General features: G+C 41.5%; 11 protein-coding genes across 14 annotated transcripts in view; 4 read left to right on the top strand and 7 right to left on the bottom strand.

Annotated features, from left to right (window-relative positions):
* The window catches only part of rps6kc1 (ribosomal protein S6 kinase polypeptide 1), a 14339-nt gene extending 9524 nt beyond the window's left edge, over positions 1–4815 (bottom strand). The window contains exons 1-11 of the mRNA XM_079571647.1: positions 4636–4815; positions 3908–3943; positions 3156–3276; positions 2942–3057; positions 2785–2878; positions 2660–2713; positions 2166–2585; positions 1887–2011; positions 1703–1801; positions 587–634; positions 1–91 (exon numbers count right to left, since the gene is read on the bottom strand). The exon at positions 1–91 is cut by the window's left edge and continues 42 nt beyond it. Coding sequence (XP_079427773.1) covers positions 1–91; positions 587–634; positions 1703–1801; positions 1887–2011; positions 2166–2585; positions 2660–2713; positions 2785–2878; positions 2942–3057; positions 3156–3276; positions 3908–3943; positions 4636–4776 — 1345 coding nt within the window. The 5' untranslated portion in view covers positions 4777–4815. The remainder of the gene's footprint in view (positions 92–586; positions 635–1702; positions 1802–1886; positions 2012–2165; positions 2586–2659; positions 2714–2784; positions 2879–2941; positions 3058–3155; positions 3277–3907; positions 3944–4635) is intronic.
* Positions 4816–5534: 719 nt separating this feature from the next.
* On the top strand, positions 5535–14632 carry snx9b (sorting nexin 9b). The gene is made up of 18 exons (XM_079572603.1): positions 5535–5840; positions 6516–6602; positions 6932–7006; positions 7818–7958; positions 9083–9248; positions 9674–9806; positions 9890–9971; positions 10063–10188; positions 10262–10379; positions 10446–10576; positions 10721–10824; positions 10910–11013; positions 11126–11203; positions 11985–12061; positions 12687–12776; positions 12849–12963; positions 13048–13139; positions 13506–14632. Exons 1-18 carry the CDS (start codon positions 5829–5831, stop codon positions 13551–13553), a joined length of 1779 nt encoding a protein of 592 aa, XP_079428729.1. The 5' UTR covers positions 5535–5828; the 3' UTR covers positions 13554–14632.
* A 727-nt stretch (positions 14633–15359) lies between these two features.
* On the bottom strand, positions 15360–19786 carry LOC306974758 (ryncolin-2; the record flags this gene model as incomplete). Its single annotated transcript, XM_079572145.1, has 9 exons — positions 19682–19786; positions 19003–19218; positions 18566–18781; positions 17485–17604; positions 17209–17326; positions 17009–17146; positions 16513–16729; positions 15590–15785; positions 15360–15506 (listed from the first exon to the last, which is right to left on the bottom strand). Exons 2-9 carry the CDS (start codon positions 19132–19134, stop codon positions 15360–15362), a joined length of 1284 nt encoding a protein of 427 aa, XP_079428271.1. The 5' UTR covers positions 19135–19218; positions 19682–19786.
* A 21565-nt stretch (positions 19787–41351) lies between these two features.
* On the top strand, positions 41352–65097 carry kcnk2b (potassium channel, subfamily K, member 2b). Its single transcript, XM_079572058.1, has 7 exons — positions 41352–41730; positions 43218–43540; positions 48031–48148; positions 55771–55931; positions 60107–60302; positions 62163–62329; positions 64726–65097. Coding segments are annotated over exons 1-7 (1326 nt in total). The 5' UTR covers positions 41352–41729; the 3' UTR covers positions 65086–65097.
* A 9922-nt stretch (positions 65098–75019) lies between these two features.
* prkg3 (protein kinase cGMP-dependent 3) lies at positions 75020–84628 on the bottom strand. The gene is made up of 22 exons (XM_079572166.1): positions 84500–84628; positions 82096–82185; positions 81858–81920; positions 80742–80865; positions 80396–80562; positions 80210–80323; positions 79880–79985; positions 79743–79806; positions 79474–79551; positions 79284–79372; positions 78496–78561; positions 78345–78392; positions 78220–78261; positions 77990–78107; positions 77596–77732; positions 77420–77509; positions 76704–76845; positions 76461–76624; positions 76131–76247; positions 75451–75513; positions 75288–75363; positions 75020–75124 (listed from the first exon to the last, which is right to left on the bottom strand). Exons 2-22 carry the CDS (start codon positions 82181–82183, stop codon positions 75038–75040), a joined length of 2043 nt encoding a protein of 680 aa, XP_079428292.1. The 5' UTR covers positions 82184–82185; positions 84500–84628; the 3' UTR covers positions 75020–75037.
* A 1051-nt stretch (positions 84629–85679) lies between these two features.
* Positions 85680–89868, bottom strand: LOC306974757 (phospholipase ABHD3-like). The gene is made up of 9 exons (XM_079572144.1): positions 89442–89868; positions 88643–88803; positions 88380–88562; positions 88256–88301; positions 88063–88175; positions 87789–87962; positions 87663–87711; positions 86502–86667; positions 85680–86344 (listed from the first exon to the last, which is right to left on the bottom strand). The coding sequence occupies exons 1-9, from the start codon at positions 89559–89561 to the stop codon at positions 86151–86153; spliced, it is 1206 nt and encodes a 401-aa protein (XP_079428270.1). The 5' UTR covers positions 89562–89868; the 3' UTR covers positions 85680–86150.
* Positions 89869–90548: 680 nt separating this feature from the next.
* ctsbb (cathepsin Bb) lies at positions 90549–92300 on the bottom strand (the record flags this gene model as incomplete). Its single annotated transcript, XM_079572101.1, has 9 exons — positions 90549–90679; positions 90745–90873; positions 90953–91069; positions 91142–91285; positions 91366–91451; positions 91524–91639; positions 91799–91913; positions 92010–92095; positions 92181–92300. The coding sequence occupies 9 exons, from the start codon at positions 92298–92300 to the stop codon at positions 90606–90608; spliced, it is 987 nt and encodes a 328-aa protein (XP_079428227.1). The 3' UTR covers positions 90549–90605.
* Positions 92301–93369: 1069 nt separating this feature from the next.
* Positions 93370–98011, bottom strand: fdft1 (farnesyl-diphosphate farnesyltransferase 1). Of its 2 annotated transcripts, XM_079572041.1 has the most exons (8): positions 97800–98011; positions 96433–96530; positions 95786–95969; positions 95578–95706; positions 95050–95241; positions 94739–94915; positions 94362–94514; positions 93370–94288 (listed from the first exon to the last, which is right to left on the bottom strand). In XM_079572041.1, exons 1-8 carry the CDS (start codon positions 97896–97898, stop codon positions 94070–94072), a joined length of 1251 nt encoding a protein of 416 aa, XP_079428167.1. In that variant the 5' UTR covers positions 97899–98011; the 3' UTR covers positions 93370–94069. The 2 variants fall into 2 exon arrangements, with proteins under 2 accessions (XP_079428167.1, XP_079428166.1); XM_079572040.1 differs by lacking the exon at positions 97800–98011 and having other exon boundaries at positions 96433–96989.
* Positions 98012–105989: 7978 nt separating this feature from the next.
* Positions 105990–110286, bottom strand: gata4 (GATA binding protein 4; the record flags this gene model as incomplete). Its single annotated transcript, XM_079572554.1, has 6 exons — positions 105990–106115; positions 106196–106329; positions 106725–106800; positions 106879–107004; positions 107077–107243; positions 109776–110286. 6 exons carry the CDS (start codon positions 110284–110286, stop codon positions 105990–105992), a joined length of 1140 nt encoding a protein of 379 aa, XP_079428680.1.
* Positions 110287–122256: 11970 nt separating this feature from the next.
* Positions 122257–132240, top strand: ncoa7b (nuclear receptor coactivator 7b). 3 transcript variants are annotated; one of them, XM_079571724.1, is made up of 17 exons: positions 122257–122359; positions 123138–123311; positions 125028–125161; positions 125788–125855; positions 125945–126052; positions 126137–126196; positions 126941–127066; positions 127142–127326; positions 127571–127725; positions 128725–129300; positions 129396–129567; positions 129641–129785; positions 129857–129982; positions 130087–130239; positions 130315–130410; positions 130529–130602; positions 130678–132240. In XM_079571724.1, the coding sequence occupies exons 2-17, from the start codon at positions 123274–123276 to the stop codon at positions 130811–130813; spliced, it is 2352 nt and encodes a 783-aa protein (XP_079427850.1). In that variant the 5' UTR covers positions 122257–122359; positions 123138–123273; the 3' UTR covers positions 130814–132240. The 3 variants fall into 3 exon arrangements, with proteins under 3 accessions (XP_079427850.1, XP_079427852.1, XP_079427851.1); XM_079571726.1 differs by having other exon boundaries at positions 127604–127725; positions 130678–132238; XM_079571725.1 differs by lacking the exon at positions 122257–122359 and adding an exon at positions 122565–122768.
* Positions 132241–132438: 198 nt separating this feature from the next.
* On the top strand, positions 132439–139033 carry LOC306975133 (adenosine 5'-monophosphoramidase HINT3-like). The gene is made up of 9 exons (XM_079572553.1): positions 132439–132575; positions 132724–132841; positions 133069–133138; positions 133215–133338; positions 137428–137508; positions 137582–137705; positions 138309–138378; positions 138539–138665; positions 138916–139033. Exons 1-9 carry the CDS (start codon positions 132504–132506, stop codon positions 138961–138963), a joined length of 834 nt encoding a protein of 277 aa, XP_079428679.1. The 5' UTR covers positions 132439–132503; the 3' UTR covers positions 138964–139033.
* The last annotated feature ends 2821 nt before the right edge of the window (positions 139034–141854 follow it).

Raw genomic sequence — 141854 nt, 5'->3', positions numbered from 1 at the left:
CAATGAACTTTTTGAGCTGCACCATGTGTGGCAGAGAGTGAGGCATTATGTTCCGTTTAGGCCTCCCACAGTCACTGCTTCTTCTTAGTCCCTGTTGGAGCGGAGACAGACAGACGGCACAATTAACCAAAAGTAAGGACGCAGAAGGACAAAGTGGTAAAGTAAAGATACCCTAAATATAACGGGCATACAGTGTGCAGAGGGGAGTGCTGCAGGTTGTGTTAAGAATAAGTGTGAAAGGGGCAAAGGAGAAAGCTAACATTAACCAAGTGCCAGCTTTGCCCCATGGCATCCCAAAGTCACTGGATTCATCAGGCCACATACAGCGCGTGACTTTAAATGCGCCACACAAATCTATCAGCGCTACACGTAAAGTTCACATTGAAGAGTGTGTCCTGAGCATGTATGTGTGCATATGGCGGTGTAGTCATCTGTGCCGCGCTGCGCGTTGGCATCTGGCACACGTCTCACACCTGAGAGCAGGGGAGCTGACAGGGAGAGGCCCATTAGAATCAATTACAGCGCTCACACAGAGGGGCGCCTGGCACGCGAGCATCTACAGTGGACGCACACGCACCAAACTTACCTTCAAAATGAACGTCTCCTGTGTTCGCTTGTCCATGACCAGAAGAACCTGTAATAGAGGAGTGCCATTAATTGCCATGTATGGACTTACTGAGATGATGTAGTGGGGGTGTCCCTCAAAGCACTGTTTTTCAACCATCAGGTCAAGACCCATAAAAGGGTCACTGCAAGATAAATGTGGGGGTCTAAATTATACTAGAAAAAAGAGCAGTGGTAAGAAAAATACTACTGGGCAGGGAACCAGGCAGCCAGAAATAAAGAATTGCCCAAATTGTAATATTAAAAAGGTAAAGGTTCATTTACAACACTGCAATTATAAGAAAAAGCAAAGTGTTTTTTTCTTTAATCCCTCCCCGTACAGGCCAGCATTTCTCTGACATCTCTATCCCTCCCTCCTCACTCACTGGAACTGTGCGAGCATATGCAGACGAGCTGCTGTGTGTTGGTGTGAGGTGCACAGTCTCAGTGTGACCCCGACTGGGACCAAACAGGTGCAGGCTAAATGGATATGAATGGAGCTGTGAGTAAACAGAGTGGCGGTGCTAGCCAGGCGCTAATATAATTAAGACACAAACATCAGGGAAGGGAGGACAGGGGAGCAGTAGGGTGAGGACTTCTCTCCATCTGTCCCCTCGTCCCTATTAAAAGTGCAAAGACAGAATGATTGGGGAAAAAAGAGGGGGGGAAAAATACATTTGAGTTGTTTGGTTTTTGTTGTGTAAATGATCTGACATGATGACAACCACTGCCCGTGAACACATGCCAGGGTTGTATCAACATTTTCCTTGGGGTGCGTGAGTGTATAGGATGAGCATCATTGACTCAATGTTGTGTGGCTCTTTCTGAGCTGATGCCAAGTCATTTCATGGCTGAGTGGTGAAGTTGCTTTGTTGGCAGCTGGTTGAGGAGACCGGCAACCTAAACTGACCTTGTGATCATCATGACTTACTCTAAACACACTCATCATTTATAATGGGATCCACAAAATCTACTTTTATAGCTTGAATTAAAGGCATGGCCAGAGAATGACAGGACACAGAGGAAGTAATACTTCAGATGGATAAGCGCCTTCTGCTGTGATCTGACCTTTAGAGTATGTGGTACACTGCATACTGACCTTATCTATAATGCCCAACACTCTGTAGACTCTCAGTTCTTCTGATGAAGGATGCAGCATTTCTCTGCTTGACGATGGGCAACACTGTGCTGCCATAGCCTAAAACAAGTTGTCAAAAAAATATAGATTTTTTTTGTTCAGTGCACATCAGGCTGACAAAGAGGAAGTAAAGTGCACCACTTACCACAGTTTGCGTTGATCCTTGACCCATGTTGCTTTTCAGATGCTGACAGGAGATTTGTTCAGCACGCATAAGATACTCTGCAGTCTTCTTCTTCACTGCCTCACGCCGCGTAGCACTTGGTTCACCTGCAGGAGTAAAACAGCCCATCATTAAGTAATGAAGCAAATAAGATTATTAGAACTGAGAAATACAGTTTTATAGCCTTTCTGATATAATATTATTAGATCCGATCAATATGCTGCGGTTATAGTAGTGGGTGACCTCGGATTAACAGCTCACCTTGGACCCCTTGCAGAAGCAGGTCCACTCCACTCCGATAGTAAGAAAACGCAGCCTGGTAATCCTGCTCTTTCTCCTTCTTCACAGCCAAAGAGATGAGCCCACTGGCTTTGTCCAGATAATCAGACTTGACTTCTTTCGAGTTACCACTGTTTGTCAGTTTCAAACTTCCTGAAAAGAGCGGAGCCTTAGGAGCCCAGGCCTCTAGGTTAGGGGCAGAAGATGCGGGTACAGGGGCAGGAGAAGGGGTTCGGCGGTCATGCAAGGAGGGCAATCGAGGACTACAACTGCTGCTAATGTTAATGGCTCCCCCTTGTGGTAGATTTGGGGAAGTACGACCTGAGGCCATGCCATCATCAATCTCTGCTAAAGAGTCTGTATCCACAGCAAGGGAAGTCAGATCACTGTCACTAGATGGACCTAAGAACCGGAAATAGAGTCAGTAAACTACAAACGTGACGTATTTTTGCTTTCAATTTTGCTTTAAACTATACCTCCATAATCAGATGTGAGAGTCAAATCCTCTGCGCCACTAAGGTCCCTTTGAACTGTAAATCAGCAGAGAAATTAAACACTCAGACAACATTTAAAGAATAAAGGGTATAGAGCACAGACCTACCATCAGAGCTGCAGTCTGACAAAGTGTCTGCGAGAAAGTCAGACAATGGTTCTGCAGGTCCAATTAGCTCTGAGCCATCATGGACGTCACCTCCCTGAGGAGAGAAAGTGTTAGCCATGCAGGTCCTTGAAACAATGTGTTATTCCGGTTTACAGACCTTGAAGAATTCCTGAATGTGCAGACTGTTGTAGAGAACAGGGATATTAGCAGAAAATTGCAACAAATCCTCTGAGCATTGTCTTCGCTCCTCAATCACTGTATCATCAAAACGACCTGCGAAAACACAAAGGTGTACCAATATAGTGATCTGGATGTACAATAACAACATAACTGCATACATAAAGAGTCTGAGTAGAGGATTTAAACATTACCAAACACTTTTGCTTTGGCAAATGGAGGAAACAGCTCAGACTGGCTGCAAACATTCTTGTGCAGCTGCCACAGGTTTTGGTGAAGCTTACGGAAATCACTATATCGTTTCCAAACTGTTATCTGGAAGAAAACACAATTCTGATTATTTAACAATACTGATGCACAATAAATGCATTCAATACTTTGCATGAATGCCACTCGCGGTGCAACTGCTTTCACTGGACTGTAGTTACATTCACTGTAGCCACTCCTGACTTACTTACTGTAACTGTACTGAAAACATCAGGTCTTCAGTCTATGTACAATGCCAAAATGCACTTATTACAATAATATACACATTCATGATAAACCTTGACAGTTCACAAGAGAAAGAAGTAGGACACAGCTTTGTATAACCACTCCCACACCGCTGAGCTATGAAGGTATGTACCATCCCAACAGTAATTGGTATCATGCTTCAAAAATTAGCCCTGGTTTCACGTTAGACTGCATTCCCTACAGTTAAAACAAACTCTAAATACTTGTGTTTGACATCCATTCTTAAATCTTCATTAAAGAATGCACAAATTATCCACCCTATTTTAGGTTTTTCTTCTAAATATTTGAGCAAATCACAACCCAGAAGTAAGTGCAGCTTTACAGCCTCATCATACTGTATCTACTGGATCCATTCAGCAGCCTGGAGAAAACTCCTTTACGCAAAACACTGTTACATTGTATGAATGTGTGGTCAGCAGTAAGCATGTCTTACCTCTTGGACATCTTCTGGATTCTTTCTTGAGATTATCTGGATTGAAAAAAACAAATATTATTGGTTCCAAAGTTAAGTCTTCCAGGTTACGCCTCTGTCTCGAAGGCTGAGTATGTCCAAGTACAACCTCTCACTATGACAAAGCATGCATTATAAGGAAGCCATGGGTGTGTAGGAGACATCACCAACATACAAGCAGCTGAGCCCATTTCCTGTCCGGACAGTCACAGTGGTCAGTGGTCAAATGATTAGATGCACTTGTGGCAAGTGGCTGGAAAATTGTATTCTCGGTTTCAGTCATGAGATCTCGACGTTGAATTATAATATATTTTTAACCAGTCCACTGGATCAAATCATTGACGTGACAGCAGATGTGATAGACATTTAGTAAAAGGAAATGACAGAGTGGCATCACGACCGCGTAGCCCGTAGTGTAGCGACAGTGTTCACATCCTGACATCAGATTATTTAACAACAAAATGTAAGCGAAGCGAATCGGTGTTTAGACACACAATGACAATCGCCCATCTTTACGAGTTACCAACCAATATGACTTATTCTACTGTAATAACCTCGTCTTTATCTACTCAAACCAACGTCACTAAAACAACAGAATCGTGAATCTTACAGAAATGAATAATCTTTGCATCATCATTAGCAACACATCCAGCTAATGCTAACAACAAAACCCCAGGGCAGTAGCATTAGACATATTTACACACACGTACCCTTGCGGTCACTTTGTACACCGTGTAGCCTTTCTTGTGCTTTTTGGGGTCCGTGACAGTATAAAAACGAGCCAATTCTCCTTTGTCCCTCTGAGATATCATTCTGATAGTGGCAACATTTCCAAAGCTAGCTGTGCACATTCATTCACAGCCACAACTGGAGGAGATTTACGTCCGAGCGCCCCCTGGAGGAAAGGCCATGTAACTAATAAACGTCACGGAAGAAAGCAAATGCACTTTACATATTTTTTTTATATATTTATCTGTGTATTTATTTATTTATGAATTAATGTTTTTAATTATTTATGTATTTTTTTTTATTTTTTTTTCTTAACGTTTTTTTTTTTTTGCGTGGGTTTTTCGTTTTCTTTTATTTCCCCACGTTTTCTTTATTTGATGGATGTCACAAGATTTGACTAATGTGTGTGCAAATCAAATATTGTGACAATGATAAGTTACATTCAGAAGGCTTCTTGGTTATGACGCCGCAAAAATGAAAAAGTTCAGAACTGCAATGTTTAGTTCGACCGACAGAGGTCACTGTTGTCTTACATAAGTGGGCTCCACCCGTAATTTGGTGCCAATGAAATGTAAACAGTAAACATCATACTCCCAGGGCCTTCTAACAGTTACACATGCCTTATAAAAATGTCGTGCTTTAGCCATAACATTGTAATTGAATTGAATAATAAAAAAAAAATAAAAAAAAAGAGATCATAAAATGTACAAGTATGGCTAAATGAAATGCCTCAAAAGGGATCATCTTAGTCCCACGTTACATGGGTGAACATAATCCTAACTCAGCAATATTAAAAAGATAATAATAAAACGCATTTTGCCCTGGCTGTATGATTCAAACGAGCGACTTGAGTCACTCTTGATACCTTTCCGGTTTCCTCACAGTCACTCCCTCCGCGCCTCTGCTGGCTGTCACTGACTCTGTACGCGTTCAAACTTGTCGGCACATCCAGTTCTGTCTCGAGTTTACGTAGTTGTTTAGCTTAGGCATATTTGACAGGTTTCGTAATGTGTTAAAGTTTCTGTCGCTAGTGTTGTGTAGTGGGGGGGAAAAGTACAGTGGTTTCTTCCCTTTTAGTCTCCAAAAAAATCAGCGGGGGAAAATGTCCAGCTGAGGAGCGGAAATCCCGAAAGCTCTGGGCCTCTTTTGGTAATGATTGGTCAATATTTCGACAATGGCTGCAAAGGTAGGTCCTGCGTGTCACCGGTACAGCTATATTATCGAGCTAAGTGTTGTGTAGCTTTCGATCTTTGTTGACAGCTGTTTTTATGAAATGTGGGCGCCTTCATGGCAATGGACTCGCACCACAGAGTCCCCTGCAGCTTTGCACACTTGTTTAGCTAACTGCCAGGTTTGAGTTTGTTGTGCTTTTAAAAAGTTGCTTCTAGAGATATTTTAGTGTAAAAACGTGTCAATGATGCGCACGGGAAACTTTCTGGGAGTTCTTCTCAGGTACTCGGAAAATGCGTGCTACTAAAACAGTGTCTTGTGACATTTTACTACCTTTCCAGTGTGGGTCATTTGTGCTCGCGGTGTATGCTGGGAATTGTAGTCCATTGCAAACAGTCTTTGCTGGCACAACATTTTAAAGCATATTTCTTTTCTTGTTCTGGTGTACTCTCATTATGCATTGCCAGCCTAATATTTAACAACATTGAACTTTATACATTAGTTTTACATGTAAGAATAATCAGCATGCTTGTACACAACAGCAGAGTAATTTGGGTTGTAGTTTTTTCTTGTTTATTGTTGATACTTAGTAAAAAAGAGTCAGCAAAACTAGAACAAAACCCGTCCTACCTGTTTTGTTTGACCCCAAACTCAAAGCCACATCTCATTAACTACATTTCTATTTTTCCAGGCAAAAGTTTTGTATGATTTCAGTGCGGAGCCTGGCAACAATGAGTTGACAGTTAAAGAAAATGAGACCGTCACCATCACCAATCAGGTAGGCCCGTGTGTTGTACTGTGATGTGAGTTGACATTGGCTGCATGGTCATACTTTGCCTTGCAAATGCTGAACGGGAATGGGTTATATACAGGAAATACATGATGTCATTTTTTATCGCTCAGCAAGAGTTCAAAGGTCACCCACTGTGCTGACCTACATCATTTTCTTAATCAAAGCTGGTCCAAACTGTAGCTACTGTTTCAGGAAGAGTTCATTGTTTTTTTTCCTCTGCTAAACAAGCTAAATGAAGTCACTGTGTAAATAGCTTATTGATTTGCTGAAGTTTCTCACAGATTAGTTGTAACACTGCACTCTACTCTTTCTAGAGCATTGGAGGTGGCTGGGTGGAAGCGCAAAACTCCCGAGGGGAAGTTGGACTGGTTCCAGAAGATTACATTGAGGTAAGAAGACATGTTTGTGGCTGTGGTGCTGGTAGCGGTGGCAGGATGAAGGCTTTTTGTTGTGGCCTCTGATCTTCTACAAACTCATCAACATTTTATATTGCTGCTACAATGCTACAAAAGGGATTTATATTATTCCAAAAATTTCCCTAACACAGCAAACACATGTTTTGCAGATGTGTGCATATGTGAGCAATGGTCTACTAACGGTATTCATCATGTGGATGTGATTCACTGTGAAGCAAGCGTAACTGTTGAAACAGTTTTAGCACACAAACTCTGTGAATTATCAGACTAAGTGACAAATAATTAAGTTCACAGAAGCAGCTGATTTAAAAGAATGCCTGGAGCTGAAGGTGTGGTTGTGTTGTTTGATAGTAAATATTTAAACTGAAGAATTTTAACAAGTACTGTAGACTTCAACAGGTGAAAGAGAACACGCTCATGTTATTAGCAAAGGTAAAACATGTATTTGGATGCTTTGTATTTAAGTATCCAGCTAGATAGTAACATAACATACTCATTAAATGGTAATTCTATAATTTACTTGCGTAGTAAATACATGATACCACTTCAGCAATGCTCTTGCCACTAGTACTATTGCAGTGCTGCCACTATTGACTTCTTTTGTATCAGTCTACCCTACCACTTTAGTTAAAATACTGTCTGCTACTACTAACTTTACCCTGAAGGCACAATATATTGTTACAGCCAATATTGAGAAAACAAACTGACTTTTTGGCTTCAGTGTTTTGATCTGACTTGTTCTCCTAACATTAGTCAACAGAGGTCTGTTCTTGTCTTCCTCCAGGTCCTTTCACAGTTACCATCCTTTCCCACAGCAGCTCCAGCAGCTCCACCAGCACCACCTCCCAGCCAAGGAAACGTGACAGCTCCCGACTTGTCCTTCTTCGACGCCTTTGCCCCTGCGTCCGCCCCAGCTCCAAACCAGGTACGGCTTTTGCAGTTTCCTGAAGTTTCAGAATTCATGTAAAAGTTCTCTGCAATAACTAAAAAGCAGAAGCTAGTTTTGAGCAATGGATCTTATTTTACATTTCTGTGCGTGAACATTTTACCGACAGAAACCTAGATGTCAGATTGCTTTGAGGGACATGATTACCTACAATTGAAAAGTTGCAACTTGAGTAAACACTATCAACAAATCACAAAGTCTGTAGTTTAGTTATATGTCTTAAAGGTAATATCTTCTGCATACAACACAATGTCCTTCTTCACAAGGTCATATCAAATGTAAAACCTGTGAACCAAGGACTTTTTAGTTCTCACGAAATGTTCAATGTTAAATAAATCTCAAATCTAATCGCAATTGCAATAAGTGGGACACACCCTGCGGATAATGGTGGATAGTTGCTTTTTTCTGAGGTCAGCATTAAATTGTTTGGAAAAGAGGAAATGCGTCAGCTGTATTGAGTCACGCGGCCGTTCGCATTCACAAATAGCGTTCTACATCTAACCTAAGCTCACTGTGTCTGCTGTTAACATCACGGTGGTGAGTGCATAAAAATCACCTTCTCTCCCTCTCAAGGTGGATGCTGGGAGTTTGAGTCCCCAGCCCGATACCCCAGACACCCCACTCTCTCCCTTCTTTTCTTTTCCAAGCCAGGTAACAACCTGTAAAGGCTGGTGAGCAGAGACAATGAACCCAGATTCCCTCTGCCCCGCCTCCTGATCAGTTTGAGTTGGAAATTGACCCGTTTGAAAGCATGAAATTATTATTATGTTGTCACGTACGACTGATTAACCTGCACAGCCTGTTTTCAAATCAGCACCAGTAAAATGTCACTAGATCCTACTCACTCAGTGTTTTTTGTTTCATAATTTTAACTGGTATGACTCAAAATTGTGTAAATTCTGGCACTTAGTAGAAACTAGGCCCTGATATTTTTCATATTTAACTCGTGGTGTATGTTATAAGTCTAGTTCTGAGAGTGTTTTTTATCATTAAGAAGTACGTGTTTTGTATGTCCGTAACATTGCCTGCCTTGCATACAAAACATGTCTTTGTCGTTGGTAATCTACCGGTTTTCCAAATGTTTCTTCTTCTCTTTCTTTCAGACGAGTAACGGTAATGATCCGTGGTCTACGTGGAATGCAGATCCTTCTGGAGGCTCCTCCAACAACTGGGCGTCCAACCCAGAGGGCACTCAGACTGGGAAAAGTGCGGCTCCTGACCCCTGGGGCTCCGCGTCCCACGGCCACCCACAGGCTTATCAAGGACCAGGTCGGTACCGCTTTCGACTGTTGAATTACTTTGGTTACGTTCCGTATTCTGAAGAACCATTGACGCAGCTGAAGCCACAAAAAGGAAATGTAAAAGAGAATAAGCTATATTTAAAACCTTCTCTTTTCTCTCTGAAGGCCCATATCCCTATTTGATTGATTACACAGGTATCTCGAGCCTTGTCTTCTTGAAGCTTTGTCAATTCTTACAGGTTGATAAGTTTGCACATTTAACAGCATGTGTGTGTCAAATTTGCCCATGCTTAGACTTCTCATACCCGTATGCAAGTGAAGTGAAGCTAATATAGTGTTTCCCTAATGCGATGCAAACAACAAGGATGTCTTGCCTACTGCAGTGTATGTGCATTGAACATTGTACCTCTTTTTATTATATTGTATGTGTGTTTTTGCATGTAACGATTGCAGGAGCTGAGGATGATGAATGGGATGACGAGTGGGATGACAGGTCCACTGGAGGTTATCCAGAGTCAGAGGCCGGAGAGGGTGGGGCCATGCAGAGAGGTGCTGGAGCCCATTCAATGAAAATATCCCTCAACAAGTGAGAGCCAACAAACACCACAGTGGTCAAATGTACTTTTAATGATATAAAAAGTACCTAATTCATTGTCTCTGTCTGAGCAGGTTTCCCTTCTCCAAGTCTGGTCCAGAGCTGTACCTTCTTTGTAAACAGCTTACAAAAGGCAAAGAGCGGATACCGATTTATGTGAGTCACAGCTGGACTGAATGTGTGCACACATTCTGGTACAGACTCTCCTAGCTGTGTGTCATAACATCTCCTGTCTCTGCTTATTCAGGTCGGAGAAGTTGGCCCCGTTTGGTCCTACCCAGAAACACAGGTTGACTGCGTTGTTGCTGACCCGAAGAAAGGCTCAAAGCTGTACGGCCTCAAAAGTTACATCGAGTATCAAATCACACCCAATGTAAGTTTTCAAAAGAAGACAACACCAATTAAAAATCGAAGGCCTGAATAACGTCTTATTATGTTTCATTTAGTCCACAAATAGGCCCGTCAATCACAGATACAAACACTTTGATTGGCTTTATGAGAGGCTCCTGGACAAGTTCGGGTCGGCCATCCCCATCCCGTCTTTACCTGATAAGCAAGTGACAGGTACTGCGCCTTTTATCAATGATTAATGGGGAAATGTTTGAAGTCTAATTTTCCGTGTGTCCGTAGGACGTTTTGAGGAAGAGTTTATTAAAATGCGCATGGAGCGGTTGCAGGGCTGGATGACGAGAATGTGTCGGCACCCGATCGTTTCGAGTAGCGATGTGTTCCAACTGTTTCTCACCTACAAAGACGAGAAGGTATGCGCTTTTGCTCACGCACTTCAAAGAGTGCCGCATAACTCTTGGTGATTTGCATTCTCAAAATGCATGCTATACAAATGAATGATCTGGATTCAACACTATGAATGTTGAATGGTTGTTTTCATTTTGACTTTGGGCTAGGATTGGAAAATGGGCAAAAGAAAAGCGGAGAAAGATGAGCTGGTTGGAGTGATGGTGTTCTCCACAATAGAGCCTGACGCCCCAGATCTGGACCCACTGGAAGTGTGAGTCTGACCTCATTTCGATAAACTCTGTCATGAAAACGCTAATAGTTGAGAAAATGAACGTCGCCTCTCTATTTCCCCTCAGGGAGCAGAAGTGCGAGCAGTTCAGCAGGTTTAGCAAAGCCATGGACGACGGCGTGAAGGAGATTCTCACCGTGGGCCACGAGCACTGGAAGAGATGCACAGGCCGTATGTGCTTGACTAATGCGTGTTGTCTGTTCCCACTCTCCGATGACTTAAGTGCTATTTATATTATTTTGTAAACTCACTTGTGTTTGTGTGTGTGTGTGTTCGTTCATAGCTTTACCTAAAGAGTACCAGAGGATCGGCAAGGCTTTTCAAAATCTCTCGTCTGTTTTCGCCAGCAGCGGATACCAGGGTAAATACCGATATGAGCCAAGCTGCTATTTGTTTTGTGGTAAACGCTCTTTCCGTTTAGCCTCAAAGCTCTTCTGCCTGATGGTGGTAAACAGTGAACTTTCAAGTCTAGTGATGTATAGAGAATACACACAATCGGAATATTTTTTTATTGTCATGGTCACTGAAAGGACAAAATAAAACATACATGAATCATGAGAAATATATTTAAAAAAGGAACAAGTACTACATCAGGAACAACGTGGCAAATTGACACGACGTTACTCTCAAACCCTTGGTGTGAACAGAATCTAAAATCTAAAAACATGTACACAATACAAGTGCAGTGTCCTTGAGGGGCTGGAGTGGACCACAGTTTGTGAATGCATTATGGAAGCAGAGGAAGGGAGGGCAGGAAAGGGAGAGAGTTCAGCTTCCTGACAGCCTGTGGGATGAAGCTGTCCTTCAGTCGGCGAGATATCTATATGTATAGGAAGATTTAAAAAAAAAAGTAAATTGAAATCCCTGTGACCAGAAAATGATTAAGTGGGTGTGCAGTGCAGTATTTTCTTTGGAAATTGGATTTAGTTGACTACTTAGCAAGTAACCGTCAGAACTCTCATGATGGGAGTTACTCAAAGTGTAAATTAAATGCTGGAGATACTAAAATGAATTATCTTCATAACAAACGATTACTCATTCGCACAGTACGGCCTGCTGCCACCATAATGCTAATTGTCTGTCACTATGTTGAAATGGACTCAGCGTTTAAGAAATATTTAGATTTCAAACCTTGTGTGTAGGTGAAGCCACCCTCACAGACGCCATGACGGAAGCAGGAAAGACCTATGAGGAGATTGCCCAGCTGGTTGCAGAACAGGTATGTGATGTTTAGTATTACAGTAGCAAACCGCATATTGCAAAACAATGGTGGAGCAAGGATGTGACGCCTGAGGGACTCATTTCTGTGTTTACTATCACAAACAGTAGTAATTTGTACATACTTGTGCCTCCCTTCACGATAACTATTTTTTTACTTGTTCTTGTCGGCCCGTGTTGACGTTGTGCAGGACATTGTGTCGGGTCATGACCCCTTAGACACAATGTCCTGCCTCTCATATCTGTCAAGGAAGAGGCTGAAGTTATTAGTAGTAGTTCTTTAGATTAATATATTCTTGAGATATTAGCATGTCTGTCCCACTCGCCAACAGCTTACAGAAGACTTATCTGATAAGCTTGTGCTACTTCTGAACAAAGTAACCACATATGTAGATAAATTCAAAAACTGTTTGTAACAACAGAGAAAGTAAACTTAATTTAGTACCAGAATCTTTATCTCTAGAGCCATAGTGAAAAAGTTGGTGTAGTAGTTGCAATCTAAAGAGCAGACAGTTGCCTCAATGATGGAACATTTACATAGCTTTTTATCACTTGGATAACCTATTAGGCCTTCTATTTTTACCCTTATCTCATCTTTAGATAGTAACTGCTCGAATGTTTTCCAGCCTAAAAAAGACCTTCACTTCGTCATGGAGACCAACAATGAATACAAGGGTCTGCTGGGCTGCTTTCCTGACACCATTGGCGTCCATAAGGTTCACTATATTTTGACAATGCTGTTTCATTATGCTGTTGACGTCAGTAGCTAACGCGTTTCTCTCCCATAGGCTGCAATAGATAAAGTAAAAGAAGGCGACAAACTGGTCGCAGCTGGTAAAATCACCCCTCAGGATAAAGTGGGCATGGCCAAACGTGTCAGCACTATGTCTTATACATTACAAGGTACTGCGGTCAAAACCATAGTTACTACAGGTATAGGGAATGATTAAATGATGAATTCATATCTGACTCCTCTGTGTCTTTTAGCTGAAATGAACCACTTCCATAGCAACCGTATCTATGACTACAACCGGGTCATGCAGCTGTACCTTGAGGAGCAAATCAAGTTTTACGAGACGGTAGGAGCTTGTTCATTAACTTTCTCGCTAAATGTCAGAGACTTGGACCTATACCGGCCATATTGTTGGCAGTATTGTACATCTGGCTTCAGCTGCTGACGACACACATGGTGGATTTTCAATTGATTTCCGAGTATTTGATCCCAAATTCATTATAAATCAAAATTTGAAGGTCAAACGTTATGGACAAAATCCACCATGTTTGCTGCAGGTAAGCAGGTAGCGCTGCAACAGCTTACAGAAGACTTATCTGATAAGCTTGAGCTGCAGAATGTAACACAAATGAACCACGGAAATTGCAATGTTGTCACCTCGATGAAAAGTTGTGAAAAACCTTTGTTCTGTTTCTTCTTTCTGCGTCTCCAGATTGCAGAAAAACTGAGACACGCACACGGTCAATTCACCACAATGTGAGAACCATGACAGTCACACTACAAGAAACCACCCAATATTCCTGTTTGTACGACTATTATTTTGGCCCATTTTAATTTCATTTCTACTTGAGTTCACCTGTGCCTTGGACAATGTAACACTGTGTACATATCATCAGCAGTGCACCTACAGCAGAAGACTATTTCTAAATGTTCTCCAATTGTAATCTATGTCAACAGTACTGTGCCAAAGTCTGAGGGAGGCTTTAATGAACATTTATAAACATGTAATTCTGTCACGCTACTGGCCCTAACTCGCAATTGTGAAGCAAAATCTGGGGTATAGACCAGAATATTTCAGTAGAATTTTTGTCCTTGGCCTGGTAGCCTTCAGATGTTTCCTAAAATAAAAAGAAACACACACACAATTGATTTAAACACTGATAAAACTTGTCACACTTTTGCACAGTACTGGAAATTATAGTCAAGCTAACTATTAAGTGTCATTGTCATTACATTGTTTTGGATTTGCTTGGGCCTTCTGCATGAGCGCACTGCTTCCACCATCTAGGTTTATTTTTTTCCCTCAGCATGCACTTCCTTTGGCTCCAACAGGAAGGCGCATTTCCTTCCTCCTGTGCCTTCCTCACGTCACGTGCCTTTACATTATATTATTGCACAAAACAAAAGTGCTTTGATTGTATTCCCCAACCTGCATACTGTGATACTGCAGTTTACATTTTTAGACACTTTTAATTTCTCACTGTTAAAATAAAGAAAACAAAGTCCCAATGAAGACGGACTAAAGCCTTTAGATTTTTCATGAAGAATATTTATCCCTAGATTTAGATGTTTTATATGAAGGTGTTTGAAGCACTGCTAAATAACAATCTGTACTATAAGAGCTCTAGTTACATCCGGAGAATATGCGATGTATGCAATTTTACTTCTGCTTTTCACCAGCTTACAATCACTCTAATCGCGTCCACTTTGTACATTCTTATGACTTAACCGAATGCAAGACATATTGTAAAAGTAATAATATTAAAAAGAAAAACTTTATGCGTTTGGGCCCATCAGGTGCTCTGTCGTCAAGATATTTTATGTATAGAACTGTTTGCCATATGTAACTCAATTCTGTTTGATTTATTAAACAATGATTTGTACTCACTCTTTGTGTCGGTGTTTAGTTTAAATGTAAGTGTGGTATTTTCCATGGATTTCCAGTTATTGAGCCTGGTTTTACACACTGTGCTTCCTATTCCCCAAACAGACTCCTCCTTTTAGGAGATGGGCTTATGCAGAGACACAGAGGGGCCTGACTGTGCAGGGTCAAAGACTGTGTTTGTTCACTCACTGTCAAAGGGCTCATGTGTAGAGGGCTTTAGGTGCAGCTGGTTGTGGCCCGCCAAAACCACACAAGGACACTTTAATGTACTTCCATTTGACCCAAGTAACAGGGTGGGGCCTTCAACTTCACAACATACTGCTAATTAAGTTCAATTTATTTGATAAATCCATTTTGATATTTGTTGTGAAAATTGTAGCTGTTCACTGATACAGTTGACATGACATTATTACAAATATATAAAAAATACTTTCAAGATTAAAGTAGACACCAAAATCATATAATGCTGCGTAGACTGTATATAAATATAAATAATAAATGTAGTTTCACAGTGGCTTATATAAAAGTACAAAACATGTGCAAAATACTCAACATGTTGCTTACACAGTTGCACTATATTCCTCTTTGTCTGGGTGCTTTCCTCAAGAATACCCATATTAAAGTCTGTTTTTATCTTTGATCATCATGATGTACAATATCCCAGTCTCCCTGCCTGATGTTTCAGGGCGACACGCGTCTTCTGAAGGAGCGCGGTCGGATCATCATACTGACTTTACGCAGAGAGTAATAGTCTGAGTCTTTCCATGAGTGCCACACGATCCCATCTGGACCCAGAGGACCACGGCCTCGAGGCGTGTAATGACCTCCCTGCAGTTACAAAAGTGATTAAAACCTCACATTGCGTTTATCGATATCTGACTGATTGTAGACCTATATAACTTTGGTCTTACTCTGTAGTAGACTCCATTCAAGTGTGCATAAAAGCACTGGTTGTACCACCATCCGCCATGGGAGATCTCTGCACAGATGTTGCCGCTGTCTGGCGTGCTGAAGCTCTGTTTGTCGTGGTACCAGCTGAGAGAGTCCTGGGCCGAGCCGCTGAACCCAGAGACGTGCAGGCGGTACTGGTGCTCTTCATCCTCCACACTACAGAAAAGCAACATAAGCTTTATTTACGCACATGTTAAGACATTCTATCAACTTTTTATTGTAAAATGTTATAATGTTTGTGCCTTGTGAAAAACACACCTAGAGTTGTGCTTCCTTTCATTCACACATGTTTAAAGGCCCTGTACCTTATTTCTTTTAATTTGCAATCAATGAAAGAGGGAGCAAGTATATTTAATTGTTTGTAGTGTCTAAACTCATCCCCAGCTTTCCCTTGCATCTCAATATTTTACAGGGATGAGTTTATAACCATGTTTTACAACCTTTCAGGGTTACTTTTCTGAACCACTGTAACAGAAAAACTGGCCTGCAAGTTCATGTAATTGATACAGACGGTTTACAGTTAGATGCTCAATATTTTGTCCAAGAATGGCTGAGTTTACAATGTACTGAAGGAGAAAACAAAGTGTTCCACCACTTGCATAATGTCAGGTATAGGGCCTTTATGTAATCCTGCATTTATATGGCGGTATATAGTATATTAGAAACACAAGCCCGCCTCCCTCACAGGTGCACCAACCACTTAAAGAAATATTTATACCGCTTTACTCCCCTTGTACCAGCAGAATATGAGGTCATGTCTTGTGTATGTTTGTTAATTGAGGTTTATTGACTTGTTTTGAGCCTATACATAAAAAATCCTGCACAATAAAGGACCTTAAAGACTTCAGGGTACTAAGACACTATGCTGCAACTTGCGAATCACCTGAAGCTCTGGTAGAGGGCGTGTTTGTGCTTATTGCTCCAGTCCTCCAGGTCTATCCGCAGCGTGTATTCGCCCTGAGTGCTGAGGTCGTGGATGTGGTCGTTTCCCAGCCAGAACTCCGAGCGCAAGTCTCCAAAGCCGTCCCTGTAATCCCCCCAGGTCCGGTCAAATGTCACTGCTCCATCCACCCTTCGTTGGATCACTGTCCAGCCCCCACCTGGAGCACAGAGACAAGGCATATGTCAGGTCTAGTGGGAGCATGTGGGGCACAGCAGGACGGCCCCAACCAGACAAACAGGCTGTAATTTAATTGGTTGGGTAAAGAGAAGAAACCATTGTCTAATATTCACATTGGGCAGGTTAGAAATCTATGGTAGAATTTGCCTTTCTTTCAAAAACACAGACTCTCCCCTAGATGAATACAGGCCCCTGACATAAAGAACTTTCTGAACACAGCCAATTAAGTTTTAATGAGTTTGAGGGAAGCGTCACTCACCATCTGTGTCCATATCACAGTAGACCTGCACGGGAACCCCAGCCATCAGCGGTATGACTGTGTAGAGACCTGATCTCCTCTCGCCATTGTAGTAAATAGAGGCACAGTCAATGGGGCAGTTCCTCATGTGTGGCGATTCTGCAGAGACAATACTTTTAGTGTCTCGCGCCCTCTTCTGGTGGAAAAGTGCATGGACAGACCTGGGGGGTGGTGAGGCTCTTGTGAACTCATCATTGAGTTGGGGTGGAGGACGTTGAGCAAACAGCCAGGACTTCTTTTGACTCTGTCCACCACCTCGGTCAAATTATGGACTTGATTCTGAATGGGAGTTCACAGTCAGATGTTATTGATCATATGTGCACCATGTGTTAACCACTATGTCACTTAAAACAGGTCAGGTCAAAGCAAAATGGTAATTCTTACTCTTGAAACTCTTAAAAAAAAGAATTAAGAATTAATCTGAGAGGTGCTGTTACCTGCAGGTCCAGTATGAGGGTGCCCTGTATGTGCAGCAGGCTGGTGGCTTCTGTGTAGTGCATCTCCAGATCATGAAGTCGTTGTTCAACAGACATGTTCAGGTGAGTCCTCTCCTCAGCCTATCAGCAAACAATCAAATGTTTTCAATAACCATCCATCTATCCATCCATCCATCCATCCATCCATCCATCCATCCATCCATCCATCCATCCATCCATCCATCCATCCATTTTCTTCCGCTTTATCTGGGGCCGGGTCGCGGGGGCAGCAGTCTCAGCAGAGATGCCCAGACTTCCCGATCCACACACACCTCCTCCAGCTGTTCTGGGGGACCCCGAGGCGACACCAGGCCAGCTTGGAGACATAGTCCCACCAGCGTGTCCTGGGCCTTCCACGAGGCCTTGTCCCACTAGGACATGCCTGCCTATAACCAATATACTTTTTGTTAACTTAATAAAATGCAGATGCATCAAATTCAATCTTTTGTGAAACTCTATTATATCAATGTAAGCTTAAACTGGCCTTGCAGGTTCACTTGTGCACTTGGACTAGAGCAGCTTGTGTCAAGATTATCCCACTGTCCCTTTGCTAGATAAATAAATGCTCAAGCTGTCTGAGAGTCATTACCACTGTCAGTATGGAGCTGACTTTAATGTACAGGAGCAATGGCCACCTGCGGCAGAGTATCTGAGTTATTGTTTGTTTAGCACTAAGACACATGTAACAACATGTGTAGGGGTAGCATGGCTAATCCTGTTAGCGGCTAAGGCCAAGGACAAGCTGGGAGTGTGTTAACTTGAACTGTGGTGTTAAATCATTCTACTCCATGAGCAATGACAAGGCACTTTTGGATAAGTCATGTCTTTTTTCTAATTTAAGTGTGGGTCCCTTCTATTCTATAGTATTGGGAGAATAGTCTTGATTTTACCATTAAATTACAGAATATGGGCTATAAACTATATTTGTCATGTATTTAATGCAGCCCACCTAAATATTCTGGTTCTATTCTTCATTTTTGCAATGAAACTTGCCTTGCCTATAACGTACAAACCTGTACATTAGGCCTTAAAATAAAATGACCTGTAGTTCCAGGACCTTCACACGGTGCCGGTGGTTCCTGAGCTCCTCCTGTAGCCCAGACACCGTCTCCCTCAGCGCAGACAGCTGCCTCTTCAGCTCCTCATTCTCATGGAGCCAGAAGGACACTTCATCGGTGCAGCGGAACATATCAGGGCACCTCTGCCCCTCCACCTGAGGCAACGTGGCCACAATCCGGCACATCCCATCGTCCATCAACTGTGGGCATCATAACAAGAATAAATATACCACAAAGCCAATTAAATATGAACAATACTGGCTAAATAGTGTCCATTCTAAAACTAACATTGAATACAATGAGCCTTAGGAAGGGTCTACTCTGGATAAGCATCTCCTACTGCTTTCTGAATCCACTTTACTGAGGGGCTCTACCTCTAAGCTCGTCCTGAATTATTATATCTTGCATTTAAAGGTCTCACCTGGTTGGAATATTCTCCACACTGGGTTCCTCCTCCATTGAATCGAGTTGCGTTGAAGGAGCGCACCTCAGAGACCATCACCAGCCCCGTCAACAAGCACAGCCCAGAGACGCTCCAGGCGGGAGAAGACATGGCCGACACCGCTCCACTGTTAAACTACCTCTTTCTGTCCGGGAGAGGAGAAGCTGTCCATTCCTACGTCCACCTCACCTGCCCCTATTGAACACATAGAATATCACAAGGTCTGACGGGGCATGAACTTTTGGAAGGACAGGGTGATCCCATTTAGTTTATTACATTACTGTCTTCAGGCTCAAACAGCTTAACACTGTCAGGGAATTTAAACTGACCAAACATAAAGCATTAATATGACTCAGAGTCCAGACACTTTTACACTCACTGTAGGTCTAGAACATTTTTAAAAACATATATAGAGAGGATATATTATAGATAGTTGTGTATGTGGGATTTATTAATGGTTGTTGGTGTTGCTGTTTGTTCAAATCAATAATCTTTTGTGTGAAATTGTTGATTTGAGACAACTACTGTTACGATATAAGCCTCTACAACAAAATCAAATGAACTGAAGCTACTGCTATAACAGATTAGTGCTTGAGATATCATTATATAGCCTCAATAATACTAAATAGCCAACACTGTCATGGTATAGCCTACTCACCACTGCCATAGGTCATCTTCTGCCAATAAGTCCAGGTACAATCTTCTGTTTATTTTCTGTGATCCTACAGCTGTGTTTCAGTTCGAATGCGTCACGTTTCTGTCACCCTCTCTCTCACTCTCACTGGAGACATCTTACAGCCATAATCCACCTGTAAGAGGATTGGCCGATGGGAGATGGAGGCAGACGCAAAAGGGAACGCAATTTTTGACAGAGTAGCATATCATCAGGGGTAATGCAAATGATGTCTGCTCATGCAAGATTGTAGTGTAAAAGTAGGCCTAAAAGTATTTTAGACCCAACTTTGTGCGCACACCCTGAACTACCGTCTCAAACAACAAAACCGATCCTTCTATTTGGAATAGGCTGCCCTCGAGCCTTCCCATCTGCCACCATGACTAAAGGACTGCTGCTCATCTGACTAGTTTACTCACAGTATTTGCTCACAGGTCGCGCGTGGCAGTCAGCTGAACTTGGCTGTTTTTTTCCTGCACCAGTCAAGAAGTCCACTAGGGGGCAACAACGCACCATAACTTTGCTAGGCGACTTTTTCTGTGATGATGTTTCATTTTTTTTGTCTTTGGCTTTGAGACCATAGTTTCCAAGTCTCGATGATTAGTATGTTTTTTCCATATAGCCTAAGCCTAGTGACATTTTGTATTATCATTGTAGGTACAATTTTTACATAGGCTACAAAATAAATCCTATAGGCCTAAATAGTCTCACAGTTCTTCCGCCAAGTGAATGCTCCTCCCTGGGGTCCCCTGCCCTGAAGTATGCCCTGAAGCCCCTGAGTTACTCTACAAGGCTGGTCTCAAACTTCTTACACTGAGAACCATTTAAAAAAAAGTATCCTTGAGGATTATGTTGCCTTCGTATGGTCTCGTAATTATGGGGAATACCACTGGCCGAAAATTTCACACATCTCACTTGATCTGGTATTTTCCACTGGGAAACTGGGCGATAATTTTGATGTCCGAGTTCCCGAGATGAGATGACCTTTGACCTTTCAACATGGGGCGGATCTAGAAAAAAAATCACGAGGTGGCAAGCAGGGTCAGGGATCATTTCTGGGGTGGCAACACATTTTACAATGTTGAATGGTTATAGTGGGGGTACACAAGTTTTGCTTGATCGCAAGGCAATTTTTCCGTTTAGATGCAGCTGAGCCTCCGTCAATTACATACAAATACTAGCATTGTCCATAACATAAGTAGAGGGCAATTCGTTGTCCTGTCAAAAAAGTACTGAGAGTGAGCCTCCGTAAGCACCCAAGTAACTTCTGGAGCAGATGTGAGACATTACATGATATCAATGGGGCGGCAGCTGGGGTGGCAAGACCTTTAGGGGTGGCAGCCGCCCTGTGCCACCCCTCTAGATCCGCCCCTGCCTTTAAACACCAAAGAGAGCAGCGATAATACATTTTTATGTCTTTTAGGTGATTGCTATGAAGCCGACACTTAACCTTTTAGCTTCTCAATTTTAATTTAGTCTTTTTTTTTTGTCTTTTCCTCTTTCCACAAAAGCAGATGCAAAAAAGTGGTTCAGCAGTTTGTAGATGAATTCATGATGATTTATTTGTTTATAGTGTAATGGTGCGTGTTTTTAATGTTTCACTTTGCTATGAGACAAAAGCACTCGCACACAATACACTCAGAACTACCACTTCACAACTGGAAACAAGCAGCATTAGACTTTGTGAAAACTTGAGATGAGTCATTGCCTATGGCAGACCAGGTCTTAAACAGAGCTTACCCATGACTAAAGAGGCCAAAAACTTAACAAAGACAATAACTAAAGAGGATTCGGAGTCCTCTAAGACAGTGTTTCTCAACAGGGGTATGGGGACCCTGGGGGTACTTGAGCAATAACAAAAAGAACGTGAAACTGATTACAATTTCAGAGAGTAATTTAGCTTCATTTTGAACACAACACGCTATAAAATACTGAATAATCTTAGTTTATTTGATCACTTTGTAATGATATTGGCAAGATCCTCAAGGTAGGGGGTACTCGGAGAATAGATGCACGACTCAAGGGGTACATGAGTCGTGCAGCAATGTTCTGTGCAGCCCTGTGAGGCAACTTCTGTTGTGATATTGGGCTATGCAAAACCATTAAACTTAAACTTAAACTTACTCGGAGGCGCATCGAGTTGCCTTGTGTACGAAATGCGCGGTATAAATAAAGTTGCCTTGCCTTGCCTTAAATGCACGACTCAAGGGGTACATGAGACAAAAAAAAGTATGGGAACTACTGCTTTAAGACCACAGTTAAAGAGGGGGTATGATGCTTTTTTCAATCACATAGCACCGGTCTATATCACAATGATGACGAAACCTTCTGTTGGTCTGTAAATGCAGTAAATTAGAATAACTGCCTTGTATAAAATTGCTCTCTCAAAATGGCTGTAGTGAATGTCTTGAAATAGGCCTCTGTCTCTTTAAGAACCTCTGACTCTTTCCGACACGCCCCCTCCACACGCTGTCTGTGGCATCAGTGGGGAGGGGGTTCTGCTGAGGAGCAGTGGTTGGTTACTCGGCTGGTGACGAAAGCTCGGAGGCGTCTCCAGGAGGTGGGGGCGTTCCTAGGTGGACTCAGGCAAACCTATCCCTAAAATGGCCGCCATCAGAGTTTTTACAGATTACTCAAAAATATATGAATGTGCCAAGGCGACACTTCAGGCATGTTTTTAATGAGGGAATGACATAATAACATGATGGAAAGCTTGAAAAAGTCGATTTTGCACAATACCCCCTCTTTAAGAAACACTGCACTTCACCACTTTCACCACCTATAGGCTACTAAATTATACCTATCATAACATGATTTTATTAATAAACTCAGGAACATTGAGAGTAAAAAGGATATTTTTAGACATGCCACCTTCATTTCTCATGATGAGATACAATGCCCGTTGGCTTCTCCTGGCAGTGAGCCACATGTTAATGGCTTTGGTTACAAAATTCAATTAACTTCATAATTGTAGCATGACGATAACTGCATGACACACCTCTTGTTCATTTCATTAGTTGTCCTTGTGTTGTTTATAACCAGAACGGCGCTGAAAGTGGGTCATTAGTCAAACGTGCTAAAGTTGAAATCACAGACAAACAGGAACATTTGTCACAATACAACGAAGTGACCTACATTATAAAGACCAGTCAGTCTGTCCTTCGTATCTGTAATGAAACACTGAATCTGCATTTAAAACAACCCACTGAATTATGCATGACACAGAAAGGCAGGTGTGTGCATTTGTCAGCATGTGAAGTGGCTTTCCCGAGAGCAGCGACACGGGGCAAAAAGCAGATGTTGAAGGATGTGACAGTTGAGAGCTCAGGCTGTAAACAGGGAGAAGAAGTGGGAGGGGCCTTTGGTGTCAACATGAGAGATTCCCGTTTATAGGCAGGTTTCATAAATTGAAACCTATGGCAGCCTGTCACGCAATTCTGTCACACACAAAGACAATGCAAGGACATGTAGTAGGCGTAACATTCAGTTCAGTTCAAGCAGGTAAACAACGTTCTTTGATACAGAACTACTCAAAGTAAGGAACAGTACTTCTGATTTTAGAGGGTCAGGACCCCCAAATTCTCTCAGGGTTTCTGAAAAAGTGATAGCAGGATGGCATTATAATGAAGGAATGACTGCATTTGCTTTTTATTATTTATTTTACTTAATAAAATAAAAGGCTGCATACCTATTTCTCTCAATCTTGTATCCAGGGGCATAACTGGTCCATTTTGTTGCTAAGGGCACAGCAGTTCTGATGTAAGATCCGCAGTTAATGTGATGGTTTTAATGCAACAGTTCCATTTCCCAGAAAATGTGAACCTCCAATTATTACAGCAGTGTCAGAGAGCTGGCTGTCTACAAAGATTGTAGCTCAACATTTACCAGTCTATCACTTTTTAGTTTGCTATTTGACTCTTTGTCGATGACATACACATAGAAAAACAGTTTTCCCAACTCTGTCAAGATTTATTGTGTGCTAAATATTACTGCCTCCTTATTTTTAATGACAGACGTGAAAAAACCTAATAGGAGTAGCTCAGCCAGTGCATGTTGTGGGTGGATTATGATGGAGAGAGCGCCGTCGTGACCCACACAGTGAACATGTGGCTCGTCACTTTGATTTGACATGCGGTGTCTCGTGTTGCACAATGTCAGGACCTGCAACAGTGGATCAATCAGTATCGATTAGTATGCAGTGTCTGCAAATGTCTACAATGGAGTGTCACAGTGCTTACAGTGTGTGCACTGGAATTTTTCCTTCAAAACCAACTGCTACAAGACATCCGGAATATACTTTCCTGATGTCAATATACAATATAAATACGGGTATCTGTATGTGTGACAAATTACAATGTACATTTCACCAAAAAAAAACATTTTGTTCTTCCACAGGCCAAATGTTTTGCATGATAAATGTTACAAAACATTTTCATATAGTATTTGGGCATTTTGTGATTACATGACGCTGTAGTCATGGTCAGCTTTATGGTCAATTTCATCACATGTAAAATCTCTACATACAAGAGTGAGAGCTAGAGTATCTTTGAAGGGCTGGTGTTTAGCACAGTTTGTAAACGCAGGTGTAAGCAGAGGGAGGATGACAGGGAAGGGAACGAGTTCAGCTTCCTGGCTACCCTGTGGATGAAGCCGTCCTTCAGCCGACTGGACCTGGCTTGTAGATTCTGTTGTCTCCGGGTCACCCATCACTGAAGAGACTGTGATGGGTGTGTGGGGACACCTGTGATTCCAAAGGCTTTGTAGGTGAGTCATGGAGTAAATATCCTGAATGGAGGGGAGAGGGGCACCGATGATCCGGAGGGTCCTCTGGCAGGATAGAAACACAGTGATGCAGCTGGTCAGGATGCTCTCTATGGCCCCTATGTAGAAGGGCCATATGATGTGGGATGTACTTTCTTGGGCAGTGATAGTGTTTGAGGATAGGGCCGTCGAGAGACTTGATGAGGCCTGGGGCAAAAAGGTTCCCCTAAACCCATTTTCTATTATTTTTTGACAGAACATGAGCTCCTTCATGGACCCTCCTGCTCCTGCCCGTGATGTGTGCCCCCACCGTCCACAGCAATAACAAACCTACTAAGAACTAGTTGTACTTAATACATTGACTGAAACAATGTACTAATTAATGTGAGGTTAGGACTGTGAGCAATACCAAAGAAAGAACTGAGAAATCTTCTTTTTAAAAAGTTTTGAAGAAAAACCCTAATTATGTCTTCATGCCAAAATCAGAACGTGTTTTGAGAGAGTAAAAACAGATGATCATTACTGTTTCTCTTTCCTTTTGCAAAATTCCAGTTCTGTTGAGCAAAATAAGCACTAAATTGGACCCATGTGCTTGTCAAAAAGCAGAGGAAATTGCATTTGTGTGTCAATGCCATTTCAATGTGCACATGACGGCAATTCATAAAATAACACTCGAGCTATTTCATGAAATTAGTGTCATTGTGAATCGGTTATTTGTCCTATTCTCGGCTTTTAGCAGGATGTTGTTACTTTGTAGCTAAAAGCATCATCTGTTTTCATACATGCAGGTGGCTGGATCACGCTGCAGATCTCGGGGTTGACTGGTTGAACCCAGAGGTTTGGAAAAACATGCGTTCTGTCATGTAGAAAGCTCCGGAGACTTGCATCAGGGATGGCATGTCCTTCACAGAACAGCAGCAGGCATTTCACACATGGTAAATCTGACAGAAAGAGTGAGGAGAGTGGTGCTCAGCTGGGAGTTGAAGGGTGAGAAGGACATTGGAAAAACCTGACGCCAAAGGCACGACGGATGATCAATAATTTAAAGCTAAAACACACAGAAAATAATATATGTTTCAGCTTTTTTTTTATTATATTACGTAGTATGTGTAAGCAGATCACAAGACACTGATCAGTGGGTCTTCAAAGAGGTAATAGCAGTTGTAGAATCAGTCACATGACCTTAAACACGCCACGAACTGTGGAATAATTTGCATACGTTATTCAGCATTCATGCTCACGAACACACATAATACAATGCACACCGACAACAGAGGCATGAGATGTGTTTTGTCCAAAGATTATGCAACACAAAAGTTACGATAATTTTTGTAGACATTTCAAATGAGACGTTACACTGGCCAATAGTCTGTACGCTCTCTTTTAAAGGGATGTTTCAGGATTTTTGACATAGGGCCTCAAGAGTTTAGCAGTGCCAGGCTAGTGCTAGGCTAGCGCATGTCTATGGTAACTAGTAGCCTGCATTAATTCCTCTTCAAAATCATGAGGTCGTCCTCCAAAAGTTGCCATATCTGATTTGTAGAAAGCTCTTTTGTGAATTCCACGTGTAGTAATGCCGGCCACAGGTAAATAAACTACTGTAGATCCGGTAACCTAGCAGATCACTCCGCTGCTGCGTAGCTACAACCAAGAAGCTGATGCTGATCAAATATAAGTTCTTTTAAATGCAATATGGTTATATTTAAAAAAAAAAAAAAAAATTCAGTCAACACAGACATTTATATCAGTAGTCTGGTGTTATAAGTGATTTGCCTCAGGCGCACTGTGCTTGGGTCAGACTGTTTTTTAATGCAAGCTACTAGTTACCATAGACATGCGCTAGCCTAGCACTAGCTTAGCACCACTAAACTCTTTAAATATAAGGACTGCATGAATAAAAAACAAATTTAAAAAATCTCCAGAAATCAACAACAATTTGGATAACTAGGCCCTATGTCAAAAATCCTGAAATATCCCTTTAAGATTCAGATAAAGCCGAACGGGCAAAAATGCGCTTGGTTAAGGCGTTACATTACATGTGGTTTACATGCACTTCTTCATTATCTTCAAGCATAAAACAGGGCAAAAACTGGATGCATTCACTGCCATCGTTGGGCTTGGCCATCTCTTGACTTCTGCATAAAAAATAGGCGCAGCATTCTAGGTTTAAACCGACCAACAACATTTAACGTGTTTCAGCAAACAACAAGAAACATTAGTGTCAATGCAGCTATTGTGTTAAAAACATGGATCTATATACACGTGCATACTGTAACCCGCAAAAGTCACTGAAACACATCCATAGTGAATAATGAAATTTAATTTTTTCATTTGTGTGTGTCATTAATCTCATACAAACTATCCAAAACGTATACCACAGTCCACAGTTACTGATAGCCACAAAGTAACTTAACATGAAGATTTTGAATTACAATATAACTTAAGTAAGTGTCATCTTTTCATCTGTCTGTCACGGTTCAGCATCTGGGCTCCTGTCTCCAGCTGCAGCTCTCACACACTGTAGTGTCATAATGTATTGAGCCTCCGATGCTGCCGGCTGACAGGCAGTGTTTGCCACCTGTTTCTGTGCAGCTGTTTATCATCACTTTTACAAATGGTGCACGCGCCAAGACAGGGCCAAATTAAACCTCCAAAAGAAACGCTTTGTTGTGCAGTGCCAAATATGTCTACAACAGCTCAATAAATTAGGAAACAGAAGGGTGTTGTGGAGGAAAACAACAACACCAGCCAGTGTGTGCACTGACCTCTTGGGGGGGGGGGGGGGAGTTTATTTTTACCACAATCTATTTTAAAAAACAAAATCTAATTAAAGAATGTAATTGAATGACCTAAGCTTTTGCGCCTCGGGCCACCTGAACAGATAGGAGCAACCACAAGGATAAGTAGCCTCCAAGACGGAGAAACTCTATTTGTTACTTACCTTACCTTGCTGTACTTTAAACGTATAAAAGCTGCTGATACCACAATATGAGCCTGAGTAAATGTTTCATGTCTTGGCTCAGCAGTGACGCAGGAGAGACCGAGCTCTCCTTCAGAACAGAATTACTGAAACTGACTGCTTCTCGTCGCCTACTCCCTGATTCTGTGCTGCTGTAAAACGGCTGCCTTCATCACACATAAAGGGCACAGGGAGGACGAGGAGGGAAAGGAGTACACATGAACACTATGGGCTCAGTGCCAGCGTGATAGGACTGGGAGTGTGGATTGGAGTTGTGTTCGGGCTGACTGAGCAGATGAGGCGCTTTGATAAGGAGTGGTACACAACAAATGGACTGTGAATGAGAGTGTCCGGCGGCTGACTGGGGCAATAACATGGTCCAGAGCAGAAAAGAGGATACAACTGTGGCAATTCCTTCATGTTTGAAGAGGGGTTCTCATGGTCTGTATGCAACTGTAACTTTGTTGTTGATTTGTCTTGTATTGTAAGCGCAAGGCCTTATATTGCTGCCACTTCTTATAGTGATGGGATTCATGACTTTTTAATGGAAACCAAATCTTTGGGATCGATTTGTATCTTTTTTACCCAAATATAATGAGAAATACTTCAAGTTCAAGTTGATACATTCCAATTTTTCAAAGCTCAGAGTTCAGTAGTTTGATGGCATCAGGAATGATAGTGGAGCTGCAGTATCAATCTGTTGCCGAACAAGCTTTTGCAGCTGACCAGGTGTGGGCGAGAATTTCCAGAATGGTCCTGGTTTTTGTCGACATCCTTCTCTCTCTCTTTGTATCGATTTTTTAAAGAACCCGGTCAGAAAAGTCACATAATCTGAAAAAAAAAACTAGTTGCACACCTTTTGATTAAAACTACCCTAGCTTAGTGGGCTGCTTTTCATCCTTTGAAATAACATACTTGTACGTAACCAGCTTTATCTCAAGGTCAAACTACTATTACTTGACCAAAGAGTTAGCCAGAGTAACAAAGGCAGGTTGATGATTCTTCAATGTCAAGGAACACCACTGATATCAACAAATTGCCTTTTCCCCCCAGACATAATTATAACACCAAATAAGCACCAAACCCTCTTCCACTCCTGTAAATTTGTCACCCCAGAGTGAACTTACAAGAAGGTATGCTGTGTTCCTTGCTAGTCATAAATTATGTGCAAATGTTTGAATTAATCATTGAGGCAGCTTTCTCCACCTCTTTTCCTTTTTTTTTTTTTTTTTAAATGAAGGATGACATGCATGTTCTACACAGGCGTACACATATAAAGTTGGGTTTATTGCTAATGAGCACATGACTGTTGTCTTACAGCCTATATTATGCTTTATAGTGTGATGACATGTTGACATAAACCACTACATAGCAGTTTATTTGAGTTAGAGTGTGTCAACTAATGGGATGCGTTGTGTTAAAACACTTGAATAAGCCGAGCCCCGGCACATGTCCCCCGGTGCGACCTGATCACCATGACAACAGCATCCGTGGGTAGGGAAAAATCCAAGTTTTCTGGCACCGGATGAAGTGAATACCGGGATGAAAGGCAACCCTGTGACTCCTTTCTTGTTCATGATTGACAGAGGAAGATGAGTCATAACAATGCATAGTAATCCCTCTGAAGTAATGCAGCGATCCACCTCCCGTGATGTGTATACTGAAGAGCTTTCCCAGCAACGTGTATGTGCTAATTGAAGGCTTTCCGCCACCGCATTTGCTCATTGTGTATTTATTTGCATGTGCGGTAAGGTTGCCTCGTTGAGCTCTTTTAAACCGGGGATCCTCTGTTGTGACAAAACCAATTACCGAGCGGGCATTATTGTGTTTTTGCCATCTTATTTGCCTTTCTTTGTGTTTGGTGTTCACAAACTGAGCTCTGGGACAGTATTAGAGACCAAAGTATACAGCTATAAGTGGGATTCATAAGTGATTTGTATGATTTGTATAATTAAATGTCACCCTTGGACCTATTTGTTGGCCCGCAGGCTTTTAGTTTTTAAAAAAAGGACTACCATCATAACCTTAATTACAAGGTTTTCGATGTGAGACAAACTGGACAATATATGCAGCCCTCAATAATAAAAAAAAGTGTCTCCTGAACATGGGCTTCCTTGGTTTGAGTCCTTTTATTCATGACTCGATGGGCATCTACTTGTGGTATTTTTTTCTCTCTGGGTTTTTGATTTTTTCCTTGCCATGAAGGATCCATCCGCGGCTGACTATTCATTTGGACATTGCAATTGCTTTTTTTTTGTTTCACTGGTTTGATGTCGGTGTCATAACTGGTTTCTTGAGAACTCCTATCTGTAAATCAGTAGTGATGAGGCAACCCCTGTGGTGATGCGGGGGTACACACACAAAAAAAATAATCAATTTGATTTGAATGACTCTCATAATTACATTCCTTGATCAAATCAGACTTCATTCCACGTGGCTCGATCGTACATTTCTCCCAATCTTGGTTATGACGCTGAAAAAAGCAAACATTTCAGTGCTAATCCATTGTCATCTGCCTTACAAAAGCAGTTGTGAATGTGTGCAAATGCCAAAGATAAAAACTCATTTTAGAAATACCCTCTGACCACGCTGCAGTGAAGAAAGAATCAAGGAGGATTATGTAACACAGTGACTGGTGCACGCTTAATTGCTACAGCACCATTCAGCCTATATGTCCACTGTGTGCTCACATAAAGGCAATTCTTCTTCATATAGGGTGAGTATTTTTGGCCAAGGGCACTTAAACAATGTGAAGAGAGGACGTGAATATCGCTCATCACAGTTATTCAGTGAGTAAGAGAGTGCATCTTCAGAGCAGCTCATTTCTGTCATATACTGTATGTGAGGGACAGCAACAACGGTGATGTCCCATTATGGTGAGTTTGGGAGTAAAGACATGTTTTCAAAGAAGGCAATTTTCCACCACTACTGATGCAAATGTGTGTTTTGTGTTCAGTGTATAGTGTGAGATGTTCAAAGTTAGCTTCCTCTATCCTGCACTGAAGTAAAAAAGACAGCATGTGGCTAAACCGAATGACCTCTGCAGTTGAAGAGAATGGGCAGCCCACAGCACTTGTGCTCCTCTGCTGTCGGGAGACTGTGGGCGAGAGCTGTACTTGCTACAATATAATGTATTTTTTCGTGAAAGCAGCCAGATGGATTTCTAAATGATGCCTTCTTCGAGTTTGACACAAATCTCACAAGCGGCGTTCACTTTTGTTTCCAAGACATTCCGTGAAAGAGCTATCCCATCTTCTCCGTGGAGAGTAATAGATTCTCTCCAGTAGGAATAAATTACGGCGCAGCAGAAAGGACGGCGTCGCTTCCAAGTGCGTTTTGTGACTTCATCCCTCTGAAGCACACGCTAACCCATTCGATGTAAACAGCAAACACGTCCATTTGTAATATAAGTCCCTGTCTCGTACGATGTGAAAATCGTTTGGTGAAATCGATCAATGCAAAATCCTGACTCATGCAAGAGAGTTGGTTTCCTCTTATCCGTGATCCCAAGGGACTTTTTTTTTTCTAATTGGAGAAATAGCTGCAAACTTTTAAAATATTGCAGAAACAAAGTAAGCAGAGTCAAGGGGAGTACAACTAAGATCGAACACAAAGAGTAATGACCTGGAGTAGAGAAATTAGTTCACTGCAGAGCTATAGGAGCTTCACAAACTCACTGACCAAGCACAGCAATTCCACAACACACCCCAAACTAAGCTTTTTTGTCTCAGCTAAATGACATTATTTCTTCTGATGAAGGAGCTGGATGAATAAATTCTGGTCTGAGCAACCGGAACGGCAGCAGCAATTCTTCCAAATTAGCACGTTCCATACATTTACCAAGTATTGCAAGATTTGAGGTCACTGCATTGGTTTCGCTTCATGAAATATTGGTGTGACAATGGTTAGCGGTCACATGAAAGGTACAACCATACATCAATGCCCGACGTAATAATGTTTCTTTAAGGACACGGTCTCATCTACGACTGCCTTTACAGTGCCATGCCCCGCGCTGGTCCACCGCACCAGATGTTTACAGTTCATTATGTCAAGGATTAACTATGACAGCCCTGTTAGCCATGGTACTGGCTGCAACTTATCTTCTCATAGCTCGTCTAATTCTAACTGGGAGCGATACAGTGTCTTACACAATATCTCAGTCAGTCGTTCTCATCCGTCCTAGAAGCAGCAGCAGATTCTCACTGTCCACTGTCTGTGGTGTTTCTCTAAAAGGAGCAATAACTAATATTTAAATATAAAACTGACATTTTCTGTGGCATAGGCTGTTGTACTTTTGTGGCGTCTGGCTTCAACCCTTTGCTAAATCATTATGCAAACCACATTTATATGCACAAGAAAACCGTATTCATAAAAAAAAAGCCTTGAGTTTCAGTGATGCTAATGCAATGGCAAATACTTTCATTGTAAAACCAAACTCAGTATCACAATTTCCACATTAACAGTACAGTTTGTTAATAGATTCCGTGTCTCTACAATGGTATTTGTCATTTATCTTCTTTCCCAAAGCCGATATTGATAATGTAATTATGTAGCTGCTCCGCGAGTCTTACGTAAAGGACATGGTGCCGCGCGATGTTCCATATTTCAGCTCAGACCTAGAAGCTGATGTAAGGCTGACACTGACAGAATAAGCCCCACGCTGCTGCCAGATTCTTCAAACAATAGTGCTTTTAGAGAAACTGTTGGTTCACATCAGCATTTTGTTGATTGAAAATTCAGCAGTTTGCTGTCTCCATCAAAGCAGGCCCCGACGATTATTCTCTGCTTGTTTGTATCACAAAAACAACCCAAGGAATTCACATTTCCCAATAACTTCTTGTGCTCTTGGATACTCTTCTCCTGATGAAATCTCATTCTAACTTCTTCTAATGACCAGTTTGCTAACAGTAAGATGTGCAGAATGTTGCAAGTTGTTCGTCTCTTCCTTTCCTCATTTCCTGTGAACACGGTTGTCCTGTGAAGTGTCTGGCCCAAAGGCACAGCAACATAATTCCCCAGATCGGAAGTGAACCAGTTTCCCTACAAGATCTACCTGAGCATCCACGTAAAACATCTGCGTATCCAAAACAAAAAAGGTTGATAATACAATAAAGAAAACAGAATACTAGCATTATTTTCAACACAGACAAAGACTGTTCACTTTGTGCGGGATCACCTCTTTTCAGACTCGTAACTTTGCTGGCGGACATCACCAGCTCGTCTCCATGGTGATGCTGTTGCTTTGCTTAAGATGCATAAAAAAATAACTTTAAACACATTAGTTCCTCTTAAAAAAAACACTATTTTAATAAGGTATTGCGTATCTTCTCACCCTCTGAAGTGTCTGAGCTAACTGACATCTGTGCTATCAGTCTCCCTCACATCAACCACAAGTCACAAGTGCCTCCCCGATCAAACTGTCTGCGTGGCATTGTGGGTGCAGCGCAGCTTTGAGCACGAGTGAACAGTGGCTTTATTATGCAACACTTGATTTGGTGAATGGGGGTTTTAGGAGGTATTGTGCGGCGTGTGTGATCCTGAGGGGAAAAACATACTAATCAGCTCTTGCATTATGTCAGCGCGGAAGATACAGCCGACACACAAAAGGCGTCTATCCGAGGACGGCGCGTAACACAGGCCTTATCCGGCAAATAATGAGCAGCTACAGTGAGAAGCAGAGCCATACAGAGTCAGTGTGAGAGGGGGGGGGGGGACTTCTCCGGTGATCAGAACTCCTCCACCACATAATAACAACCTTGGGCTAAAGCTTGTTATGTGAAACTGTCGCCCGTGCTCCTCGGTCGTGTGCCGTTTGAGTGCTTGTCTGCAAAAAAGATAAAAAATCTTGAAGTCGTTTTAGCTGTTGGCACTGAAGGATTTGATGGCGGAGAGTTAAATATCAAAGTGCAGTTCAATTGTATGGATTCTTCACTATGGGAGCTGTGTATTGATTGGGCAGTCCAGTCCACTGTTTGTCCTTTAGTTGAAGAGGCAGGTGTTCGGTGAATGTCCCTTGGCACAAAAAGGGTATACTGCTGATGTCCGATATCTGATGATCATAATAAAAATGAGTTACTGGTCTTCAATATTGCAAGGTAATGGGACCACCTTCTTATATGCTGCCCATACATCTTACAAAAGACCAAGGGCAACTAACTCCTCTTTATAGTCATTTCCTCATAGTTATTATATTCTGGAGTTGTATTAGACTTGAAAACAAAGTGAACCTGTAACTAATCTCCCAATATACTCCTCCCATCATCCCCGTAATGAGAAATTCCTCACTCACTTTTCCCAAAATGTAATGGCTCGACAAACGGAGCTCCAGTCACATCCAGGTCTAATGACAATTACAGAAAAGGAAGCAACATTTTGACATGTTGAATTAAACTAGCAGCTTCCTGAGGAGGTTACAGATGCTCATTAATTCAGCTTCTAAGCCTAATCCATTTATTTGAGCCTCGTCCTGACTCAGGGTTGTTGCTGCTGCTGCTGCAAAAAGGATCTGCTTGTCCTTGCCTTTGGATGGATTTTCCTCTTTTAATTTTCGCACTTCACTGACACACACACTCTGTCTCGCTGCAAAGCTCTGTGCTCACACCGACACATGGCCCAAAGAGACGAGCTCTTTTGCTTCTCACTGGTGATAGAAAATGGCACGAAACTGCCATAATCTTGGTTTCACGCAGACGCCAAGAGCTGCAAGGAGCAAAGTTATTAGTGTTGAGGGAAAGGACTACAGTGTGTTATCCACAAAGCATGACCACAAAAGAAAGGGATATAAAGGACTGTTACTATTCACTGTTCCAGACTTTAACTTTAAAGGAATAGGTCACCGTTTTTTCACATCTCTCAGTGAGACGCTGAGAAATTGGTACATGCCTTTGTTTCTTCCAGGCTGGATTACCGCAATGCCCTCCTCGTCGGGATCCCTGGTAAGAGCCTGCTGAAGCTCCAGCACATCCAGAACTGTGCAGCCAGGAGGAGGGGCAAATATGACATCACACCTGTTCTCCGGGCCCTTCATTGGCTGTCCATCCATTACAGAATCCACTATAAAATCTGCCTCCTCACATACTGTACCAGTGTGTCCATGGAACAGCCCCAGAATACCTCACTGAGCTAGTTACCCCACACACCACCACAAGTTGCTTACGGTCCACTTCCCCCCACACCCTTGATCAGCCTGTGACCAAGCTCTCCACAATGGGAGACAGGGCCTTTAAGGCAGTTGCCCCTAGACTCTGGAACGCCCTGCCAGAGTCCCTGAGGGCTCCCCAGAGTGTTGAGCCTTTAAAAAAGGTCTGAAAAAACTATTTTTTTAAAGGCCTATTTTGACTCATTTGTTTGTGCTCTTGTGCTTACTTTGTTTTACTATGTCAATGTTCATTTTGTTTTTATCTGATTTTATTCATCTGTTGTAGCACTTTGTTGTTTGAGGAAAGGTAAAGTGCAACATAAATAAAATGTATTATTATTATTATTATTATTATTATTATTGTTGTTGTTGTTGTTGTTGTTGTTGTTGTTGTTGTTGTTGTTGTTGTTGTTGTTGTTTGACTTTGTTATCCACAAGCCAGTTTGTAACCAGTATTGGCAGTTTGAAGACCCATCTGCACCCAAGCTTTAACTTCCTGGTTGATGTCATGAGATGTTGCTCCAATATTTCCACATAGTGTTCTTTCTTCATGATGTCATGTATTTTGTGAAGTGCACCAGTCTCTCCCGCAGCAAAACAACCCCACAGCATGATGCTGCCACCCCCTTATTTCACAGTTGGGATAGTGTTCAAGCGTGCAAGATCCCCCTTTTTCCTCCAAACGTGATGATGGTCATTATGGGCAATTTTTTTTTGTGTCCCTCTTTCTTCTGGCTTTTGACAATTAGAAATATTCTAATTGAGCTAAAACAAAAAAAAAGTTAATTCTGGTTTTTCATGCAAATCTGTGTTTTATGAAGTGCATGTAAACATATGGTTCCCGCTCTCAGTATGGAAAAAACAGGTTCCTTTAAGCTTCTGAACAAATTGCAAAAAAATGACCGCAATTACCAACATGTCAAAGCTTTCTGATACATAGACATTGTTTCAAAACATAAAACAAGGCTGAGGTTCCCAAAATAATGTTTATAATGGACAATCCACTTTAAAATGTAAAACACGAGGTATAGCTCTCACATGAGTGTATCCAGATGTTACAGAAGCGTTACATGTTTTTACCAACAGTGACCCAACACTTTGCCAAGTTGCTGCACTGCTGTTTTGTTTACTATTAATTGTTTTAGCTGATAAAATGCAACATATTCGATCTCAAACTCTCCTGGCCTCATGTCTCTATACCTGATCTCAAACAAGCTAAAAACATTCGCAATCACTCAACATTTCCCTGACACCTTTTGGCTGCAGTCACTCCATCTCATAATGATTTGTAGTCATGAAAAGTTCAGTGTCCACGCCATAACTTTTTTACTACCGTGAAGTTCAATCTTCTTGTCGGGTTGTTACAGATAAATGTCTGTTCCATTACACCGGAGAGCCCCCTTGAGAGCTGCCCCACACTACTCTGCCCCTCTGAATAACAGCCCTGTCACCGGCGATCACGAGACGGGGCCGGCTGCTCTTCCAAGCAGTTATCTACGGTATACGCTCGCTACCTTTTGCGCTCGTGTGTGTGTGTAGTGCTTTCGCATCAGCATCAGCGGCATTCACAGGCCCACACTGAATCCTCATTAACCCCCATCTTTGACTGCGACGTGGGAGAGGTGACGGCGGAGGCAAGATGTCCCCCTGATGCTATTTCTCATATTTCGGTCTCAAAGACGCTCCACAGCTTTCACTCAAAAAAAAAAAAAGCTCACGAATATGTTCACCCATTTCAATTGAGTCTCTCTTGTCAAACAAAAGCATGTGCGCAGGATTTCCTTTTGTGAGTCGTGGACCACGGAGAAGAGAAACATTCCCATCTTCAGACGCAGATATGTCAATTCCGGGACACTTTTATTTACTAAAATCAATAGTCACTGCCTTTATGGTTAAAGTCGGCACAACTTTTAATGAGGGAAGGCAGAAGCAAGTGAAGAAATAAGGAGAAATAAGCAAGACTTTGGCACTGTTCTGCAAAGATTGTGAAAATATTTGAATGAATTGATGGGAAATTCTTGACTTTCGTAACAAAAATCAAACGGAGCCTGAATGAGAACAAGGTCAATAAATAATGTGGATAGATTCAACATTTTTGCTTTGAATTCTGCAAATTCTTTTTTAATTAAAACCCCAATCTTTCTTCAAAAAAATTAGATAAAGCCTTTCCAATGATTGCATCATCAAAGGAAAACCTGCGCTTTCAAGAAATCGTGAATATTTTAAAGTGAACCACAATCTCCCCATCAGGTATTCACAGAGGCGAGTGCAGAGTGATCGATGAGCAGAAACAAATCTCATCCAGAGACATCTCAAATCTCTGAATGTTTGGTAAATAATGATTCTGTGCTGCGATAACTCCGGAGCGCCACTTTCTGACTTCAAAATGATTTCCTCTCTCTGATCTCACCGAGAGGTTTTCCTTCAAAGCACCTCTTGTGGCTTTGTATTTGTGTTTAATTGAAGTGGCAGTCGCGAATCTCATTGACAATATAACAACGAAACAAGACTCAACCCGACAAATCCATGTAGAATTGATCAAATGCATCTTTAGCTCAAGATATGTGCAGTATTATTGAATGTTTGCTGGTGAATTGGATCCTTCTCCATTTGACTGAAGCGTATGTGGCCCAGTGGTAATTCTGAAGACCTTATGCAGAAAGTGTCTGGTCTTCAAGGTTTGTCAGTCCCTATTCTGTACTCATACGTTTCTGTCGTGCTGTCAGCTAAATAAAATCGAGGTCTGAAAATACCTTTCTAAAGAGATGGGAAATAATTGTTATCCACAACAGATTTCAGACTCAACTTCAGTGTCAGTTTCCATAGAAAATGACAGCAGTTAAAGTGACTCACAGATTATGAGTCTGGGAGAAAGCGGCTTTTCTTCGTGACAAGTTTAAAGCAATTTGCCCGAATCATGACGTTTTCTGAATGTCAATGCGTCTAAGGTACAGTATGTTATCGTGATTAAGACTGTATTGTCTGTTGGGAAGTGTTGGGTAAAACCGCGTCAGTTTTACAGAGATTTCCATAATGGAGGAGTGAATAGTTTAATTTATAAATTAATAGATAATCAGACCATGGTCACAGCACAAAGGATGATAATGGATTTCAAGCGATCTTCAAGCAGTCAATTATCTCTAAATATGGTATCAAGAAAAATATGTTCTTAGAAGACAGATGGATTCCGAGGCAAATAAGAATGGTTTAATGGAACAGGCATTTTTTCCATACTGAGACATGTTCTTCCCTGAGCTTAGACAAGTCAATACGTACCGGTCCTGTCTTGGTGCGTGCCCGTGGAAGAGCTTTGTCGCTTCTAACTTCACCCCGTTTGGAGCTATAGGAATATGCTGGGAAAGGCCAAATGCTAACAACGTCTTTGGTCTTTTTGCAAGACTGAGGGCGCACAGTTCTTCCATACTGAGATATGTTCTTACCTGAGTAGATACATACCTGTCCGGTCTTTGTGCGTGCCCTCAGTCACGCACAAAGACCAAAGATGTTGCTAGCATTTAGCCTCTCCCAGCGTATTCCTATGGCTCCTATGGTGAAGTTGGAAGCTACCACGCTCTTCCACGGGTACGCACAAAGACCAAAGATGTTGCTAGCATTTAGCCTCTCCCAGTGTATTCCTATGGCTCCTATGGTGAAGCTGGAAGCTACCACGCTCTTCCACGGGTACGCACAAAGACCAGACAGGTACACATCAACTCGTCTAAGCTCAGGTAAGAACATATCTCAGTGTGGAAAAACGGTGGCCTGTTCCTTTAATATGGTTTGACTGAGTTCCAACGCTTTGCCAAATTACTATTATCTCTAAACCGCTGTCTATAATGTGCCATATCCTCATCTTCTATTACACCAATAGTGTATGCAATGGAAGTCAGTGGGCTAATCAAGTCCTTACAATTGTGCCAGCTATAATGACATAAATATCATGCTACAAGAGCCAAAAGCCTCAAGTGTCTTTTTCTGCATGGGCATAAAGTCAACACATTACCAAAACATGCAGTTAATAGGCCTTTAGGGGGAAATTAGTGAGACGTGAACTGTCAAACGGCTTTAGCCTGTGGTTTTTCTCGAGAACATCTTGCGGTTATGTCGGGTGCAATGCAAACATCAATATGTACGTCTGGGGAATAGGCGGTGTTCCTCGGAAAGCCTTTGCATGACTAACTTTAATTTATTTTTGCACCGCTACATGGTTACAGGAGATAAGAAGCCGGTGGAAGTTTAGCTGCTTTCATTTTCAAATTACCCTGTGGCTAATCCGAGTGGGGCAAACACTGCAATCACTGATGGATGTTGAGATGGCGGGTAATTAAAGGTAAGTTCGTATGAATAGGGACTGCTTTTGAATGGGACCTTATTGCACTTGCGCTTTTCAGAAAGATGCCGTCGAGAGTGCAGGTTATAAATATGTAAATAAAAGTGAATTGATATCGTCATTATTGTGCATAGCAGGCTTTGCAGATAATGAGTAAACTAGTTATAAGACGCTCGAGCACAATGAAAAAGCAGTCGCATATAACTCTTACTAGTCTCTTCTGCTTTGGACTACTTTCTGTACAAATTGTTCACTTTGCACAAACCGGTCTCATGAGGAAGAAATAATTGGCTTTATTCAGCAGTGATCAGAAAATACTCCCTGCAAATAGCCTTACGTAAGCTACGTCCTCTCCCAAATGCTTTATTTTGATGGGATGTTTGTTGTACATTAGCATTTTTCAACAGTTTAGATGCTCTTGAAAACAGCCTGCAATGTTGAATAAACGGAAACATCTTTTCGTGCAGTTGCTGAAATACAGAGACTAATGGCAGAGGAAGGCTTATTTCAGCTTGATGGCCGTATTTCAGTGGTGTTCAGTGGAGCACACGCCCAATTAGTCTTGAACCAAATGTGGTCCTCCAGTTCCTGCCACCGCACACTCGGCCCAGGATTCGATTTAAAGGGCTGTTGTCTAGACTCCAGACTCATATGCAAATACTGCACAGCGTCCCACAAGTATTTTAGAACGGAGAACATATAGTGGATACTTTCCGCTTCATAAACCGAACTGGGCCTCAATTAACATTCTCAATATCATAAAACCGACAAGTGGTTTTCAGCTGGTTGCTCAGGATTCAAAGGTGGGTCAAAGGGACAAATGCTTTTGTCAATAATAACAGCTTATATATAGTTTTGACAGTTTTGGATAGTCAACCTCGTGATTAATGCTTGAATCAACCGAAGACGGTCTGCCAAATGGTTTTGATTCAATTATTTTTATTTGGGTCATGTATTGTTTGCGAAACACTGAAATAGACAATTCCTTGGGCAGAGCAAACAAGTCATGGTGGCCCAGTGTGAATAATGTTCCAAGTAACAGAGGTAATCTATGATTTCATGCTGAGCCGTGTTTAGGGAGGGACATCATATGTAGTCAGAATATTGCATGTTCTTCGATTAGATTTATTTATAAGTCGCTTTACCATTTTGTTGACATGAAAGTAGGAGAGGGACTGGATCAAAGGCATTTTCAAAACTGCTGCTCCAAAAAAGAAGCTGCTTCTTTTGAAACAGCAGTGACAATGAGCTCCTTGGGACAAAGGAAATGACGTTGCTTCTAATGCTGCATTGCAAACCTGAGATTGAGATATTCGTTTAAATGTCATGAGGTGCTTTTTTTCTTGCACTTTGCTCTCATGCGCTCATCATGAGTCACCCTTCCGTCCAGTCATTTCCAGTGTGGTGGCGATCAGGAGGACCAGCTCACCGCCTTTTCAATTAGGTATTAGGCATCTGCACACCGGGGTCCCTGGATATAATCAAATTAGTGGAAGACCCTCCTGCCTGGGCCCCATTCTTCATGCAGGGGCCGTTTACTAACAAGGTGGATGAGACTGGTCGTAAAACACACCGGCTGCATGATTGGATTCAGCCTTAATTACTCACACTCTGATGTCTTGATATTTAGAGTATACAGTTCGAAGGGCAGCATCAGTCATCTTTGAAAGAAGCCATGATCTCAACCTCCTAACCCCCCTCTTTAACCGAGTGCATTTCTCCAGATCGGCTTTACTCAAATCTAAAAGCTTCTTGACTGGAGTTTAGTCTATAGGCCATTGTAACGCCTCATTTGAAAGCTAAGACCTACAAAGAAAGATTCTTCTTCGTTATGATTGTCACGTTTTGCTGCTTGATCACAAGAAAGAAACGTACAAAAAAAAAAACACTACAAAAAAAGCAAAGAAATTGTGACAAATATTTGGGCAAAAAAAAAGCAAACGTGACAAAAGTGCAACAAAAATGACTAACGTGTCATAACAAAAACAGCTTAGATAAGTTTTGTCGGTCTTAGCTTTCAATTGAGGCGTTACTTTGGCCTATAGGCTGTAAACTCCAGTCAAGAAGCTTTTAGATTTGGGTGAAACTGAACTGAAGCAAATGCGCTCGATTAAGGCGGGGTTAAGCCAGTGTACTCTCCTGCACATCCTAAATTAAACTTATGTGAAAATTGGTCAAATACAAGTCAATTGTTTGTGCTTTAAACGACAGCCTGCTTTTCTATTTTGGGGTTTGAAGTTTCTTTTTCAAGGCACCAAATGTGGCTCTGTCGAAAGAACGTTGGGTGCTTTACTATCCAAAAACATCACATGTATTACTTATAGCTACAAATACCGTAAGAACACATTCAGATGCCCGTACAGTGTAGCTTATATTATTTTCACCCTTCATGAAGTTTCAAAAACCTGGCAGCTCTTTCTCTCCATCGCTGTATCCCTCTCTAGGAGTGGGCTCTTCTTCGCAACGCGTTCATCCACTCAGTTCACTCTCACGGCGCAGCTGAACCACACGGACAAAACAAAGGGCATCACCCTGGACGCGTCGTTGCGCCTCACTCTCCGTGTGGACGAGCCAGTGGCGGTTTGATCCGTTTCGGCGCTTCTCTATTCGGCGTCGGAACGCCGTGTCCTGAATGCATTTTCTTCGGAGATGGTCGTAGCGCGCGCGTAGCAGCAGCAGCGACAGCGGCAGCACAAGCGCGCATTGGCACAATGTGCAGCCGCGCATCAGGCGCATCTTCCCACGGGCAAACGGGAGACGACGCTGAGATCTAAAGGATTTTATGTCGTAGCCCACGTGAAGAACGCTTTGTCGATGGGAAAACAAAGAGGAGAGATGGTAGAGAAGTAAGTCACAATTCATACATTTTCTTGTGGGAAAGGCTACTTCTGAGAGATTACAATTCGGCGTGCAATACGTAATAATACTTAAGTTTTTACTAAGGCTAAGAATTTGAATTTGCAGTAATGTTGTTCAATGCGTTTCTATACGTGAAGTCTTTCTGGCATTTCCCTCCTTTTGTGCTTGAAGACTGTGGCCTTTTTTCATTCAAAAAATAACGTACATTGGCATAAGCTCTCTGAAAAAGCCATTGATGAACACAATAATTAGTCACGCTGCCTGGTGCGCGCTCAGCTCTCCATAAGTTGTTGACATTAAATTTCTGACTATTAAGTCCTCGTGGGGCGGTTATGTAATTGCATCTAGTGTAGCGGGCTGTTGGCAAAGCGGGATAGTGCGAAACACTGTTGAATATTTGATGAGCTTTTGTGCCTTTGCCTATTTACTTGTGCCCCAGAGTCAAAACGGAGCGTGGACGGGGTTTCAATTACGCATTTGGTGGCACATTCAGACCCATTATGCAGATTTTTACATTTAAATAAGAGCGCCAGATACGTTATGGTGAACTGTAAATAATTGTGAGAGTACGAGCTCAAGGCTTCAGGGCAGTTTCGTTTTATGAGAGGCATAAGGATTGGCAGCATGTCAGGGGTTGAGGACAGTGTGACAAAATCGATTGGACGCGGGACAGGAGGGTGAGTGGGTGATGGGGGTTTGGGGGGATATAGCCTATCAGAAAAGTCATATAGCCATATGAGTGCTTTTTTTGTTACAATCTGTATGTTTTATTATCAGGTGTTATGTTTGCATAAGTCTTTTCACAACATTTGATCAATATATTTCAAAGATCTAATCTTCACTCCAGAGGCATGTCCAGTCAGATTTTATAAGGGTGGCATGGGGAGACATTTTGTTAGGAGTAGAACGGCTGACGGTCTTAAAGGTTTGAAGTGTCATTTCTGCTGACTTGATTTGACAAATTTTCACTATTCCTGCACTTTCATGTGAGCTTAGTGCACGTCCCATTATTTGTTCCTTTGGTGGATGGCGGATTATGAGACAGAGTTTAACTGCCTCAGGGGTGGCACCACAGGTTCCACAGACTCCAGAAGTGGCCTTTGCCCACTAGGCCATCCTGTCCACACCCCTGCTTCACTCAGTGGAATTGTTGCTGTCCAGTGATCTCTCCATGAGCCCAACCACGTGTCATGCACCTATTTCTCACATATTGCCCCAAACAAAGAATAAATACTGTAAGTGGAAGAGGTGAGTAATCGGAGGAGTCTGAGGAGGAGAAGCTAAATCAGCAGGACCAAGATAGAAAAGAGGGTGCATTTGATCTAGATGATCAAGATGAGATCGGTTTAACTTGAAATCCAAGCGTATCAATCTGATTAGTTGACACGACCTGCAGCAGGAGGTAGGGACGAGATGGAGACTGTTGAATTCACAGGCTGTACATGGTTACAAACCTTGCATTGTCTCCATGCAGTGGCCGCACCTGACCTCCTGGACCCGAAGTCTGCAGCCAACAACTTGAAGCCGCGCCTGTCCTTCTCGGCCAACCCCGTGGTGCTGACTCCGCCCGATGACGACGACGACGAGTGCGAAACCAGGATCAGCGTCATGAGGTGGAAGACTGTGTCGGCCATCTTCTTCCTGGTGGTGCTGTACCTCATCATCGGGGCCACTGTGTTCAAAGCCCTGGAGCAGCCCCACGAGAGCTCTCAGAAACAGGCCATCCTGGAGGAGAAGGTGAAGTTCCTGCTCCTGCACTCCTGCGTCAACTCCACCGAGCTGGAGAACCTGGTCAAGGTGCGTTCACTGGTGCCACTGCAGTCATTCGGAAGGTTAAGCTTTTACACATTTATCAGTACACCTTTATCTTCCTCGTCTTCAGTATTAGCCACACTTGCGTACTGTTGTGTGCACTGCAGTCATAAGTCCTTACTCCACCGATTTGTTGTTGGGAAGGGACTCCAGGGACTCTGTGGTAAACCAATGCCAGTGAAGATGCAGCCTCTTTGTTTGTGTAATGCAATGGACACATTATTTGATTGGAACGGTTTGTCGATTTTTCTCCACAAAGCAGCGGTTGTTCAATCTTTATCCTCTGCTGAAAACTCCATCTGTTTACTGCACTTTACAATAGAGCACTTTTAAATAGGAAATGCTTTTTTCAGTAAACATTGTACCTGCTTCTTTTGAGCAAAGTGGTTGCTTTGTGTGCATTAAACATGAAGTCTGAAATATAGCTTTACTGTTGTTGCTTTTTTTGTACAATAAGACTGTGAAGTAACGCCGACTGTAACAAGTGAATTTCTCCTTTGTGAGATCAATAAAGGTTTATCTTATCTTATCTTATCTTTTGTAGAGTGTTTCATCTCTGCTGCGTATTTAGAAAGCATAAGCCTTGCAGCCTCCTTTAAAATAGATTTTTACACATTCCATAAGTTGCCAATTACTTGCCTGCAGCCGCCACCGTCGCAGTTTTTTGTTATATAAGCTGAAAATGTGTTTTAATTGGATTCTGCCAAACTGGCGTAAGAGTCAATACGGTATATGCTCACACAGAGGGGTTGTTGTTTTAAACGTCAACCGTTTCCATCGTGATTGATGTTGTTCCACAATGAGTCCGCAATAATGACCTCAGTTTCCAACTCATTTAGCATCATTATACACTAAATAATGGAAGATAATATTTGAAAACGCAATGCAATTATAGTGGTCGCTAAATGAATGCTGCAGACCGGAAAATGGCCATTCAAAATCCCGTTCAAGAGCTGTTGTTTTTGTGTGATATAAACTGAGCGCGAGTGGGAAGACGCTTCCAAAGTTAATTGAAAATAGTGTCAAAATGAACAGTCAGTTTGCCGTCAAGTGGTTTACCAACACTTTAGTGCCAAAGCGGAAAATACGTTTTAAACTTGAGGAAAGGTGTGAGAATTCTAATTTGGCGACACTATGAAGAGGGGAGCAGGTTTTGCACGTGTTATTTTTGGATTTTCTCTATTAGATAAAGACAGACATTAATTAGAAAGGAAATGAAGGAGGCAGAGGATTGTGACGCAAATGAACCTGAGCCAAGATTCGGTGCCAGGCGCTTTGTTGTGGTGGAGTCCAATAACAAATAGGAGGCAGTAATTACAAGAGTTAACATTACTTTGATTCCTCGAATTGTGTTTTTGGTTGTTTGGATTTTACAGTTCAGCTGAGTGCTTTGGTTTTGATTTATTGCACCCTATGGTCTGTTCGATATTCACATTTGTAGAGAAATATGTCTCACAAGATAATTGGAGGGGCTTGCTGAATCATATGGAACATGTGTCCTGTGGGGGCCGTCAAATTGAGGTGATTCAGTGCTTCTACTAGTGAATAATCATGGAGGGAGCAGCAATTACCTCCTCATAGCGATAAAGTTGTTGCCAGAGAGTTGTAGTTGAGCCGCACTGTTGTACTCCAGCTGTCCCACTATAGATAAAGCACAGAATTATACTGCTGATTGTAAAAATGTAATGAGTCAAAAGCCGTGTTGGCCTTGCAATGGAGCATGATTTACCTTTAACCTGGTGAGGCAGCAATTCCGACTTTAATCTTCACTGTCTGGCTGAAACCCTCCTCACAGCCAACTTTGTCAGATTTTTACTGCCTAATGAATCACAGATGTGTCTTGCTTCTCCATTTTAAGACATTTCCTCTCAGCTATCTTTCAAAGTGAACCTTTTAACCTCCCTCTTCTCATCAGTTTACAAGCGTTTAGTGTGATTTACATTGCAGGAGTTCGTGCTGTTTTTCCTGTCTTGGTGTCCTCTCTCAACCATGCTCTCAATACTCTCTCAAAAATCGTCATTGTTTGTTTTGATACAGATGGACCAGACATTTCTCTCAATGGTTTATCCAGGGGCGGACTGGGACTGAAAAACAGCCCTGGACTCTGACCAGCCTGGCCCAAATTAGCGTAATTGTGCACTTCTACAAATACATATTTTAACCTCTTACCACCCGCCTAAACCAAATGCATTCCCTCCTCCTTTGGCTGTGTAACACCTCATTTGAAAGCTAAGACCCACAAAACTGACCTCGCGCTGTTGCTGTGTTTTGTCACTTTTTGTTGAATTTTTGTTTTTTTTTGTTGAGTTTTTGTCACATTTTTGTTGAATTTTTGTCACATTTTTGTTGAATTTTGTCACATTTTTGTTGAATTTTTGTCACTCTTTGGTTGAGTTTTTGTCCGTGTTTTTCTCATGCTTTCATCCTCTTTTTCATGCTATTTTGATGTTTTTCTTTTTAGCTTTTAGATTTGGGTAAAGCTCAGTTGAGGCGGGACTGGTGGCCCTCGAGCCAGTGGCCCGTCTGTGCTCTTCCAGAATGGACATATGGCCAGTCCGCCCCTGGGTTTATCTGCCTGTCAAAACTGCCCAGTGGAACCCGCCGGGATAAGAAAACTCACTGTTCAGATTTACCCATTGCCCCACTGTACCGTCCCATGTCCACACTGCTGATGTTTGTCTCCCCCTGAATCTGTTTAAAACGCTGAATAAACACATCGACAGGTTGCTGTTCTCCTGAGAGGGCTGCCCCCCCTCCTGTGTCTGTTATCTCTGACCAGTTAATGAAGAGCTCACTCACTGTCACCGTAGAAGATAAATGGCCAAACAAACTCCTCAGATTGGATTGACCTCTAGTTTTGTCAGGATGGGTTCAAGTGGGTTCATTGTAAAAAAAAAAAAAAAAAAAAAGCTGACAGTGCTCGTTCTAATGGCATTGATCTAGTTAATAAATCAGTTAACCTTGCTGTAAATTATTCCAGCTCCTACACTGAAAACTGAGGATAACAAATCAATTTTGGCGTAAAGGCGTGGAAATAACATTACAGAAGCACTTCGATGTATTATTTTTTTACTCCTTTATTCAACCAGGAATTCCTGAATCAGAATCTTTTCATGTCGATTTCAGGTTAGCCAAAGGTTCTAATAAAATATTAACTTAAAGCGCTTCAACTGAAGGCCTCATGTTTACTATACCAATTTCTGGCATCAGGTCTTTCTGTGGGTAGCACAACAACATTTTTAGTGAAATGTGGTTTTCCGCTTTGCTGAACACTGTTTATGCAACTCCCAGAGGTGCAGAGTCTTTTTTTTCTTACTGAGACATTTATTTTACCACAGAAACACATTTCACAGTCAGACCTTGGAAAGTTCTGACTTCGATTAAAGTGGAAATAACCTCAGAAGTGCGATGTGTGTGATACTGAGTGAACAGAGGTGCCGGTAGACACGTCTCCTCTCTGTTCTCGGGACAGAGAGATGTACTGGCAGCCCGGGACTGCGAAGTGCGGGATGTTTCCTGTTGATAGAGGCCTGCCACTGGGATTTCACATGGTTAGCTCCTTGTTAGCCACCTGTCCTCCTCCTGACACGCAGATACAGGCAACGGATAAACGCTGCGCTGTACGAACAGATCCCAGCAAGTCTTTAAATAGGAACAGGCAGGATTTGTGTCAAAACAATACAGCTGCAGAACACATCAATACAGTGGCCTCACATGACTTGTTAGAGCCTTTGTTTCCTGTGTTTTGTTTTTTAAAGTGTGTGATTACTTCCCTGGGAACTTTGTTTGGCAATGGTTTGTTGGTTAGGCCGCTTATTAATTAAGGAAAGATGTGCAGTGCGTAGTGATGAGCCAAGGAAGAAAAGTTTCTTTGTTTTTTGTGTTGATTCAGAACACAGGGGAAAAAATAGCTTCTGACAATCATTTGGACTCGAGCTACAATGCGACAGAAACAGAAAAGACTGAGCAGATTTAAATTGCATGTCAAAAGATTCACCCCAACAACCAAATCAGTCATCACAAAGCCATATTTATATACACAAGCATGTACGTATATGCAATCCTGCTGGTATCGAACTACCAGTCTTAAGGATTAGATAGTCTGCAATTTCTACTGCAGCGCTATTGAATATGCCGTACAAATACAACAAAGGCAAATGAGTATGTGATTCTGTAAACCCAATGCAGTTTAAAGTCTATCGCAGCAACAATGGACATTTGGTGGGACAATGGTCAATTTTTTTGCACAATTGACCCAGAAGGGATTGCGACAAACAAGCAACTACTCCAGCATTCACTCACTATGGACAGCGTTGGTCAACAAACTCATCAAAACCAGCAGCTGTAAAGAACTATGGGAATACTCGTCAGTCAGTTTGCCTCTTTCAGTTATGGGAAGCACTACTATTGTCCCACAGTCTTCCCGGGCCAGCCTGTTGTGTTGACATGTGTTTTTCTCTCCTCTTCCTCCGCAGCGGGTGGTGTCGGCGGTGCGCGCAGGAGTGAGCCCCTCCGCAAACTCCCTGAACCAGTCCAGCCTGTGGGACCTCAGCTCCTCGTTCTTCTTTGCTGGAACGGTCATCACGACCATCGGTGAGAGGAGTGCTCCCAGCCTCCGAGCAGTCATTACCCCTGTACCCTCACCTTTGCTCTAGTCTGCACCACTGATGTTTGTTGTTGTTGTTGTGGACCCGGGCCATGGGAAATCAATCTCCCCTGTCGGCTGAAGACTCTGACGTAGAAGAATCAGTTTCTAACCATTTCCACTTGCTTCTGTCGAGCGTGTGCACTCAAGCCACCACTGCTGCTCCTGCAAGTCCCAATACACTCACTCATTATCATATATCACTCCAGACTTAGTTACAGCTGTACATTTCCCTAGGGTTTTATTTTCTTGCAAGATATATAGCTTGCTCTAGAGGATTTATTGATACATCCATAAAACAATGTGGATTTAAAAGGGATTTTTCTAACATCCCAATTCTTCACAGGGATGAGTTTCTAAGCACATTAAAGAACTGATGTAGTTGGTCATGCACACAAATACACCAACAACAACTAGCCTAGGAGTTCATGGTCACCCAAAAATGCTTTACAGCTAAATGTACAGCAAGCAAAGGTTATTTTCTCCCTCCACAAATATGCTTTTACTGACACTGAAGGACAAATAATACATTATGATCCACTATACAAGAAGACATAAATACCTGCAGTTTCAGTCCTTTTTTTTGTGCAAATGCAAGCGCTTGCAGTTTTAAAACAATGGTTCAACGTAAACATGCTCTTCCTTCCTGAATTGTAATTGTAATGCCTTTCATTTGGCTCATATACAGTACCCAAACTACAGCTCTATTGCCTGCACTTGCTGCCTCCCTCGGGGGCTGCTCGGGCTCTTGAATTGCCCATGATGGCTTTATCATCATAAAGCTCTCCTGTATTTATGACCAGTCCATTGTTCCTCTATATGAGACTTCATAGCTGAGCAGTTCTTCCTCTGAATACGGTTTGATTTCTGCCAAATGAATGTGATGTAATGTGCCGTTGTATTATTCAGTGTTTGACTATAGCACGCAGCCATCTCTCTGACACCATTCCTCTAAGAACTAACACAAAATGAACCGCTATGCTGTACGTTTTCTGACAACGGCGGTTCATCTGGCTCTAACAGCAGCGCTCACGAGGAATATGGGGAAAATGCTCTGTGGTTACGTTATAATTTAAATTTAGCTTCAATAACCTTTTCTTTTCAAGTTGCAGCCTACACTGCACATTGGGTGAACCTACTTAAAAAATTACTTCAATTGATAACACAATTAAATTAAGTATACTCAACTTATCTTTTAATGTTGCACAAATTGATATTTTTAAGTCAAATTACATTTAAATAATGGCGCTTTAGTCTAACTTAAAAAGGAACATAAAACCAACTTAATATTTAGATACTGGCTTCATTACTCTAACTTAAAAAGGAACATAAAACAAACTTAATAATTAGATACTGGCTTCATTACTCTAACTTAAAAAGGAACAGAAAAACAACTTATTATTTAGATACTGGCTTCATTACTTTAACCTCTTAACCACCTGAACCAAGCATATTTTCTCCAGCTTGGCTTTACCCACATCTAAAAGCTTCTTGGAAAAAGCGTCAATATCATGACAAAAACGGAAGGAAATGAGGATGAAATGAACGCAATAAAAAAGTGGCAAAAATTTGACAAAAAAAGCCACAAAAACACATCAAAAAGGTGACAAAAAAATTATGGAAAAGTGGCAAAAATGCAATAAAAATGTGACAAAAATGCAATAAAAAATGCAACAAAAACACACACAAAAAAAGTGACAAAGATCTATGAAAAGTTAGGAAAAATGTGTTGAAAATGCAAATAAAAAGAGCCCCCAAAGAGTGACAAAAAAGCGATGAAAAAGTGGCAAAAATTCAATGACAACACGGCAACAGTGCAAGGAAAAAGATCCATTTAGATCAGTTTTGTAGGTCTTTGCTTTCAAATGAGGCGCTAGATTTGGGTAAAACTGAACTGGAGAAAATGCATTTGGTTAAGGCGGGGGGTAAGAGGTTAACTTAAAAAGGAACATAAAACTAACTTAATATTTAGATACTGGCTTCATTACTCAAGCTGTGGCTAGTTCATTAACATGCACTGTCCCTACCAAATAAATCAATAAACTAAACTAAACTAAACTAAACTAAAAAAGGAACATTAAACCAGCTTAATAATTAGATACTGGCTTCATTACTTTAACTTAAAAGGGAACATAAAAGTTAAACCAACTTCATATTTAGCTCTTTTTCTATTCAAAATATTGCTAGAATCTAATGCAACACTTACGTAGAAATCTAATACATTGAATTGTGTGTTACCAATTGCAATATTTTTTTCAAGGTGGTTCAACTTTTTCAGTGGGTCCCATTTACACTTGAATTGTGAGGGTTTTGCCCTGTCGCCCGTCAATGCTGGCAGGCACCTTGAAAAAGTGATGATTACTCATTTCTGATCACTCCTTTAGAAAGTTAGATTTCAAGTTACTTTATTGTTTACAATCAGTCAATAATAACGGCGCCGCCTCCACATACAAGTGACAACTGGCTTTACTACTCACTTTATTGGAAGTGCATTTTAACAGGAATACCAACAATGCTGACACAGACCTATTAAAGAGATTGCAGCACATTTCTTTTTTTATTACATCCCGTAGAGTACGATGCTGTGTCAATATTTTTCAACACTTTTCCATTTTGACCTGTTGAGATTGAGAAATAAAATCCAGGTTCTCCAACGATCACCAGGCCTGTGTAGAGTCGCCTTCTCTGGTGCAAGTATTGATTCCACAGCCTCTCCACGCTCATATTTGCCATCAGGGTGCTTGCCCATCAGAGCCGGCCCACTATCAGCCCAGTCTCTAGTCTTTGAACTACATCCTGCAGGTAGGGGCTGGTTGAGGTGTGGCAATGAATTGGCCACAGTTTTGAAGATGGCGGCTTAAATCTGAGCTGGCCTCGATTTGCCTCCAGTTTCTTAGGATGGAAGAAGCCACAAAAATGTCTACAAGAGCATACTGTAAAAAAAAAAACGTAGAAAGTTGCTGAAGCTCATTTTGAATTACTAAAACTAGAAACACTACTGCTACTTATTTTTCTGTATCTACCATTACTATTGGCTACTATCATTTACAAATAAGACAACTATTACGTCTACCATTTGCCACAAAGGACAACAAAAGAAAATATACTTTCTAGATACAGTACAAGTCTTTGCAATGTCTATAGTAGCCTATATGTACTTGATATCATTATGTGCTCTCTTGCTGGCAGAGCTTTTTAACAAACTAAAGTATTATTGATCACATAGCAGCTCTGTTGTTTTTGTCCAGTACACTTTGCTGATGCAGGCAAAACATGCTTTCATTTCGCCTGCATAGATCAGTTTTGCCTGTGTTGCCTCTCTGCAAATTCCAGCCTGAAAGCGCGGGTGAGTTGAAATGAAAGAGGTCTTATTATAGCAAAAGAGAGCAGAGGGGATGTTTGCTCTGGCAGATGGCGATCCGTGCGAATACCTTTACTGTTCGTTATAGCTGCCACGTTGGTACAATATGTTCACTTCCTGCCGAAGTTCATCAACTCTTCGTGGTTAAAATTAGATGGAGCAAAAGCACTGAAGCAAACAACAGCACAGACGTATTTGCCTTACTGTAGCTGCGCGGTTTCAGACGTGTCACTTTCATTCAAGCTTACATGAATCCATCCACTGCGCTGGAGGGACACACTATGGAAATGAGTAATCAGACATCGGAAACACAAACCAAACAACACAAGCTTGCACTTAAGTAAATAATCAACCGGAAAAGCGGGCGCTCGAGGGAAACAAATGTATTATTGAGAGGATGAGCCCAAACACACATACCACATACACTAGGGATAGGCAACATCAGGTCCGCGGGCCAAATCCGGTCCTCCAGCATGGGAAGCTCTGGCCCCAAGATGATGTTGAGAAATAACTTGACACAAATCAGAGATCAAAGGCCTGGTGATCTCATAACCCCCACCTGAGCCGAGCACATTTTCTCCAGTTTGGCCTTACCCAAATCTAAAGGCTTCTTGAAAAAAAGAGTCAAAATCGCGACGAAAACGAGGATGAAAACGCAATAAAATGTGAAGGAAAAAAAATCGACTGAACAGAAACAAAACAAAAGCCACAAAAAAAGTGACAAAGTGCAACAAATAAGTGAAGCATTAAAAGAGCGATAAAACGAAAATGTGGTGAGACTAAGGCTAAAAAGCAACGTAAAAACCCCCCGAAAAAACAACAAAAATGTGAAAAAACGCAGTTAGCTTAGCCAAAGTGAAGATAATGTGCTCAGTTAAGAGGTTAAAGTACTCAAAAATGTGAAACATATAGTCAATTCCTTTACATTTCTTAGCAGAGCACCCACTTAAGTCCTATATGATGTACGACTGGCATTTGTTGAAAGTGAAGCTTTACTTCGGGTGACAATTGACCCGAAGTCTTTTGACAATGAAGAAAATCGCGCCTCCACCAAGCAAACCTGCCTTACCCCTGGCATAGACCAATGTAAAAAAAATGTCTTCCTTGCCAGAGTTAGTATGATGACCCTAACCTTAAGATTTAGCAGATTAGCAGAAACAATCCCTGAAGCTCTTATCCGTAAAGCTCCTGTTAGATGTCTTTGGCTTTTGGACGTTTCATGCAAATTTCATCTTTTATATTAACAAAACACTATTACTGCCAGCATAGTTTACTAAAGTGGAGATGAGCACTTTAGTAAGCAACATTAAATGCCTGTGAGCTTTTAGTAAGGCATGCTAGAAGATTTAGAGAAGGCGATCCACGCCTTCATCACTTCAAGGTTGGATTATTGTAACTCCCTTTACACAGGGCTGGACCTTAAATCCCTCCAGCGCCTGCAGGGAGTCCAAAATGCTGCAGCCCGCCTGCTGACCGGCACAAGAAAATGGGAGCACATCACTCCCATTCTGTCCTCTTTACACTGGCTACCAGTTCCCTTTCGCATTAAGTTTAAAATTCTGCTGATTGTTTTTAAATGCCTAAATTCACTGGCACCTAAGTATCTGCCAGAACTGCTGCAGCTCTACTGTCCTTCCAGAGCTCTGAGGTCTGCAGACCAGCTCCTTTTGTCTGTCCAAGCGTGTGTCCAGAGGTGACCGAGCCTTCTCAGTGGCGGCCCCTAAACTTTGGAACAGCCATGTACATGTGCGCTCGGCTCAGTCTGTAGAGGAGTTTAAAACCAAATTAAAAACTCATCTTTTTGCTTTGGCCTTCGGTTCCATGTAGACCAGACACAGTTTGTGCCTTTATATATTCCAGTGTTTAAGTTTTATTGTGTGTGTTGTACATATTGTTACTGTTCTTGTAGAGCACTTTGGTCGACAATGGTTGTTTTTAAATGTGCTTTATAAATAAAATTGACATTGACATTGACATGCTTTGTAGTGAAGGCAATTTGAACTCTAAAATGGTGAAGGAGAAGGAGAGAGGGTTGCAAGAATTACTCAAGTGTAGATGAATAAAACCCCAGGTGGGAACCACATTTAAGTTAAAAAAAAAGTAGATAATAATACTGCATAATATAAGCTTTGAATTTTTACAAAGACTTCACTCACTCATGTAAATACTGAACTGACTGCACAATGATGTCTGTGGGGGAAACACTTGTATTATTAAAACCTTTTGCACTTGCATCAAACACAGGCATCTCACGTTTATGTGTGCTTAAAGTCAACTGGCATTTTCTCCGCGTGTGTCTTATCTTTGTTGAGTGCTGTGCGGCGCATACATTATGAGCTTTTTAATGTACCATTGTCATTAGTGAATAATTGAATACATCTGAAGTGGCTTTAACCTACACAATAACGCAGTCAGGGCTAAGGAGTTTAGAAGAATCATTAAGCTTTTACTGATCACCGCACTGCGCCTTAGAGACAATCCAGGCATTTCCAACACAATGTAATTATGTGCCTTCTCTCTCTGAAAAGAAAAGCATGAATTAGGTCAGTTTAAGCACATGCTGTAAAATGGGTTTTTGGTCGTGTTTGCTAGAACAAAGCTGTGCACAGCAATCCTCTCTCTATGAAGAAATAAACATTATCAACAATAGGCTGCATGTGCCCCGTCCACCTTCTTTTGTGCAGCTCATGAGCATCCCCCTGAAACTGGTGCGGACCAGCAAATATAGTAAGAAATAATGCCATCACACTGTCTTTATGTATGTAATGTCTGGTGGTTTGTGTGTTTGCTCCGACTGGATACAGAAAAAATCAATTATTCAAATGCAGAATATAGGTTGAGCATTACTAATTTAGTTTTACGTTTTATATCAGTGAGCTCAGTGACTCATCTGTCGGCAGTGTGCACAGTTGTATTTCAACCTGGAGAGACTCAGACAGAAACAAAGGCAGCAATTAGAAAGGCACACAAGAATATCAGCTTTGGCGCTCAGACTGAAGACGTGGTGTTATGGGATTGAGCAGGTTCGATGAGCGTTAAGGCTGTTGTTGGAGAAGGATGAGCAGCGGGTGAATCCAAGACAGAGCAGAGGCGTTGACGGGGTGGAGGTGGGTTGAAGCACAGCTGGCAGGAGGACGAGGCTGCGAGGGAGAATGGTTAAATGTGGAATCATGGGGCGACGATTGGCTGAGGCGGAGACGCGACTGGCGATGAGGTGTTGATTGGACGAAGGAAGGTGATGCCATCCTTCAGGTGCCTGGGCTTCATTACATAGACACTGCAGGGGCTGTGATGGCAGGAAGCTCCGAACCGCGTTGGTTTCCTGACTCTCATTAGATTAATCATGAAGCGAGTGGGCCTTGATTGAAGGTTTGCTCACAGAGACGTGTTGTGATGGCTTTTGAGAACCACCACAGTGTCATTATTACAGCGGCAACTCAGCTCACAGAGAGCCTGGGAAGTAAACAAACTGGGAAAAAAATGATGGCTGCAAGATTATCACAAATTGAAAATACCATAGAAAGCAAATACCACATGCTGCAGGTATTTAGGCTATTTAATGTCCCTTGCAAACAACAAAATGTCCCGTCATTGTGCGGTCATACAGTATAATGTATAAACATATACTGCCCTGCTAATGCTCTGAAGGGCATTTGATTCTTTGCATTCGTTTTTCAGTTTACACTTATTTTTTTAATAGTCCTGCCCTATGTGTGATATTTTATTAATTTACCGCTTTTTCATAACCTCTCTGGAGTGCACTGTCTTGGTCCACTTGTAGTCTCTGTTGTGTTTTTGCCGCTTGTGAATACGGCGCGTAACACTGGTTTACCCAAAGAATTACACGTTTAATTAAAGGCTATTGCGAGCAAACTGACAAACAAAACACTGATCGAAAATGTCTCTTTTCAGTCATGCCGTGAACATGTTTTAAGGTCTTTTATGCCTTCTTTAAACACTGATTTTTTTTGTTTGCTTGCTTCGCCTCGTCCTCAGGTAAGTGCTCGAGTATCAGGGTGACTCACGATCAGGGCGAGCTGCACAAACAAAGCACATTTTCAGAAAGAAAGTACCAAGTGGACCAAGTGTGAACTGAACTGTGTCTCTAAAGATATAATACAATACTCAAAAATGAAGCTCGGTTTCGCATTGGTTTCGCAATGTCAATGTTCTTGTTCAATGCATTTATTCAATCCCTTTCTGGTGCAGGCTTTGGGAACATCTCCCCCCACACAGAAGGCGGGCGGATCTTCTGTATCATCTATGCGCTGCTCGGGATCCCCCTGTTCGGATTCCTGTTGGCTGGAGTGGGGGACCAGCTGGGGACCATCTTTGGGAAGGGCATCGCCAAAGTAGAGAAAATGATTGTGGTAAGTGTCTCATTCTCACATCAGCTGGACAAAAATGTCACACATTTGTTATTTAGTGTGATGAAGGCAGGGAAGTGTTATAATTAGTGTGGCATTGTTGGACCGCCTCTTGTTCATCATGATACACAATGCAGCTGGACTCTCATATATCAATGGCAGCATGTGTAGATGAACATAGTAATTTGGTTCGCAGCTTTTATTAATCTCATGTTGTCAATTGTTTTCCCACGGTGACTTTGAGAGCTTTAAAAAGGGCCCATGAATAGTTTATTACTACCATGATAACTCAATAAAGCAGCTCTTGTGGCATAAATAATAACCAAGTGAAGTGAACTTTAGTGAAAGCTTGCACAGAAGACTGGATGTTTTGAGTTGCCATGTCAACAACACGCTGCAGTTTTGTCTAAAAATGTCGACTCTTATCGGAAGAAGTGCAGCGAGGTCACTTTCTTGTGTGTTAAAAGCTGCCACTTGCGATTTCATTTGATTCGTCTCAGAAGATAATAAAGTTGCCATGCGATAAAGGATAGCTTATCTAAAAGTCACGATAGCCCAGGCTGCAATAACATGACCACTATTCATTCTGACTTTAAGGGAATATAGGATGCCTTTGTCCTGTATATAGGGGCCTATAAACTCTTAATGAAATGGCAATGTAATCAAGCAGCTGCTCGGCACAAAGCTCTGTAAAGTTGACATTTGGAAAGAGCTATGGCCGCCGCGGAGTTCCCCAACAACACAATACAAATTCAATAAACTTAATTTCCATGGCCTTTCGCCAAACATCACTACAGGCTGTCATTACGTTTATCCAGAGGAATTATGCAGGGAGGCAAAGACATGACATATTTTTCCTAATCTTCATTTGCAAATGCCGCAGACACTGATGCTGTGTTGCTCTGTCAGGGTCATATAGATCACTCTTGGAGATGTGAGTTGATTGCAGTTTCCTTGTTCAAGGCAAAGTTGTGTTGTCGCCATCATTTCAGTCTGCTAGTCTCCAGCTGGCACACGGCCGCTGCAATCAATCTGATCAACACACAGTGAGGGGAATAAAGGGGCATGATGCTATAGCTTTAGTGGCCAGTGCAGTCCTTGTTAGAATACATTTCTGATGAGTTTTTTTCTTGTTGTTGTCCAGTTTCACAGTACCACTTTGATATTGGACTGTTATTATATTGATGAGCAAATATCAATGCTTCTGGTCACATCTTCAGTGACGCTGCTGGATTTCTTTCGCGTGATCGGGTCTTTCACATCATGCGCTCTCCTCCGGGCAGGCCCCAGCTTGTGACTAGCTACTCTGCCCCCATGGTTCCCCTCTTCTTAACCGCAACCACACTGAGACTTCCCATGATGCCCAGAATGCTGAAGGCTTTGGAGAAGGACTTTGCAGTAAAGCCTCTGCATCCCACCTCAGTAGAGACACATCTAGCCTCTCAAAGGACTCAGAGAAGAGCACTTCACTGCAAATTGGCGTTTGCAATGTGACTTGGAAACTGAAGGTCCACTAACATCTGCCAGTCATTTGCTGAAGTCAGAACACCTGCTGAAGTTCTCCCTTTTGTCCAGCTTTTACAAAACTGATGGACAGGGTGGAAGCGCCTGGCCCTCTCTATTCCCCTGAGACGGCCCCTGCAATACTTTTGAGTGCCTGGTCACCTCCACCTGTAGAGACCCTCCCCAACTGCCTTTGCACAACTGCTCACGATGTGCTCACTCCTCACAGGTCACACGTCTCTGAAACGCACTGTCCCATCTTAGCCATGCACCTTTGCTCGCCCATGCCCACTTCTCTGCAAGACCATCCTCCAGCCCAGCTCTTGCCACCTCCTGGACTTGGTGGCACTTGTCTTTGGGTGCAACGCTCTTGGTCGCAGCAGAGCCCAAACCTGCCCTTCCTCTTGCCTTCGCCCTTCCGCAACAAAGCAGCATGGCCATGGATATTCTACCACCACGAGTATGGAGAGTGAATCAACAAGACATACAATTGTAAAGCAACTTCGAGCATCTGAAAAAGGGCTTTCTAAGTTTAATGGTAAAATATGCTCTCTGACTCTCCTGTTTTCCACGCCAGTGGAGCTGAAACAGTCTCGCACACAGAGCCAGTAACAGGTGATGTTAGAGATTTATTGTGGGCTTTGTGCTGGGTTTCTCTGGGGACGAGGCAGAGGTTGGCAGCTGGCTGAAATGGCTCAGACAAATGAAGCCTCAGTTAAAGAAGGCCCTGTGCAGTGAAGATGTAGGAGCTTGCATCCCAGTGGAATATATTAATGCTTACACAGAACAATGGGCAATTTACTGCACAGCTTGTATATGTCTTTCTGCTTTGCCTGTAAATGTGCTGTTTCTTGTTGTTTTTTTTGCAGTGGTTTCCAAACTGCAGTATGTACGTGTAGCGCTTTAGTCATCGGTTGGTTTAGTTAACTTATATAATTGTATTTTACACACCGCTGAAGTGGGATTACAGCTTCAATACTGCTGATGCAAAGTGAACGCCACAGAAGTTGTGCTCAGAGATAGTAAAGCATGATAGTGATCTTTAAGCTAGTCCTCTGAGCCCTTGCATAAGCGGAAAAGGGCAGGAGACAAAGCGCAGACAGGTGAGAGCGGTCAGAAAGCAGCAGCCTCCACACGATCGGATCTACTGCGACGGGAACAGGCTGAGCTCAGGGCGGGCCAAGTGTGCGATGTGGCACACACTCTGCGACAGTCCGGGGATGAATTCACATGTTTGCTTTGGCGTGCGTCTGACAAACCGCGCAGTGGCAGCACAAAGGGGTGACAGGAGTTGCCAGACACTTCTCAAAGGTAAAGGGAACTGACTCGTGGCTGTAAGAAAGAATCCTGGGGGAAATCACAGAGTAGGAAATAGACAACGTGCAATCAAGTGGCAATTTCCGTCGCAAGGACCATTATGTGGGCTGGGGACGAACAGAAAAAAATTAGCCACTAGAAAACAATGATCAAACTTCCTGATGGGATTGCCATTATATTACTTTGATAAGGGTTTTCATTTAAAGCCCAGACTTCAATTACAGTTATTTCTGGATCTGAGAAGTGGGTGTTGGAGAGGATTATGTCGAGACGCACAGAAGGTTGCAGTAACACTATCAGAGGTAGTAGCAATGATAGTAAGAGCAGTCACAGTTTCTACACGTCTTAAAAAATATAATACAAATGTTTCAGTCTGATTGACATCTACAGGGGCGTGAAAGGGCTTAGCATGAGTCTCCCTTGGAATCTAATTAGTCGCCCAATCAGTTAACCACAACAACAACAACAACAACCACAAACAGCGCCATCTTCTGCCAAATCAACAGGCGAAGCACTACACTCTGCTCTTTACTGAGTCTTCCGCTTTCCGAGTGTTATAAATCAGCATCAAATGAGTGTCTGTGATTGGGGCGACGCCAAACTTGTCCGAGTAAAGGAGTTGCCGTGAGCCGGATGATACGTGCTGCTTCATTGGAATGGAGAGAAAGAATGGCTGACTATGCAACTGTGATCATGATTTTGTTTCATTACCATACCTTTCGTAACTTTGCCTAACATGATTGAACTGTCCAATTGTCTGGTATCTTTCCCCAAGAGTCATCCGTGTGGAATTAATCTGCACCTCATGTGATATTGTTTTTGCTGAACCTGTATCTGGCCAGACGTGTGGAAGCCATGTGATGTGTGCATTGCCATCATTGTGCCTCAGACTAATAGGGATGTTGTTGTTGTTGTGGATATCGCCGGAAGCCTCATATGTGACTTTCTCAATATCACCTGACAAGTATCTCATCTTTCCCTCTATTTGCATTAGTAATGTTATATATACCCTTGTATGATTTTGCTCATTACTACAGATTCTCCCTCCACAAAGCACACCGGGCGCTCAGGTTAAATGTTATACTATGCACATATACATTGTCTTCTCTGCCAAGTGCCATCTCATTGATTTCAGCAACCAAATATGGCCATAAATAAGTTACCAGAATGCTGAATCTTAAGGTCTCAAATCTCTATTAGTAATTTACTTAAAGCTGGCTGTCGCTGACCACGGAATTGTACCCCGCTGTGGCACCAAAGCTAAAGTAGTCTGGACATATCTATGAGAACATGAAATCAAGCATTGCGGACACGAACCACAGCTGTGATTCTCTTTGATCTCCCCTGTTCTTTTACAGAAGTGGCAGGTGAGTCAGACGAAGATCCGGGTCATCTCCACGCTGATCTTCATCCTGTTTGGCTGCCTCCTCTTTGTGGCGCTGCCAGCCGTCATCTTCAAACACATCGAGGGCTGGAGCGCGCTGGAATCCATCTATTTTGTGGTCATCACCCTCACCACCATCGGTTTTGGAGACTTCGTGGCCGGGGAGAAAGGTTGCATACATTTTTGTTTCTTTAAGTTCTTTTTATCCTTTGTCAGTCAGTGGGTTGTTCAAAGGGAACTGACGCTACATTATTTAAGCGCAGAAATATTGATTAATACCCTTTTCATCTCTGGTCCAAGGGGGGCTTTTCTTGTGGAGTTTGCATGTTTTCTACGAGCCAGCCTCCCCTAAAGCTAAGGTCATGTGCAGCATACCAGGATGAATGAGAGTGTTTGTGAGTGCAACTGTGGGACAAGGGATGCTAATCAGCCCATGGCTATGGTCCACCGAGGCATGTTTACATGAATGAGTCCCATCCTCCAAACAACCATTTTGATTTTCTCCATTGTGCTTTTTTCACAGTTGCTCAACAATGACTGTGATGTGGTAATGTTTGAATCAGTTACAATGTGGCCCTGTATGTACAGCATTCACAAACTGGTTAAATTTCTATTTTAGTGTTGCTTTTGTTTCAAATTTGATGTGCGCTGAGTTACCTTTCTCACTCAGCTGTTGTGCACCACTGTAATAAGGCTCTTAGTACATAAAAGTACTGAGCTTTACATCACCATCTGTTCAGCAGGAAATCTGAACATTCACAATTACAAAAAAACACAAATTATAGGCTATAAAATCAGCGTTATATGTGTCTACACACACACATACTCAATGTTCTCATCTGCTTCCATGTGTCCTATTTGTTCTGTATGGACGAGTCCAGTAAAATAATATATGTTGCAAGCAGCTGCACTGAACGTCCCTGATAAGCAACAGATGGGTAACAGATGGTAAAAATCACAAACACTTTGTGGCAGATTAAATTTCCCTGGGCAAACCTAATGATTATGGATCAGATTAGCCCACCTGCGTCAACACCGCTGCTACAGTAAACTGATCAGGCCCGGTTAGTTAAAGCGGCCCATTATCTTGCACTGCAGTGGTGTTCTGGTGATTTCACGGAGATATCGATTGTCATGGGGGCCAAGGCTTAACAGATGTACGGAGATTTGAGCATGTTGTTAGAGTTTGATTTTTTGAAAGAGCAAGAAAAAGCTTTAATGTGATTATAGTTGATGTTTTTCTACACTAGTCTTGAAAAATCTATCACTCTTTCGTGTGGTAATTCCACAGTATAAGGAAATGTGTATTGGTGCTATTGTGGATGGACAGATAGGAATAGAAAATATTTAAAGGTAAAATATGAAGAGAGGTTTTAAACATTGTATTTTATAAACATCATCCATCTGTGTCAGCATGAAGTAAACAAGTTATTTACTGCTGTGTTGTAATTTATTCACATGTAAAAAAAAATACAACACAAAACACATAGTTTAAATTATTATTTATGGTTTATTTGGTAGGGACAGTGCAAGTTAATGAACAAGCCACACCGGATTGTATCCTTAGGCTAATTTTCATCCGTCGTCCCCCATGCGCACTCTCAAACACACCCTCAAACATCCTGGCCTATTGTACATGTTTTTAGTGGTAGGGGAAACCGGAGTACCCGGAGGAAACCTACGCAGCCATGGGGAGAACATGCAAACTCCACACAGAAAGGCCCCGTCCTTGGTGGGAATCGAACCCGGACCTTCTACCTGTGAAGCACAAGCACTAACCGCTGTGCTACCGTGCCGCCAAATGTTGTTAAATGTGATATCCCCAATGATAGTTTCAAGACATTTTCTCCAATATTCTGGAAATTCTAATCCTCAAATAATAAAATAGCCAGATAAATAGCCAAAGAGAGTAGAATTGTTGGAGGTAAAGCCGGCCATACACGCTCTTTTCCTCTTATTGGCGTGTGAGGTGTTCGTTTATGCTTAACCACGTTGTGTAACCCACTTGTCGTGTGTTTTGGCTTCTTCAGGCGGGTCAGAGAGCTCCTCTGGAGCTTCAGCTGAGAACAACATTTATCTGGACTATTACAAGCCTGTGGTGTGGTTCTGGATCCTGGTGGGGCTGGCGTACTTCGCTGCTGTGCTCAGTATGATCGGAGACTGGTTCAGAGTCATCTCCAAGAAAACTAAAGAAGAGGTACGTGTCGTGAAATCAAAGTGTTGCATAACTGTTGTGAGTGGGAGAGGTGAAGGATTGTAATAGTTCTTGTGTGTTTGTTTGTATATTATGTTTGCTGGAAATATACAGGAGACCTCCATATGGATGAATATTTGAAAGAGAGAACCACTGCACACTTCAGTCAACTTAGAAAATAAAGTAGCCTGCTGCAACTACAACTTTCAACTTCCTTCCTGTGATTATTGATTAACTTTATTTTTTTTCTTTAAGTTGAGATTTAGCCAACTTCTTTACTTTCTCTTTTTACAGTGAACCACTGAATAATAACAAGACAGTTGATGTTGTTCTCCTACCAATATATTGGGATATTACAATATCGGCTATCGGCCAATCTAGCTGCGATATTTTCAGACCGAAAATGACCAAAAGAGACTTCCTGTTTTTTGCATTGGAAAGAGCAAAGTCAGGGCTTTAGAACGAGTCCTCCCACACCTCCCTAGGCCTCAGGGAGGTGAGAAACATCCATTGTCAGTCCATCGCAATAAAAATTGGTTTCCTTCAAGTTTTTTAACACAAGTTTCACTAAACCTCCGTCAGTATGGACATGCTGCATGTCATTTTGAAGTGTAGTCTGGAGAATTCAATCACTGAGTAACTCAGTGATTGTTTGTATTTGTATTTGTATTTTTGAGAAAATATCGCGGCTTGCAACAATATACTAAAGCTAGCGACAACTAATCAAAGCTGGGACCAAAATGATTGGATCACCAAAGTAATGAAATAAAATCGACCAAGTATTTGTTTTTATTGGATTATTGACCAGACATTTGGAAAAATATTGGCAAGTAAAAAAAGTAGTTTTTTCATTCAAAACAAACAATATTGCAGAAGAAAAAGTTTGTGTTGATCTAGTGTAAGACCAGATGCTTTACGGCTGCTTTTGAACCTCCACTGTGGATGTTATATCATTACTTTCGTAAACCAGACAGCCAGTCTCCTGACCGCAGCAGCAGGTGTAGGAGCGGCGGCTTTGAGAAAACATCGTTAGTTGGAGTCTTGGAGCTGTGCAGATTGATAACTTGTTGGTTTGAGTTAAAGATTTAAAGACATGGAGTGAGAATGAGAGAAAGCAGTGGTAAAGGTCGGCTTTGAACCTTCAGATAATGAATAAATAAATGGCCCTCGGGAACAGAAGGAGGCCTAATGCATCATAAGGTGAGATCAATGTTCTTTTTCTACTGCTAAGATTTCTAAAGGCCACAAAGAACAGAAATATAGTCTTCACATAAATCTCTACTTTAGAAACCATGGGCAGGAGCTTCATTTTCTTTGTGAAGCTCATATGTTAAACCTTGGACAGTAAAGGAACACATGTTTGGCCTTGATTTGTTTTATGCTTTATTGTTTTGTGAAAATAGGTGAAGCTAATGGTCTCTGCATATGGCTAATTACTTCTGTTTAACTCAGTTTGGCTGAGTTAGATTCATTCATTTATAATGAAAAAGGTGGCAATGTTGAGCAATATCAGTCTACCAAAAAAAGGTTTACTAACAAAGTCCTAAGCTTAAATTACCTCATCTGGCAGTACTGATTAGTACTATGGCTTTACCACTGCTAAAGCTGTCAACAGCTTTACTTAAAGAGACTAGATGCAAGTTGGTCATTTTATGCTCACTACTGCCACCTCAGGTGTTAAATGTAACTGCAGCTTCCATATTAAGCTCATGCATGACGGACTGAATTAACACCTTTTTGAGTGACAGTGCAGGATTTTAAAGGCAGTTGTGGTGAATAGGTCTGGTCTTATTCTACACATTAGGATATGGCTGGAACATGTAGGGGGAGGAAAATACTTGTTAAACTCTGTATAGTCCCTTTAAACACCAGGGCTAGACTTTCATCATCGTTTTTATAGTTAGACCATTTTTGCACTACTTTTCTCAAAATAGGGAAGTAGAATTGTCCAGGAGTAAATTGATGAAGGTAAACGTGTGGCAAAAATATATAATAAAAAGAAAAAATCACTATACTTATATGCAGATGTCACAGGATAGAGTCTTGCCTCAAATGTTGAAACTTTGTCCAGATCACATTTTGAAAACTTGTATAAATGAATAACAAATTATCAAAGTTCATGCTGAAAAAGAGAACAGAACTGACATTATGACGTTTACATTTACTTGGATAAAAATTATTCTAAATTGACAGAACTGTTTATTCCGTCTATTGTGAATACCCCTGTGTATTTTACAGCTGTTTCTGTTCTCTGTGTGAAGCACTTTGAGTTGTCCTTGTGCAGAAAAGGTGCTTCACAGACAAAAGTGCCCTTGAGCAAACTGTAAATGGATAAAAAATGCGAGCCCGCTGCCGGTCAGAGTAACATTTTGCAACTCCTGTCACTCTTGTTTCTGCAGGTGGGTGAGTTCAGGGCCCACGCCGCAGAGTGGACCGCCAACGTGTCGGCCGAGTTCAAAGAGACCCGGAGGCGGCTCAGCGTCGACATCTACGACAAGTTCCAGCGGGCGACGTCCATCAAGCGCAAACTCTCCTCGGAGCTGGGCATCAACGCCACCCTCAGCCAAGAAATGACTCCGGGCAAGAGGACCCTGTCGGTCAACCTGGGGGACGAGCGGGAGTGCTACCCCAATCTAACCCTGTCCCTCTCGCCTGTGCCGGGAGCGCTGACCAGGAACGGGAGCTTATATCTAAACGGACTCAGCCCGGACTACGCTGCGGAGCGACGGGACTTTCCTATCGGGGACAATCTGAAATAGGAAAAGTCAAAACAAAGCAAAAAAAACTGATAAATGGAGCAGCTTGAGATTTTTTTGCCAACTGGATTTTGGGTGGAGGAACTGATTATCAAAGCCATTTCCTTACATGAACAGATTTCTGTGCCAACTAACAGACACTTTGAGACTGGACTGAAGATTGTATGAAAAACTGAGAAGAAATATCTATATTTTAAAAAAGTAGCAACAACATTCACAGATCAGGCATGACATTAAGACCACAGACCGTCGAAATGAGTTTGTCCCTTGAATACAGTGGGTTCAGGAAGAATCTATCCTCCTTATCCCTTGGTTATGGTTGTGTTCAAATTATAATCCGCATTCAGGTTTACTTTGCACTGAATGAAAACTCAGGACGTTTCGTTTTTTCTTCTTCTTTTCTATCAAATCTTGTTTATATTGAATGCATCAGTGAATAGGAAATAAATTAACAGAATCAGACTTTGAGAATCAAAATAAATGAAAGACTTTCTGAACCCACTGTGCGATAATGGTTGGAATAAATCAAGCGGCGGGCGCAACATTTTGTCCTCACAGGAGAAGCAGGAACAATGAGGAGGCACGAGGTCGAGTGGGTGATTAAAAGCGCGACAACTTATGACGTCTAAAGGAGTGGGTTACGGATTTAGAAAAAAAAATGGAGTGGTCCAGGAAAGAAAGTAGACAGTTCAGTGGAATTGTGCATGAAAGGAGTGGAGACCGTTGCTGTTTTCCGGATGTTGTGCCTGATCAGTGAATGCTTTAGTCATCACAGAACTTAGATAGCAATACATTTCTTTAGCGTTTTTTGTTCAGAGGTCTTGAAATCTGCATCAGATAAAGCATCCTCCTCAACTACTGTTTATCTCTCGCACCAAGAATGTGACGTTTTCTTTTTGTTTACACTGAATATGAGTCTGGCCTTGCGTTCGTTCTGCTGCTCTTTCGAATGTTAGTATCCATGAAGTTTTGCAGCTTTTCGCCCTGAGGAATAATACACTTGTGCCTTACTGAACTTAAAATTGAGTTTGTGTAGCAGCATAGTCTTGTTTATTTTATCTGCAGGTTTGGGTTTCACAATCTTTTTTTTTTCTTAACGTCAGGGGAGCTTTCAACATGCATTCAGTTTGTGCTTGGGTGAACTCAGACATTGACTGGTAGGTTGCGTTCATGTCATACCATTTTAAAGGCCTTTGATGGTCTGATAAAGATCTGGTCTGAGTCTAGGGAAAACTGTCCACCCATCAATACTTCATTCAAATCCTGACCAAATCTAGCTTCAGGTTCGGAGATGGGTCCCTGGGCACCCACAATCGATACGAGAAAATGGATGTGGATGAAATGCCCACCAGCACAGACACTGTAGTTCTCATTTACTTCTTTTCACTTTGCAGACTGGATTTGCTTTTAGACATGGACGCTCCTATTTGGTTTCTGTGACTTTGGTTCAGGCGAGTGTGTTTTATTTGTGCTTTTGTCTTCAGGGGTCGACACTAAAGCTTTTACGCTACAATGCAATAGTGAGCAAGTATGAAAAACGCTTAAGTGTTACTTAGATGCTCCTCGTCCCCAAGGAAAACCAAATAATGATTGAAAGTGGCTTTGTTATTATGATCCCACTCACCTCAAAACGTTCTTTGTTCCAGAAGTAAAATTTCTATTCCTTTTCTTTCCCATAGGGCTGAACAACATGGACAACATTTCATATGCCAATATTCATAAAAGATATATTGATATCGATAACTACAGGTCTTCAGGTTTTCAGAAAAATAAAAAGAAAGCAGTTTTATTGGTGAGAATTTATATTGTTTATATCATTGCGTTATCAATATCTTGAATGTTCATATCGCGATATCGATACAATAACGATAACCATATATCTTTCAGCCCAACCATAGACTTAACAAAAAAAGTATCTAGATTTTAATTATTAAAAAGTACAGGATACTAGGGCTGGGACAAAATATCAGATCAGGTCACAATACTTTGTGTCGCAATACCAAGGATCAATACTACCAAGTATCGCAATACTTTCAATACTTGTGTTTGGAGGCATTTTTATCAACAGTTACACAGCACTTTGTTACATTTTGTGTTAATACACTTTTCAATCTTAACATTAAATGTCAAATGGCATTTGGTTTAGAAACTTTGGACACTTGACTTTTCCACATTTTAAGGTTCACATGTCACTTATCATAATTACTTACTGTATCGCAATACGTATCAGATCGGCCCTTGAGTATCATCGTGACAAAAGTGGATGGCCCAGCCCTACTGGATACTGGTGAATTTGTATTTTGCATCAAAGGCTGGATATTATATTTAATTGACTGTGACCCCCTCCCTAAACAGTGATCAAAAAGGTTTATGTCCACAGGTGCATAATCTTTTGAACTTACTGGACCACTCAAAGGGAATTTAACTTCTAGAACGGAGACGTGATGAGGTGTTGTGACTCCTGAGGTCCATAGTGTTTCACAATAACAGTATGAACACGCTGGTGTCTGTACAGTATGAATAGCGATAGATTGCTCTCCAGTTTCTCCCCTGACCATCATTTGATTGACAGCTATTCAAGACTCTTCTGTCAACACACATTAACGTGAAGGAGAGCTGTCGATGCGTGTTGCGCAACAGCGGAACACGTAAGGCCTAGAAATGAGTTTGTCAAAGTGTGTGGGCAAGTGAGAATTCATTTGCCTCCGCCCACTCCTTTTAATTAAGTGTATTCCGCGAGCATGCTGAATGTATTTATTCATATCACCACAGAGAAGCCTGGTTATGAATGTATGACACTTATGTTTTCATGCGCCGACGATTTATGGGTGCAAACTGCAAAGATGAGTGCAATTAGCTCAGAGGGGGTGTGTCTCTAAACCAAACAAGATGCTAGATTAAGCAGCGTTTCCCACAGAAAAATCAACAAATACTGTGTGTTGGTGTTGCCGTTGGGTTTAACAGGAGCACTTTACTCTACAGCACTGTACTAACATTGTTTGGGCGAAATGGGTGTCTCATGGCATTGTAATTCTGATGTTTACGTTGAACCAGGACACACAAACCTAATTTATTCACTGTTAATAATAAGGGATGCAAATGCCTTATCCCTTGTTATCCCTTACTTTGCTTTTTCCTTTGCTTTCACTGTATTGTAAAGTAAAGTGCGTCTGAATTAAGATACGTTTTCCAGTTATGCGCATGGACAAAGCCCAGGACCAGCTTTACCCTAAACATTGTTGCTAAACAAAATGAAATGTAACTGGAAAGACTAACAGGAAAGATGACTTCATGTTGAATAAGTGAGATGAATCCTGGACTGTGGAAAATAACGCATTTATAGCTAATTTACAAAGCATCGTGTCAGTCCATGTGATTCTATACCTTGTTAAAACCTGCATCATTCACGGCTAAATCTGTTTATCAGCACCAGAAATAACGCTCAGTTCGTCCACTCTTGATCTGCCTTTTACACACTAAGTTTGCATGCTTCTTTAAGTATTGATTACTGTGTCCAGAATGGTCAACTTTTGTATGATATCAATGACACTAAGGCAGCAGTGTTTCCAGTATGTTACTGTCGGTATGTCATTTTGGGTCATGGCACATTTTTCAAAGATTTAGAATAAAGAATTTATACATATAGCTGTTGTTTTCCAGCGTTGTGCACTTCTTTATGCAATATGTTTAGAAATGGGAGTCTCCTGCCTTTCACAGAGTGTGGGTTTGACTCTTGGATCCGTCAGTTTGCTGAATCTTTTCTCCATTCACGCTTTAAAGTGACATTGTGGAATATTCCTGGTTACATGTTGCAACGCCACAATGACACGTGCAATGGGTTATCAACAAGAGCATTCGGAAGAGGACCTAATGCGTTTAAACCTCAGAAAATCCCGACTCTTTTAAGACAGGGGGGGGGACAACAAAGACACAAAGGAAAAAGACGTCATTACTCATTTTCTAACGTGGTTTCTATTGTCGTTCCCCTGCATTTTTCCTCCACAGACACCAGGCTGCTGCAGACATGTATCGAGTGGCCTAATGGCTGTAATTACATCACCGCACAATGACACTGGCTCATAATGTCGCGGGCTGCGTTCAACAACATGACTCACGTGTTACCAAATGTTCCTGACGAGCACAGCGTGAGCTGCAGAGGTCCACGCTCATGATCTTTGGCCCGAACACCTTCGCAACGATCACGAAATTGCTTTAATTTGCTTCCTTATTGCACATTTCTTCATCGACGAGGCGGAAAGTTGACTTTACCGGTGACTTCTGTGACAGGCTAAGAAAGACACGTCCTCACAGCTGCAGACAGGAGGTGTAAGGGCGTCCTGTGAAGGGGTGCTCAGAGAGGACATGACCTAGGACGAGAGAGCCCTCCTTCAGCAGAGTGACTCACAGCCGTTAGCTGATTGTAGAGCGCGGCGGCAGACACAGGGGAAGAGCAAAATGTGAGGCTCTGCACATGCATAATACATGGACCTCAGAAAGAGAGAGAGAGATGGGGAGCGTTTAGAGGTTGAATACTGAAACACACGGCCTTCACCGCATTCCACGAGGGCTGAAAATTACAATATGTGGCTTTAATACTGCTTCAGGACTCTTGAATCTTGCGGTATACCTTAAAAGAATGAGTGGATAATAGCACTGGTACTCCAACTGGCAAACATGAAGTATCAGAAACTTCGGGGATTCCTCCAAGTGACAAATGGGACGGTGGCGTGCAGTTTTGATTGCAGACGAGAGAGACAGTCTTCACATGACTCAAACACCAGGCTGTTGATGAGGATTAACATTATAACACTGAAAAGCTCACACAAGTTGATTTTGCATTATAGTCCCTTTAATGTTGACGGTGTCTAAATAAAGGCACATTCACTTGAATTGTGCATGTTGGTCCTCTGCGGATTAGTCCATGTACATCCTTAATCAGCATCCATGTGTTTAGTCGTTCAGAAAAGACTCTCAAGCTGATATAATAGCAGCAGGTCAGGCTTGGCTCAGGACAGTATTATGATGGCATGTTCCAAGTCAAGTCTGACATTATTTAGCACCAAAACAGGAACTGAATCACGCAGTGGTCACTGAGCTTGTCATTGTCATTATCGAGATCAGCCCTCAGTAGCTTTAAAACAAAACAAAAACTCTGTAACCATTTCTGTTATGCAAAAGCTCATTGAACTGGCCACTTTGACTTCTCGTACGTAAGAGCAAAAAGCAGCACAAAGACGTGGGTTAAAGACGACTTGCCTCCTCTGTGACATCAGAGAGAAGAGTGAGTCAGCGTCTGGAGCTAAAAGTAACTGTTGAAGTTATCCGACTGGTGGGAAGAGGCGATGCTGTTGAAACGCATAGTAATCATTAAAAAACGACTTCTTAAACATGGCTAATATGCAGGTTCTGCTGAGAGTGGCCTAAATCCCCTTCTTAATGAGCTTTGTAGTCCATAGCTCTTTCACTCTTGAGTCACACTTGGTGACTGTGGTCTATGGTGGTTCTCAAATGGGAAAGCCTTTTCCATACACACAATATTTAAATCATAAAGCTACAACTGCAATACAAGCCAAACTTAAATATACATTTTAACTCACTACTACTGATTCAGTCATAAGCATACAAGTCTTTCCAAACAGTAACACGACACATTCCTACTGACAAGATGAATGTAGCATCTTGCTAAAGGACACAAATGGATTTAAACCATCAACCCTCCCACCTAAATAGTGGTCAAGACCTCATTAAGCCTGATTGACTTCACTGATGTTTTGTTCCCTCTTACAACACTGTTGCATACACTGATCTACTGTAACCTTTGTGTTTCTTTTTGTCATGTGAGGCTGTGCAGATGGGATATCCTCTCCCGCTGGCAGGATGACTGACACATGACCTTTACTGCTCCCTGAGCGTCCTGTGAAGAGGAATAGACGGACTGTCCTTAATAAATCGCACTGACTGCATCCAAGTGGTACAATATATAGATATGTCCGATGCAGAAAGCTGAAAGGATAAAGAACTCTGTACAAAGGTCCATTGCAGTGCATAAACACCTAAACAGCGCTTTCATAGTAGCTGAAGCTGCAGGATTTTTCATAACCTGCTGTCATTCCAGGACCATCTCCAGTTCTGCCCCCTCTTCATGACATTTCTTTGTGGATAAAAAAAACTATGACCTGCCTCATCTTCAGCTATGAGATGGAGCAGGTCATAGAAGCAGAGCCTTGAATGGTCACGCCTGGAGGGAGGCAGCTTAGGTGTGTGTGTTGCGAGATTGATTTCCTCCAAATTGGTTTGTAAAATGTCACTCTGTTTATGTAGAATTTATTTTCATGAAAATAGTTCTCACCTGTATAACACGTTTGACTCTGTGACCTCATCCAGCTCATACACTAATGTTTTTCAGCTCATGAATCTGCTCCTCAATTATCATCAGACCTGCAATGATTTGACTGAAGCACACTTAGGTTTAAGGGCATCATTATGTGGGGTAATCACAGTAATGGTTTGGAAATTGAAGGTTTTTTTTTTTTTTTGGGGGGGGGGGGGGGGGGCAAAATGTTCATGTCAGCTCACAAAGCCTTGGAAGAAAAACCTTGTCTTTTGGTTGCATTTTCATAAAACAACATTTGCACCATTACCTTTTAGCATCCTACATTAGAGCGCTCTGCTCTCACACATGCTTAGACACCAGTGTCCCAAAATAATTCACCCTCAATTGAGCTGTACCACCTGTGGATCTACCCCTCCAGTCCAAGTCCTGCCCACCATCACCTGCTGCTACCTCTTCTTGTAACCTACCATTAGACTATTTTCAGTTCAATTCAAGCCGTCATTTTCCCCATGTGAGTTTTTTGGGTAATGGTCATACGTGACTCATAAGTTAGGGTTATATTTTCTCTCTGTTAGGGTCATTCCCATCACGTTGGTTTCATAAAAAGCAATACATGTGGCATAATGGAGAAGGTCCTCAAGTTCCTCATTCACAAAAATCACACTGTATTTACTGTAATATAAATGGTTAACATTTATATTATATTTATACTATGTTGCTGAGAAATGTTGACAGCAAACAAATACAGATGAAAAGAAAAATAGCAATTGCTGACAGGTACGGTGGAAATGCAATTGATAATTCACTCTGATGATGGTTCTTTTAGGGAGACAGAAGGTTTGTTTACCTGCTTTACTAGTTTCAATCACTTCCTGTGTTGGCTTCATCAAACTTATGAAATAAACCGCGCTCTATAGTGTCAATTCAATGTGTTATATTGTCATTTTGATTATGTGTCTGAATGTTTGCTCCTTCGCCTTTTCCCTAAGTTTCTTATTATTTACATATTTTTAGATGCTAGTCCTAAAACCATGTCCAAAATTCGAAGAAATTCTGCAAAAGTAACATGTAGATTAACAAAAGGCAAAAGTGTAAAGAATATCTGCAGAACAATAGCCGCCCGCTCAGAGGGATGAGTGAAGGAAACCTCACAGGAAAAGTAACACATTATCTGGGAATAGACACTGTCAACAGGAACAAGTGTTTTATATGATGGAAACATGAGGAAGTCTATGCTTAGAGCAGACTATTTGTACACATACTCTAATGACTGTGTGGGGAGGAGCGGTATTTAAGTCTCACAGTGGGGCTGAACCTTTGACTGACAGATGTGCAGAGACGCCAAACATATTTACTCAAGTACAGATAGCTTTAGTTTTCCCTAGTGAAGAATAATAATAATAATAATAATAATAATAATAATAATAATAATAAAAAGAAAAAATAATAATAATAATAATGCATTCGTCTTAAATAGCGCTTTTCCACATGTTCAAAGTTGCTTTACAATTTCATGCATTATTCATTCGCTGGTGAGCTAGTAGTGAGGCTACCAGTTTGCTCCATTGGCCACTCTGACCCTCACCCAGGCTTGCTGGTATTTCCCAACGGTCTCCCATCCAAGAACTCACCAGGCCCCTCCCTGCAGGATCGGGCAGAGCAAAGGCGGTATGGCCTTAAATAATGAAGAGGATAATTACTCATGTGGGAGTGAAAGTGTAAGTGTAAGTGTGTAAAATGCTGATTTATGTTTTAGTGGCAACACATTTTGACTGAAAACAAAATAATGTGAATGTTCAAATATATTCAAAGAAACTACAGGCTAAACTTGCTGTAAGAAAAGCAAATATGACATGCTTTTCATTTTTACACTGACTGAGTAACTTTTTTTCATTTATTTATTATTAATCAAGAAGGAATAAAACTCTCTGTGGAAAAGCTTCCCAGTACCAATAAGTCTTCTTCAAAGCGTTCCTCAAATACATATACTTGTAAATGTAAATGCAACCAGCCTTTGCTGATACGTTTTTACAAATAGTCACGACTAAATTAATTTATCAATAATTTAATTTGATAAATGGCAGAAGTAATCGACTCACTGGGGGATCTGTCAGATGTTGTTCTGTCAGTAAAACTGCAGGTATAACCTGTATCTGTATGAAGTCCCTTATGAAGCTCATACATGGTCCTGCATCCACCATACAGTTCTCTAAATATACAATATATGTTTCAGACAGCTCCTACTCTTCATTTATTAATATGGTTACATAAGCCCACTTATATCACAGTGCTCAGCAGGAGCTATTGCAACAATATGCTGCTTGGATAAGAGCACATGGTTGAAATTCGCAATTTCCAGCGCCCTGTTGTTTCCGAAATCCACCTAAGAGCTCTGATATATGGAGCAGCACATTAGCCACTGCTGAGAAGATGTGTGGGCTGAATTAATAGCACCATGGTCTGACGAGGTGGCATTCATGAACACTTTAAAGTTGTCATCTACGTAACAAGACAGTTTTATTCTGCCTGTAAGTGGGCTGGCAGGATGTCTGCGTGAGAAAATAATGCATTCATGCAAGTGTGCTCACAGGCAGCAAATGAACATTTGAATTAAGTCACGAACGCTGAGAGAAGAAAATCAATCCTCAGAGAAGCAGATCACACAAAGAAGGATAACTGTTCACAATGGTTTTTAATAACATGGTACAAAATTACAAAAGCCTATTGTAATCTCACTCAGTCTAATCTGCCTGTCACAGAGGATGGATTTCAACTTTTACAGGGGGATTTTAATCATGAATAATTCAATTCATTTCCAGTGTGTGTGAGGAGAATTGGCGAACTTAATGGTACAGTATGTAGCAAGTAAAACGACTTGTTGACCACATATTTAATTTAAAAGTAGGATCCAATGATGACACTTGTGTACTTGTAACTAAATCACTATAATTTATTTGAAATTATTTACTTGTATTCGATATCTGGGTTCTTCTTGATGAAAAATGAGCCTTATAACAACACCACACACCCAGCCTTTAATGCTTGGCTTGAGCAAATGTTGAAGAGTCAATATATTTGTAAACTGTGATTTTCTGTGGTTCACTCAGTTCATCCTTTGAGACACAGCAATAATCAAGTTCACATCGGGCCCATTGTGTGCAGTTGAGCTGGTTTAGTCTTTTTCTACGGGAGGGAAACATCTGGTACCTTCTCCTCTTTGATGCCCCGCTTTCTTTCATGTGGAGGTTTTCTGATGTGGAAAAGCAGTCTCACAGGGAAGTCAGAGGCGCTAACAGGAAGGAACAGGAGGAATCCTTCCTGCCGCCATCACGAGACAGCTGAGATACAGTAGAACAGCCGTCGCTTTGCATTTTTAAGCACAAAAAAAATCAGAAGAGACCAGAGACCAATCATGTATTAAATGGTTTGTTCACAAATCTTGACACTGATCAACCTTAAGTCCATTTAGCTCATATGCGGCCCTCCCTGTGTATGGCTTCAGTAAACTATTGCTACATATTATAAAAGTTCAACAATGATTGCCTTACGATACATACTTGTACACACTACAGTGGTGAAAGTTCTGCAGTCTTATAACCAGCGACGCCGAAGATGAAAAGATTAGAAGTCCCGGTCCCATCCTGAAAACTCCTCCTCGGCTTTCGTTTGGTCGTGTGGAAAACGATCAAAGTTGATGTAGCTGGGACCCTGCAGCACAAGCAGACACACGCGGCACCGATTAATAATACATTTGACAAATGCTTAACAGAACTCTGTGCGGAGTCGTCCTTATCACTTCCGGGAGGCCTCCCTGAATGATAATTGAGACGATTAGCAACACGTCAGGCTCCTCGTTGGCTGTTTGACTTGCCTTGCGCACGAGTCGGACCGTGGGAGCGTCCAGCTGCCCCACGCGCAGCTTGTGCCAGTTCATGCTGCCGAACCATCTGAGAAACGCAACGCAGACGTGAGCCAAAAACAGGGCACCCTCGTAACTCCCTGGGGCCGTTCAAGGATGCGGTTGCCACGGTTACCTGTGATGTCGGACGTCTTTGATCCCGTTTTTGGTGTTTCCTAACCTTTGCCCCGGTCGTGGCCTGGGGGACGACAAAAACAGAGGGATCACAAAAATGGTCTTCATGGCTCTCCCTGTACGAGTATGACGGGTTGATTTACACTTCCATATAGCCTAATTTGTATGGATTTGAAGTCTGGATGCATATCTGACCCCACACAAAAACTAAAAACATGTCCCAGTGATACTAAGCATTATTTATTCATCTCTAAAGGTCTGTACTTTCAGCAATTATTTTACTTTTAACAAGGCTTTGACGTCACATTTATCATGCTGCTGCTCCTTACTTCTTTTTTATGGATACATCTACTTTTTAGAGATTGTTCAAATGAATCCACTTGTTCCAATGTCGTGACTACAAGTCGCCTACTGGGCATTGGGGGGTGGACTTTATGTCTCAGGGCTGACAAATTGACTGGCGTGTAAGCTCAGTCAAGTATAAAGGGTCATTGTTAATTCCCCTCACATGCATCATTTGTCGATGGCAGGAAGTTTCGGGTTATTTTTCAGAATGTTTTTTAAACGCCACGCGCCTGAAAAGCCCACAGAAAACCAAAACAACCGATTACTTGTGCAACACAGTGTTTTCGTCAGGCGAATGCACAAGCTTGAATCCCGAGCGTGTTCATAACCCCTCACCTGCACAGCTTACTAATAATGGACTTGGCTGCTTCACTTAAATAAGGAGGATACTTGAGCACCCCATCCAGGATCTTAGCATAAATCTTCTGTGGCTCTGAGCTCGAGAATGGAGGACTGTGGGGATAAAACAAACAAACATATAGCAACAATGTAAAGGTATTGCATTGCATGATATTTGTGCGAACTACCAGTAAAAAAAACACAAAAAAAACATGAATGGGTATTGCTGCATATGCTATAAATCACTGCTGCCATCTACTGGTTGAGTGCGACACTGGCCATCAAATGTCTATATTACATTACTATAATAATTGAAAGGTGACTTACTTTCCCACTAGAAGCTCAAAAATAAGAATCCCCAGGGACCAAAAATCTACAGCAAAGTCATGCCCCTGGTTTTGAATAATTTCTGGAGCCATATATTCAGGAGTACCGACAAAGGAGTACGTCTTGTCTCCCCGATTGAGCTCCCTAGCAAAACCAAAGTCCACCTGTGGGGAGAGAGAGTTAAAGGAAACTTTAAGAAGCTGATAAAAGAGTCGCATAGATAGTTTCATGAATGACACTGACCAGTTTGACATATCCTTTCATGTCCAGCATTAGGTTCTCTGGCTTGAGGTCACGGTACATGATGTTCTTCTTGTGGAGGTACGCGTAGGCTTCCACCACACAGGCCGTGCAGAAGACCGCGATGGGCTCATCGAAACGGCCCCTGATCAAAGAGACATGGTGCGATCATGAGCACTAACGAACTAATTAACTTTCAAATGCCATCGAGCTAATTACTGGGGATTCTATAGGGCAGCGATCACCCATAGGCTGCCCTGGGGCAAAGTCCCACCTGACCTGACCCTGAGCAAGCTGATTTAGCTGTTTGGAAATGCACCAGAAGAACATGCATATAAGGATTTTCTTTTTATTCATCATCTTTCTGACTTTAAAGGTGCTTTATGTAACTTTTATGCGGAGAAAAAATGTTGATATTAGTTTGTAATCTACTTTCTAAGTATGGAAAGTTAGCATGGCGCCTTTAATTTTACTTTACTTACCTCTACAATGCCCCAGGATCAATTGTTTTGTAGGTTTTCTGGTGAGAGTGACCAGAAACCCTAAAACAGTTGATCGTGGAGCCTCTGTGATGGAAAGTAAAGGCGCCATGCTAACCACTCATACAGCCGCTGGGACACTACAAGGTCCATATCAACTTTTTTTTACCGCATAAAAAGTGACATAATGCACCTTTAATGATGATGTATCCAAACATTTTATTTTGAAAAAACACTCACACTTCTTTCAGCTTGGTCCACACCTCCCCACCGCCGCAAAACTCCATCACCATGTATATATACCGCGAGTCTTTGAAGGCAGCGTAAAGCCTATGAACACAGGTCAAGAACGAAATAAAGCATTTGTGTTGAATGTTTGAATTAGAAAAGGCGTTGATCTATTGCGTAATGTGTACCTTACAATGAAGTCACACTGGATGGCTTTTAGGATCTTCTTCTCAAACAGTATGTGCTCCTCTTGTCTCTTAGCAACTATCTGTTTCTTACTGACCCGTTTCAAGGCGTAGTATTTCCCGTGATTCACTGTGGTCATCTGGAAAAAGAACGGCATTCTTTTTTTGGGAAATATTATGCAGAATGGCTTCAATGTTACACCCTAATGTCTCAATAAAATGTCACCCATCCTTCAATGTCATATTTTATAAAGTAAAGTAAAACCATATTACAAAAAAACAAAGAGGTCCTTAAGTAGAAACTAAACTTTATGTCCAAATCATATCACATCCATGTAGACGGATGTGTGACCCTGAAGGGAAGAGGTCTAAAAATGGATGCGAAATTCCGACTCACAAGCTGAACACGTCCAAATCCTCCGACCCCCAGTGTCACCGGGTCGCCCTGGTAACGACCCTCCTGGTACTGCACTGGAACAAGGTCCTTGAATCTCAATGTGGAGCCGGCGCTAGGACTGAGATGATTAAATAATAATAATAAAAATCTCCTCAACATAATGCCATGGTAACTTCTTCAAGTAGGCCTGTAACATCGACATTGACTAGGGAAAGTTGTTTGTGCCTCACCTAGATTTTTCTGGAACTTCTGTGTCTTGCATGACCTTGGAGCTATACGAAAGCAAAACAAGAAGCCAATGTAAGTCATGCATGGCCCCATATTGAAATACTGTTGAATAGAATTTGTTACGCACTCATCGAAGAGCTCCAGTTGTTCGATGGGAATGGTCTCCTCAAAAACCCTGCACGAATGAACAGGACAGAGACCAATTACCAAAATGCACCACATCCTTTCCTGCACAATTACAGATTTAGGGGAATCTCAATAATTCAGCATCCACTTACTCCTTGTCAATGGAGAAGCAGGTAACAGGGCCGTCGGCGGCGCAGGTGGCAGTCCTCAACACCTCGCTGCAAGCAAACATTTCACCCGTCAACTCCACACTACAGGGTTTGACTCGTTAGCTTCAACACAAAACTAGGGTTTCAGGCGCAGGTTCATTTGACAGCATAACATTCAAAGGTTGGTGGGTCAATCCCAGGCCTGGCCAGTGCATATTGTTAGTGTGTCCACCTTGCCTTCAGTGTCAATGTACAGTATGTATGAATGACAGTGTAAGTGCCAGTGCGGGACAATGGATGCAAATTGGGCCATGGCTCCAACCCGGAGTGGATCGTGCATCTCATGTATAAGCATTATAGTGTGCATTTCTAAATGTTTGCAGAGGTTTAAACTAAACGGGGCTAGACCAATTTTTGGTGGAGTTTGGACACCCTTAGTTTAGAAGGTTTTATGTGTACTGGAGACTGTATAGTTTGCATTTTGCGGAGGAGTTTACATTCCCTAAATAGGTAAATAGGTTTTGTGGGATAAAAATGGGATAATTGAAATTGCAGTTTCAACTCAAATCTAATTATGTAGCCTTTGTTTAAACTTGAATGCCTTATTGCGACTATACAACGGTGCTCTATCAAGCGTCAGCCGAGTGATCATCATCAACAACAGTTCCCACACTCCCTCTCCTCCACACAGCACTTTGAGGAGGAGCATGACAGCAGCCTATGGGCAGAAACGAGCTACACAAGGCTCGTATACTGCTCGGAGGCTCCAGTGGTGTTGTTGTCATGGTTACCGTATAAGGGCCTGTTCTCCGAAATGCTCCCCCTTTCCCATTCTGCGGATCTGCTTCTGATGCCCGTTCACGTTCTTGGTCACGAGCACCTGAGGGGAAACACGGTGGAGAGGGCATTAATGCGTATAGGCGCACACAGATCCGCTGCTTAGAGACGGGGGTTCATGCAGAGTACAGCACATGGAAATACCTCGCCTTTAAGGATGATGTAGAAGACATTTCCCTCCGTGCCCTCGCGGACTATAATGTCTTTGTCCTGGTACTTGACCTGGAATAAAACCACAACGGTTGAGGCTATGAGAGGGTTGATTTTGCTTATCAGATCATTTCTCCTGTAAATGAGTGTCAAATGTTAATCTAAAACCGCTCCGCAATCAGATTCACGCAACACTTCTGTGAAAGCTACTGTAGGCGGACAATCAAATGAACTTGCTCCATCAAAAACAACAAGCTACTCACTTCTTCCATTGAGTCAATGATCTTGGACAGCTGGACGTCATTCAGGTCCTTCAGAGTGCGGGACCTGCGGGCGCCAGAATGAAAATGAAATTAGAACGCGCAATGAAAGACCATCAGGACGTTTCAGGGGCACTCACGTCTTCAGGAAACCCATGAGCTGCTCTCGTTTCTTCTTGGACTTGTTGGTGATGATGGTTCTGTACGTCTGCCGCTCCATGCACCACAGACGCACTGGTGTCTTTGCTGCAGTTAGCAAAACAATTACTCTATATAACAAATGCATATACATGTCCTATTCTACTGTCAAATTCTAATGCCAGAAATATTGTGCAAATTTTATTCATTTTGTGCAGATGACCCTGCAAGCAGTACAGTCTCTAACTATTCAATGATACCTAAAGCCTGTACAGCCATGGAATACAAATGTAAGCAACAGTAACCTTATGTTTTTGTTGTTTAGTCTTTACCTTTGACTGTGGCTGTCCTCTTGCAGTTGTAAAGAATGGCCAACTCCCCAAACACATCTCCAGTTATCAGAGTACGGAGGTCCTGTCCGGCCTGGGTCACTTGTAGCTCGCCCACTAAACACACAGAGTTCTTATACCGTTCTTTTCTTAGCATTTTAGTGATTAAATATGAAACATGGACTGCACCTGCCACGATGTACATGCTGTCCCCCTCGGAGCCCTCTTTGATCACCTCCTGGCCCGGGTTGTACTTGGACAGCACGAGCAGCTCCACCATCATAGCTGTCTGCTCGTCATCCAGCCTCTTCAGGAAGTCATTCCTCTGGATGGCCTTGACTATTAGATTGGTCTCTCTGTGGACAAAGAGAGAGCAGCGTCATCCTGGAGAATACTTATCCAACTCAGCGAAATGATGGCAATATGTTAATCAACAAAGCCAAAGGTGTCCATCTGCCCCTTTTTTGTTCTTTTGGTGTGATACAACAAAAGCCTTGCCACATGAAAGAACACACTCAGCCCCCGTTGCACTTACGTGGCAGTCTTCTTGACTCTGTTGCTTGTGATCTCCAGCATCTCTGGGATGGGCTCAGTAGCGATGACTGCGGCTCGACTCTTTCTGAACTCCTGCACCTCATTCCCGCTCTGTATAGGAAACTCTGAGCAGGCAAACACAAAAGTCAAGAAGTCAAATGAAGTTGGGTCTGATGATATGATTTGTGAGATTCTTTTATCAGGCCAGTTTATTTGCTTAGTGCCCACGTGATTCTGCCGTGTGAACGACTGAAATCTGCAATCTCTCCAGTCATTTTTAAAGGGAAAATCACATTGTGGAGGAGGAACAAACACAGATGAGGCAACTGCTATACAGCGATGGGAGAGCAAACCGTTTAAGCTTTCGTACTCCTGCTACCTCGAAGAAGTCGGACTGCAGGGGCTGCCACGTTAAAGGATATGAAAACAACTGGTCTGTTAAAAGGATAAACCAAAAACAAACGATCATAATGGAGGTTTTATTGTCGACTGGACTAGGTTGTTTGAGTTCAGGACGTTTCACTTCTCTCCCAGAGGCTTCTTCAGTTCTTGTTCATAAATAAAACACACACAGTGAACAGGCTTCCAGTCTTATCATTTGACTTGATCTGAAAGTGGAAAAGAAGTCCTGAAATCAAACAACCCAGTCCAGCTGATGGTACTGTATTTGAATCCTCTACAACAATGTAATATTCACAGATGGTAAATGGAAAATGAGGTGAAAAAATAGAAGCAACGCGCACTAGAAGTACTCTCAGAGGTGCAGATGTTGAGGAAAATCTTCATAAATCAAAAATACAACATTGCACACTCAAGCAGCCGATGTCCAATTTTTAATCAGGATGATGATAACGTTTCAGCAAGAGCCTTCATCAGATTTTTTTATAAATGGAAAATGAGGCCCATCAGTCCCAAAGTGCTTTACAGGAAGGGAGCCAGTCACCCATTCACTCTCATACACACCAGTGTACGCAGACACTGGAGGTAAGGTCTAATGTGCTTCTGCGGGAGCTGGGATCCGAACCCCAGACCTTCCGATCATGAGACGACCCGCTCTACCAACTGCGCCACTGTCGCTGTGAGATGACTATAAGCTTACACAAACAAAACCACTAACCTGCATCATGATACTGGCTTTGCATCTGCTGCAGAACTTTCTCCTTTTCTAGCAGACGTTTTTCTGAAGAAAGAAAAAAACACACAATATTAATAATATTGATGATAATAATATACCTATATAATATAATCTTAATGTCTTAGTGGTATGAAACTGGAGACATGTTGAGAACCCACAGCACTGAGATTGTGTTGACTGGGGGAGCGCTATATAAATCTGATGCCAAGTTAATACTTACCCAAGTCTTTGTTTTGCCTCTGTAGTTCTTTGTTGATCACACATTGTCTCTCTAGTTGTTGCTTTAGGTCCTCGAGTTGCTTCTCCATCTCTGTAAGTGAATCATTAGGCACTTGTAACACATGTAACACAATCAGAGTGTAACACAGATTTGTAATATATTAGCATTGAACATGCACATTCCCACAACTGTTGCTTTACTTTCACATCAACCTTTCCCCAGCTGGTTGAACAGTGGGGAAGCAGCTCAAGCCCTCACACCTGTTTAATAATGCAGCGTGAAATGAGGCAGTCGGTGGGACGTCCCCTGAACGCTTTTACATCCAACTGACACCTTCAAACATCTCTGGTGCATTTCAGTCTGCTAATACTAATAATCTGCTCCCTGGCTTTCACGTCATTAACGTCATTTGAAATGCTCGACAGACAACAGTGGCAACGTTTGAATGGTTCTGTTCAGGATTTTTACAAAAGAAAACAAAAAATCAGCTATAAAATGCACAATTAAAGTTCACTTACAATTTATCTATAATTTAAGGCCTTTATGAAAATATAGCTTAGATGGAGTAGAAAGCATTATATTTATCTTTCAAATATACTGGAGTAAAAGTAATCAGTTCTCGACAAAAAGATAACCAAAAGAGGTGTTTTTGACGACCTCTTTTGGTTTTGTTTCTCGGTGGGCTGGGACGGGGAAATGTGGGTCACAAAACCATTTTTAGTGGTTCGCAAGCCTTTCCCAAGGACTTTGTCAACCAAAAATGTATACAAATGTGTTATAGTTATTGCAGTTTTAAAGACTGATTCATTGTTTTAAACAATAATATGTGGGAAAATACAATATTTTGCATTATTCAAGTGTTTACACTTTATTTTACATTACCCTTGATACATTGGGCCTTCTAAATTTAGTTCAACGTAATGTGTAACAATGTGTAATAACTTGTATGGGTTACATACACAATGGAATAATATGTATTAGTTTTATGGAGGTATATATTATAATAAGACTTTAACTCTAACCTTAAGCCCAAACCACAGGGTCTTATGTTTTATTACTTTATGTACCTCCAAACTACAAATACGCATTATTACATTGTATATGTACCACATAGATACAAGTTAGTACAGACTGTAGTACAGCAGATTACACTGTAATAAATTTAGTTTGGAACAATATGTCCAGATAGTGTCAAATAAAGTGTATCCACATATTTGTATTTGCTTGTCATCCTATGCTGTCGGTGGGTCCCAATGCCAAACCAGAACCACTGATTTATTTCATTACAAGAGAAGGATCAATGCCTTGCCTTTACATCCTGGTCTGTTAGAAGTCTTCAAAGAAATATTCACTAATTCAGTGCCTTCCGTACAAGAAGATGCACTAACCACTCCAAACCAATAACTTTTTTATACCGAGGAGCTGAGAGCAAGAAAGGCAGGTATTTTCATTTAGATGGAAATGTTTATGCCTCTATTGACAGAACAAACACTATAGCCACTCTATCCACATCTGCTCAATGGAAACACAGTGTAAAGACCTTCAACCAATCAAAGCACAGAGATCGGATCACATGACTCTAACTGTGTGAACATTGAACATTAAGATTAGACAACGGCAAATCATAAAGTTCATTCTTTGATGTTGACTGTGTAACATTTACACGCTTAGATAAGAACAGAATGGATGCATTTTAAATAACACTGAAGCCAAAAAGAAGTGTGTTCATTATTTCACTGATAAACAACAATAACAGCATAACAACCAGTGATTCCTTCCACATAGTCAAACATTTCCCCGGCTTTTAATTAACCAGTCACAACAGAACACACACTGGGGCTGTAGAAGTGCCCACTTAATTTATGTGCTTTCTAGGAAATGATAAAGATTGGGGTTGTGTAGTTAACCTTAAAGTGCTTGTTGACAATAAATGTTTAATGCAAAGTGACACAGAAGAAATTAGATGCTTAAGTCATTCTAAAAATCTATTTGATAACCTGTGCTACTCCACTAACAACTCATTTGTCATATTCTACAATGTCATGCCCAGTTCTTGACTTTCATGAACTTACTGCAAACAGTGTAATTTCAAAATGAGCAATATTAGGTTTGCTCTAGTTGTTTTAAAAATCCATTACATTTAAGTGCATTTTTTTTAATAATTTCTCTGACTATAGGACAATTGCAGCACAGAAAGAATGTCAAATCAATATGATCGATATAACCTGTGCAAGCGCCTGCACATACTGTTCTCAATACTGTCTCATGACTAATTCAAAACAAGTGTTAACTTCAGCTCCATACACCCCACAGGTATAGCATTATTAATGGATAGGAGAAAGAAATCACTGCAACACCTCACGTGCACACAATACAAAGGATATTTAGAGCGAGAGTCACTCACCTGCAAACTTCAACACGGGAGCAAGAGACGGAACTATCTCATAAAGACCTCATTGATCTTGTCAGGGCAATAAAGCCTCACTTTGAGCTTAATAAAAGAGCTGTCCCTGTCCACTCCCTCTATTTAACAATACCTCTCTGCCTCCCCTGCACTTGCTCCTCTCAAATTGCCATGCAGCCTCTTTCCACGAGTTACTATTTTTACTTCTTTCTCACAGCTCTCCCCTCTTCTCTCTCCCTCTCTGTCAATCTCAGCCGCCCAGGTGTTGAATAATTAACCACAGCCTCTGGCCCCTCCCTCTTCAGCAGGTACAGCTCAGCAACAGATTGCATGGGCCAAGTACTAGAACTTTGCTTCTGGAGGGTTGAACAAGGTTTTAACAGTGTTTCTGTAAGTCATGCCATGGGTGTGTTACAAGAAATGGTTGAGTTACCCCCCTGATGTTTTTAAATGGGGCAGACGAGTGCAATGTGACAGAGGGCGTGTCCCGCGTGGGCGTTTATGGCTGTGTCAATTATGGCTGTTGTAGTTAATCAACAACATTAATAACCCCACGCTTTAAGATTAAAGGGCTATGGATACAGCGGACAGCTTTATGCCAAGACATTTCCCATCAACAGTCTTATATTTTATGTCCCCTATAGGAATAGTTAATGACGCAGTGACGCTTTGGGGGCCCAGATTCACTCTATTACGACAAGCAGTGACCCACACAAAAGTATAAATCTCTGACAATCCAGTCTAGTCTTTTGTCAGAATCAAAATAAAGAATTTCACTTTCAGGGTTTTAGTGCTGTTGATTGAAGCGTTCATAAGGCTAATCATCAAAAACTGAAAGAGGCACAACCTCCCACGACTCAGTGGTTTTAGGTTTTCTGTTTGACATACCAATAAATAACTCCTCTTACTGAAGAATATCTTTTATTACACTATAGATCAGATACAACTGACAATGTCTCTATACATTATACATTATCATTTTAATGCCCTTACACAAGTGGCCTTCAAGTTCATAAAACTTAAGTGAGGAATTAAAATAATGACACATGTGCAAAATTCAATCACTGTAATAAACTACTTAAAAAAGCACTGATGATCAATCAAAGCATGATCAACTTTGCCACAGGTCATCGCTTTTTTTTTAAAAACGACACACAATAACAACACCCAGTGCAAAAACACACTTTTCCTCATTAGGCTGGATTCTGAGCATGACATGGTTACATTCGGTCAACAGAGGAATGTGTCTAAATATCAACAAAACAAACCTAACTTCATGAACTAACTGAGCTGTAAAGTAGTCGATGCGCCTTCATAATAGCATTACAACCCATAAAGACATGTCTAAAGTGATTTTTAGCCGACTAAGACCAAACTAACGTGTAATAACTAGATAATAAATAGGATATTAAAAAGGTAATCGACATTTTAAGCAGCAAGTATAGTGTAACAACTCAGTACATGTTGATTTTTCTATTTATATGCAGTGGCTAATTGTTCTCAGTCTAGAAGAGGTAGGCTTCAATGTGATGAAATTATACAGCGAGTGCAATACTACTTTACTGAATAAATGACAAAGTAATTAAATAGTGGCAAGGTAATGTGCGTTCATTCAGCGTATTCACAGCACCGATATAATAGTATCTCGAGCTTAATCCTTGATGCTGCATGCTTCATTCAGGTCGTCCGGATGCTCGAACGCGGCCTGGGCAAACTGTCCGAAAAGGTGCTCCATGTAGCCCTCGCCTCGTGGGAGCAGGCCCTGCAGAAAGGCAATGTGTCCACCGTAAGCCGTCACCAGGAGCGCCACATTCGGAAGGCGCTTGACCATGGCCAGGGGGAAGGCTGTGAGAACGTATAATAAATGGTAAGACATATCATACAGTCATATATTAAAACTGGCCCTTTTATGATCAGTGATTTGTTGCCCTGATTATAGTTTATAATTTGCATGAACTTATCTCAACACTGTATTTATAAACTGGGGATTCCTGGAACTCACCATGTTCGGGGGAGAAAGGGTCATCTGCAGCATTGAGACACAGGATGGGTACAGTTGTGTTGTGAAGCTTATAGGCAGGGCTGGCATCGTGATAATACTCCGCGCATGATTTGTAGCCGAAAAGGTGAATGGTGAAACGTTCATCAAACTCTCTGATGCTCCGTGCCTGAGAGTGACAGAAATAATGATTAGTCTTCACAAAATAGCATGTTTGTTTTTATAAGGTAGCATTTTACAGCAAAGTAATAGCAGGTAATAGGATGGAAATAGCATCGTTATCAAAAGTGAAATTAGGATGAGTACATGGAAACTAGGCAAGTAAGTAAGTGCTGTATTTGTCATTGTACAACCGTACAACGAAATGGTGTTAGGCGTTAGTCCTGAGCCGCTGCTACTGAGCCATGCTGCCATCGTGGGCCAACCTGACCAGCATGTTTTTGGAAGTCGGGCAAACCGTAGCACCCGGAGGAAACCTGGCTGGCTGCCTTTGGTCTCCTCTGATCCTCTGAAACAGCGCCTCCTGGGTTTGTCCCTGTGTCAGAGCGTGGTGTCCTGCACTGGTCAGCTCCTCCGCCTCCTCCTTCCTCTTGCGCAGCTCCCTCCGCTCCACAACAGTCTTTCACCATCTTTTCCTCATTTGCCTCTTATGACGCCTCCACTGTGCTGCAGGTGTGGGGGGCTCTGGGGGCCCTCTCAGTGTTTCAGAAGAAGAAATGTGTAGGTCTGAAATGTCTTTAGCTCAAAAGCTACATGTTGGTTTACTTTTAAAAAGCTGCTTTCATCAGGACCATTATGGACTCTCTGCAGTAAAAAAATCCACTTAACCTCACAAAAACAGAGCAAAGACGTCCAGTAAACCAGTGTTACACAGAAACCTCAAATGCAGTTCACAGAAAGAGGCAAAAAACGCAGCTATACCCAGAGAGAGGGAAGATGCTGCCTGTTTACATGTTGCCATGACATTCTATTGTATTTTTCAGGATATGGTAGAACATTTTACAAGTAGTCATCGGCACTTTATTTTGTAGTAACATGATTAAATATTGTAAATTACCAGGTAGCATGGTATGGCATGTTATTTTCTTATTAATAATTCGTTATCTATGTTTTTTACAACTAATTACCAGGTAAAGTGTGGTTAAGAAAATAAAAAACATGTACCTTTATGACATGGTCAACATCAATCACTTTTTCCAGAACGTTTCTGTGCCTGTGGGATACAAATAATATTACACTCTGAACTTTATAAAGCAATTATATATCCCTAAATCAGCGATGTTATTGGACCTGTTGACAGCTACACAAAGGCCATTGGCAAGGTGTCTGTTGAAAAGCAGGAAGTTGAGAGGCTCCTCCATTGAATCACACGACTTCTGTGCATCCCAAGGGACAGAGATGGTAAAACCAGCCACCAATCCAGACTCCAAACCTTTCTTTGCAAGATAGTTTAATAGTATCATGCTGGCAAGAGAAAGACAGACAAAAAAGTCAAGCGGGGCGGGGGCATATCGACAAACTGTCTTTTTCACCGTTTCATTCAATCCACTGCTGACAAACTCACCCGCCCATAGACACACCAGCACCAAGCAGCGGCGAGTCAGGGAAAATTCGTTTGACATGCTGCACCACACCTTCAAGGTCAGAAGTACTTGCCGCGCAGTAAGTGACAGGCGTCTGAGGTATGCAGAGAAGAAGCCAAAGTGAAGAGTCAAATGTGTGTGAAAAACAGGAAGTATGTGTGGCCATGTACTTACAAGCAGTTCCTCTTCTCCAAAGCCGCGGTTGTTGAAGACCACACACCTGAAAATAAACAATACAAATATGTAATAAAATGTCTTCCCTATTAATTTTACTCCAGTTAATTGTTTTCGGGCTGACCTGTAGCCCCGGGTGGTGGCCTGGCGAATGGCATGGAGTACATAGGGCTGCTTGCTGTTTCCCGTTAGGCCTGGCAGGAACAGCACTGTGGGGCGAGTGGAGGATTCTGGGTAAGCTTCACTAGAGACATTATCCACCCAATCCAGGGATATTTGACCCCCATCGACAGTGCGGATTAATTCACTGGAGATAAAGAAACAGAGAACTGTGAGAAGAGATTTAATGCTTTAAATGAAAGTAAGCCTACATAAAAAAGTACCGACTTGCGATAATTGATAGTGGGCCTGCTCTTGAGTAAGGCATTTGCCAGGGTTTGCAGTCTGCCTCCCCAGCACCAGGGAGTGGGCCTGAAGTGCTCAATCACCACTGGACAGTGTTTGTGGAGAAAGGCACCAAAGGCCTCACGGCAGACCAGAGCTGGCCTCTGAAAGAAAACAAACATAAATTTATTACATACTTTTAACTAATGGTATGATAATGATCCATCAGTTTAATGACATTTAACTATAAAGTTGCTTATACAGTAGACGTTTTCAAAGTTGTCAACTGGACTAGACTGTGGGGAGGGGTTAGACAAAGAGTATAGAGTCCGGGAATGTGATGTCATATCGCTAAGCATTATGGGATTAGCGGCAATTGTAAACTAATGGAGATTTTAGAAGTGAAAATACTGGAGTTATTGTTCACATTAAAACACTTAGACACCACAGTGAGTTAGATGTATTTACCAGCAGTAACTCAGCAGCTAACGGAGCTGTTCCACGGCTTTTTTCTCCACTTAATAAACTGTTTTTAGCTAATGTTAGTCAATGGAAATGTATGCTAACAGCTGCAAAGATGGCCGATCTCCATGGTAACTGTAGACTTTCCCGAACTCTATAGCAGATAAAGCTAAAACCCAACAAACAGTCCAGGTGACAACTTTGCCAACAGATCAAAGTACAAGACAAACCGCTAAACTGTTGCTGTGCCATGTTGATCAGTGAAACTACACTACTTGCTACTCTATCTATGAACTAGCGAAAGTGCGGGCCTTTCCAGTGAACCCCCCGCGTCACCGACCTGCTGGCACTTGCGGCCCCACAGAACCAGTGAGGCCGTGACGGAGCAGACGAGCACCGTGTACGGTCGGGTCACACACTCCCAGCATATCCTCCACAGCTCCCAGTGACAGAGAAACATGACACAAGCCTAAAACAAGACTACAGCAACACAGAGTCGGTCTGAGGAGGAGAGGCAGGCTGCGGAGAGATTATGAGGTGTGGTGAAGCTGGTTGACCCCCGTAACCTGCCTTCATAAACATCGCATTATTATGTCGTCTCGCCACTCCACTCCGCGGCGTCCCATTGGCCCCAGACGGTATCTTCTCCAGACGTCAGAACAACAGGTTTGAGCCTCTGTCCTTCCACATTTCCGAGTGACACCTACTGTATGATACAGCAGTCGAGCTGTAAAAAAGCCGCAGCCTAAGTCGGTCACGGGTAAATGCCAGTGCGCATGCGCGTGTGAGTATAGCGGGGTTTATGATACAGACCAGCGCCATCTAGCGTCCTGGAGCGGTAATACATGTTAATGCCAAAAAAGTCCATAATACTGTAATATCATTTGTGTATTTATTAACCTCTTACCATCCACCTAAACCGAATCCATTCTCCTCTTTGCCTATAGGCCAGTGTAACACCTCATTTGAAAGCTGAGACCCACAAAACTGATCTTTTTCCTCGCGTTGTTGCCCTCTCTTTTTTGCTGCTCTTTTGCCACTTTTTGTTACTTTTTTGTCCCTTTTTGTGGCTTTTTTGTTGTGTTTAAATCCTCATTTTCTTCTCATTTTTTTGTTGCTGTTTTGTCGCTTTTTTCCCCCAAGAAGCTTTTAGGGTTGGGTAAAGCCAAATTGTAGAAAATGTGATGGGTTCAGGTGGGAGTTAAGAGGTTAATGCATACTGTCAAAAAGGTTGGTATGCATTACTGTTTGACTAGGATAGTAACATATAGGAAAATGTAGAAAACATTTGACTTGGCAGTATGGTGCTTTTACTTTGATAAACTAAGAAAATAATTTACACAAATGTGTGTTTGTTATTGTTGATTTTATTAAGAGAATACATTTCTTAATTTAAGGAAATAATCACACTCTGTTGAGGGTGGTACGAGTTTGTGCACAATTGCTCATTTGAAAGTGATTTCTTTATCAAAAATACAAATTGTTAAATGATGAGTATTTCTCTCTATCGAGGCATGCCGGCAACAATCTCAGACTCAATTCCACATTCATTGTTTCCACGTTTGATCTTGAAGTAACCTGAAAGAATATGCATTTGTGTTCAAAATGCCTTTATCATGTTTTATTACAAATACTTCTAATACCTTTGTCACCCCAATCCTCATTCCAGGAGTTTGCAACCAGCCAGTAGGGAGTGTCATTCTCCTCTCCCCAGCCCAGGATTTTGACCGCATGACCCCCGAGCATATCTCCTGTTAAATGCTGATACACACCTGACGTAACAACATACCAGTTAATATAGTGTTTAACAAAGATGGATCAAATGTTGGAAATGTGTCACTTTAGTCCTACCGGATTTGTACTGGGGAAAATCAGCATATACATCGAAAGCTGCCTCGACAGGTCCGCTCTTAAACAATTCAGTCTTGATTTGGTCTTCACTGCTGGGGACATTGTAAGTGTGTCCGCCTGAAAAGATTACATAGCTTTTATTTCAAATGTAAAACAAGTGTCAAAATGCATTTCGGCGAGTTGTTTTACCAAAGTATTTGTCCTTGGGATACGAGGGAGAGTATCCATCAATGCACTGCTCCACGCACTTCGGGGTGTCTGTCTCACCTTGGCACGGGGGTCGAGTGCCATTTACATGATGCTCACAGGGAGCAATAGTGTAGGGTCGACAACCTGAAAACATCAGAGATTAGTTTAATCTCTTTCAATAAGTTAGATTAAAAAAAACAAGAATATAGTACTGTACTACCTACCCACATTTGAGTTATACAGTCCTCCTGTAACCAATCCTTTCTGTGCCCAGAAGTCCCAGGCAGCAGAGGGGTATCCACCAAAACAGCTGTATTTACATTCATAAGTTAAACGGCAAAACTAATAAACTGTACTTTATGTCAATGGTGTTCAGACTCACCCCATGCCACATTCATCGCAGCAGGTCAGGAGGTCCTCAGCTGAAATCTGCACCGTCACCTTTCCATCACTCACAATGCAGATACGGTCTGATATGGCCTCCACTGCCCCAAAGGCCTATAGGAAATTAAAGTGGTGGCATCAGAGCAACTAAGAAAAAGTCCAGGGTCTGTTGCTGCTTTGTTGCTTTGGACAGTTATTCTAACATTTAACACTAATCAAAACAAATATGATTAAATTTGTCAAATAAAATGATCTCATGTTGATCAGACTCACCCAGCAGGACCCACAGTTACCCTGGTCTCGAATCTGTGGGATGGTGGGACAATTAGGCCACTGCTCACGGGCGTCAAAGCGGTCTGGAAGTTTTATGTTCTCAGTGTTGTGAAACCTGTGCAATAATAAAGAAAGGTGTTGAAGCCGTATAGCCAAGGTGAACCTGCTGACTACCGCCTGTTAGGCATCGTGTCAGGGTCCAAACACTTACACCTGCGGCAACTTTGGTCCATTCCTTATAGTCCCACACAGTGTCTTGATGTACGACAAATCAACATTGTTGAAGTTTTGTCCTGCCTAAATAAAATACATCAGGATCACTTTAGGAGGAGAAATGTGTTGAGCAACTGGCATGTAATAAATTTGTAACATGTGGTATTACAGTCCATGTAGTGTTGGCTTTATTCACAAAGTCAACGATCTCCAAAGGGGAGAGAGGGTGAGCTTGAGAAATGGTGACATAAAGTGTCACTACAAGACACAGAGGGGTCAGACGAGTCATTCTGAAACAATAGAAAGCTATGAGGAACATATAAACAAGGCATTTTAGACAAGACAAGCAAACAAACTATAATCAAATCTTAATTTGACTTTGTCTATCTTTATCTTGCACACTACAACTACTGTGGGAATAGCCCAAATTATTAATTTTAAAGTAACATTGAAAACGATCTTACCTGGCTGTTTTCTTGTAAGACTCAGTAGTCACTATGTGATGTGTCCTACTTATGTCACAAAAAACAGCTGTCCTTGTCATTTTTGATGCTTTTATTGCCCAATAGTTATGAGATCACATGTGGGACACATCGAGTACAATCTTGTGACTAAGTGACTCAAAGGTTCACAGGTGTTTTAAAGTGATAACACTACAGCCGCTGAACTACTCCTATACTATAATAGACATTAACTTTTTGCATCTCCTTGTTGCATTAGATGTTGATATACACTCAAGCTGCTTTTCAAGCAGAAAAGCTTGAGCATCTGAACAGTTGAAGCTCAAAGAGGATGGTGCTGCAACAAGAATATGACCCAAAAGCAAATCAACTTCAGAATGGTTTCAGAAAAAAAAATACTCGTTCTGGAATGGCCCAGTCAAAGTCCTGGCCTAAACCCGATTGAGATGCTGTGGTATGACCTCGTGAAAGCCAGTCACACCAGACATCTCTGTAATCACTCACTCACTGAACTGAACAGTTTTGTATAAACCAATGGTCCAAGATTCATCCTGATCGTTGTACACTTCTAATCTGCAACTATAGGAAACATCTGGAAGAGGTTACCACTGCCCAAGGAGGGTCAACCAGTTATTGAATCTAACAGAGTACTCACTTATTCCTCCCTGTTCTGTTAATGTTTACATGTTATTCCCAATAAAAACATGATGAAATGTAAATATTTAGGTGGAATTAGTTAAAGCAGACACCGTTTACTCATTCCTGTCATTTTAACGATCAGACAGGCAGATATGTGAGAAATTCCAAACGGTGAACTCACTTTTTCCTCCCGCTGTATTAGACAATGTAAAGACCACTGCAATGGATATCGTAAATATCAAACAAATAAATCACCTCTATAGCCATTTATTGATCACATATGTACAAATCATTAGGACACATTACATAGCAATGTTTATAGCTCCCTTTGGTTCTGTACAAGGTTTGTCTGTTCTAGCCTCTACTCACCAAAGCTGTAAGGGCACTTAGCTAGCAGCTTTATATACATGTGTTTCAATACACAAGTATTTCATTTCTTATTCATTATTTACTATATTAAAGTCTACTCCCTTTTGCATTCATCTGTTCATCTATTTTCTTCCAGAGTTGAAACGTTCAACATTTCTATGCTGTATTTTACAGAGATCACTGGCAGTAAACATGAATGATTAAAAAATGTTGGGAAGTTTCCCTTGTTGAAAAAAAACAAGCATTGACAGTTTTACAGATTAAGTTCAATTTTCCGTTCCCAAACATATAGCAAATTCAAAAGTCTTGGCTTGACCATACAAGAGATATGCTTCTGGTGCATATAAGCAAAATTAGTCTTTATCTTTATGTTTATCCAGTTGCAAAAGAGTCCGTAAAAAATTATAATTTTCCCACAAAACGGCAAACAGTGTGTCACCATAGCTTTGGTACAGTCTGTTGTTCTGGAGAAGCCTCCGAATGAATGAGGTAATTCTGGAGATTTAAAAATCTCACCACTTTAAAAATAAAAATGAATCCTCAGTCCTTGCAGATATGAGGGATTGAGTAAGGAACAGGATGGTGAAGCCTATTGTCCCTGCATATCGCCTGTGCCTTGGGCCTGTGCTGCTGTAGTACTGAGGTACTGCCAGCTGAGTGCAGCAAGGAGCATTGCAGCAGAGAGGTACATGGGGGACAGGTGATGGGCTCTGGTGACATAGCTGGACTGGGACTTCTCTCGGATTACAGCAAGGATGTGCAGAGTCTTATCCCGAGACGGGTCTGCGAGCGAAACTTTGTGCAAAATCTGTAATAAAAAAACAAAACAATGTCACTTCCAGTGTTTTTCCTAAATGAACATAAAATACCAGACTCAATACCTCTTGACTGTACTGGGCGATGATGGTCTGTACTGCTCTCATGTTGGTGGCCTCCATCATCAGTGTCACAGCTTGACCCTTCCTGATCTTTACCACTCCCTGGAAGACCATGGGGTTGTTGTAGCATGCTGAGAGTGTTGCTATTGCCATTACCTGATTCACAAAATAAAATATTTTACATTAATGATTAGACTACAGAAATGGCAAGCTTGAACAGATGAACACCAGTTTTAGCTCATTTTTAACTCCACTCTAAAATATGATAAATGCCAAGTTTATGGCTGATTCACAAGACTTAATTTTGTATTTATTTTAGTTACAGTACATAATAACAATACTTGAGAACTTTTGGTAAAAACATTTGAGCAATGTCAGACCTGTGGAATTGCACAGAAGTTAAAGACGCTCTGGTTGCGTAGACGGGACAGGTAGGTAATGACGTCTGGCACATGGCGAAGAGCGTCTGTAACCAAAAGGTTGAGACAGGACAGGGCAGAATCCAGCTTCTCTGGCTGTGCAAAATCCTCCAGATGATCTCCAAACTGGCTCCAAGCCTGCACAGCCAAATGTGAGAATTTAAAACATACATGCCTTGTTGACGGTCAACTACTTTGTGATGAATGCAAAACAGTTTTATCTATGCAACACTGTCCGCTGTAATGAAGAAAAAAATGCAACAATGTCCCACCTCTTTTGGCCAGAAAGCGCGACCATCTTGTGTGTCTTCTAGATAATCCCGAATGATATTGGTCTTCTGTAGAAAGAGTCCCATAGAATTGGCCAGTTCACTATCTTGTCCCACCTCAGGGTCCTCCAGCTGAGACGCAGAGAACAGCTGAGACAGGCCAATGCCCACTAGCCCTGCCACATAGTGACAGTACTGCAATCAAAACATGACAATATATTAGGCTTCATGAACAATACAAAAACACTGGAATTGCAAAGCGTTATCTGGTCAGAGGGTCAGGTCAGAAGATAACATTAGAGCAAAGTAAATAGTAATTTGTTTATTTTTTCTTCAAAATAAATGCTATGGGCTGTGGATCTGGACTGTGGTCATGCCTATCTCCAGCATGAGCAGGGGAGGCTTCAAGTAAAGAAGAAAGTGACAGGAACTGAGATGTGAGACGCTCAGAAGCAGTCAAGTTGGATACTTATATTATCCATTTATTTTCAAGTTCTATAGAAGTAGTCACATTAAGTTAAATGATTTCACCTTGTCCCATTCTTTCATGGATTCCACCTTCTTCTCCAAAAACTCAGCCATTCCTTCTCCCATTCTGAGGCAGATATCTGAGATGACCTCTCTGTACTCCTGTGCAAGGTTTCTGAACTCTAAGGAAATCTGTAAAAAAGGTGTGTGCAAAAGTTTGTACTTTTACAAAACTTCACAATAAAAACATGCATTGTCCTGTGTTACGGACCGTGGGGAAATCCTCCAAAACCTGCCGGTCCTTCTCCTGGCTCTCGGTGAAACACCATTTGTCCTGGTAAAGGTAGGTGTGGAAATTATTCAACATGGGCACCTTCTTTTCCAGTGGAATCGTCATGTCATCCTCCACGGTGTCCAAAGCTCGCAACACCAGGTAGAATATACACACTGCATGTCTGGTGAATAAAATGATACAGATAATACAAAATTGTGTCAGTCTGTTTTGCTGATTTTGCATTTCCCCTAAATGTCCGACTGGCACAGGGCACAATTGACCCGGGGTGGTATAAAGAGAACACACATTTGTTCACTTGCATATCTGACATTCCTACACGAGTATAGCTATAGCTGCATGGTCTCACTGGCATTTGTCTTTGCGACTCAATGCCGCTGTTGTGATACTGGGACCGCAGGCATGGAGATATTCAAGCAGCTTTTGGCAGGTTATGGCTTGTTGCATCACAGCAGCTGCTAAACAATGTTTTTGTTCATGCACCACTGCACAGTGTAGCAGGGTGCTGACTGTTCCGCTTTCAGATGATACAATTGCACGTTGAAACTATACTGCAGCATGGAGCTTATCTTCACAAAACACGCTGAGAGAGACACACCCCTCTCCTGTTGTTGTGTTTTACCCACCTTAACTCTCCGTCCAATGCCTGGATGACAGCGGCAAAGCTTCGGCTGGTTTGATTTAGGTACACATAACAGGTCCGCAGACTCTCGCTCATGGACTCCTGACAGGACAGACAGAGGAAGGTCGTGTGTCGGTAAAAGATAGTGGGTCTGAAAGCGCAGGAGGGTCGGGCGGCCTCCTGCAGGCCTCGCTCCCCCAGCCTCCACCCGAAGGGCAGGGAGCGAAGCGCAGCGGACCCTGGGCCCCGTGGTGCCACCGACAGCGAGCGCTTGAACACGGACAAATACGCGGGACACTTGCAGCAGGCTCCGGCCATGCGAGAGCTCAGGAGCACGCAGACAGCAAACGACAGCTAGCCATTTTAGCGTCACAGGGGGCGTTGGGGAAGTTTAACACATGCAGAGGACAACAGAGGCGAGGGTCGTGTGAGGTAACGCGTTTTGGGGAGGATCGAGAGCGGTCTGTTGATCTATAAACAACATGTGCCCAGATCTCCCTGCGCTGTGGCGGCGGCGCGAGCCTGATCCACGCGTTTGTACATCTGTTGTTATGATTTTGGGCATGACTCCACCCACTACGCCCAAAACGCCATGACTCCTTCCCCTTCAAGGAAATGAGGGGTACTTTCGTTTATCACTCAGCTCTTTCACTACATTGCACTAGTGAGCTACATATAATTGTACTAACATTAAACTATCTCCAAACGCCATAGTTATAGTATAAACGCAAATGACACAAAACAGCTGGCCCCACCTACTGGCAACACTTAGAATAACCATACATGTGTGCGCAGCATATATTGGTGTTATGGTGTTATCAATGGAGCGCCTCAGCACTATAGATAAAGGTCTTTACACTCAACTTTCATTGTTTTCTTTTGTAAGCCTTGTGTTAACTTTAAATGTAGTTAGGTTAAAGCAAACACATTACACAAAGGCTGTGGATTGGAATTAGTTATTGACTGATACTGACGTCCAGGTGTCTCTTTCGCCCCAGCCGCGATTCTCTCAGCCCGGGGTCACAGGTGGATTATCCGCGAGGCATGCGCACAGCATCTCTGCCCCGACGGAGAGCCCTTCAAGCTCATTATGCAACGCAAATCCTAAGTCAATGGTCATCTCTGGGCCGAGTGCGCGAGCCAAGCACAGCAGAGAGTGATCTAATTTGACTCAGTCCAATTAGCCGCATCTTTCCATCGCAGCTTACAGGTGTCTGCGCCACACAGTACAACTAGGAAGATACTCTCCAACCGTATAACCTTTGCAGAATAGAGAGCCAAACGCGCAAGACTGTTTGGGGAATTACCTATATAACATAATATGCATTTGCAATCTGGTGAGGCGCTGTGCTGACAATTACGCGTACTTACATAATCCAACTTCGGCATGACAGCGCTGCAGCCTCCCATTTTAAACCTGAACAAATTGAGCAGCTCCTCCGGGTGCCCCAGAGACTTCAACACGTCCATGTTGTCCGTAAGTTGAGCGTCTACATAGGAATCAAGCGAGGACAGAAATGATCGTCTCCATCCGAGCGGAGATACAGATGCAGCACCATTCACCCGGAGGACAGCAGGCTTCAGCCACGAGCCTCGTCAGATCGACTCACGGCTCTGATTGGCTGAGGCGTTATGAGCCTAGCGCAGAGCAGCCAATGGCCGCTCAGAGCGCCTGGTGTGATGCTCCGCCCAGAAGCGCTGCCAATGCGCCGACGCTTCTCATTGGATGCTTTCCCCAAGGCATGGGAAGTTGAGGTATGCGTATAATTTACCTGGCTTTATGTACTTACTGAGCAGAGTGCGTACTTTAATTATTCCGAAATATACTCCATCAGTTTACAAACATTTCTCTCTTTCACTTTAGGGGCTCTGGCCTAATGATGGAAGAATCAGATTTGATGTTCTTCCACTTCTTAAAGAGCATTTGAATAGTAAAGAAAATAAAACAGACAGAGACCTCCTTCCCTCTTCAATGCGTGTCCTTGTTAGAATACAAGAAACATACATTGATTGAGAACGACTTATTAGTTTTAATAATTGCAAAATGTAGGTGAAAGTGAAGTAAAGTAACATATCTTTGAATATCAGTTAACCTCTTAACTCCCGCCTGAACCGAGAGGATCTTTTTCTTTACGTCATCAGATTTTTTCCCCCATCATTTTTTCGTCAATTTTTTATCACATTTTTGTCATTTTTTTTGTCATTTTTTGTAATTTTTTTGTCAAATTTGTATCACATTTTTGTCATTTTTTTGTCACATTTTTTTCTTTTTTCTTTGTCACATTTTATCACATTTTTGTCATTTTTTGTCACATTTCCATCATTGTTTTCGTCTCAGTTTTGTTGCTTTTTTCACAGCTTTTTTCCAGAGGCTTTTGGACTGGGGTAAAGCCAAACTGGAGAAAATGTGCTCGGTTCAGGTGGGAGTTAAGGGGTTAAACAATATGAACATTTGCAACAACAACAGAATGTTTACTTGGCATGGAATAGATGTGCTATACTTGGTTTTATATCATGGAAAATATGGGATGTTCAGATAATTGCACAAAAACTGAATTTGCCAAAGTGGAAGTAATAAAATTGCCGAAACAGAAATTTCAATTGTTTATTTTATTGTTTAAAGTTCTTATGGATTAGAGATGCTTTAATCCCTCAGTCTGTAAACATGTTAATACTTTGAAACCTGTGCAGAGAATGTGACCTAGAAAGAATATTCGCCTGTAGTTCCTCAACCTCTGTTTCCTCATTTTCATGAAGCCATGTTTGATTTTCATCATTGGGAAATACTGCGCGCTCTTCATCTCTTGTCACGCACAGACACTCTTCTGGGTCAGAAGGCTTCCGTGCCAACATGTCACTTTCACTATTGGCTTTTTCCACCTCTGGAACGTTGCTCACCTCCGCCCCACCCTCTCGACATCTGCTGCTGAAACCCTCATCCATGCAAGTATTTCATCAAGACTCGACTGTTGCAATAGCCCCCCTATGTGGTTTCCCTTCTTCTGACTTTCAAAAACAGAAATATTTTCAAAATTCCGCCGCCCAGAGAGCACATCACCTCTGTCCCCCAACAGCTCCACTGCTGCCGCCTCATACAACAGTGCATCAATTACAAGGTTCTGCTCATCACCTGCAAAGCCCTCCATAACCAGGACCTCCCACAGCACCACCACCACCACCATAGCTGATAATTAATGACAAGCCCAGACTTAAATTGCATTAATCTGGTTGACTCTTTGCTTTGTTTCTGTTACTAAGTAAGTAAGTAAGTAAGTAAGTAAGTGAGTAAGTGAGTAAGGAAGTAAGGAAGTAATGAAGTGAGTAAGTAAGTAAGTAAGTGAGTAAGTGAGTAAGTGAGTAAGTAAGTAAGTGAGTAAGTGAGTAAGTGAGTAAGTGAGTAAGGAAGTAAGGAAGTAATGAAGTGAGTAAGTAAGTAAGTAAGTAAGTGAGTAAGTGAGTAAGTAAGTAAGTGAGTAAGTGAGTAAGTGAGTAAGTAAGTAAGTGAGTAAGGAAGTAAGGAAGTAAGGAAGTGAGTAAGTAAGTAAGTGAGTAAGTGAGTAAGTGAGTAAGTGAGTAAGTGAGTAAGGAAGTAAGGAAGTAAGGAAGTAAGTAAGTGTGAGTAAGTAAGTAAGTGAGTAAGTAAGTAAGGAAGTGAGTAAGTAAGGAAGTGAGTAAGTAAGTGAGTAAGTAAGTGAGTAAGGAAGGAAGTGAGTAAGGAAGTACAGAAGGAAGTAAGGAAGTACGGAAGGAAGTAAGGAAGTAAGTAAGTAAGTGAGTAAGTGAGTAAGTGAGTAAGTAAGTAAGTGAGTAAGGAAGTAAGGAAGTAAGGAAGTAAGGAAGTGAGTAAGTAAGTAAGTGAGTAAGTGAGTAAGTGAGTAAGTAAGTAAGTGAGTAAGGAAGTAAGGAAGTAAGGAAGTAAGGAAGTGTGAGTAAGTAAGTAAGTGAGTAAGTAAGGAAGTGAGTAAGTAAGGAAGTGAGTAAGTAAGGAAGTGAGTAAGGAAGTAAGGAAGTACAGAAGTAAGTGAGTAAGTAAGTGAGTAAGGAAGGAAGTGAGTAAGGAAGTACAGAAGGAAGTAAGGAAGTACGGAAGGAAGTAAGGAAGGAAGTAAGGAAGGAAGTAAGTAAGTAAGGAAGTAAGGAAGTAAGGAAGTAAGTGAGTAAGGAAGGAAGCAAGTAAGTAAGTAAGTAAGTGAGTAAGTAAGTGAGTAAGGAAGTAAGGAAGTACGGAAGGAAGTGAGGAAGGAAGGAAGGAAGGAAGTAAGGAAGCAAGTAAGTAAGTAAGTAAGTGAGTAAGTAAGGAAGTAAGGAAGTAAGGAAGTAAGGAAGTATGTAAGTAAGTAAGTAAGTAAGTAAGGAAGTAAGTAAGTAAGTAAGTAAGTGAGTAAGTAAGGAAGTAAGGAAGTAAGGAAGCAAGTAAGTAAGTAAGTAAGTGAGTAAGTAAGGAAGTAAGGAAGTAAGGAAGTATGTAAGTGAGTAAGTAAGTAAGTAAGTAAGTAAGTGAGTAAGTAAGTAAGTAAGTAAGTAAGGAAGCAAGTAAGTAAGTAAGTAAGTGAGTAAGTAAGGAAGTAAGGAAGTAAGGAAGTATGTAAGTGAGTAAGTAAGTAAGGAAGGAAGTAAGGAAGTATGTAAGTAAGTAAGTATGTAAGTAAGTAAGTAAGTAAGGAAGGAAGGAAGTAAGGAAGCAAGTAAGTAAGTGAGTAAGTAAGTAAGTGAGTAAGGAAGTAAGTATGTAAGTAAGTAAGTAAGTAAGTAAGTAAGTAAGTAAGTAAGTAAGTAAGTATGTAAGTAAGTAAGTAAGTAAGTAAGTAAGTAAGTAAGTAAGTAAGTAAGTAAGTAAGTAAGTAAGTAAGTAAGTAAGTAAGTAAGTGAGTGAGTGAGTGAGTGAGTAAGGAAGGAAGTAACTATGGAAGGAAGTAAAGTTTATTTCTGAAGCGCTTTTCACACAAGTGCTGTTCTGGATGACGTTGAGTCAACAACCTTCTCACGTCCTGCTCTCTGCTGCTCCCTGAAGTACAGTGGTTCTCAACAGGTCTGGACCCAAAAGTGGGTCACAAACCATTTTCAGTGGGTCGTGGGCCTTTTTAAAAATTGACTGTTGATATTTTAATACATTTTATTAGTTAACCTCATGATCATATACTTTTCTGTAAAGAAATATTTTGCATATACCACTTCAATAGGGACAAAAGTTTATTTTTACTTTTTTTTATGATACACTGAAGGTTTGTTCCCAAAGCTATCTCTTGAGAACCACTGTGCTAATAGACTTGTATGCACTCTATAGTGGCATCAGAGGTGCCCAAACCTTGTCAAACGTGTTGCTCGGCTGGGTTTAGGGAAGTGCTCCAGCTCCAACATGCCTTTTTGGAAAAATTGTCCAAGCATGTTTTTGTTTACACCTTTTTTTAAATCGTATTCCATAAATCTATGAGCAAAAACAAAGCAACATGTTATAACAAATCACAAGCAGATAATGTAGGCTGATACAATAAAGTGTCACTGTATCTCACTACAGTCAAACCAATGTTTACTTCCCTGTTTATGTTCAGCTCTTTAGACGACATCAAAGCACAGCACGGACGGGCCATTTAGATGTATAATAAATGAAGAAGTTTTATTTAAAGTATACTTTCTAATTACTTAATGCTCTGCTTTAAAGTGTCCTGATTCTTGTGTGAATTTGGCAAATGATCCACACAATATCCGGATGCTGAAATATAAGGCACTTAAGGACACTGCTCCTATGAGCTCATAGAGACTTGCACAAACACAGGTTAGGTGAGTTCTCCTGCCTCGGGCTCTTCGCTATAAGGGTGACTGTTGCAGAGTTTGAAAGTTTACTAGAGTGACTGCAACATATCAGGAGTGCCTTTGTCAGCTCTGACGCCCTTCTCATGGAGCTTTAAGGACAATATCTTTAAATGTGTGATTGTAACAAGCCGTATACACTCTGCATGGAACCTCACATGTGAGTAATTTGCATATTAGCAATGCTTTTGAGGATTAACTTGAATCGCAGTTGATCAGAAATACAATACTGTTGTTGCTGTTTTTCAGACTCACTCGTAAAAGGTCTTTGTGTGACTGCCAAGATAATGAGCCACCTTCAAAAACAAAAAAATATTTGTTGGACACTGACCAGACAGGCACGGAGGAGAACACGCAACAGTGAGTAAAATGCAGCTGCACCGTAGGCTCAAGCGATTACCCTTTTCTTATGATACAGGTTCATGACTTAGATTACCTTCTGGTACAAGTTTTATTGGGCTGAACTATGACTGAAGTAGTTCTTAATAAGTCATAAACATGGATACATTCGTAAACAAAGACTAGAAGTGTAGCCTGAGTTGTTATATTGTGCTTTGTTTGGTGATGGTCAAAAACATAGGCGCAGAATAGTTACCGAGTCTACGCCTTTTTGCCTCAGGGCAGTTGTAGAAACAGAAATGTACATTCGGGAGTGTTGAGTAAACAGAATGAGCCTGATATTCAAATCTATTCAAATATCTTTTTTTTGTTTTATTTCACAGGGGCAGTAATGGAGACCGAAGCACTCCCCAGGACCATGAGAGGGCAGAAGACTTGAATGAAGTTGTGGACCTTTCCCAGCTGATCTCAGTCTGGTCTGACACGCAGGGCGTTGGATATAAAGCCCTTCGCTTTCTCCAATCCAGAGAGACCATTGTGGACATTTTGCTCAACGACTCGGTCAACAAGAAGTTTTTGGAGTTTCATCGCGATATCACAGAGGAATGCGGGGCCGAAGATAAGCAGCATTCATGGGCCGTTATTGAGAAAAGGGAAGAAGTTGTTATGTACGGACCCTATTATCCCAACTATAGCAAGAGAGAGCACAGTGAGGACATCATCATCAGGCAAACTGAAGAGCTGCTGGAGTCCAACAGGGCCACTGAAGACTGGGCGGTGTATGTTTTCACCATGAACAGTCCATGCCTCTGTAGAAACTCTGAGCCCCCATGCATGCTCAAACTGGTTCAGAAAGCCAAAGAGTGGTGGCTGAAGTTTCGGGTGAAGACCAATGTCGGATATAAGAAATGCTGGGGTTTTAAAGGGACCAAAGAAACTATGTTCAGGATGATCAACTATAGCCAAGTGCAAGCCATGCAGAAAAGTGAAAACTATGAGGAATACGTTTCACAAAATCTGACTGGTGTGAGTCTGTTATGTGAAAATGTATTTGCGCTTCTCAAGAATATGTTGAAATCTGGACCGCTGAGTTTTGATTTGTCACTACAAGGCCAGGAGTGGAGGAGTTACTTCAAAGAAATGCAATTTATCCCAGAATGTGCGCATGAAAATGACAAAGGTTTATTGATAGAAGCAATATCGCGCATGACTGAAGCAGCAAAGACACTATCTTCAGAGAAATGCTTGAGCCTAGAGGAGTATGTGGCAAGAGGGCAAATGTTTGCATCAGATTATAGTTTTAACCCACAAATGACTGAAAGCTCAAAGAATGACATAAGACTTGCATTTCAAAAGTGTTGGAGAGAAATGGTTCAAGATAAATATACAGAAGAACTGAGAGACACACTAACAGAAGATTTCAACAAATGTACCAACCAGCTGTTCATCGAAGACTGTGTGAATGTGACGCCCACATTTCTGCACATTGGACGGGTTCAATTTAGAGATGAGGTTGGTATCGAAAGTTAAATGCCAAAAAAATAGCCAGATTTGTGTGTGTAACTGTCGGACAGCTTCAGCTGATCAGAAGAAGCATATGCTCCTCCATCTGTTGCTGTGACACCCATGTTACTTTTTTGTAGAGGAGTAACACTTGTAGCACTTCCCAAAATATACAAAGAGCTTGTGCTATTATTACAACTGACTTTACCTACAAGCTGCACAATAAAAGGGACGTCAACCAACTTTCACATTTAAAATGATTTTCTTTTATTGCTTTTTGGAGATGCACATGAAAGCGGTCCATGCAGGACTTCTACAAAACTGTCACTGCATAGTGTGCATCCTAGTATTGGAGTGGAACGTGTAGTGGAACTATGTAAATTGTATTATATTTCAAAATAAAACATACACAAAGGTTTTGTGTAAACTTAACAAATTATATTTTAAGTAATGACTAAGAAAAACTGTGCTTTCAACAAATACTGATAGAAGAAATAGTAGAAGACTATCAGTACCTCAGTTTATCATCGTGACGCGTAAACTGAGAACCTCTTGTTGTGAATACAGTGTTTGCTCAGCAGGAGGCGCTACATCCACATTGTATTCATTGTGCAACTTGTATGCTGCATAGGTAGTTCATTGTGTATAACAAAGTAATGCCATGTTTCTCTGGTAGAGTTTACATCAAACCAGCGCAAAGAATGCATGTTTTCTATTGCACTAACGTGAAACGCAATTTAATGAAAGAGTAGTTGTAGTTTTGCGTTTTACTCCCTTAAAACAATGTACTGAACACATTTATCCCTAATTAATAATTCTTTATTTCAACTCTACATTATTTAGTAATAAGAAAAATGCATGGTGCATTATGTAACTTTTTATGTAAAAAAGCTTTTTATTTATTTATTTAGTGCATATTCGACCTTTGAGTGACCCAGCGTCTGTATGGGTGGTTAGCCTTTACTTTCCATCACAGTGGCCTCTATGAGCAGGGGCGGACTGGCCATAGGTCCGTTCTGGAGGAGCACAGAAGGGCTGCTGGCTTGAGGGCCATCAGCCTGTAAGGGGGTGCTGCTACCCGGCCTTGCAATTGCACAGCGAAGCAGGAAAAAAAAAATAATCTCTATTCTATTTGTTTAACAGCTCTATTGTTAATTGCTGACACAGCAATTGCGCAATAAAAATTAGGCCTATTATAAATTGATGTCAAAATATGTTTTTGTGGATGTGTGCGTTTACACTAACTTGGGCCCCTGTCTATGAGGCTCCAGGACCGATTGTTTGTTAGTTTCTGGTAGGTTTTAGCTGATGGACCTTCTCACCAGAAGACCTAAAAGACAATTGATCCTGGACCTGGAGCATTGTAGAGGCCATTGTGATCGAAAGCAAGGCACCAAGCTAATCACTCATACAGCAGCTGGGTCACTCAAAGGTCAAATACACACATATATATATATATATATGTTTCGCATACAAATTTCCCTAATGCACCATTAAAGTGATATTTTAACTCTGAGTAACATCTCACTTGCTTAAAATGTATTTTTCTTTTTTTTTTTTGCAGTTAACATTTTGTTGTGCACTTCCATATATTCTACAATCAATAAACAGTCGAAGAAAGTGAAAGAAAGTGACTACGCTTGATCACCCCTCTCAGTGGCATTAGTGTAAAAGAAAAGCTCTTTTCTTCAGTTCAGATATTTTCATTCATACGAGTTGAAGTTGAAGACTGAATCAACATGCTGCTTCCTTCAATCATTTGCAATGTGAATGCAATATTTCTGCATTTTGGGAAATTCAGTTCCTGTTTGTCAGTCCCAAATATGTTCAAATAAGGCACTGAAAGAAAGCAGTAAGGCAGCTTGTGCTCAGTTTGTCGAATATAAAACTAGCTTTGTGACACTGGTTCCGCTAGGCCAGGATGAGGTTATTCCACGGCTCAGTCTTGGAGCTGGCGGATCCCCCGTGGCTCCCTGGGGACACTTTCAGAGGGATGGCGCCCACTTGTGCTGACATGTAAGCTGGCAGGGCCGAGATCTGGAGAGATGAGAGGTGACAGTGGTTTAGCACATACAGGGTCAGTAGTTCTCCTCCTGCCTCGACCGAAGAGACGGCACCTGTGCGTGTGTGCTGTGGTGAGAGTACAGGTGAGCGTCAGGCTCCGTCTTTATCTGTCGGGGCTCCTCTGAATGGGACGGGGCTCGCGGAGTGCTGCTCGGTGCTACTGTGCTCCCCTCACTGCCTGTGTTTCCTGTGGAGCACATAGTTCACACACATTACATGATTAAAGCACATATTAAATGCTCTCTGATATCATTATCTGAAATAATACTAATGAATCTGTGGTCTCTTTCACATAAATTATTAAAGGAGCTGATTTTACTTTTAGAAATTATTTTATCCTCCTTTGGTATATTGTATCAATTTCATGAACTTGCAGGCTATTTTCTAGCATTTTTATTTTGTAAACCTGTCCCCGTAAAGAATTTGAATGCTACAAATACATTAGGAAAGTTACGAATGAGTTTGGACGACAACTAACATTTTGATTTAGTGGCCTCCCTTTCATTGTTTGCAATCAAAACATCAGGTATAGGGCCTTTAAGTAAATAATTGTTGCTATTATATTCATACACATATACTAACCAGATTTATTCACATTTTTGGGTTTCCGTTTGCGGGTCTGAATCCCCTCTTTTTTCATAGCCAGAGGTCGAGGAACCTTGTGGGAGAATACAACATTAAGTGCCAAACACAGAACTGATTTTTTTCTGCGATGTCTTTCATAAATCAGTCTTACCCCATGGAGTTTCATATAGAGGCCACAAGCGTTGCAGACGGGCTCTCCCTCTGCGTTGCGGCGCCACAGCGTGGTGGTTGTGGTGTGACAGTTGGTGCAGCACAGACCGACTCTTCTGGAGGCCGACTGTGGAGCAGATTGTTCTTATTAGCAGAAGAAGCTGTAGCTGGGAGAGTGTAATTCCTGTCAGTCACTCACCAGTCGTCGCTGAGGTTTGATCAGAGGTCTGTTGATACCGTTCATCTTGTGGTACAGCCCGCAGGCGTTACACAGGTAATGGCCCGTGCCATCCCGCCTCCACAGGGGGGTGGACATTGCCCCACAATTTACACACTCACGCCCCTCAGCAAAGTCATCAAAAAGGTCTGGAACAAAAGATGAAAATTCATAATATTTTATAATTTCCTGCTGTTTATTATTACGTTATAAGTTATTACATTATAATAATCTGCATCTAATGAAGATTATTATGAGCTATTTTGTAGATCTCAGCTGTGTAGTTTAAATAACCTGCCACTGCCAGAAAGAGACGTGACCCTTTCCAATGCACCGCTCAATAACAGCTTGGAATCCCTTCTTATCGCATTTGATAAAGAGTTGGCCTGGGAGTAAAAACAGAATAGAGCTGCCTGACATCCAAACTCATTGATATCGTAACATTTCTTTGTCTTCTCATAACTTACTTATCTGATTCATTATATCTTGATTGTCTCCTTTGGCATAACGTCTGTCCCCAGAGGCACTTGCTCTTTTAAGAGTGATCGCTTGGCTCTCTGTTAGAACTTCTCAGTGTTTTATTTTATTCTTTATTAATGAACCAGTATGAAGCGTCACGGATTAAGTGTGAGATAGGAAATAAAAAAAAACCTTTAACTTGTTCTCTCTCTCTGTAAAAAAGCTGTGATTGCGAATATTCCCCCAGAGCAAACAGACCTTAGGGCAGGTCAACCTTGAGGCGGCTAATGTAGCCAACACAACGCGGCAACACACGACAACACACAAACGACAAATCGTGGCGTATTTTTGTCAATGTACAATGAGTCTTTATCGGGGAAATATCCTAAACACTCTTATCCATCCATAGGGCAAAGGTCAAAGGCAAACAACAGCTGTATATTCTGCTGGGTGAGACAAACAACAACAACTGCATCGAAAGATATGTTAAAGTTTTCTTTTCTTTTGCATTCACGTGCATTATATTAAAAAGTAAATTCATGTTGTGAAGAAAAACAAAACAAAAACAAAACCCTGGATAAAACCAGACAAGCAGATCGCGGCATTTCTTGTCAAAGTTCAAAGTCCACAACGTCTTCTCTTTTTAATAATCCTTTTATATTCCAAAATAATACTGTACTGTATAGTCTATAAAGAATTACACTTAAGCAATTAGACTTTTTTAAACAGGTTAATAGTTAAAGTTGTATATGTTTACTTCAGAAATGTAGAATTTAATGTGACGCTTGTGTATTAATGCAAAAATAAATGAATAAACAAACTAATAACGTAAATTTTAACTGGGGCTTTAATCACTGGGTTGTCTCTTCCAACATAATAAGACACTCATATCACATCAGGATTGTTTTTTGGTTTTGTTCTTTTGTTTTAATTTATTGTCATTGATGATTTATGATGATGTCATTAATGTCACTGTTTGTTTGTGTGTATTTAATTTAATTTTGATTAGAATAAATGTGGATTGGAAAAATTAAATCCCTTGTAAAGCATCTCAAATCATAAGAAAGAAGTGTAAAGAGTGCGTGTGTTGCAACTCTGTTTGGGCCAGACCGGTCTTTACCCAAAGTGACCATATAGCACAGACTTTATTTTCATCAGTGGAGAATAAAGGGCACAGTAAGATTAAACTGTTATTTTTTTATTTTTATATAGGGTATTGAAATAAATTAGGAAACAATCAGTAGTTGGTCTAAAATGTCTTATAGTTCATACAGTTCCTATGTGACTGTAAAAAAAAATGGCTCAAAAAATATGTCTAATATAAAGTTAATAAAATAATAGATTGATAATAAATAATAGATAAATAATAGATTGCATTTGTTTTGTCATTAAACGTTTCGGTTGTATCTGTTTTAGCGGGAAAACTGTGAGTAAACGCACAAATAAATGTTCAAATTGAAGCTGACGCCACCAGTCCTGCGACCGCTTCACCAAAACTGCGACTTTCCAGGCAAAAATGTACATCGTAATATTTGCATAAAATACCGAATGTTAAGATGTGATAATAAAGTAAAAAATAAAGCTTGAATCAATAAAAAACATCCTGGTGGTTTAAATGGACTGAATTAAAGTTAATTCGCGCATTTCATTAACAGCGCGGGGACACGGGACTGTGAGTTTACAATAAGATCAAATCAAATAAAACATTTTGCAAAAGTAATTTTCAAAAATGTGTGAATTACCAGTTATTTTAATACTGTAGACTACATGATATATTGATTTCTAATAAAAAGGTAATTTAGTAATTGAGTGAGTTATTCTTGAGCCTGTTTATTTCAGGTTAAATTGACATTAAATGGGCTAATCGCTTTTTAATCAACTGCTATCAGTTTAGTTAACAAGGCCTAAATGAACCGTGATAAACGCAGCGCTGTTTAGTGAAACTCCAGCTTTGACAGGCCTCGATGTGCTTTACCACGAGCTCACTGAACTCACAGCCTTATTTCTCTTTTTTAACTTTAAAACTTTAACTTTGATTTAGGTTGATTTAGATTTAGGCAGTTTTCCTTTTTGCCTTGAGTGTTTAAACCGTGTAATTCCGTGTTCTGTGCCTGCGCAGTGTTTTCAGCTCTGAAGTTGATACTTTTAGTCGTGAAACTTTAAAGCTAAACTTTGATCTTATTTTAAAGGAACTGTTGCGCGGGCAAACTGAGCGCTCTCACCTAAGTTCGGATGCCGTGTGGCGCCTGGATGACCCCCGGGCTGGAGGCCGTGCAGGACGGGGCTGTCGAAGGGAGATGCCGTCCATGTTCCTCCCACGTTGGGGCTCACGTAGGTGGGGTAAGGACTGTGGTACGAGCTGCTGAGCCCCCGGCCTCCGTAGTGATCTCTCCCGTTAGTGGAGATGTTTAGCGGGCTGGAGTAAGAGACAGTGTCCCGGCCCGGGGCCATTCCCGAGGACAGAGGCGGGCTGGTGGAGAAGCTGAAGCGCGGAGACACCGGGGAGTGATTGTACGAGGACTCTGCGCCCGCCTGTGCCCAGGCGGAGTGGCTCGACACCGGGCTGTTCTGCTGCGACGCGCCGGTCTGAAGATAGGGTAAGGCTGGGATCATCGGGGTGACCACCCGCGTGGTCGGTACATAGACCGGTGAGGTACCTGCGGGAGCATTGTGGAGGAAGCCAGCCTCATAGGAGGAGGCTCCGTGGTTACTTGTCATTATGCCCTGGTACATTTCTCCCGAGGCTGGACATCCGTGTTGTTAGAAAGGGTTGGTGCTCTTCACGCGCAAAGCTGGCAGAAAAATAACTTGAATAGAAAACATCCGCAATGTAAATTAGAAAACTGGTCCAGGTTCAGGTCAAACAGAAAACAAAACAAAAAAAGTTAACAGAGAGAGAAGTGAAGAGGCACCAGAGGAGGAGAAAGAAGAATGAGACAATGATCAAGGTCCCAACTGTTATCATCCAGCCCTCTCTCTCTCCTACTCAGATCTCTTCAACATCAGCACATGACTGCTGTGAGTGTTTTCTTCTACCACAGAGAGGACTCTCCACTTGTAGCTTTGGCCACTTACTTTACACCAATTGTCCCTTTTCTTATTCCTTCCTCTGCGTATGTTAACATTTAATTGACTAATTCAATTTAATGATCTTCTCCCCTTCTTTGTTGACCTACTATTCAAATGTTAAGCTATAGATACATACTTTTATGTAAATGTCTTTTGGTAAAATGTCACAAGTAAAATATTAGGGTGGAGAGGTGTTTCTGAACTCAGACACGTCTTGTAGTGGTTGTCCTCATGAGGACAGATTTATATTACCTGCCATCGACACCAATGAATGTAAACACACAAGGCCATTTCATTGTGTAGGCACTTCCCACTGACCGAAGTGCTTTGAAATATGGGATGTGTGGGGCAGGCTGCCAGTACAGCTCAGTGTAGCAAGTGTAGCAAACATTTAATGTGGCTGGTTTCACAGCCGAATTGTCATTAGACCTTTTCAGTATTGATTTTATGACTCGCTCCTTTAGAAGTCAATGTGAATAGCACAATCCAGCCCCAAATAAAATGGGGAACTGTCATCAATGTGTAACCGGGTCTGATAACAGCGGCAGTACTTGCTGCTAATATTAGGGAGTGGACCTGTACAACATTATTGTGTGGGCACATAACTTACAGATGATTAATCCTTTTATGGTCGACTCTCTGTACATATAGAGTTGTTATGAGAAAAGGGCATAGACTCGCCTCTGGTCACATTTATTAATATATTGCTTTATATTTTTATGTTGTATTTTATTAGTATTTTTATGTTTTATATTTTATATAAACTTCAGAAAAGGACAAAGTTTACATTGAGTGTGTTTTTGTGTTTTGATTTTTGATGCAGTTCCTGCATCGCTGACAGTGACATAGGCCAGAATCTGTGGCCCTGTGTGTTTGTGCGTAAGCCATATTACACACACACACGCACACACACACACAAACACGCACGCACGCATGCACACACACACACACACACACACACACACACACACACACACACACACACACACACACACACACACACACACACACACACACACACACACACACACACACACACAAGAATGCCAAAACTTCCAAGTGGTTTCTGACCGCAATCATGGAAAATGTCCTTTAATTCTTGTACAATTTGCTGGGCCAGCTGCAGTGAGTGTTAATATGGTCTTATTTTGTCCGACCAGCCGGCGTATACCTCTCTCTGTGTGTGTTGTCAAAGGGTGATTTAAGAGGTGCTGCTGGACTGACATGACAGAGATGCTGCAGGAGGAGGTGTGGTGGATGTGTCTGCGTCAGAAGCAGGCACCAGGAAAACTGTCCCCGTCTTGGCTGGGGGCAAAGACTCAATCATTTGGGGGTCACTGAAATGATTGACCAACTTTGGCCCTTGGTCTTCCTTAACACGCACTACTCCGCCGCCACATCCACGAATACACGGGGCCGAGGGCTCTGGTAGACTCGTGGCTCCAGGAAGAAGACTTCAAATGATCCAAGCAGGAAACCCACCGAGCCAGGAGACCCACGATATGGTGCAGACAAACACATGCATGTCCGCGTACTCACAGTCTCGGTATTCCACATGCAGCGTCAGTGCGTGGGTTTGCAAAGTAAGCACAAGCCAGGCTTTGATCTTTATTGCTGACCTCATCTATTTTTGTGTTTTATCTCATCAGATTAATCAGTGGAGATCTGCCCGAGCTGATCAGGAGAGTGGCGAAACAGTGTTAATCAATGGAGCCTCAGCGGGACTGTAAGTCACTGCAATCATTCGGTATCACAAACACAGATTGTTTGTGGAATGTGGATATGAATAATAGTTAGTTTCTATTAGTCTCATGAGGGAGAAATTTGTTTTGGAACAGGGCGGCAGCTCAAAGTTACACATGCTCAATTATCACGCATTACTGTCGTCACATGCGCATTATGGAAACGCAAAAACAAAAACACACACAGTCTTTTCCTCCACTGCCTGCTCTCCGACTACTCCAACAGTAAGTAAGTCCATCATCTTCTCTACAATGAGCAGTTCTTGGTTTTACAATTCATGCTTATATTTGTATAGGCTCATAAATTGAAGATACTACTGATCTAAAAGGACTGCTTAAACATTGAGGGTAAATACATAATCTGCAGATATCTGTTGAACTTTAATATAATATTTTACGCTTAATCGATTTTTAGAATGAGCAAATGTATTTAAAATTTTACTGAAAAAAACAATCACATTGTATTGTATTCAACTGCAATGCCCATCTTTCTTTCACTTTCTTAATCGCGTTCAATTCCAATCAATCCAAATATTTACAAGCCCCATATACCTGTCCTTATATCCTTCATTCATGCATTAAAAGTCTACTATCTGTATCCAACAATAAGAAACCTAATCAAATCCGTTCACTTGTTCAGGCTTAGATTATGATTCAGCCAATCCTGATCCTGGAATATGATGTTTTATGTGTTTTTCCGCGGTATCAGCGTGTTATTCTTGGGGATTAGCCGTGTTTGATCAGGTAAGGACTCACAGCGGGACACCTTTAGCTACTCCCTCTCTCTCATCCACTCACATCATTAACCTGGAGTGTGTTTTTGGACAAATTATTAACTCTTCACTTGGAGGTTCTTGAAAATACACTTCATTCTCAATGAGGAGGTCCAATACATTGCAGAGCACTTAGTTAAGCATGCAAATAATTATATATATTTCATGGTAAAAGCTGTAATTTCTTTTATTGGATGCATAGAGTGTCAAAGAATTGAATTCAGTTGTTATTATGAAATATGTAAACCCATGCTTATGTAGCGGCTGCACCATTCTGCATCATAGGCAAGGAATGAATACCTCATAAACCTTTATTAACGTTCAATAACAGCTCTATTTAGTTTAATTGATTGGTGGAGTGCTTATTCCTTTTCATTTTTTTCACTTTGTAATGTATTACTGTTGGGTAACTAGTGTAGAATTGTTACCAGTTAATTTGCATAATATAAATTACTACATTTTGTAACAGAAATAACTAAAAGAGGCCTGGACTGATCCCACTATACATAAACTACATGTCGTATATAAAAATGATAGAAAAGGTTTGACTAGCATCGGATCTTTACAGGTCTACCTTTGACCCAGAAAACATATGGGGTGCCCTATAATACCAAAAGTGTAGGCGCAGGGAGCTGGTGTATATTTTTAGCATTGAGGACTAAGGGATCCCAGGACCTCTCCCTGTGATAAGCATTGGCCAAAGTCCACCAGCTAACAAATAGGACCTGGCCAACAGACACGCGGCGTCGGCCTTTAATAAACTGATACTCGGGGCTCGTGTGGCAGGTCGAGGAGAAAGCTCCGTGTTTGTACCTGAAGGGGTTAAACCGGGGGTAAGATCAGGGTTAGGTAAAGGTGAAATGGTGACGTCATTGCAACAATAGATGCTCAAAGAGTTCAGGTGGAGTTCAAGTGATGGGGGGACTGAGGCGGTATTGGTTTATTACAAACAAAAAGGCGAAACGAAAAGACTGCGGGTCTCTCTGGAAAGACACCGCTGGCATCAATATGGAAGGAAAATGTGTGTTTTATGAGGTTTTATGTGGATTTGCATATGCGCTTTTTAAGGAGAAACACCCATAGACCCCATAGAAGGTCATGTGATGTTTCATAGTGCAACTAGGCAACGTGAAATGAAAAACTTGGAGCAAAACCTACATTTAGTACATTTTTTAGCAATTGCATCTTCCCTTGGACATTGTACAGCTAGGACTATATTATATAACATACTCCTTGAAAATACATGAATCTTATCCTGGCTTCTGTATCCTGATACACAAATACAAAAGCGTACTGATAATAGGAAATATCTATTTAGATTTAATGATTCCAGGACAGGTTTTATTCACAACGCTTCAGTCTCGTATCACGAGGGAAGGTTGATGGTGATGCCGAGCACTATTTACCTTTCATAAAAAGTAAATAGGAGACATTTCAGTGAAGGTAAAGGAACTGTCACAGACGATTGTTGTGACAGCGGGACAAGGAACAGAAGCATTGAAGACACAGGACAGAGGACACAGAGGATGCGGCGGAGATGGCAACAGACAGGAGGAGCAGTGGAAAACAAAAGAGGCTCCACACTGTGCTGCTCTTATCTGTCTGACGCTCTTATCCACTGTGGGCTGTTAGTGTAACCCCCTCTCCCTCCTCATCCCTCCATCCTCTCCGCTCCATCCACAGGCCGCCGCGCTGCACCCACTTATCAGGCCCTGAGCTGACGTCAGGGGCCCGCTGGAGCTGGGGGGCCGGAGACGGAGGCAGATAGCGCGGCTGAGGCTGCCTCCACTCAGGCTGTGGGAACCAGGGACCCAACCCACCTCGACCCGCGCGGCCCCGCACGTCCATCGCGCGCTCTCCCAACAAAAACACCAGTCAGAGGTGAGGATGAAGTAATTATGACAAATGTGTTGCACACGGCGGAAAATGGCCGAGGCATCAATTCATTCACTGACAAATACGGTTTATAAAGCTCCCCAGATGTTGTGCTCTCTTCTCAACCATTATTTTTACACATTTTACACGTTTCCCGTTTAATCATACGGCTAAAAATAGATGGTTGTTTTGCATTCATATGGTAGTGGGGAAAAAAGAATAACACTAATGACAGAAGGAAAGTATTGTGGAGATAATATCTAGGCAATTTTATAAGAAACTTTGCCTTCATCAGAACTAAAGTGCCTGTACCCAATAGTTTACTGTCTGAATTATAAAAGTAGCAACATTATTAAAAGCAGATTAATTATGGGAATGTTTTACTGTAAAAATGATTGATTGAACAAGCCAAAACTGAGCAATAGATAAACTCATTTTGGAGATAATTAGTGCCAGAAGAGAGGGGGAGATGTGTGGATAGTGAGTGCCGGTGCAGGTCATCAAGTGCAAGGTTGACCATGGGGAGTGAGAGAAGCTGGCACTTTTCACATCATTAGTTGCAGGTGCAGCTCTCCCAAAGTGTGCAACACACACACACACACACACACACACACACACACACCATATCCATGCCATCTAAAGCTGTTAATTATCACTACCACTTGACGCTTGATATTTATCCCTCAAACCCACCGCTGTGTAGTTTTCCAACGCTGCTTCACTTCACGTACAGTAATGGGAGGGAATTGGAGGAATTGGACCATCAATCTGCCACTTAGCCCCGTATTTTTCCCACTCGGTGCTCAGTTTGTGTCAGATGTTTTGGAAGATGGATTTGTCGGATGGGGAGTGGAGACACACTTATCAGTGAGTTGTCCTCGATAAGGAGCAGGAGATTTGTAACGGTTGCAGCCGCTCTCAGAAATGTGTTTGTTCCAGTGTGTATATGTGTCTTTGACCTCCTCAACAGCCGAGTAGGAGGAAGCAAAGCGCGGCCTTGACAAAGGGCTGAGAGGTGCAACTCAAAGAAAGAAAGAAAGAGGCCCTTGTTGCTCAAGCCGTCTCTTCCATGTCTCGCTGTAGTGGGATTCTCTTTCTCTCTCTGAAAACACACACTCCCCAAATCTCACCGGTGACAGCGGCGTCCTTGGGCTTAAATTACTGAATGAGCGAGATGGACTTGGATCTGAAGAAATTACAAATGTAAGATAGTGACTGCAAAGAATAGAATTATGACTGTGTCATATTAGTGGAAAAATACTCAACTTACCAAATTGAATATTTACTTTTTTTCTTGCAGCATAATAAACGCTTAAAATAAATGATAATAATGCTTCATTTCTACTTTTTTTCTTACATTATAGATAATCCAATTATCACACTGTGTAACCTTTCACCAAATAAATAGAATACAATACAAAAAGTGTTTTTTTTTACAGATATTTTTCTGTGAGCGGCTCACCTCTCCTTAGACCTGAATGTAACTTTACTTGGAGCAGGACGTCTCTGGCTGGTTGAATAAAAGCAGTCAATATGAATTTAAATTAGGGTTAGGGCCTCATCCAAACCCCTAACTACTGCAGAAATAGTATTATTTGTGTCGAGCTGGTCCTTAGGAGCATGTTTTGTAATTGAAGGCAACTATATATTTTAAAATGTTACACAGTGTGCCTTTAAAGTGCCTATCACAAGTTTTCATGTTTTCTAATTTTTGACAAAGAGAAGTTGAAAAAAATAGCGATTCTTATGTTTTTATTTATTTATTCATTAAATAAATACATTTCTAAATTTAAACATTAGTGACATAGGATGAGGAGAGCGAGAGTTCTGTAGATCTCTACGTTGCTCATGGCCCATTGGTACAGTATAGTTGCATGTCTCTTCCTGTGCCCAAGGATCAACATTAAACACCATCATGTCCAAGTGGTAGTCTAACCTGTCATATGCAACTATGCAACTTCATGATGTCCCATTGAAATGCTAACGGTGAGATCACATTACTGTGATAGACATACAGTATACCCAGTCGCCCTATCTCTCTGACTCAGTGGCTCCTCCTGACCCTCTGTGACATGACAAACCGCTGCTCTCATTAGTCTCTTTAATTAGTCCAGAGTCGTTGTAATGGGCTCGTCAGAAGTCTGGCCCAAAGCCAGGCTAAAATAAACCAATGCAGGGATAACACTGCACAGGCCCTGCACAAACTGAAGCCTCTGCAAGTCACTCTGATTAGGATTAGTTAGTGTTATTGATCTTGTGTTAGAGAGAGTCTAAAATCTCAGAGGCTTTTGACTAAAACCAATATCAAGTTGTAGAATATAAAACAACCATCAAACTCCAAAAGTTATTCTTTCTAGCAGTAACATTGTAAGTTTAGGTTTGTCACCCTGCATTAGAGCCTCACCTCAAAATTCACTGGCTACAGAGGTAAAATAGAGTTAATGTAGGCATAACAGAGGTTTATCAGCTATGCGATAACTAATGACTATGTCCCAAATACCAAATGCTCGAAAAGATGTCAAAATGCTTGTATAACTTTTTGGTTTAATGTTTCAAGTGAAATTAGTCTTTCCCACCAATAAGAATCTATTTGAAAAATGAATAAGAAATGATCGTGTTTCAAAGTGGGCGATTCGGCTCCATCTCTTTCTCTTCATGCTCAAGTGTGATTTGTATAACAGTATGTGAGCCATCACCATTATTTAAATTAATCTTATCTCATTCTTGACATATATTTTTTATTTATTTGGTCTTTTCAAGTCTTTAGCCTCAGTGTGTTTATGTGTGCACAATCTCGCATGATGTGTAAGCTGCATGGTGTGTGCAACGTGGCGTCTATAGCTCGCAGAGAATCCATCAAAGCTTATCATTATAAGTAAACATGACAGAGTGGACAAAATGTCTTGTGCGCCGTCGGACCAGCTATCTAACCGCAGGCCCATATCTGCGATGATGGACTGATGTGGCGCTAGCTTAAGCTAACTAGAGTCTGCTGGAGTGTGAGAGGAGACCATCAAAAGACTGACGGTTCAGGATAGCTTCAGACCCCATAATAATCCCCTGTGTTGATTTATTTAGCATCACGGGCGATTCATTAATTACAACAGACCTCAACTTTTATCAATATTCAAAAACACCTTCCTATGTCACTTCCTGTACCCAAGGTTCAATAACAAAAGAATCACGAAAAAATGTCAAACCAGGGAAAACTAGGTACAATTTTTTGGCAGAATTTTACATGTAATTGTGTTAACTTTGTTCTGGTGAATTTTGGACACAGAAATGACTTAACCTTTTTAAATGTCATATTTAACATTGCTTTTAGTCAACATCTCCATGGAGACGAGCTGGATACGTCCCTGCTCCCAGTAAAGTTACAGTACAGTACTTCGGAGAGGTGAACTTTTTTTTAGATAAAATAAATGCTTGTATTCTATTATATTTAAGGGTGAGATATTATGCGTTTTGGCTTTAAGTTTCTGCTTTAATGTTTTTACTGTCTTGTAATCAATGTAGAATCTATAACAATAGACAAACATTATATGAATTTACTATCAGACTATCCATCCTAAAATAGATATGCTTTAATAGAGATTTGAAAACTTTCTGACCCCGCTCCTTTTGTCCTGCACAGAAACAGTCGACCGAGGCCCATCTCACCATCATAAATGAGCAGACGTGGACATTTCATCGAGGTATTTACCGCGGTTATTTATAGGCCGCGTTTGCTGCGGCTCACGGTTGTACCTACGTGATGTACCGTAACTGTAGTTTTTCATGTCATGCAGCCTCTTAAATGGCAGATGTGATCAGAGGAGAGTTTAGGAGTCCTCCGGGAGATTTACCGGGAACGTTAGCTGACTTTTTATCATCTGTGGACATATCAAATATCAGAAAGGGCAGCATATACCGTGGTTGCAAGGCTGTGGCCAGGGTAAAATGTGTTGAGCGTTGGGAAAATAACCTGTATAGATCTTTGTGGGTGAGGGTTTAGCGTGTGTGCAGGCCGGGGTCAGTCTATGTGTGTTCCTCTACTTGTTACAACACCTCTGATAAGCAAGGTAAACAGCACCCCTATTGCGATCACATGACCACGAGCTGCATGAAAGGCTACCCAAGCATATAACTATAAAGCAATATTTTTGGGCTGTTTTATTCCTCCAGACATCGCCCCTGCCCTGCGTTGACCATTCAAGTCTAAAGAAGCAAAGACCCGGCGACTGATAACCTTTCGTCTGCCACTCAGTCCGCGGGGGGGCAAAGGTTGTGAGCTGCACTGGCTCAGCTGACTGCGCAGATTGACAGCGAGTCAGTTGAAGTGGCACGGGACGGTGTACAGTATAGAGCCGCTCCATGCCCCGGCGGTCAACTAGAAAGCATGTGTTTGTGTACGCGTGCTTAAGGAGTCATTAACCTTATGGTGACCCAGTAGGTGGTCATTAATTTAGCCCGGGCCTCCCCGAGACCACCACCGGAGCTACAGCTTCTGCCCCCCCCCCCCCAGTGGTTCTCGGACTTTCCACACCACATCATAAAATATTTGACCTTCTAAAAGCACCAAAGCCAGGCCAAGATCAAGAGCGAATCAGGACCAAACTGGGTCCAACATGAGAATAGATGGAAGTAAGTGGGTGTGATCCATGTCTAATAGTATTCACTTACATACTTTTATATCTGAAATGATTCCTAGTACTAATGGCTCCATACCTGTGGCTGGAAAACAAAGTTGTGACACTTAAAAACATGAAGAGACTTTTTCAGATGATATGAATGAAAATAGATAAATAAATATAAACAGTATATATGTGTGTGTGTGTAATTTATAATTAAAAACATCATCTTTATAGCCTTATGTAACAAATTTGTCATACATTTACAATCCGATACAAAACCTGGATCTTCACTTACTTAGCTTTGTGTGACAGAGGCTTTTTCGTTGTTTAGGTTTGGCGACATCTTGCTTTCATTGTGTACTTGAAGTTATCTGGAGCTGTAGTCTAAGCTGCAAGTGTGTGACGTCTGGCCAAAATGTCTTCAAATCTGCTCAAGGCCTGCTGCGGGTCAGAGCTCTGTGACTTTAACTGTTACTTGATATCAACTTATAAGATAGGGCCTTTGTTTTACCAACAAACCAATATGCACTGATAATATGGATTGCTGTACCTGGTTGTAAGAATAATAATTTATGTAATGGTGTTTTTAGGAGAAGTCACTGTGGCTCCGAGCAGGACAGGATCATAAAAGTCTAATATTGCCGTCTGAAATTAAGCTGTATATAGATTTTCTATGACAACGAAAACGAGGTCGCACAATGCATTTTACTGTATTTTCTCTGGAAGCCCCATCTTGAAGGAATTATAGGGAAATTTACAATAACTCATCATTTTAGGTTTATTAAATACTGTAAAACTCTACAACATTGAACATAAATAATGTGTATGGTATAAAATGCTGGGTTTAAAAGGTTTGTAAACTGTAGATTTTAAAGAACAGACTGTGGTACCCAAGAACACATGCCAACACAAACCCAGCTTTCATCTCACTGTGCCCCATAATCCTCTGCTCCAGCAGGCCGGAGTATGCAGGGAGAATGGGAAGGTGTTGGTGAAAGTCTGCACAGGCCAGAGGACGGACACACCGGCGCCATGGCGATCCCCAAGACAAGTTATCTCTCTTCTCCCATTGATAGTGCCTGTCAAAATAACTGCCAAGATACACTGGCAGGCAGGAACTGGTTAACCGCTGTTGTCCAATCAGAGGACCTGCTGTGTCTGTCTGGTCCACCTCAGAGGGCCGTCTAAAACAAAGCAAAACTCCTCAGACATGATTTGAATTCAAGTGTAGAGATATACTTAATCCATAGGCCTAATATTTCACAAATTATATTTTATCGGCAATTTACTCCATTAAAATCCGATTAACTTTTTCCACAGATTCCACAATTAAACATTAAAACATGTTTTTGGCTATTATCTTTCTATTTCCTTATATAGGGTTAGGGTTCCCTCTACAGTTATAGTAAAAGCTTTTATTTGTTTATTCAAAGTATTATTATTTTTTTGCCATCCTACAGAATATTCTACAAGGCCACATTTCTCATCATCTTTCATGATTGGTTCACAATATGCCCGTTAGCTCCAACAAGAAATCAGATCTATATGGATCAGTACCAGACTGTCCTACTACAATATGTGGAATAAGTCAGGCACATTAGCCAGGCAGCAAGCCAGGCTATCCTCCTCCTCGATTCAGTTGAGTAGCATTGCAAAGTCTCCCCCTAGCGGTAGATTATGTGAATGTCATGATTGCCCGGTGAGTGCTCAATTTGATAGGAAATAAAACAGTAACCTCACGTGCTTATTATTTAGAGTAGGAGAAAGCTGCAGACCAAGAGCCGAGACAGATCTACCGTGAAGCGAATCCACCGTGATCGTGCGCCCTCTGCTGGTGAAGGCGGATCTACACCGATCAACTTTTAGGAAGGTTGATCTACTTCACGCACGTGAGGAGTTAGTAGGCTAGTTATTTACATTTCTTCATGATAACAAAACAAAATTCTTATGAAGAAATTTGGAAAGTGTATTTAGATGCGTCTGTTGATTGATAAAGACAACATAACTTCGAACAGCATACAACTGCTTGTTATTTTTGTTCCTAAACGATCCTTACCCTAACAGCCCTAACCTATCCTTAATCCTAACCCTAACAACCCTAACCTAATCCTAATCCTAACAACTCTAACCTAACCCTAGTCTTAACCTTACCCTAACAACCCTAATCCTAACGATTTTAAACTAAACCTAACAATAATTGTAAAACATAAATTAACAAAATACCGTCGTGGATCTGCTCCGACCAGCAGAGGGCGCACTATCACAGTGTATACTCACCGTCGTGGATCTGGGCCCCGGGTCTGCAGTTTTCTATTATTAATTATTAATGCCACAATTTCGTAGATTCGATATAAATGTATTTCGTATAAACATATAAACTGATGGGAGAAATAAGAAAAAAGTGCGTTCCCTGACCGGGAATCGAACCCGGGCCGCGGCGGTGAGAGCGCCGAATCCTAACCACTAGACCACCAGGGAGCATGGTGCTTTCTAAAAACCTTTCATAATTATTTTTAACAGTACGGCATCCATAATGTTTTGATTTGTTATATCGAAAAAGAAAAAGACATTTGTTTTTTTCGAGGTTTTTTTTTTATATGCACGTGATTTAGAACACAGATTGTACATTGAAGTCTCTGAGTGCTACGTGTGAGCATAGACATCGACACCAGGGGGAACCCTAAGGGAGCGGCTTCATTCAGATGTTCGTGTGCGGGATCAAGATGCTCTTGAGGTAATGCTATTTTCGATCTAAACTAATCTGTGACATATCCACGTTTGCGATCCAAAAATGCCGTCATTCATTTTCAAACAACTAGACACTCTATGAAAACGTGCCGCTGCATATGTGTTACCATAAACACGGCTATCATGCGCGAAACCTCCACCAGGTGGCTATTGTCTTGTAAACAAGTGGCTAGCTAGCTTTGCTTACCGAGGCTGCCGTTCAATCAGCTGAAACCGTGGACCTTGATCGGTGCGTATTTACAGCGTTTTTGCGGTAACTGTGAGTGTCCGTCTTCTGGCACAGCGACTTATCTGCCTCATTCAGCCCCGGCGCTGTGATCTCAACATAGGGCTGCATATGGATGTTTTCTTCTGAGCTGCAGACTGCTACGCTAGAAGAGCTTTGCAGACGCTAGGTAAATCTGCACTGTCTTAATGCATTGATCTAATAAGACAGCTCTAGTACATTACGCAAACTACGCTGTTGCTACATGGAATTATTGTTGCGATTAAACGGTGTTCTCTTTTTACTCACTGTGTTGCGGCGCCCTCCTATATTACAACCAATCTCTCGAATTGATATATAGATTTAAGTTTCGCCCTTATTGCATAACACATGTGTAAAATATCAGAAGTGCCTTGCAGCCGCGTGCGTTTTCCATCCTGTTGGGCATGTGTCAGGGAGCTGAGTCGGTGCGTAATAAGGTTTTAACTGCGTTTGCCTGTAACTGAATAAGATAATGAGCTCAGTTTTGAAACCTACAGTTCTTGTTTGTCTTATACAGGACGAGGGGAAAGGAGTAAGAAGTAAAGGTTGATCGTCCCACGGTTGTGTCTGCTGGCCTGGACACGCAGATCGGGCGCGTGTGGGTGTTTTGCATGGCCGTGCAAGCCCAAGTGCACTTCTAGCCCTCTGGCCAGATGGAAAAGACGGAGAGGAAACCGGGGTATTTTGCGAGGTAAGTCAGTGACACCAATCTGTATTTCGTTTTAAAATACATGTGTTTACTCAAAATAGCAACGCTGCCATCATTAATAATGTCCATGTATGAAATATTGATGTGTTTTAATTAGTTTGCGCTGACATCACTAAAGCCTTGCTCTAATGCTTTGTTAAATGCTTGAGATGGGGGATCATTTTACGTCAGGGTCTGTGCAGCCATTCATTGTTCATAGATGGATTTTTAAACATCAAACAGCGATGTGATATAGTCCTTTAGGGATTGTCTTCCTAAGTTAAAATAGAAGTTGGTGAAATTCACAATCATAACAACACAAGAGGTTGGAGTTATCCTCATGTTGGTCACAGAATCGTCTTGCCTTCAGAAAATGTAGAACTGTTATGATTGAGGTCCCACGAGACGGTAACTCAAATATTGAAACATTGTCTGTTTTCGGCCACAGAGAGATATGTCAGGATGTGATGGGCCTTATCTGTCATCCCAGCTTCAGCTCGCACATGAGCCCTGCCAGCTCCAGATCCCCATATGTTCACCGCTTTCCTGACAAATGGAGCACAACATTTTGCAGCGTTATGTAAAGTCAGATAGTGAAGCACGTTGTAGCATTTTTTATATTTTTTTTTACAAAGGCCATGTGATGGTAGCAGATTGAAACGGGGGGGGGTTTACACATCTTAGTAAAAGTAGTTTATAAGACAATGTAACAATTATGATTATTATCTACAAAGGCTCCATAAATACTCGTCTGGACATTTAATACAGTATATTCTCATCAGTACATGGCTTCCTGTTTATGTAATATGCGGCTACAGCCACTCCGTCGGAACAGAGTAGATATTAAAAGTTGAGGGATTGCTGGTTCAACATTCAGGACAGACATTGGGGATTCCTTAAAATGCCTTTAAGAAAAACACCTTGCGTCTGTGAATTCCTGAGTTGAAAAGCAGATGTGAGAGGCCTGTGTTTCAGTGGGAGAGTCTGTCTGCAGTCTTATCGACCTACACTTCCATTACCCGTTTCAACATTATGGCTGCCTCTGTTTCCTCTTCTTCATTCTGCCGTGGCCCGGAGCTAAACGCCTCTGCATCAGGAGGACACATAATAGATGTCTCTGCCCTTATCCGTCCTTAACAAACTTAAACCCACACTTAAAGCTTCGCTGACCATTGGCTTCATACAGTTGATCCATTATCCTTAAGTGCACCACTTTTGTAAAGCAGCGCTGAGGCTGAACTGCATTGCAGCACCCCTCAGTGAACCCCCGGAAAGATCTGGACTGTAACTGCTATTACATAATGTCGAAAACTATCAATGATTAATGATAGCGTGAGGACAGTGTGAGAGCTGATCCAACAGGGCTCGAGGGAACATAAGCAAAAACAACTAATCGCACAAATCTGGTGATGCCACTTTTACAATGAGCTGCAGTACAACTTCTAATACAATAATAAATAAAAGATGCTTCATATCGTCCAAGTTGGAAGTTGCTATTAATCTAAGTTTTAATGTGAATCATGAAAACCATTTACAGGTTGAGTAAACCTAACAATACCGGATCGTGAGGTCTGACATCATCTTCTGATGATTCTTCTGTTGGTTAAGCTTTTTACATCAGCAGATAACTAACATTGATAGCTGACTGGAAATAACGATTGAGTAATGATTTGGAATCAATGCAGGACAACATGTCAATGTTTTTCTGCATCCTAACAGACTGAAGAGGCGTAAGCAGCTGAAACAGCTGGAGAAAACTGCCAATGAGCAGAAACCTCCAGTCATCTCCTGTCCTGACATTCCCAAGGGCACAGACCAAAACAGACGAGAAGACCCACAGAGAGCATGCTCAAGTAAGTCTGATGTGTCTCAGTAGTTTCAGAAAAGCAGTACAGAGCTTTAACTTTTAAATTACTTGCATAATGTGAAATTCAAAAGGAGAAATATGTAACATTGACACAAATAACTGAATAGTTCATTTAATTTCTTGTTCAGCCTTAGAAATCAAAACATTTGATAATGTTAATATGTTGTAATATTACTCCTCAAACATCATGTCCTCACTCCCCACGGAACAAAGCACAGCTATTATCTGCTGTCACACATGCAGCCGGCAGCTGTGTAAACCATGTTCAATATTGCTATAACTATATTTATGGCCCTCTTGCACAGAGTAACAGTGAAAATTCAACTTCCCAAAAGTTGTTTCTTTGAAAGGCGCATTTCTAGCTTGTTTCACTGAAATACAGTGACTCATGCAGCTGGTGTCTTCCTCTGTTACTCTTTCTATAGAAAGAGAAGTATAAAGAGAAGTCACTGAGAGCTTTTTCAATGGCTCTGAAAAATAATGCTGACTGTTGTATAGTACAAAGGTCTCATTGTAGAGTAAATTTGTGATGTCAGCGCTGTCAGAGGAACACGGGTGAAAATTCAATTTGTTTATCATGTAATTGAAAGTAATTAACTTTTATTTTTGTAGATGGTGGTAGTAAAAGTAATGAGTCAAAGTGGGAGAAGAGAAAGCCTCCTGGTACAGTGGAGTTTATTGTAAGTACAACTAAAACAGTTGCATTTTAAAAATGTGATTTGTCTAAAGGATGCTTGCTAAGAACGTCTATGAATGCATTCTTCTAAAGGTCGGACCAGATGATTCACTCAATAGCATCGCCCTCAAGTTTAACGTCACCCCAAACAAACTGGTCCAGTTAAATAAGCTGTTCTCTCGGAGTGTGTATACTGGTCAGGTAAGGCGTTCAACCAGCATCAAAATCCACTGTTGAACATCTTTATCTGTCCAGCTGACACTGTGTTGTATTTGATCAAAACAGAAGCTTTTTGTTCCTGATCTGAGCCCGTCTGACCAAAACTCTCCAACAGAAAACTCTCAAGTAAGTCAACTTCACAAAAGGGACATCAGTGTAAAAGTACAGCAGCTGCAGAAAGTTTCAGACTTGTTGTGATTATTTCTGTTACTCATGAAGAAACATTCTGGCTCTGTCAGCTACTTTTATGTTAGAGTTAGTCACCAAGATAATATTTGTTTATTCTATTGAACTGCTCCCCCTGTTTATTCACCATGCTGTCAGCCTTGCATAAAAACAGGCTCTTCAAAATCAAATATCATCTGCTCCCCCACACCCAACCTCTCAGAACTCTCTCTCAAATTACCACACTGATTTATTTACCTTGTGTAATGTTATTTTTGTTCTCTGTTGTGCACCCTTTTGTGCTGGATGTTGTGGTGTTGACTTGACTTGTCTGTGGAAACAATCTTTCCCACATGGGACATTAAAAGATTACGTATTTCTATTCTATTTCTACATATTTGAAAATATAAGAACATTAATTGATTTCTCATTTTTTTGCTTTATTATATATATCCCCTAAAGTTTGCAGATTTTATTGAACATGGTCAGAATGAAAAGAAAATGTTTCTAAACTTTCAAGCTTTTGTAGCAATGTAGAAAGCCTTTGTGGAGCTACTTGGAAAGGTCTTGAGCGCTACTGGTTGGGGAAAATCATTTGTTCATCTTTTCTGTTTTTAGTTGGTTGTTGTGTTATAGTAGATACAGAGAGGGGTGCAAATACACCTACTGTATGTCCATTACGTGAACTTGTGACCTGTCTTTTAGGATGGCATCTCAGACTGCAGGTCGGTCAAGTCCATCCGACGAGAACTCTCGCCTAATTCAGAGGATGAGAGCCCAGCGACGGTTAAATTTATCAAAATGAGCTGCAAGTACTTCACAGACGGCATGGTATGACTCAGCTGCATCCATCACACACTGTCCCTGTTTTTTTAATCGATTTTTTTTCATTTTTTCTTCTGGCAGGGAGTGGTGGGAGGGGTGCTGATTGTGACCCCCAACAACATCATGTTTGACCCCCACAAGTCGGACCCGCTGGTGATCGAGCATGGCTGCGAGGAGTACGGCCTCATCTGCCCCATGGAGGAGGTGGTCTCTGTGGCCCTGTACAATGACGTGTCCCGCATGAAACTCAAGGATGTCCTGCCATCGTAAGAGACGACTGGAGTTCCTCATTTGTTGTGCAACTCTTTCATGGTTCTTTTTTTTTTAAACATCTTTCTTCATCCTAGTTGTAGTTTTGATTTCTATGTGTGCCGTCTTTTTACATTTTTCATTATGAGTTGAGTCCTTTTTTTTTGTTTTGTTTTTTCATTTGATTTTGTGTTTTTCTGTTCCTCACTCGTTTGCCACCATCTTGTGCGGTGTGCTGTGTCGTGCCCCGTGCCCTGGTAGGGACCAAGCTGAGGATCTTTGTCCCGTGTACAGGCCAGGGGAATGGGAGCAGCTGCCTTCGGAGCGGGACCTAAACCCCTTTAGTCGCTTCGAAGCTAAAAATCCAAAGAGGCCCATTGTTTTGGATGAAATCGACTCCACCCTGTTGGAAACTGGTGTGTAATTGATTTTTACATTTTGTTGTTAAACCTTGTCAAACCTACTTGGAATAGTATGTTCTAAGCTCTGAAATCCTGTTTACTTTTAGCATTATTTACTGCTAAAGCGCTCCAGTCTGTATTTGGTGCAGCTAAGAAACCTATTGCGGTAACTATGGCAACTGCTGAATTTTTTTTTTTTTGGTTTACGGTTAATGCCTCTGTATCTTCTCTCGGCACATATGAACCTAGGTCAAATTACTGGCTCATAAAGGGAGACTATTGAAAATGATGTGCTTGTGGTTGGTCATAAATGTGGCAGCTTTGCGAATCCAATCTCTTCCAGGTTCAACGTTTGTCGCTTTTCTATTTCGAGATTTCTTTAAAAAAAAAAGCTGTGTCTCCATTAAGTTGAATAGGCACCTGCCTTACACCTGAATTTATGATAATATTGAACCCGGAAGTGTCCTCTGCATTATTCACCAGCCGTTCTGCACTCCGGCACCAATGATTTGTTTGCCGGTAGCCAAAAATGGTGGCTTGTATCTCATTTTAATCACGTGTAATTCCCCTGCTGCCTGCGGAGGGCACTCCAAGCAACATATGGCATCCCTGATAGTGCGTTTTCGACTACTCACATCAATTTAAAGGTGCATTATCATTATGTAACATTTTATGCTGAAAAGAAGCGTTCATTTTAGTGCGTATTTCACCTTTTTAGTGACTGTGCTTTCCATCATAGTGGCCTCTATTAACAAAACCTACCAGAAAATTAAAACAATTGATCCTGGAGTGTCATAGGGGCCTCCACGATGGAAAGTAAAGACACCATTCAGCTGCTGGGTCACTGGAAGGTCAGATACACTTTTTTTACACTTTTTTTTTTGCCACATAAAAAGTTACATAATGCACCTTTTTGAATTTGAAAGCGTGAAATATGAATGCTGAGGTATCCAAAAGCAGGTGCAGATTCATGCATGACATGTCCTCTTTAAAAGTCAAATCTGTTTTGTGCAGCGAGCACAGAAGGGGATCAAACCGAGAAGTCTCCATCCGATGAGGGATTCACAGAGCTGGAGCCCACTGTGAATGGCAGCACTGAGGAGGCAGAGGTGACTTCCATGACCCTCACCTCAGATAAAGACCAAAAGGAGCTTCTGGGACAGAGTTCGTCAGTCCAGGAAAACAGCCAGGACACACCAACCAAGGGAAAGCAGCAGGAGGAAGAAGAAGAAGAAGAAGACGAGGAGGTAACCCAGTGTAGCTCCACTGGGGACGCAGAGTCAGTACAATCTTTATTAGAGACCGGCAAACAGGGTAGTAAAACCAAAGACGACCGAACTCTGGACCACGAAAAGCTAGATTCTGTGAAAGAAATCGAAGATGCTATGATGGCAGCCCAAAAAACTGTTTGCACTCAAGAGGATGTGCCAAATGTCCTCAAGGTTTGTTCCAAAACATTAGAAAGAACAGAGGAAGTAGCCGACGGACCAGCAGGAGGAAATGAAGTCAGTGAGGAGGAGAAACGGAAGAAAAACTATGAGGCGGAGGTGAAGTCGTGGCTGCTACAGAGGATGCAGGCCCCAATCGAAGGTATAGCTTATGTAACACATCGAGAAAAGCCATTTACTCTGCAGATTACAGTAACATGCAGTAAATGGGACCCGCTTGTGTGTTTTTCTTTGTAGATATGCTCCTGTCATCGGAGGACAAGAGTAAAAACCCACCGATGTTTCTGTGCTTCAAAGTTGGCAAACCAATGAGGAAGTCCTTTGCGAGCGGTTTAACCTCAAGCCCGGCCCACACTTTGGGAGGCTGGGGGAGACAGCCAGAGTATTGGTTTGCGGTGCCACAAGAAAGGTAGGCTAAGCTATCTCTTCGAATTGACCTTTTCCTTACGTATGGTTGTAATCCCTCTGCTTTCGCCTCCCAGGGTGGACCATTTGTACTCGTTCTTCGTGCAGTGGTCCGACGTCTACGGGAAGGAGGCGCGGGAGCAGGGATTTGTGGTGGTGGAGAAGGACGAGCTGGACATGATTGACAACTTCTTTGGTGACCCAGCTTCTTGTAGCTGGGAGGTGGGTTTTACAAGCAGTAAAGTAAAGTACTTTTTAAGATTGAGGTTGCACTGACCTTATTTCATTTCTAGATTATTACCATCAATGAGGCAAAGCGCAGGCAGAGTTTCGGGAGCTGTGAGGCCGATTTGTCCGTCGACGTGCTGCCGCTTCTCACAGACGCCAGTGACCTTTTAGAGGACACACACATCGAGAAGGTAGGCCCTTAAAAGCCACGTGATGTTTATTGACAAGCACTCATTGAAGGTGCAGAGAAAACCCAGGTCACGCCAGAACTCAATCCGATTATCTCGCTCTCTAGCTCGCCTGTCGATTGCCGGCCCGGGTGCAAGGTTACCCCTGGAGACTGACCTATAGCACTGTGAAACATGGGACAAGCATTAAAACCCTTTACAGGAGCCTGGCGGATGTGGACAGCCCTGTGCTGCTGGTCATCAAAGACATGGATCACCAAGTGGGTTCTCACATTGACGGGGAAAAGGCTTGTTGGTATCTAATGTGTGGGTGATCATTATGTTCTGATGTTTAGATATTTGGAGCTTTCTCAACTCATCCGTTTCGAGTTACTGAGCACTTCTACGGCACGGGCGAAACCTTCCTCTACAGCTTTTGTCCCGAAATCAAGGTCTGTATGTGTTTATGCAGCATAGTGGGTTAAATGTTTAATGTTGTTGGTGGGAAACTGACACAAGGGAGTGATTATCAACTTTCACACTAACACAACTTTGTTTTTGTCCTTTTAGGTGTATCGCTGGACCGGAGAGAACTCTTACTTTGTCAAAGGGAATATTGACTCTCTGCAGATGGGAGGTGGAAGGTACATACAGTGTTTTACTTGCATGGGAAGTCTTTCGCTGCATCAAATCCGACAAACTTCTTCTCTTCGTTCTAGTGGGCAGCTTGGTCTGTGGCTGGATGCTGAACTGTATCGGGGAACTACCACTAAATGTGCAACCTTCAACAACCAGCCGCTCTCCGCTCAGCAAGACTTCAACATCCACAGCCTGGAGGTCTGGACTTTTGAGTGACATTAATCAAGATCCACTTCTATCCACAAGTTTAAACATCCCTGGGTCTTTTCTTCGCTGCTCAGAGCCAACCACCTTCACCCCAAATACAGTCAAGAGAAAGGTGGAATTCTGACTATTTTTGAGGAGACGGTGGGTAAATGTTGGCTTGTGTTTTTTCAAAGGTAAGATGATTCAGGGAATGCGTTGGTAAACTTACGAAGTGGGTCTAACCCGTTGAAAAGTTGCAAGTGTACTTTGAATTGTGCTGTTCGGAGATGTGAGAAAAAGACTCGTCCTCACATTTTATTGGCTGCCTTAACTTTCACCACTAGCTGTCCCAGCATGCAGACTGCCTTATTTTTTTTTTCCAACATAAATGTGTGGTCAAAAGGGAGACACTGAGGCCAGTCTGCTTCTGTTACTGATGAGGGTATTTGTGTAAATACCGAATTATAAATAGCGGTCCAACAAGCAGCGTGCTAATTTATGTAGGCACTATTGTTTATTATTTGTGTTTAAAATGTACAGAATTGTGAGCTGACATCCAAACTCTAGATGTTTGAGCAGTGCTTTGTTTTTGTTTTTTTCCTATATCACAAAACTAAATCAAAACTTGAATTTGTGTCTATCACCACAGAGGATTGTAGGTCCTTCACTAAGCATTCACATCCAGTCAGTTCAATATTTTTTCTAATTGTTTACATAAAAGCACTCTGAGAGGCATTTCAGTTTCGTAAATGTTTACTCTTCCAAAACGTGTTAGAGCGCATATGTATGCTGATTCTTCACAATGACTAAGTTACAAATTTGCTTGTCTCTTTCATTTTCTTTTTCTCTTACAAATTTAATTATTATATTTTTTACATTGTATTTTTACTTTTTGTGGTCTTCAATGAAAATCAGATTTTCTATTTTGCTTTCATTCAACGCAATTCAACAAGCACTACTCCTAAAACGCACTAAATCATAACACATTGTCTTTCCATTTTTGTAGTTATTGTTCAATGCTGCAGCCAGCTGTACATTTATTCTGTCACTTTGCACTAAAAGGGTTTTCCTCACTGAGGTCCAAAGTTAAAAAGCTTTTTTTTTTACGTATGTAAAGTTGCCACTGAATGTTGGTTACCAATGATACATTGGTATCAAGTTTACTTCAACTGGGGGAAAAGGGACGTTCTTGGTTTTTTCATGCTACTAAAGATAATTTATTTTTAAGGGATATTTACACCGGCTTTTGGTGCATGAATATACAATTCTGCAAATGCTCAATACCATTATCATACATGTCATACTATTTACTCATTGCTTTATGTTAAACTTTGTTGTTGTGGCTGTTCAATGTTGTCACTGTGAATGCTCTCCAAGACAAGTATTACTTGTAAATCCATAACTGATGTGATTTATCAAGAATCTATTTATTGTGTGTTATTACAACCACATTTAAGCCTAAATAAATGGTAATTACACAGCGCAATTGTTTTTGAACTCTTGTTTATTTATTATATTTTTATTTAATTGTTTTTTTTATACCATTTGCCAATCCCACAGAACAGAAATTGCCCAGTGGGGGAGAAAAAATAGATTGGAGAACAGAGTGGTGTTCTTTGCAATAGACGATCTATGTATTGTAGGAAGTACAACTACGGCACCGGCAGAGACATAACTTTCGTGTTTGGAAGAGGGACCAAAAAACTGAGACTAATAATAAATGGATTATGAAGACTGTATTTTCTGCATGATATCACAAGGCGAAGACAAAGAAACAGAAATCCTTAAAGAGGTAATTCTACTGAAGCAATGTTCCGGGTTAGGTTATTGTACTGTATGTTGTGACGACTATGTCCGTACGTCTGTTACAATGGTGCGTTCAATGACCAACAGTTGTATGTGTAAAGAAATGTATTACAGGTGTTGGTCTCTTTTTACAGAATGAGGAGCTATTGTGTTTTCGGGACATAAACCCTGCTGCACCCCATCACTACCTTGTCATACCAAAGGAGCATATTGTCAGCTGCCTGTCATTGCAATTGTGTCAGCAAAGTTTAGGTATGGCTGTTTTTTTTCCTTATTTTTTAAGGGTAGTGTGGCTCTTAAAATCGACAGGGGAAAAGGCTTATTGTTCCTTAAACACAAGAGAGAAGAGAAACCTGAAAAACTGTACTCACTGATATCACCAGTCTCACTTCCCAACCTCCAGCTATTGCTTCTCGAAACAAAAACACTGATTATTTGAGTGAAAACCTTTGTCTTTTTCTTGTGTTTTCCATGTGCAGTTGAGAAAATGACTGAAATGGGCAAAGCTGTTTTACAAGAACAAGGAATTTGTGACATGAAGGACATAAAGTAAGTATGCATGTATAGTACATCAGGTAGGTTGTCTTCAAAACAAGTTCTTAAACTGCTGTATGTTTGTTTGCAGGTTGGGTTTTCATATACCTCCATTCACTGTATTTCACCTCCACCTTCACGTCCTTGCTCCCTATAGCCAGGTCTCGGAGGATTTTCTTCATAAATTTATCCCAGGAGGAACACGGTTTGTGGAGGTATGCACACATCAAGCACAAAGAAAATGTAGCAACGCCAGTGTTTAAAATAATAGTCAACGTCAGTGTCAATCCTCAATCCTGTATTACTCCTATCAGTCCTAATATCTAGCATTCACACAACAACATTATGAACATTTAAGAGGCTTTGGGTTATGTTTGTGTTTCTTATCTGCAGGCCGACACCCTTTGGAAACTTATGCGAACCAGATCTTCCCGTGCATTAAATAATATAAATGACTGCATTGGTGAACTGCAATGAAGGGATGAAACTTTTGCACCTATGAAATGACTTTATTATAAATATATTTTTCTCTAAATATTTGACAAGCTCACAGTTATTATTATAATGACTTTATTTTATCAAGTCCAAGCCTATTCCATGTACCACCAGGAAACCACCAGGAAGTAACACATTTAACTGGAGCAGATTTATTGTCAGCTATGGGTAGTATCCAAAGGACTTTATAAATATGTTAAAATATTATACATTGCTTTATAAAGTAGCTAAACAAGGCCTGTGTAATTGCTACCCTTGTTGTGAAGATCTGTAATAATTGGCAGGCTTTTCTACCTATTACTAAAAGTGCTTTACATTAGGGAACCACTCGCCCATTCACACTCATACACCAGTGTGTACACAAGATATTTATTTCATTTGTACAGCTTTAACCAATGTCTGTAACAAAAACAAAATTGTTGTCAAGGAAAGAATGAAAGTGAGAAAGGGGTACGTTTTATTCTTCAGTTTACTCCTTTTGAGCCTTTCTGTGTGCCTTCCTTAATAATTGTATACGGCGAAAATTACTGTTTGCCGGTTTATTTATTTCTACACAAATAGCTCAAATAAACGAAACAATGAAATGAATGAAAGGTGTGTGTGTGTGTGTCTTGCCCAAGGACACGATGGCGGTGTACACCTGCGGGATTCGTACCGCCAACCTTCCGGTAACAAGACGATCCGCAGCTGTCGCCCCAATACATAATACATAATACATTATACATTTCTTGAATCCAGTCTAGCAGCTTGTTAACATGGCCCTAAAGTAAGCTACAATGTTTCCTTGTGACTGGCAGATATGCAAAGCTTTTTTATTTTTTATTTTTTTTTATTAACATTTATACAATTAATAACAACAAAGTAGTGCCAATATGAAGCTGTCCCACTTTACCAATAGCACATTGGCAAAGTGGGACAGTGATGAAATCTCTTGTAATAATTTAAGTATAAAGAATAAACATGTGATTTTGAGATGTTTTGTTTATATAATGTATCAACAAAAATCTGCATGTCTGTTAGTTTTAAAAAGTTATAACCTTAACATCATAAATCCCCAAATGCTATGACATTGGACATACCTCTGCTTTTTTACTACTTGGTGGTAGATTATGGTTTGCCACGCCATATGAAGTGAAGTTATATCCACAAAACCATTGTTTTCTGATCCTGCACATTCTAATTATTCGGTGTGTTTGTATTTTTAGTTATAAATTATGACACACTAAAAAATAATCATGATTAAAGTTAAGGGGAGACACTACAGGCAAAACTCAATTTTTTATCTTTTCAGGAATTGGGCCAAATTGGTCTCTGAACATATAAGCTTTCACCCGGAAACAGAAAATATGCCTAATCTTCACAATAACATGTTTAAATATTGCGCTTATTCAATGTTTTCCCTTAGACTTATATGGGAGAATGCAATTTCAAGGGCCTTTTTCTCAAAACACATTTTTCTGTAATTGTGGCGACACTATGTCCACGTCAGTAGGACCTAAAGACTTCACATTTTCCAGCCTTGGACTGAGCAAGATTTTTACAGAGGGATTTTTTATTATTTTATCCCTAGCCCCATTTATTGAGGTTTGAATGTCAAAAAGTAAGGCGAAAATTACATTTTTACAATTTTTTCCACAAAAAAACAGCTTATTTTAAAACCAAACAAGAAATCCAAAATCCCCTCTGAAAACGTCTTGGTAACTCATTCATCAATGAAATGACACCATAAATGTGAATGTAGCTCATCCATTATTCAGATTTCGTCGCCGAAAAGATGGGAAATGTGGGGCATTTTTAGGCATAAAACACCTTGTTCTTATATGAAAAGATAAAATGACAGAAAACTAATGTATGCAATGAATGCAATGTATTTTTTTCTCACATTCATGCCAGTGATTTACAGCAAAAGTTTCAAATTGATATCTGTTAATATACATTTTTTCCTTTCCTTTTCTTAAAGAGGGGGTATTATGCTTTTTTCAGCCACATAGCACCAGTCTATAGGACACTACAATGATGACGAAACCTTCTGTTGGTCTGTCAATGCAGTAAATTAGAATAACTGCCTTGTATAAAATTGCTCTTTCAAAATGGCGTTAGCGAAAGACTTGAAATAGGCCTCTGTCCCTCTGACCTCTGACCCTTTCTGACACGCCCCCTCCACACGCTGTCTGTGGCATCACAACAACACTGCACTCGTTGTCTCAAGTATTGAAACTACGATCGGTGCATTTTAATTTTTATTGTTGGAAAGGACCTACTGTTTATCACTTTGGGAACAATGGCCACACAGGATATTATTTGGAAACAAACCTTCCACACCGGACGCTTGGAAGGGGCTCTTGCCTGAAAAATAACTGCTGTTTGGAGGCTATCTCTTTGCATCTGCCATGCCCTATGGATCTCTAAATATACCCCCATGGACGACACCAGGATCTGCAGGAGCCCATACGATTCAAAGACGGACATTATCTGTGCAAGTGGACAATGGTTTTTCGAGGTTACCCGTTAGCTTGTTATAATCGACTACAGCTCATTGTTGATGAAAAGTCTGCTATAAACCACAAATGTGTAAAGCCAGGCTCATTGTGTGATCATCGTAAAGGCTGCTTCGAGTAGTTGCTGCTTTATTGACGTTATTTGTGCATAATATGCTGCCTGTTTTCAATGAATGTTGTGAAGGTGAAGGTTGTTAGCTTGTCGCGGCTAATAGTGCCTTAGCTCCGAGAGAAACCACTCGGCTACGACTCACTGTAGATGAAATGTGAGCAATAAACTACACAATCAACAAGCCAGGCTCCGTGTGTGATCATCATAAAGGCTGCTTCAAGCAGTTGCCTGTTTTAGTGACGTTTTCAATGCATAATATGCTTGTATTCAGTGAATTTTCCCGTTAGCTTGTCGCGGCTAGCTTGTTAGCTCCGGGAGAAAACCACTCGGCTATGACCCATTGTAGATGAAATGTGAGCAATAAACTTCCAAATCAACAAGCCTGGCTCCGTGTGTGATCATTGTTAAACGGTTCTTTATGTGTGTGGTGGTTTTATTGACTTTATTTGTGCATATTTCTCGTTTTCACGTGATGACTCGAGGTTTAGCTTAGCATTAGCTTTCTCCGGAGGCTCTGTGCATCATTAAGGCCCAGCGCAGAACCAGACACTGAAATAAGTGTTCTTGTCACCGGTTTTAATCCTGGGTGTTTCGGTAACAGAAACACTGATGTGTGTCTTTGTAAAAGTCTGCTGTGGCTCCGGTTCACAACACATGAAGCTAATCATCCATGATGACTCTGTTTACATCTTAGGGCTAGACACTGCGGGGAGGGGGTTCTGCTGAGGAGCAGTGGTTGGTTACTCGGCTGGTGACGAAAGGTCGGAGGCGTATCCTGGAGGTCGAGGGCGTTTCCTGAAGGAATCACGCGTTTTATCCCTAAAATGGCTGCCATCAGAGTTTCTACAGATTACTCGAAAATACGTGAATGTGCCAAGGCAACACTTCAGGCATGGTTTTAATGAGGGAATGACTTAATAACATGATGTAAAGCTTGAAAAAGTCGATTTTGCATAATAGGCCCCCTTTAAGTGTCCCACTTTACCCATTGTCCCACTTTACCCATATTCACCTTATTACATTTTACCAGAGGAAGATCTGTCATTAAAAGTCAAATATTAAGAGGAATATGCAAAGCTTTATTGAAAGCAGCACGAGGACCGCTGACGTCACTGATGGGTGTCTCCGGCGTCAGCCACGCCCCAACTGCACTTTCGGTATTTGCCAGCGTTTTAAACAACAAAACTGCAACAATGGAGCGTCACGGCGCAACTTTCGAAGACATTTGTGAGTTTTGCCAAATAGCAAACCAACAGACGGAGACGGAAATCCTGTGCACTGTGAGTAAGCTAGCGCGTACATTTCCTGGGTAAAAGTTGTGCCATCTGTATCAATAAACAATCTCGGCTGCAGGATCGGGATGGCGAGCTGGTGTGTTTTCGTGACCTGAAGCCAGGGGCCACACATCATTACCTCATTGTTCCGAAGACACACATTGACAACTGTACGAAACTGGGGCCTGGTCACATACAACTAGGTGAGCAGTGTTCATTTTGATAGCATATTTTGTTTTAGTTTTAGTCTTAGTCGTTTGACTAAAATGAAATTTAATTTTAGTCGAGATTTAGTCAAAAAAAGCTTTTCAATTTTAGTTTTATTCGACTAAAATTACATGTCAATTTAGTCGACTAAATTTAAGACTAATTTAGTCGACTTTGCATTTATAATATTCATTATAATATATTTAATCAAGGTCCTCGACTTCATGGGGCTGCTTCCACATGAATAAAGCACAAACCTGTTCATTTGTGAATTTAAATGATCTGAGGCTCTTTCAGATGGTCAATAGAAGTTTGGATGATTTTAGTCTCTCCTTTTTTCATTTTTATTTAGTCTTATTTTAGTCGACTAAAATATCTGGACATTTTTGTCATAGTTTTAGTCTCATGAGAAACTTTTAATTTAGTTTTAGTCTAATTTTAGTCATCAAAAATATCACTTTGACTAAAATTAAGACTAAATATTTTAGTCGACGAAATTAACACTGTAGGTGAGACTTAAATGTATCATGGCTCACCTAATGTCATTGTGTCTCATTTGTAAACAACCAATAAATCTCCTTGTGGTTGTGTATTAACAGTTGAACAGATGCAGGACTTCGGGATGAGGATGCTACAGATGAACAAAGTCTCAGATCTAGAGGATGTAAGGTAATGGCCTAATGTCACACTAATGTAATCTGTTTTTTGTGTAGAGTGACTTTATGTAGATACATTTTAGTCTGACCCCATCATGCTTTATTATTGTACTTGAGAAATACTTTGGCTTCTCTAACCTCTTGTTTTAAGTAATGCCATGAATGTTGTATAGGATGGGGTTTCATGTGCCTCCATTCTCATCGGTGCCTCACCTCCACCTTCACGCTTTGGCTCCAGCCAGTGAGATGTGCCACAGGTCAATACTTCGCTATGGCCCACAGTCACACTGGTTTATCACTGTAAGTAGCCGACAAGACACAAAGCAACCATCCAAAATATTTTCATTGACAAAGGAGGTTAATACAGAATAAGACCTATTGGCGCTTGGTCACCACAATTTCATTACCTTTTTTTTTTTTGGCATTTCATAATCCAATAATTCTACAAAACCCTTCCCTCAACACGGTCCTACCATGTATCCAGGCTATTCACTTTTCAAATATAAAAGCTGTCATTCCAATTTTCTATAAAGACTGTGTTTTGTTGCAGGTAGACAATGTGCTTTCTCAGCTGAAGACTCGCGGCAAAGTTAAATGAACAGTCGATATCTACGGATGTTATGATTCTTTTATAAAGCTGCTATTTTGTTATTTGCACGAAACCATGCATTATTGTATGTTGGATCATCCTGCTGTCATCCTGATGTAGCTGATCATATTCATATGTATAGACCAGGACATCTGCCATAAACCTGATGTATTTACCATTTATTTGTGTCATTTTTATAATCAGGGGCGGACTGGGACTTAAAAACGGCCCTGGACTGAGACCAGCCTGGCCCAAATTAGCGTAAACACCTCCACAAAGACATAGTTTACCCTCTTACCACCCGCCTTAACCGAGAGCATTTTTTCCAGTTCTGCTTTACCCAAATCTAAAAGCTTCTCGACTGGAGAGCGACAGTGTAACGCCTCATTTGAAAGCTTAGACCTACAAAAGCGATTGTAACTTTTTGTCACGTTGTCGGTGTGTTTTTGTCACATTTTTCTCATGTTTTGATGTTTTTTTTTCATTACTTTTTTGCGTTTTTGTCACGTTTTTGTGGCTTTTAATTGCTTTTTTTTCCTCCATTGATGTGGCCTGTTCACCACAACTGCCTCTAAAATCCCACACTGTCTCTCAAGAAGTTGTTACTTTGGGTCCGAAGTGCTGTCATGCATGAGCTTAATATAGAGACTGCAGTTACATGTAAGACCTGAGGTGGCAGTAGTGAGTATAAAAATGGCCAACTAGCATCCAGTCCCTTAAAGGAGAAAACTGAGAGGCCAGCCCGGTGGCTCTAGAGCCGGTGGCCCTAGAGCCAGTGGCCCTTCTGTGCTCTTCCAGAATGTACATATGGCCAGTCCACCCCTGTTTATAATTTTCAATAATTTTATCCCAATATCCTCAGTCAGATTTGAATCCATGTTCTGGAGGGAGCATTATCTTGTCGCACCACTTGATGGCAGTCTTTACTCTGTTGCTGGATAAGACCCCTTTTCTATCTACGTTGCTATATATTAGACATGTTGTTTTATTTGATGTGTTTGTAAATTATATATGTGTGTATGTATAGACACCATGTAATAAAGTGTTGGGCTACGGATGTTTTATTAGTGAATGTCAAACCTAGATAAAAAATTGATCAAAGTATTGTTCCATAGTCAAATAAATGTTAAATATGAAGTGAACCGCAGTGATCTTGCTAGTTTTACCTTCCTGTAAACAGTTTAATTACTGACTGAATGGATAGTAGTGATAGTGAAAGACTGATTCTTGACATTTTACGCTGACGTCCTGAAGCCCCGCCCCTTTTACAGTCAACAACTGGAATCCAGCTATTTGTATTTTCGTCAACTAGCTTCGCTTCGCTGCTGCTAACCGTGGACTTTTGGATAATACATGGAATCAATTAACTATTTTGTGACGATATTTGCACGGGACCTGCTGATTGGGAAACAAATCGAGAAATAGGACCGATGAACAGCCACCGCAAGTTAAAGGGCCAACGAGAGCGAAGCGATCGCCTTGCACACCGTCCTCTAGCCGCTTCGGAAAGCAGCTAACAGCGCTAGCTGCAGTGGACAGCTGCTCGGTTAGCTCGGTGCCTTCAACTCTAACATAGCTCGTGTTCAGCCGAAGAGAATGCTAGGCCTCTGACACTGGTGAGTTAATAAGGACGGCCTTTACTAGTTACAACATAAAGACGTGTGTAATGACTATGCTATAGCGATGAAGCGAGATGAGCCAACACGAGCTGGCTCTCCATTGGCTCTGTGGTAGCAGGAGAAGCGCAGGGCCACGCCTGAATCAGCCATCCATTTAATGATCTTTACATGTTATAAGCATATGATAATATAGATTAAGCACGTGTCATTAAATATATGTTTTCTGTGTAAAATCATGAACTGTGTGCTTTTCAGAGAGGACCGAGGCCCAGTTGGTCGTCACTTTGGAGTAACCATAGTCCATTATCAAGAAGGGGTTTGGCTGACTTCAGTGGTGTCACTGACACTCACCTTACTGATGCACCCCTGGTTTTGACCTGCTTCCGCTTCCAAAATGATGCCAGTAAGTGTAGAACAACCTACTGCTTTAATGTCATCAATCAGCTGGCCATGTTCCTCATCAAAACATGCTGCACCTATCAGTGAATACGTTGGGATTGCTGCTTGATTTGGGTCCTGTAGAAACCGTATTTCAATAGTGTTCAAAGCAGAGAATACACTGAACTCCTGAATGGTGATATTGCTTTGTTGGGATCGCCTTTGTTGCTTTTAGTGCTGAGAATACAGTGAAGGATTGTGGGGGAAAAACGAGTTCAGCCTTTTCTGCCTTCAGGGAGGGAAACATGAACTTGACTATGGGATAAGTTTACACACAAAAAAATAGGTCTCTTCTCTTTAAAAAGGCAGGGTCGGGTTGATTTTTGATCTGGTGCTGTCTCATCATTGCTCACTGAATCTCCATGTTTTCATATCAGCCGAAAATAGGTGATATAATATGTCAGGCAGAAACACTTGGCAACATTACAATTCATTACAACAATTCACTGCTAGCCCATGATCAAACCACGGAGGTGAAGAAATGCTATGTTGTCCCCACCGAGCCTTTCTAAGCTTCTGAATGATGTATCTTTGTTCAATCAACCTTGTGTGTGCGTTTATGAATTACCTTTTTAATGCAACAGATGTTATTTGATTTACTTTATGTCTTCATTCATAAGTACATCACTGTGGGGACTTTGTATAGGTATATATACATTTTTTTCATTGTTGATCAACAGAGGTATTTGAGCAGAGGCAGCAGATTTGGGTCAGGATTCCACTTTTAGCATTGCCGCTTTCTCTGTTCTCCTTGAGTAGTGCCTGTCTGCCATGATAAGTAATGGTTGTTCTAAGTCTTTTGTCAAGAGTGTTTGTTTAAAATGTCATGTCTTCTATTTTAGT

The sequence above is a fragment of the Gobius niger genome, assembly GCF_951799975.1.
Source record: "Gobius niger genome assembly, chromosome: 15".
In the NCBI taxonomy this organism is placed as follows: domain Eukaryota; kingdom Metazoa; phylum Chordata; class Actinopteri; order Gobiiformes; family Gobiidae; genus Gobius; species Gobius niger.
The sequence above is the reverse complement of the archived record's forward strand: the minus strand, read 5'-3'. Positions and strand labels throughout refer to the sequence as shown.

Bases quoted from the DNA above. Each gene is read 5' to 3' on its own strand.
- ncoa7b (XM_079571724.1), top strand. From the start codon at position 123,274: ATGGAAAAGACGGAGAGGAAACCGGGGTATTTTGCGAG. The intron at 125,162-125,787 runs GTAAGTCTGATG...TTATTTTTGTAG, and splicing joins CCCACAGAGAGCATGCTCAA to ATGGTGGTAGTAAAAGTAAT. The intron at 127,067-127,141 runs GTATGACTCAGC...TTCTTCTGGCAG, and splicing joins AGTACTTCACAGACGGCATG to GGAGTGGTGGGAGGGGTGCT.
- fdft1 (XM_079572040.1), bottom strand. From the start codon at position 96,746: ATGGCCGGAGCCTGCTGCAAGTGTCCCGCGTATTTGTCCGTGTTCAAG. The intron at 95,970-96,432 runs GTGGGTAAAACA...TTTATTCACCAG, and splicing joins GCATTGGACGGAGAGTTAAG to ACATGCAGTGTGTATATTCT. The intron at 94,515-94,738 runs GTCTGACATTGC...TTTGTGAATCAG, and splicing joins ACTTCTGTGCAATTCCACAG to GTAATGGCAATAGCAACACT.
- kcnk2b (XM_079572058.1), top strand. The intron at 48,149-55,770 runs GTGAGAGGAGTG...TTTCTGGTGCAG, and splicing joins AACGGTCATCACGACCATCG to GCTTTGGGAACATCTCCCCC. The intron at 60,303-62,162 runs GTTGCATACATT...TGGCTTCTTCAG, and splicing joins CTTCGTGGCCGGGGAGAAAG to GCGGGTCAGAGAGCTCCTCT.
- snx9b (XM_079572603.1), top strand. The intron at 10,825-10,909 runs GTGAGTCTGACC...ATTTCCCCTCAG, and splicing joins GATCTGGACCCACTGGAAGT to GGAGCAGAAGTGCGAGCAGT. The intron at 11,204-11,984 runs GTAAATACCGAT...CCTTGTGTGTAG, and splicing joins CGCCAGCAGCGGATACCAGG to GTGAAGCCACCCTCACAGAC.
- LOC306974757 (XM_079572144.1), bottom strand. From the start codon at position 89,561: ATGTTTCTCTGTCACTGGGAGCTGTGGAGGATATGCTGGGAGTGTGTG. The intron at 88,302-88,379 runs GTCAGCCCGAAA...GTTTATTTTCAG, and splicing joins GCCACCACCCGGGGCTACAG to GTGTGTGGTCTTCAACAACC. The intron at 86,345-86,501 runs GTGAGTTCCAGG...ACGTTCTCACAG, and splicing joins CCCTTTCTCCCCCGAACATG to CCTTCCCCCTGGCCATGGTC.
- LOC306975133 (XM_079572553.1), top strand. From the start codon at position 132,504: ATGGATTATGAAGACTGTATTTTCTGCATGATATCACAAGGCGAAGAC. The intron at 137,706-138,308 runs GTGAGCAGTGTT...GTGTATTAACAG, and splicing joins GCCTGGTCACATACAACTAG to TTGAACAGATGCAGGACTTC. The intron at 138,666-138,915 runs GTAAGTAGCCGA...GTTTTGTTGCAG, and splicing joins AGTCACACTGGTTTATCACT to GTAGACAATGTGCTTTCTCA.
- prkg3 (XM_079572166.1), bottom strand. From the start codon at position 82,183: ATGGAGAAGCAACTCGAGGACCTAAAGCAACAACTAGAGAGACAATGT. The intron at 78,562-79,283 runs GTAACCATGACA...GTTTGCTTGCAG, and splicing joins GGAGAACAGGCCCTTATACG to CGAGGTGTTGAGGACTGCCA. The intron at 76,625-76,703 runs GTCAGTGTCATT...CTCTCCCCACAG, and splicing joins TGAAAGGATATGTCAAACTG to GTGGACTTTGGTTTTGCTAG.